Source organism: Sphaerodactylus townsendi, linkage group LG06 (assembly GCF_021028975.2).
Source record: "Sphaerodactylus townsendi isolate TG3544 linkage group LG06, MPM_Stown_v2.3, whole genome shotgun sequence".
Lineage (NCBI taxonomy): Eukaryota > Metazoa > Chordata > Lepidosauria > Squamata > Sphaerodactylidae > Sphaerodactylus > Sphaerodactylus townsendi.
The window spans coordinates 59,402,218-59,533,819 of record NC_059430.1 but is presented as its reverse complement, the minus strand read 5'-3'; the positions used below and the strand labels follow the sequence as shown (position 1 = coordinate 59,533,819).

General features: G+C 49.6%; 4 protein-coding genes across 4 annotated transcripts; 3 read left to right on the top strand and 1 right to left on the bottom strand.

Moving 5' to 3' along the window:
- The first annotated feature begins 6,863 nt into the window (after positions 1-6,863).
- YEATS4 (YEATS domain containing 4) lies at positions 6,864-12,206 on the top strand. Its single transcript, XM_048501405.1, has 7 exons — positions 6,864-7,064; positions 8,161-8,280; positions 9,354-9,420; positions 9,505-9,599; positions 10,757-10,849; positions 10,925-11,012; positions 11,397-12,206. The coding sequence occupies exons 1-7, from the start codon at positions 7,014-7,016 to the stop codon at positions 11,564-11,566; spliced, it is 684 nt and encodes a 227-aa protein (XP_048357362.1). The 5' UTR covers positions 6,864-7,013; the 3' UTR covers positions 11,567-12,206.
- A 14,105-nt stretch (positions 12,207-26,311) lies between these two features.
- FRS2 (fibroblast growth factor receptor substrate 2) lies at positions 26,312-93,513 on the top strand. The gene is made up of 6 exons (XM_048499115.1): positions 26,312-26,534; positions 80,343-80,434; positions 80,839-81,025; positions 87,405-87,563; positions 88,992-89,155; positions 89,428-93,513. The coding sequence occupies exons 2-6, from the start codon at positions 80,369-80,371 to the stop codon at positions 90,415-90,417; spliced, it is 1,566 nt and encodes a 521-aa protein (XP_048355072.1). The 5' UTR covers positions 26,312-26,534; positions 80,343-80,368; the 3' UTR covers positions 90,418-93,513.
- A 10,610-nt stretch (positions 93,514-104,123) lies between these two features.
- Positions 104,124-117,688, top strand: CCT2 (chaperonin containing TCP1 subunit 2). The gene is made up of 16 exons (XM_048499114.1): positions 104,124-104,253; positions 105,354-105,428; positions 105,552-105,617; positions 105,710-105,821; positions 106,258-106,334; positions 107,425-107,537; positions 108,473-108,675; positions 110,539-110,639; positions 112,825-112,952; positions 113,048-113,151; positions 114,188-114,307; positions 114,714-114,842; positions 114,933-115,036; positions 116,280-116,379; positions 116,710-116,851; positions 117,454-117,688. The coding sequence occupies exons 1-16, from the start codon at positions 104,251-104,253 to the stop codon at positions 117,482-117,484; spliced, it is 1,608 nt and encodes a 535-aa protein (XP_048355071.1). The 5' UTR covers positions 104,124-104,250; the 3' UTR covers positions 117,485-117,688.
- A 4,647-nt stretch (positions 117,689-122,335) lies between these two features.
- On the bottom strand, positions 122,336-123,175 carry LRRC10 (leucine rich repeat containing 10). Its single transcript, XM_048501558.1, has one exon. The coding sequence runs from the start codon at positions 123,173-123,175 to the stop codon at positions 122,336-122,338; it is 840 nt and encodes a 279-aa protein (XP_048357515.1).
- Between the last annotated feature and the right edge of the window lie 8,427 nt (positions 123,176-131,602).

Sequence of the window (131,602 nt, the reverse complement as noted above, 5' to 3'; positions counted from 1 at the left end):
TTTTTCAAAAAGTGCTTGCAAGTGTAGAGCGAAGATGACAAAGAGTGACAGTCATACAGACTGTCGTCTTTGCCTCGGTGAGGGGCATATCCCAGCCTCATGCAAGGCCTGTGCCCAACTCATCCTGAAGGCTCGCCTCATCCAGACATCGAGGCTTAAAGCTGTTTTGTATGAATTCTCCTTGACACCAGATCCTTCCATTCAATCTGAGGGCAAGTCATCTAAGACTCTCTCAGTGCTTTGGCTCTGACTGGTCAGCCATCCAGGGCAAGCTGACAGGACTCTTTCCCTGCCTCCCTATCAAAAGCCAAGTGATCCAAACATGCTGAGAGGGAACACTCCCCTCACCATAAACCCTCCACCTGTGTCTGGAGGTCGGCTCCCAGATCTCTCCTGAGGAAATTGCTGTCTTCACCAAAGGGTCATATTCCAGGTCGTTGAGGGGTCAGCATCCGTCTCCGCCTTTCCTTCCTTTGAGCAAGGATACTGCTTACAGGCTGACCAGTTAACACATTCGCTTGTCCTCCTATTCTGATGTTGTGGTGGTGAACAGAAAGTCCCTGCTGCTGAGAAGACAGTCTGTGACTATTGAAGAGCGACTTTGTTCAAGGGCAGATGCTGCAGGATGTTAGGATTCTCTGACTGGCATTACCATGATGATGAGAACAATGAACAATCAAAAATAACATTGCATACTGATGCTGCAGTGACAATGTTTTATGTGTTAAATAATAACAAGAAACCCTATATAATAACTAGTGCAATAGTGCAGAAACAACATGAATATATTACAAATAAATTCTATATCAGTCTAATGTATAATTTTCAATGGTACTCCAATATGTACCGTATATACTCGAGTATAAGTTGACTTTTTCAGCACATTTTTAATGCTCAAAAAGCCCCTCCTTGGCTTATACTCAAGTATATATGGTAATTCCAAGATGGCCGCCGGAGCTGTGGCACACCCGAGAAAGGCCTGCCCTGATGGTGAGTAATTAGCATGTCCTATTTGAGAAACCCGTTTTTGTGAAACCCCTGTTGATTTTCAGTTATTACATTGCCTTCCAAGTGCTTACAGACTGTCTCCTTAATGATCTGCTCTAGAATCTTTCCTGGTATTGATGTCAGGCTGACTGGATGGTAGTTGTTTGGGTCCTCTTTTTTCCCCTTTTTGTAGATTGGGACAACTTTAGCTCTTCTCCAGTCCACTGGGACTTAGATTATAGCAAGTGGTTTTGAGATTACTTCTGCCAGTTCTTTTAATACCCTGGGATGTAGTTTATCAGGCCGTGGACATTTGAATTCATTTAAAGTATTCAGGTATTCCTGTACTAGCTCTTTATTTCCTCTGTGCTGAATTTCCCCTGGTGTATTTTCTAATCCATTTTCCCCCAGTTGAGCACTGTTTTTCTTTTGGGGAAAAACCTGAGGCAAAGAAGGTTCTGCCTTTTCTCTGTTTCCTGTTAGAATTTCACCATCTTCACGCCGTGACCCTATGATATCCTTTTTCTTCTTTTTGCTACAGATATAGCCCCAAAAGCCCCTTTTTATTGTTTTTAACATCTCTCGCAAGTCTGCATCCTGAAATGGAGGCACAGGTTCTCTGTCCCTTTGCATACAGGCGTTGCCTGTTATTTTGGATGGTAGCCCACAGCATTTCCCTGATTGTCATACATATTAGCAGATACCCTTAGCAGAGAAGAATTGTCAGAGCATGAGTGGTCTATAAATCAGTTTTGTCTAGGCCAAGTGTTTGGAATGTGGGGAAATCCAGCAATAAATCTGTTTTCTTTACCCCAGAACTCAAATTGCTTTCAGTTTTGCTCACGAGCAGGAATGGGCCAGGACTCCTTGAAGGATGCTTTGCTGTACGTGTGGCATGGGATGTTGCTCTATGCCCGTGGTGGCAAACCTTTGGCACTCCAGATGTTACGGACTACAATTCCCATCAGCCCCTGCCAGCATTGCCAATTGGCCGTGCTGGCAGGGGCTGATGCAAATTGTAGTCCGTAACATCTGGAGTGCCAAAGATTCACCACCACTGCTCTATGCCTTTCCCCCGTTCCCTCTGCTACTTAGGGTGATTGCGAAATTGCAGGCAGGCCAGTCATCTTGCATCCTGATTGTTCCAGACACTGGTTTCCAACACTACAGAGGCTGGCAAAGGGCCAAGTGCTCTACTTTCTCCCAGTCATAGACTTTCTGTTGATAGGTTCCTTGTACTGTCCCACCTAGCAGCAAGGCTCACATCCTCTGAGTGGCGTGGTTAGAGAAGTTCAGCAGTTTCTGCTAAATTGACAGAAAGCCTCCACTAGAAGGGCATACAGAGCTAAGAGGATCCAATTCTCGACATGGGCCAGGGAATAGGGTGTTGACCCTTGTTTATATAAATTTCCATTGATATTTTTAACCATTTGATGACATTAAAAGAGACTGGGCTTGCTAATCCTTCCATAAACATGTATTTAAGCCACTTCAGCTTTCCATTTGGGATTAGAGTCCGCATATCTTTTTTCCCATCCTTATTGCAGGAGGTTTCTCAAGGGCCTTGTTAATTTCTATCCCCTGCAGAAGAATCCAGCAGCTCAATGGAGCTTGTCCCTAGTACTCTCTTACTTGACCAGTGAGCCATTCAAGCCAATTACCTTTCATACAAGGTGGCTTTTAAGTAGCCATTACATCAGTTTGAAATGGGAATTTAAAGGCATTAATGTACCATACATCCACTACTAAGATTCACTCAGTGGACCTTCATCTGAGCATCTTTCCAAGGTGGTTTCTGTCTTTTCATCTAAGCCAGGACATTGTCCTCTCTGTTTTTCCCCCATCCCTCTTTGGATGCAGAGCGTACACTGTTTAGACATGCATTTATTTGTTTGTTTTGCAGGGCCACATAAGGGCCATGCAGTCTTTACCCAGACATTATCCAAGGGTATATGCAAGGCACATTGTGTGGCTCAAGTTGACTGCCCCATCGCTATACATGCACACAAGGGCACTAACATCCTCAGCTGCATTCTCTGCATATGTTGATATTGGAGCAGTGACATGGTCCACTCCATCGATGTTTGTCCAGCATTATTCCATAGATGTGGATTCCAAGAACAATGCTACTGTGGGGAGAGCAGTATTACAAAGCCTGTTCATGTAGACATGGTAATAAACCACTGTTGTGTGTTGGTACACTACAGGGTGAGTTTGTCATTGAGTGTTTATTCATTACATAATGTTTGTGATTGGCCTTTCAGGTTCTGTTTAGTTGAGAGAGTGGCTTCATTCAATCTCACCCCACCACCTGGGTGGCTCTTGCTTGCTACTTTCCCATGTGGGACTGCAATTAAGACCACGAAGATGAAAACCATTGCACTTACCTGTAAATGTTCGTCAAGTGGTCTTCTTTGCATGTACACATGGGATTGCATATGTGCAGGCCTGCTGTAGAGAAGAACAAGCTTTTCTTCAGGTAGTGCTCCTTCCCCTCAGAGGCATGGGTGGAAAGATGTCCCTCTGAAACAGTCATGAGGTCAGAGGAGGAGGGAACAATCCATTCTATTCTCCAACCCACCATGGACAAGTTTTATTGAGAGGTAGGTGAACCCAAACAGGTAAGTGTCAGAGTGGTGAAGGAACAGTCCACACCGAGGAGGGATGTGTTCCTGCAGAGAAGGTGTTTTTCTCACCCATCTTAACCTATTCTTGTTCCTGCATGCAACATCCCAGTGATACTTTTTTGTAACATATCCTAAAGTCCCCACCTTTGGCTCTTGCCAATTTTCTTACAATGATGGTCAGTGGAACAATGATACCTGATATGAAAACATAAAGTCTGTATATAAAGACCTGGTCATGCGTGCATAACATGAAACTGCCTTGAATTAGTCCATCTAGCTCAGTATTTTCTATTCTGACTGACAATGACTGTCCAGAGTCTCAGGTAAAGAAAAGAAGGAACATTAGATACTTGTTCAAAATGCCAGAGATTAAATGTGGCATTACATGCCCTTAAATCCTTAATGTTCACTCAAGTTATTTAATAATTGCATATCAAAAATGTGAGCAGTTAATTCTTGATCAGATGATAAATAAAATCAGTAATTTGGGATGCTCCTAAGAAGTTTAGAGGATTAGATAGGAAAAATTCCCTGATCAAGGAAGTGGGATAAGTGTTCTCCCTCATCTTGTGCTGTAAACTACTCTCAATCAAATACCACCTGCCCACTCCCTTGAAGGGTTACTCATTCTGGGTTGAGAAATTTCTCAAGATTTTTGGGAGGGATACTAGGGAGGGGAGAAAGGTTAGCAGGAATGTACTGTGATAGAATTGACCCTCAAAAGCCCCCCCCCCCCCCCCCCCCCCTGCAAGGGAAACCTAGGGTCCCACTTGAAGGTTAGCAACTGTAGGAGACTGCTTCCTACAAAAAGACGCATTGGCGCTGGTATTGAGAGCTTCTAAGTTGGCCTATTAGAAAATGTTGGAAAATAAGGGAAGGCACAGTTGCATGCTATCTACACTCCAAAAGGAACTTTGGACTACTCTAATTCTTACACTTTTCTTGGTGACAAGAGAAAGGATAACTGTGCTGCCACAGGGGCCATCAGTGGTTCTGGCACAGGCCAAGGAGCAAGCAAACTAGGGTTGCTAACTGCGTAGGGAAATAAATTCCTGGAGATATAGCGGTTGAGTATGGAGATGGCTGGGAGAGATGTGATACCATCTGAATCAGTGGTTCTCAACCTTCCTAATGCTGCGACCCTTTAATACAGTTCCTCATGTTGTGGTGACCCCCAACCCTAACATTTATCCATTTTACAGATGGAGAACACTGATGCAGAGTCTTAAACGACCCCTGTGAAAGGGTCATTCGACCCGACCCACAGGTTGAGAACCACTGATCTGAATTGTTCTGGAAGAGCTTAGGATCCCATCTGGAGGTTGGCAACTCCCCCCCCCAAAAAAAAGTGCATCCCCCCCAAAAAACAAAGTCCATTATGGTGCATCAAGATTTTATCTTCTATTGGTCTAAAAATACTGCGAAAAAAATTATCACAATATAATGTTTTTAAAAACCTTGGAACTGTTCATGCCCAGATAGATGGTTTTGCAGAGTACAATAACAATATGACAGATGAGGTTGGTCCAAAGTCTATATTAATGACGAGAATGTACAACTTTGGGCAGTTCTAAGTGAAAACCATGTTGGTGTTCCAGATTCTTGTTCACGTCATATTTCCAATACAATTATTTTGGTCATTCCAAATAACTCCTGGAGCCACAGCAGTGTTTGCACTGAGCTCCAGTACATATCACCTTGTATGAGCATAGTTTGCTGAGTCTGAATATACGAATTGGGGTGGTCCAAAGGTTTGGAGAGTGAGCTACCCCATTTTCCAGTATTTGTTCTGGGGCCAGCCCACTTTAGAGCACAGTAAACAGCATAAATCCCTAACTTGTGGGGGTGTACATTTTGCAGTGGTGAGTTCAGAGCCTTTTTAGTACTGTTTGGATCCAGTAATTAAGAAGCGCAAAGGACGAATTGCAAAGCAACTCAGGGGCGTAACAAGGCAAACTGTAGTCCTGGGCAAAACCTGAGTTGGATGCCCCCCCCCCCCCGCAATGGGTGGCCACTCCACCACGACCAAAAAATTTTTTTTGCACAAGGACATTGGTGCCTGCAGGGGGTGCATTTTTAAGGCACAGTCTCAAAACTTTCATGGTCTCATCAGGAGACTGCCCTAATGATACCCCCCAGGTTTGGTGCAGTTTGGTTCAGGGGGGCCAAAGTTATGGACCCTCAAAACTGTAGCCCCCATCTATTAGCTCCCATTGGAAGCAATGGGGGATGGGGGCACCCCCTTTGGGATTCCATAACTTTGGACTCCCTGAGCCAAACCTCACCAAACTTGGGCAGTAGATTAAAGACAGTCTCCCAATTACACGATGAAATTTTGGTGCTGCTAGCCCAGGGGTAGGGAACCTGCGGCTCTCCAGATGTTCAGGAACTACAATTCCCATCAGCCTCTGTCAGCATGGCCAATTGGCCATGCTGGTAGGGGCTGATGGGAATTATAGTTCCTGAACATCTGGAGAGCCGCAGGTTCCCTATGCTGCGCCCCCTGCAGGCCAAAAATGGAAAACCACTAAAATACCCAAAAACGAACCCTGCATTTTGATGCGCCCCACAAGGTGGTGCCCTGGGCATTATGCAACTTTAAGCCATTCTGTGTAATAAAGGACCTCGGCAGCAGGCTAACAAGCACAGAAACCATGGCAATTCTGCAAACTATTTTTAAAAACAGTAATTCTGGAACAAGCAGATAATTTACAAGGCCGGCCTATGGTGAAAACACACGTTGTTCCCAGGCATTGCAAATCTTCGCTAGTCAGTTTTTTTGTTTTATTTTTAAGGTCCTGGACACCTCAAAGAATAAACGTAATTTTTCTCCATTCTAACACCTCTGGTTGTTCGTAATTCCAATACCCGACGCTGTACTGCAGACAACTCAAACGCCTCCTTTACAACTGGCCCATATACGAAGAAGTACGTTTCACAGAGTTTAGTGTGCGAACAGGTTTATTCTATGAATTCCAAAGTATTTTTCTCCCCTCCACCTGTCCTACACTATGTGAGAGCCAGCGCGGGCCTCTTTTCTTAGCGGAAGCCCCATCAGAAGTATACACTACGTCGCACGCATAACCTTAATTCCAACTCCAGCCGCGAGAGCCCACCAAAGGCCTCTTTCGACACCCCTCCCCTTTGAAGAAACTCCCGTCCCTTTTCGACAGAGGTATCGTCTATCACGTGACACAGACACTCCCGTAGAACGCTGCCAATCCAGCGCCTCCCCACCGCCGGAAGTGGTTTAGTCGCAGCGGCGAGCCGGGGGCGGGGCGCGAGGGAGCCGCTCAGTGCTTGCGCTGCGGGTGGAAGAGCGGATGGAGGAGGCCTTGCCTTAGCGCGGCCTGGCTGCTCTCGAGCGGCGTGAGGAGGAGCCTTCCCTTCCGGTGCAATATGTTCAAGAGAATGGCTGAGTTCGGGCCTGACTCTGGAGGGAGAGTAAAGGTGCGTGCATCGTTCGGGGCCCCGTGGGCGGGAGAGTGAAGTGCGCAACCCAACGGTTCTCCTTGGAAGCAAGGAAGAGCCGCTTTTTGTTTTTGCACTCCCGAAGTCAGCTACGCGTCTGGGTAGTTTCTGTGCCACCGTGATCTTTGAGGGCTGTTGCTGTGGTGTCTCCAGCAAGCCAGGGGCTGAAGATTTCCCAGAATAGCAAATTCTGTGTGACATTATTCTCCCTCCACAAACTCTGCCCTCTCCGGGCATTGGCAACCCTAGCTGTTTTAGAGGAGACCTAATCTAATGCTTAATTAAGTTACTGGACCAGTGGACTATGATATATATGCTGTTACTAGCGTTGTTTTATTTAACGTTGTGTTTTATGTATATTAATGGGCATTGCTTTGAAACAGCATTGAAAATGTGATGAAGAAATACATACAGATAGGAGTTAGACTTATTTTTAAAAATACTGCAGTTCTGATGAATGTGCGTCTGAGTACAATCCTAGATAAAGGCTCAAAGGCCACATTGGAGTCACACCACCTCCTGAGCAGTTTTGGGCCTCCCTCCCCACCAGGGTTGCATTGTAACTGTAGGATGCTCTTTTAAGAAAGCACCTTGGTGGAAATCAGACTATTTGGAGTGGACCTAATATGTACATTTTGACTTTGGGGTATTTGGATTCTAGTTTTAAACTGCATTTGGGGGGGTTCCCCCCCCCCCCAAATTATTCTCTTTTTTTCCCCAGACTTCTCCCATAAATTTTAGCAATAATTGTTGTAATTTTTCATCTAAGCTTGTGCTAAACAACATTTGGAATTGTTGGTGTTTCAAAGTTCTTACACAGCTTATAACTTTTGCAGATTTTTTAAATGCACACTAAGGAAAAGTACACATTCCACTTTCTCACCTTGCTAGCATCAGGGAGTAAGTCATTGTGACTCTTGAGTATATTATCTTGTCAAGGGAGTGTGGGTTTCATAATATATGATGGAAGAAAATTAGAACTTTCAACATTTTAGAGGGCATGTTCAGTGATAGGTCAGTTTTTATCATAAGTTGAGCTCTGCAGTTATTTTTCTTGGATGTATCTTGTTCAAAGGGTGTTACTATTGTGAAGCCCATAGTTTATGGGAATGTTGCACGCTATTTTGGGAAGAAACGCGAAGAGGATGGACACACACATCAGTGGACCGTGTATGTTAAACCCTATAGAAATGAGGTATGCAAAAAAGTTTTCAAGTCAAATTCATAGCTACACTACACTTGTTTTTATTTTGATATCGTGCTTGATTATGGGGCTGGAATCTATTCCGCCTCCTTCTTCCTTGGGCATAAAGGCACTTCCTTAAGAGGAAAATGATTTGTGAGAGTTCTACCCAGACTGCACACTGCATGTCCTACTTTTCCTTAACCTCACCCTCCACAGTCTCTTGGGAACTAGAACAGGAATGGAGGGACAGGAAAGATCTATTCTGTATACAAAATTTCCCTTGTGGTCACTGGGATTTAGTCCATGATGTATTAAATATGCAATAGTGCAATCTTAGAAACACTTTTCTCGAAGTAAGCCTATTGAATATTCCTGAGTAGAATTCTGAGCAGTCCTCTAATTTGAAATTAAGTATAGTAGTAGCTCCAAATAGGGAATTTGTATACAACAAAGAATAAAGGGATCATTGCTTAGGAAAACTGGGAAGTCTTGTAATATGATGTTGGCTGGCTAGAAATTCTCATTGGCTGAGATGCTTTTATTGCAATATGCTCAAGATGAATACATTTACAGTGCTATCCTGAGGGGGGAAGGGGCGATTGTGCTTTGCAGGAAACTGAAACGGTTCCCAGAAATGCCCTCTTTGGCACAGACTCCTGCAGTGGGGGAATGCTGGTGCTACTGCTGCGCTGGAACACAGGCAGTGCGCCTCCACGCAGCTCCTTAACATCACGCTGAAAGTCTCCGAGCCAGCGTAAATGTGACTCCAATGTGGTGTAAATGCCCCTTGCACCAGTGCAAGGGGCATTTACACCACATTGGAGTCACACCACCTCCTGAGCAGTTTTGGGCCTCCCTCCCCACCAGGGTTGCACTGTAACTGTAGGATGCTCTTTTAAGAAAGCACCTTGGTGGAAATCAGACACATACAAATGTTGCAAGAGCTAGAAGCTTAAAAACTGCTGATTCTATCTAAACAAATCAGGGTTGAACTGTTGGATGATGGGGACTAGGAAAGAACAACAAAACATTGTGAAGTGTTTAAAGAAGCTTTAAGTAATTGGTGGTTATATTTGTTCTAGGATATGTCTGCCTATGTAAAGAAAATTCAGTTTAAGTTACATGAAAGCTATGGTAATCCATTAAGAGGTACGGTTTATGTTTTATTAATAGAAACAAGCGTTTCATTACTTGTACCCTTGCAAAATTTAACTAACTATTCTTCTCTTTTAGTGGTAACTAAACCACCATATGAAATCACTGAAACCGGATGGGGTGAATTTGAAATTATCATTAAAATATTTTTTATTGATCCTAATGAGAGACCTGTAAGTATTCCAACAGGCCATTTTTCATATCTAATTGTACTGCAAAAGTCAAACTTTAGTAAAGCCTATTTGGAAAAGGGTGTCTGACTTGGATAGTTATTTTTGTGGAAGACTGTTGGGTTGGGGTGCTTTTTCTGTTTATGAGAACATCAGGTACATTCTGCTTAAATTCTGTATTTGAAGCAGTTATTAAATGCACACAAGCTTGACATGAGATAGTCTGGCATCCTTGTTAGGAAGAACTTGATTCAGTCTTGTTTATGAAATTCTTTAATTAGTACTTTATGCTGAGTCAGAGTGGAAGCACGGATTCAAGACAGCAGACAACAATCACATTTGCATTCATTAAAACATCAACATAAGCCCCCCTCTCTCTGTGTGTGTAGTTAGTATCAATAATAATAACCTTGAAAACATAATAGTTAAAAGGGCACTCTAGTAGTGATTCTTCACTTTAGTTTAGACTGGCTAAATGGAGGAATACTTCTTAATCAGAGCAAGATTTGTCCTGGAAGGGAATAATGGGGAGACTTAAGAGACAAGAGGTCTAATTTAGGTCCATCAAAAAGGACTGGGTAAAGAACCACAAGGGAAAGGGGATAACTGGAAATGGAAAGAAGAGGAAAAGGGGAGGGAGGGGAAAGAGAAGGAGAAGAAGGAAAAAGGAAAGGAGAAGTGACAGGGAGAAGGTTGTAATTCCTGACTTTTAATCAGTTAAATCCAAAAAATTAGTTGACTTATGTGATTTAGAAGGTAGGGGGGCTAAGAAGGTGGGGAAAGGGAATTATAGTATTTGAAAACAAGAAGAAAATAGTTATGTAATGGAGAAAATAACTCAAACTTTTATTCTCTCTATTGTTTCCAGGATGAGTTCAATAACTTGTAATATCAGAGGTTTGGGACAGTTATGATTAAGTAGAATGTTGACAGATACAAACTTGAAACCAGCATCTTCCTACCAAGTCAGCTGAAGTTGGAGAAAAATACCTATTGCAGAATAGAAAACAAAGGGCCCTCATTAGATTTTTTTTCAGTCCCATAATATTTTTCTTAGAGTGCTTCTCTACTATAAACCACTGCACCTACTGTGCAATTGTTGTCGTCATACAGTCTAAATAATGCCTCTGTATATTCAATAATTTCTCTGTTTTGCATAGGTGACTCTGTACCATTTGTTGAAGTTGTTTCAGTCTGATACTAATGCAATCCTGGGGAAGAAAACTGTAGTTTCTGAATTCTATGATGAGATGGTAAGGAAACAAAGCATAATGAAAAAGTTGCTTATCATAGCATAGAGTAGAAATGAGTTGCTTTTTGTCCTTTAGATTTTTCAGGATCCTACTGCAATGATGCAGCAACTCTTGACTACATCTCGTCAATTGACACTTGGTGCATATAAGCATGAAACAGAATGTAAGTCAGATTGAAGAATTTTTAAAGCTTCATGTGAGTCTGTATTTTAGATAGGCATTGATTTGAGGATCAACAGCAAAGTTCATAATTCTGCGTGTAGTCGCTGCAAAAAATGAGCAGGTCTCTAATCTAGCTTCATTTAAGTGAAAGATTTTAAAATTATGGCTTTTATTTTACAGTAAAATTTAACTTATTTTTTAGGGATAAGGGATTTGAAAACCTAGTTTGCCAAATTAATAATGTCCAGACAAAATCACCCCTGAATGTTCCATTAAACTGATTTCATGTTTTACGTTCAAAAGAAGATCTAGTAGGTCAGATTGTAATCACTGTGTTTTGTAAATATTTGAATATTGTGAATAAACATAACTTTTTTTCATTTAGTTGCCAATGTAGAAGTAAAAACTCGGGAGAAGCTAGAAGCTGCCAAAAAGAAAACCAGTTTTGAGATTGCTGAACTTAAAGAAAGATTAAAAGCAAGTCGTGAAACTATAAACTGCTTGAAAAATGAAATCAGGAAACTAGAAGATGATGATCAGTCCAAAGAGATATGATACCTGCAGTCCTTCTAAGGAAATAATCATGGAACTAATTATGGGTCTTCAGATTTTGTAGGGTCAACTGCATATTATGGTTTTAGGCATTTCTTTGCAAGGGGAGACCACTATGTGCCATTTGTTTTTAAGTAATATTTTCATAGTTCAAATGAAGGATGTTTTATCACTTATTTTAAATTAAACTATTACCTCCAAACTGAAAAACTTATTCTAAAGTGCATCTGAGGTGAAATGAAGAACATAAACATTCGTATTAACTCTTCACTGTGCCATATATGAAATCTGGCCACATGGTTGATGTTCTGATGTGATGTTTAGTAATATTGTTTGTTTCATGGGGTACTCAGCCATTGACCTAGATAAGTCTTTGGTGCATAGGTAAGTAAAGTAACTGTTCTGTTCCAAGCAAAGTTACGTTCTTGGCTTCAAAAGACTTCGATTTAAATGGTGCTGTAAGTTTCATGTATCTGAATCGTCTGATAAAAGTGTCTGTGGACAAGGAAGAATTGCTGTTGGATTTACACAGGTTACGCTTGGCAAATGATAAATCTTACAATTTTTGTGCTATGTGAATTGCATATACTAGCCTTTTTATTTGTTTTTTTAATTCTGTGAATAAAAGTATTTTGGGAATGAATAGCCTCATGTTGCATGGTTTAAATTTCTTTCTCACATGTATCTGTTCAGTACGAGAAAGTGATATGACTGCGTAGCAGCAGTAAGGATTTCTTAAATCACAAATCATTGTTGAGATTTATCATCTGGCAGTTTGGTTTGGACATTCCATTGCTAGTCTGTTTAGAAAAAGATCAGAAAGTGATCTTAATGCCTTTATTTCTCTAAATGAGAGGAAAACTAGCACTAGTTAAATCGGCAGATTGAATCAGACTGAAACCTGCCTAGAATCCCAACAACAAGCAGCAGACTATTGACATTTCATAGGGAGAAAACACAGACCCCTCCACTACTGTTAAACATTTGAATGCAATCTTTCTACCCGATGAGTCTCCCACGTGGTGGTGCAAATAAACCATTAAAATTAAAAACATTACAAAATAATGTAGTGAAAACACATAAATGACACTAGAACCAGGGAGGAGGGTTACTGACTATTATTGGACATATGCCAAATGGGACAAAAAAGTCTTCACCAGCTGATAGAAGACAACTGAGAGTGCCAGAGCCCATATCAACACACACCAGTCAAGCATGGTGTGTGGTTTGATGTTCTTCTAAGTGGGACATACAAGTGCAGCTAATTGCAACCTGCTGGTGGAGCCACTGGCTGTTTTCAGTGACGTTCCTCCCCACAAAATACCAAAGAACAGGGAAGGAAAAACCCAGCAACAATGCACCCCTAATAGATGCATGTGGCCTGAGCCCACAGTCTTCTGGCCAAGGGTCTGTGACTGGCCATAGGGTGGCATCAGTGAGATAATTAGCTTATCTGAAATACACACCGATGGTCAATTCTTGAATGCACTCCCACCCGCCCTTGGGATTATGCTGCGTTAAAAGATACTTGACTACGTTCTTGGAAATTTAAGACAGGTTGGTTGATGATGAGAGTGCCAGTTTTTTTTTAATTCACACAAAATTGCAGTTGCCCCATGTAACCTGTATTCCTTTTAAAGTCAAGGGCAACTAGGAACTTAAGAGCAGACTTGTAAAGGTAATGGCAATGCAAAAGTCCTGGCTGTGACGGTTTGACAAGTGTGAACATTTGCAGAGGTCTCCAACCTATGGCCTTCCAGATGTTCATGGACTATGATTCCCATCAGCCCCTGCCAGCATGGCCAATTGGCAGAGCTGATGGGAATTGCAGTCCAGGAACATCCGGAGGCCCACAGGTTAGAGACCCCTGATCTACAACATAGGCACCTTAACCTATAGACTGGGCTACCAGGAGACGTGTGGAAGGCAGCTTTGCATAGCTTCTTCAAGACCGGCAGAACTGTCCATACTTGGAGAATTTTATTGCTAGCTGATTTTATTAGCCACATGTTTTTTTATTTTATGTTTGACTTCAGGTAGTTCACAGTCTTTTTTTAAAGACGCATAATTGTCATGACCTGTTAACACTTTACTTACTGCCTCATGCCATAGATCAGCACATGAATCAAAGTTTGCAAGATGTTACAACTTTTTTTCGTACTGAGGGGACACGCATATTCTCCTAAGATTTTTATGATCTAGGTTCATTTTGAGCTATAAACCTTCCCCCTCAGTTTTCAGGTGTTCTTCAGGTAGGGAGTTTATAGGCCCTGGGTTCACTGCTGTGAGGTAAGTTTTCTGGTGCATAAGGAGATTATTGAAATCACTGAGGCTGGATTACTGTATAAACAACTTCGATGATTTATTTATTTACAGGTTGGTTTTAAAAGAGCAAGCCAGCATAGGTATTCAGGCAGACAAAGTGGAAACCTAGCTCAGGCACAAAAATTTAAAATTTGCTCTCTGACTACATGGAGTACTTAGACTTTTCTACACTGCTTTCAGGCACAAAAAGACGTTCATTGACTAACCACTAGGTTGGATCCTCTCTCGTTTGCAGGATTCTACCTACCCCAACCTGCCTTTTCCCCAGAGACCAACTAAATTGTACAAGGTCTACTCAATTGGCCTAACAATTGAGCACTCTCTTTTCTCTCAGAGATGACTGCTGCTGAGTGGTAGTGAGCAATGATCCTGGGCAAGTCATGAAAGTTGCATGGTAGCAAGTAGCCCAGTAGTTGCTGCTAGGCTTGACTGCAGTGAGTCCTCAATGCCAAAACAGCTACAAAGGGTCCTGTCTCCTCCCCCAGCCTTTTACTGATAGGAACCAAGGCTGGAAGGTTGGCAGTAACAATGACCACTGAGGCAAAGTATTTCTTAAAGATGCATTCTTTTGAGGGGTTTTCTCAGGTTTATAGAAAGATGTGTCTTTCCCATTCATGGCTCCAATCTCTGGGTTTACGTATTTACAGATATGGTGCTATATTGATCCTCCAGAGCTCTCCACAATTGCATACAATCTTCCATAAACACAACTGGCATGCTAGAAAAGGAGTTTGTATGTTTTGGTTTTTATATTGTTTCAGTAGCATATACTTCTTACCATTCTTGTGTCATTTTTCCTGTGATAATGTACTCATGGACACAGGGTCTTTATAAGGAAAATCTCTTGAGTATCTCACCAGCTTCTAATTATAACCCTCCACAACATCTCCAAACATGGAAGAAAATGCTAGGGTCATAGTTAGAATCAGAGTTGGAAGAGACCACAAGGGCCATCAAGTCCAACTCCCTGCCATGCAGGAACACACAATCAAAGCACTCCTTACATAAGTTCATCCAGCCTCTGCCTTGGATTCCACTTGAATTCCACTGTCAAACATCCCTGGCAGTCAGACAGTTCTTCCTAATGTTTAGGTGGAATCTCTTTTCCTGCACCTTGAATCCATTACTCCATGTCCTAGTCTCTGAGGCAGCAGAAAACAAGCTTGCTCCCTCTTCAACATGACATCTCTTCAAATATTTAAACATAGCTATCATGTCATCCCCTTAACCTTCGCTTCTCCAGACTAAATATCCACAACTCCCTAAGTCTCTCTTCGTAGGGCATGGATCCCAGACCTTTTACCATTTTGGTTGCCCTCTGGACACATTCCAGCTTGTCAATATCCTTAAATTGCAGTGCCCAGAACTGAACACTACTATAGGTGAGGTCTGACCAATGCAGAGTAGAGTGGTACATTTACTTCCCTCGAACTAGACACTATACTCTTATTGATGCATCCCAGAGTTGCATTCGTTTTCTTGGCTGTCATATCACACTGCTGACTCATGTTCAGTTTGTGGTCTACTAAGACTCCCAGATACCTTTCACATGTACTGTTGTCAAGCCAGGTGTCACCCATCCTATATCTGTGCATTTCATTTTTTCTGCCCTAGGGCAGAATCTTGCATTTATCTCTGTTGAAATTAATGTTGTTAGTTTTGGCCCAGCTCTATAATTTGTCCATATCATTTTGAATTCTGCCCCTGTTCTCCAGGGTATTAGCTACCCCTCCTAATTTGGAATCATCTGCAAATTTGATTAACATGCCCTCTATTTCTTTATCCAAGTCATTGATAAAAATATTGAATAGCACTGGCCCTGGACAGAACCCTGGGGCACTCCACTACTCACTTCTCTCCAGGATGAAAATGAGCCATCGATGAACACGCTTTGTGTTCAGCCAGTCAACCATTTACAAATTCATCTAATAGTTGCATTGTCCAGTCCACATCTTTCCAGTTTACTTGCAAGAATATCATGGGGCACCTTGTCAAAGCCCTTATTAAAACCAAGGTATGCTACGTCCATAGCATTCCCTACATCTATCAAGTTTGTCACTTTTTCAAAAAAAAAATAAGATCAGTCTTGCATGACTTGTTTTTGAGAAACCCCTATTGATTTTCAGTTATCACATTATTCCCTTCCAAATGCCTACAGACTGTCTCCTTAATGATCTGCTCTAGAATCTTTCCTGGTATTGATGTCAGGCTGACTGGATGGTAGTTGTTTGGGTCCTCTTTTCCCCCCTTTTGAAGATGGGGACAACGTTAGCCCTCCTCCCATCCGCTGGGACTTTTCCTGTTCTCCAGGAGTTCTCAAAGATGATAGCAAGTGGTTCTGAGATTACTTCTGCCAGTTCTTTTAATACCCTGGGATGTAGTTCATCAGGCCGTGGAGATTTGAATTCATTTAAAGTATTCAGGTATTCCTGTACTAGCTCTTTATTTATTCTGTGCTGAATTTTCCCTAGTATATCTTCTGATCCATTTTCCCCCAACTGAGCACTGCTTTTCTTTTGGGGAAAAACTGAGGCAAAGAAGGCTTTGAGTAGTTCTGCCTTTTCTGTTAGAATTTCACCATCTTCTCCATAGTGACCCTATGATATCCCTTTTCTTCCTTTTGCTATGGACATAACCCAAAAAGCCCCTTTTTATTGTTTTTAACATTTCTTGCAAGTCTGAGCTCACTGTGAGCTTTAGCTTTTCTGACTTTCTCCCTACATGTCTTGGCTATTTGTTTGAATTCCTCTTAAGTTATTTCCCCCCTTTTCCATTTCTTGTACATGTCCCTTTTATATGTTAGCTCACTTGAGAGTTCTGTAGACATCCATCCTGGTTTCTTTAGACACCTCCCATTTTTCTCCTTATTGGCACTGTTTGAAATTGTGCCTTCAAGATCTCACCTTTAAGAAACTCCCATCCATCTTGTACTCCCTTCTCTTTTAGTATTCTTAACCATGGTATCACACTCAGTAGTTTCTTAAGTTTACTGAAATCAGCTTTCTTAAAGTCTAGTATGTGTGTCGGACTAGACTTGGCATCCCCTTTCCATTGTATAACGAACTCAAGGAGAACATGGTCACTTCCACTTAAGGACCCTACCACTTCCACCCCATTAATCAGGTTATCATTGTTGGTTAGAGGAGCAGATCTAAAATAGAACTAAGATAGGACTGGGAGTGAGAGCTTTCCCTAACCTTGAAGACCCCTAGGGAATAAAATACCTTTTATCAGAAGAGAAACATTCAAGTGGGAGAAAAGGAACCAGGGACATTCATTATCTTTGTAGCACAGTTGATTAATTATTCTCTCTTGTGTACCTGGGGAGTAGTGATGCAATGTTGATTATACAAGCTGGAAGATCAAGCAGCTCTTCAGAATTAACAGTATCTCATAAATTGGAGTTGTTGAAATTGGAAGGAATTCAATAGAATGAAATGTATAGTGATGTTATCATATGGGTTCAAATTGTTCTTTTAAATAATTTTCTTGGTCATTTCATATGACAGGAATTATCTTTTCTACTTAATACAGTTCAATCCTAAGAATCATTTCCTGGGAATAAGCCTCATTTAATAGACTTCAGAAGGATCTTGAGTAGACCTGCTTAGGATTGCATTGTATGTTAGCCACATTACTAAAGCTGACTAGATCAACATTTGCCATCTTTAAAGCAGTTCTATTTTAAAGAATTAAGAGTATGGTATAATCTACTTTTTCTGAAGCTACATAATGAGCACCCTTTAAATATGTTGTATATGCATTGTACACCAGGTGGCAGTTGTGTGCAAAACAGCTTTTTTTCCCCAAGGAAGCAGAATGTTGTCCAAAGACCCATAATAAAATGGTTTCTATAGTTAAGATCTTACTGTACATTGAAAAATCTTTAAATGATGACAACATTCTGGGGCTTAGCTGCTAATTAATGTTAGTGAAATGAAATGAACTTTTAAAAATATGGGCAATTCAGTTTTTAGGGGAAAGTTGTCAAACATGAATTGCTCATGAACAGCAGCTAATTTCCATAGTTAGTTACAATTAAATTCTTAATAAGATCCTTTTTTATTCATCATTAAATTACTTCATGGATCTAGAAATGAACAGGTTTAGCCCAGGCATATGAATTCGATTATCAGTTTGAGGGACAATCTTCACCATGGAGGAGCACCTGCTGGAAATTCCCACGCCAAAAAAGAACTGGCTGGCCTTGACAAGGGCCAGGCCCTTTATTGCCCTGGCCCCTACCTGGTGGAACAGGCTCCCTAAGGAGACCAGGGCCCTGCGGGACCTACAGAGCTTCTGCAGGGCCTGCAAAACGGACCTGTTCTGCCAGGTTTTTGGCCAGCTGGGATGACCATCAGACCCTTATACCACCTAGGTCTCCCGTGGGCAGGATTGGGGTTAGGATAAGTCATCATCAGTAATCATAGGGAATTGTTGAACTATGAATTTAAATTGTTATTAGGTTGTTTTTACTGTTATTTATTATTATCTGATATGGATGTACACCACCCTGAGCCCTTTGCGGGAGAGCAGTCTAAAAATGGAATACAAACAAACAAATAAAAAAATAGTGCAGAACTGGGTTCTCAGTTCCATAGTGCAAGAGACTGTTCCTTGTTTCACCAATGGGGGTCTAGTGGCAAACACACACACACACACGCACACACGCACACACCGCTGTGTGAATACTTCAGCTTCTCCCTCTTTCAAAGACTTCTGCTTCCAGATGATGGAGTAATAGTCAGCAAACATGCTGATTAAATCCTATTTGTGGTTTATTGAAACTGAAGTGCAAAAAATAGACATTAGTCTATTGTAGCAAACAAAAGACATGCATAATTTCACTTTAAAGACTAACAACATTGCAGTATGAGCTTTTGTGAGTCGCAGCTCACTTCTTCAGAGATGTGCAGAAGAGCTCATTTTGGAAGCTGTTCATATGGGCAATATTGCAAGGTAGGGAGGAGGAGGAGGATTTGAAGACAGAGAGAAATATGTTAAGAAATGCCAGGAACAGTGGGTTCAAGGATTTTAAGAAACAGATGCTAGGCAATTCCACAGTATAACAGAGTGAAGAAAATTGTGTCAGCTGTACCTTGGTATGTCATTGTTTTCTTTCTAATCCCAAATATATAGATAATATGGAAGTATTCATCCAAATACTGTGTTTAGTGACATTGCAACATTAAATAATGGGAGGTTGGTCGTTAGATTTACAGATACATGTTATGGTTTTTAACATGATAAATTGAGAAAAATGCAATAACAATTACTGGCTGGTGAAGAACTGGATGTTTTTTTTTAATAGATACAGCCAGATTGAATTTGAGGCTGTGGGCAAGTTGACCTAAAAAACATGATTTTCGTAGACAGAATGGACTAGACTATAGAAGTCACACCCCTAGTGTGTCCATCTTCTTTTTGGGCAGGTTCTTAACGCTACTTCAGATATGCTGTCTCCTATGCATTGTGCAGCAGGGACTTTTGGAAGTAGAGTAGCAGTGGGACTAACATTGCAATCACATACATGGAGCTGCCAGTTCCTTTTTTTACTGGAAATGCTGAGAATTGAACCTGGAGCCTTCCATATGCCAAGCAGATGCTCTACCAACTGAGCTGTGGGCCCTCCTCAATTGTAAGAAAGGCTACTAGGAATCCAACTGAAGTCTATTTAGTGGGGCTTATTCCCACGAGAATGTTCTTAGGATGACACTGTAGATTGACTAAAATCCTTTACATTTATTTGATTTACTTCAACCAATAGGTCTGTAAACATGGTTGCTGAATCTCCAAAGTTTTTGCCTTCTTCAGATCTGTAGTAGAAAGTCACCTGTGGCAGCAGAGAGAAATGATATTAGGGTTTGGGATGCAGCATGTGTGCAAGGGTGCATTAAGGAAGTGCTCTGATCCCTTCCATGAAGGTCATTTATTCCCTCTGAAGGCAGCCTTTGATAGGGAGATATTCTGATATAAATTGAGCACCATTTCTGGATCATGATTTATTCTTGTTGCTGGCAGTGATCTTTACACAGATACCTAACTGCATATTAAACCTGCCCCTGTAGCACTTTGACAGACACTGTATTAATCAGTTGAGGTATGATTAGGCTGACCAGACGTCCCGCTTTTGGCGGGACAGTTCCGCCTCCAAACAATTTGTCCCGCGTCCCGTGGGTTATTTCAATTGTCCCGATTTTTGGGAGGCTGCCGCACTGCCTTCTGGGGCGCAAGGCAGTGCGGCAGCCTCCCCCACGCGCGGCTGCAGGAGCATGGCCTCCTGGGGTGCTGCCATTTCCTGCCCTGTCACAGGGCGGGAAATGGCAGCGCCCCAGAAGGCCTTGCTCCTGCGGCCATGTGCGCATGCGCAGGAGTGCACTGCAGGAGTGCACCACCGCAGGAGCGCACTGTCACAGGGCGGGAAATTGCAGCGCCCCAGAAGGCCGTGCTCCTGCAGCCGTGTGCGCATGCCTGCGCCTACCCGCCTGTCTCGGCTCACAAAGGTGACCATCTCGTCACCTTAGGTATGATGGAAGGGTGTGTACTTGGTCCTTTCTTACTTAATATTTTAATCATTTTACCAGACTTAAGAGAGAAATTCTTGCTCCCTGCCATAGAGAAAAGAAAGTTTCATAACAGTTCCATTTTGACTGTTATTTTAATAAATGACTGTATGATGGCTGTATCATGGCTGAAATAAATATGTTGTACCAGCTAACATATATCAACTGGTTTATCGATCTCTGCAGTAATAAGAGTTTGGTGTGCCCGTATGAATGGACTTATTCCAGGCTGTTCCTAACAAACTTGGTGGTCTCTTGAAGTCATATCAAACACCAGCAGCAGTACATTTTCAAACCAGTAATGTTACTGAAGTGTCTAAAGACAGCATTTTCCTTAGGTGGATGATTTCCTAGGGGGAATTTCGCTTTGAGATCTTACCCAACGCTTATGCCATATGGCAAACATTTTATTCAGTTTTTAAATCAGCATTTTAGATGATTTAAAAAATATTGATCCCTATTTTGTTATATGGGGATTTTTTTTACAAATTTCTGTTTTTTAAAAGTATGTATTATTGTTGCTTTCTGAATACCATTATAGGTTTCCGTTCATATATATTTGTATGTAATTTGTTGAAATAATTCCTGAGGTTAATATACAGCAAAAGATGACACAACTAAATATGTAAGTAACATTGGCTAGTTGTGAGCAAACATTAATTTCTAAGCATAATTCACTCAAATCAGTATCAGTACTTTCAAGTAAATATGGTTAAGATTGGAGGACCATTGCATCTCATATGATTTCCAATTTCATCTGGGAGGTACTTGTGTACATGAGTCACATGTGTTTATAAAACATTATTACAAAATCAGTGATGAGTGTCTCATTCCTTTATTATCAAAACTCTTTATAACTGGGAAAGTAAAAATGCACCAATGGTGGGTCGCGATGGGAGGTGGGAGGGGTTTCAGCCTGGATTCATCTCTATCTTTGGAGACCCAGGTGGTGTTTTTTCATCTGCGCCAGGCATGGCAGCTGGCCCCTTACCTCTCCCTTACCTCTCCCAGGCCGATCTGGCCACTGTGATCCATGCTACGGTCACCTCAAGGCTAGATTATTGCAACTTGCTTTATGCGGGTTTTCCCTTGGTGTTGATCCAGAGGCTGAAATTGGTCCAGCATGCAGTGCCACAGCTTCTTGCAGGTAGCTCTATTCAGGACCATATCTCTCCTGTGCTGCGCCATTTGCACTGGCTACCAATAGAACACAGGATCACCTTCAAGATGTTGGTATTAACCTTTAAGGCACTCCGCGGCAGACGCGTAACGCCCAGGGGAAAGGGGTGTCTTGCCCCGGGTGTGTGCCGGGGCAGGGGCGTGGCAGGGGTGTTCCGGGGGCATGGCGGGGGTGCACGCATGCCCCTGGTGCAGTTCCCCCTCACTCTGCCCCTGCTCCACAGCCTGGTGTCATCATACCTTAGGGGCTGTTTTTCGCCATATGTCCTCTCTCGGCCTCTGAGCTCTGCAGATGCCAATCTATTGGTGGTTCCTGGCCCTTCTGTGATGCAGCTAGCCTCCACCTGGGACAGGGTCTTTTGTGCCTTGGCCCCCGCCTGGTGGAATTTCCTGCCACCGTCCATTAGAGGCCTGCAGGACCTTGAACAGATTCGCAGGGCCTGTAAAACACAATTATTCCACCAGGCCTTTGGGGGTGGGGTGGGTAGCCTCTGAAATCAGATGCCATCCCTGTATTCCAACTTGATATTCATAACTTGGAATATTCGTAACAATATGATATGTGATCTTCGCCATCTGATATTTTGTATTAATAGATTATTTATGGTTTTACGTTATTTATACTGGGTTTTAAATTGTAAAGTTTTATCATGCAGCTTGTACACCGCCCAGAGCCCTTTTGGAGTGGGTGGTATACCAAATTCGACAAATAAACAAACAAATAAACAAACAAATAAATAAATAAATAAATAAATAGGGACAGCTATTTCTGCTCTGCTGTATATTCTGAGATGAAATAATAAACTCATCTTTCATTACAGACTGCATCTTATTCAGCACATTTATTGTTGATATTCTGTATTGTTTTAGTTCCATAAGACATAATGGATTCCCAGTGAGTTAACAAGATGGCAAAATAATTTTCAAAAATTCTTGAAGTAAAATCATAAACTCTTTCCCAACATGGTCTCATTATGCTAAATAAATTATCTAGCAGAGCTCTGAGGGAAAACAGCAACAAAGTTCCTGCCTTTGAGTGAGCCTTTCATTGCAGAGAACCAGTTTCCTCTGCACTGTGATCCCTTTAATTATTATTACAGCTCAGACTATGGTACAATATAACATGTTTCAAAAGACAGTATGAACGTAGCCTGCTCAGTATAAATAATAAAATGCTCACAATTTTTGCGCTATGGTGAATTTTAGGTATAGAAGGTTACCTGCTTCCATGTGTGGTTGTAAAAGTACATTTTTGCAAGTGACTGTTCTGGCAGAGAAAAGCATCTGACTAAAAAGTCAGAGATGTGTGGGGTCCAGAATGTTTTTCATTTACAAAAGTGCCTCACTCAGAAATGCTCCCACAAAGGATTGTGGGAAATTATCTGGTGAAGAATGAGGTTTATTCCAGCAAACTAAAAAGAACATGGGAAAGAATGAAACAATGTATTTAGCAGATATATTCCACTGTGTAAAAACAGGTTATGCTGCTTGACTGCTCTTTAGACTACAGGGCTGCCTACTTTCTAAAACAATATGGGTCACAGGTGAAAATATGTAGTCTATGCAGTCTAATCTCCATCACAAAAGCACCACACAATAGCAGTTCTTTCTTATAAGAGTGCAAGGACTGGAATAATAGGGGCATGACAGGTCAAGATTGAGATGCCTTAGGAGAAAGAGAAGCTAATGTAGGCCCCAATCACACAGACTCGCATACATGAGCAATTTAAGGCTGCAGTGCTGAGCATATTTACTAGGGAGTAAGTCCTTCTGATGTCACTGAACTTACTTTTGAGGAAACGTGGTTAGGATCAGAATGTAAGACAACAGGGAGATTACTTGCATCAATTCAGTTTTTAAAAATATGTACGTTAATAATCTTTGTAAAAATAGTGACAAGAAAAATAATTGGTGCTGAAATGTGTATTATAAACATTATCTGAAATGAGATGTGGCACCATTAATTGAAGTAACTATTTTGTGAGAACAGTAATTGATACATTGGAAGTTAACTTCTGATTGAACATTGGATTTATTTTCAGTTTGTACGCAGTATTAAATGAACACACCTATGCAATGTTGAATGGCATTAATTTTTATATTTCCTTTAATAAATTGGGTGAACCAAAATCATACTAACATTAAAACTAAATGAGGTTTCACCAGATGTTTCTTGAAACTGAACCCGACTACATGCCACTGGTATTGAGCTAGTCACAGTTTTCTCAGCACTCTCTCAATCCCCACCTACCTCACAAGATGCCTGTTGTGGGGAGGGGGAGGGAAGGTGATTATAAGATGCTTTGAGACTCCTTAAAGAAAAGCAGGGTATAAAAACCAACTCGACTTCTATCTGTTCTTTCATGGCCATCTCAAGTGTTTTATTTATTTAGATAATGCCCCCCAAGAGGTTTACAAGTGGAAATAATAAAACAAGGCTATTAAAAACAAGTTAGCATATAAAACAAATGCTGATTAGCTTAAAATGATGTTATGGAAAAAGTCCTCAGGGCAGAAAGCTCAAAACAGGTAAACATGATAAAGGCCCTTGATTAAAAGGGTTGTACCCTGTCCTCTGAAGGTAAGTAAGGCTCAGGGAGGGAGGCATCCCAAAAGCAAGACACTCCTATTAAGCAATGTTTCCACTTGGCTCCCCCGTGCAACCAGGAGGACAGACATCCTACACTAGTGGGGCGTAAAGTACAGATGGAGGTAGTCCTTCCATAACCTAAGCCTTAGTCATTTAGTCTTTAAATCAGCACCTTAAATTGTGCCTGGAAACTCTTGGGGCAGCCAGTACAGATCTTTTAGCACAGGACGATACAATCTATGTCATCCAGCTGTCAGCAAATAACCCGACTGCCACGTTACAAACCATTTGATGTTTCCAGATCATTTGATTGGTCTCATTCGAGACAAAACAGTGATTGGTCATCATTTGATTGGTCATCATTTGATTGGTCTCATTCGAGACAAAACCAATCATCATTTGATTGGTCTCATTCGAGACCAATCATCATTTGATTGGTCTCATTCGAGACAAAACAGTGATTGGTCTCATTCGAGACAACGATGAAACCGCATACAGACGGGAGGTTGAACAACTAGCCTCGTGGTGCCACTGGAACAATCTAGAACTGAACACACTTAAAACCGTAGAAATGGTGGTAGATTTCAGGAGAAACCCTCCCATCCTACCTCCTCTCACAATACTAGACAACACAGTATCAACAGTAGAGACCTTTAAATTTCTAGGCTCCATCATATCTCATGACCTAAAATGGACACCTAATATCAAAAATGTCATTAAAAAAGCACAACAAAGAATGTTCTTTCTGCGCCAACTCAGGAAGCTCAAACTGCCCAAGGAGCTGCTGATACAGTTCTACAGAGGAATCATTGAGTCTGTTATCTGCACCTCTATAACTGTGTGGTTTGGTTCTGCAACCCAACAAGATCGACACAGACTTCAGAGAATAATCAGAACTGCAGAAAAAACAATTGCTGCTAACCTGCCTTCCATTGAGGACCTGTATACTGCACGGGTCAAAAAAAAAGGGCTGTGAAAATATTTACTGACCCCTCGCATCCTGGACATAAACTGTTTCAACTCTTACCCTCTAAACGTCGCTACAGAGCACTGCACACCAAGACAACTAGACATAAGAACAGTTTTTTCCCGAATGCCATCACTCTGTTAAACAAATAATTCCCTCGATAATGTCAAACTATTTATTATATATTTATTATATAATTACTGCACTACTTTTTTCATCATTCCTATTACCCATCTCCTCCCAATTATGACTGTATGACTATAGCCTGTGCTGACATTTCATTTTATTTTATGATTTTACATTCTATGTTTTTATTACTATTGATTGTTTCCTGATTGCTTACTAGACCTATATGACAATCATTAAGTGCTGTACCTTATGATTCTTGACAAATGTATTTTCTTTTATGTACACTGAGAGCATATGCACCGGAGACAAATTCCTTGTGTGTCCAATCACACTTGGCCAATAAAGATTCTATTATCTATTATCTATTGCAAAGAGACCTATGCAGAGTGCATCACAATAATCTAACCTGGCTGCGATTACAGCATCTGTATGCATAGGGGCATTTATTTATCCGGAAACTCGAACGAAGTAGACAATGTATCTGGATCGTGTGTGGACAGCCAATTTTAACGGAAATCCGAGTGTGTTGTTAGTGATTGGGTCAGATTTTCCACACATCTCTTGGCCTACATGTTTTAAATAAGGTGTATAATTTGCCCGCTGAGATTTCGGTTGAACTTTTGTTGTGGAAAGACAAGAAGGAACCTGCAGCTTCGCGTCTTCAAGGCACGAGGGTTGAGTAGTCATCGAGATAGTCCACAAACGCCGCCGGCGCCCTTCCTCGAGTAGAACCGGCTTTTTGCCCGCGATCCTATTAATTCTGCTGCTTTAGAAGCGCCTGCGGGTGACCCGCGACTCCAGTTCGGGCCGCGTTTCCCTTGTTTCCCTCCTCCCTCTCCCACCGCGCTGCGATTTCTAAGCGCTGAAAATCCTCGCACACATCTCAGGCGTTGCCTGGCAACGGCGAAAGGGCGTGGTCTCGAAGGCGGGTTGGAGGCGAGGCCTCGGCCACGGGGGGCGGCCTATTCGCTTCCCTCCCGCTGCGAACCAGCGAGGAGCCCCAATGCAAGGGAGACCGGCGCTCGACGAGCGTCCCTCCCCTGCTCCGGAAGGACTTGCCCGCCTGGCCTCGGAAGTGGTCCTGGACAGAGTCCGGCCCCGAGCGAGGCCTGGTTGCCGCTCTTGGGAACGGAGCTCCGGGGAGACCACGATCAGGCGGGCAAGGACCGGGGGCTGCCGTCTCCAGCCACCCGCAGGCGCTTGGGCCTCATGAAGAAAGTGAGTGGGGACCTCTCGCCGCCTCCAGTCACTCTCTCCCACGAGCCTCCGCTCTCTTCCCGGCGATCTACGGTCGCTTCCTCGGCCTGGCTTGGGAGCCTCCGGGCTGAGAGAGCGGTTCTCGTTTGGGGTGGGGTGGGGTGGGGTGGGGGGGCGCGGCAAGCTTGGGACAGGGGCTGGCAAAGAGACAGCGAGGGACTTCCGCTTCTTTCCCCAGCAGTGACTGCAGGGGGTCCCGATGAAGGGTGCGAAGGTGAAAGCGGCCGGGCAGGTCCTGCGGGCAAGTTCGGAGGAACGAGTGAAGCTTAAACGGGCGCGGAGAGAGCGGGGGTGGGTCGTCCCCTTGCTGTACAGAGCCTACCATGTCTCTGCCGAGGGCTGGTGCGGTTTCGGCTGGGCAGCTCCCTTGGCTTAAGGGGCCGTGGAAATGCCAGCGGAGGGTTTGCCTTCCCGGTTTGCTTGCCAGAGTTGTTGTCGAGCCCTGATCTTGCTGGGGGAAGGGGCGTCTTCCTTCCTTCCTTGGTGGGCCCTGGCGGGGCGCGTTTCTTGTTGGCAACTCTGGTTACGGTACCTAACCATCCAAAGGACCACTCTTTTTTGAGTTTTTGGTATATCATCTGTGTTGTAAAATGATTGTGAGCCTATTTTGTAGGTTTGTCTTTTAAAAAGGCAAAACAGTTGTGTTGAAAGTTGACGTCGAGAACCTTGGTTGGAAAGAGGCTGGCCTTGTTCCTGTTTTGTGAGATCTGGTTTGGTAACAGCTTACTCTGCAGTATTCATCCCTTTAGATAAGTATTTGTTTAAGTTTTTCTGCTTTTTCCCTGTGCTAAAGGTGGCTCACAGGAAGGCAGAATGTGTGTTCAATAAAAATTAGGCTTGTTGGATCCAAGTAGTAATTAAGCATCATCAATATTTTACAAAAACAATAAAGTAATTTAGAAATGGCTATTGTAATTAAGTTGCTATGCCCACATATTAGAACATTGCTTAACAATTACAGTTTTGCAATGTGTATGAAAACTAAATAGTATCTGGTTTCTTCGGGCAGACCAAAATACCCTGTTTTTTACACCTGCAATTTTGTCAGTGGTAGTTATGACTTAAGGTGTGTGTGGGTCCCAGGCAATAGATTTTTAAAAGTTGATGTCTTGTTTGAATCCAGAAGTAAATGGATAGCCATTTCAGCTGCTGTAACATAGGCTGAACTTGATCCCAGTGTCTTGTGTTAGATATAAGATGGGGAGCAGCGCTGCACCAACTAAATCTTCTCATGTCTTCAAAAGAGGGCTCCATTCAGATGTTTTTGTAGTAGGCAAATGTAGATGTTACTGATTCATGGATCACCATGGCAAGCTATGTAGGAAGCGGTGATACTTTTATGTACAAGGTGGAGATGTAATAAAGCCTGTTCAGCCACCATGATCACTTTTCCTTCAAAAAAGCAAGCCTTTGTCTAAAAAACACAGGCTGCTTTACTGGCATTGACAAAGAAATAATACATAATCAGTCTAAAGTTACCTAGTTCCTCCAAAAACACAGACTTTCTTGCTAGCACCATCTTCCTTTTGTTTTGATTCAATACCAGCTTGTTCATATGCATTATTTTGTCCATGGCTTCTAAATACTAGTTCAGGACCACAACTTTGCTTTAGGTGTACATGGTATTTCTTCTGCCAGAGCTGTGTTTCTTCTTGGCAGAACATGTGGACCATTGCATTTAGGGAAGTACATACTGATTTAGGTAAACTGAGGATCTTATATGTTGTTGCCCTTTTGGAAATCTTGTAAATAAATTTTTTAGAACATTTTTCCACCTTCACCTTATTTGAGATAGCTGGGCTCCTATCCCAATAACTTGAGATAGGTCTTTGTCTCCCTTTTGGACTAGTGAAGTGGATTTGGTTTCATGTGTTCTCTAAGCATCAAGATGGCACGGCTTTCTAGATATGAATTTTCATGGGAAGGGAGAAGTGAGGTTAGGCATGTACTACAGGATGTTTCAGTAACATTAGAATTGGGGTCTGTTTAGATGTCCTGAACAAACGGGATGTCTGAATAGAGCCCAGTTCTAACAAACTGGTGTTAAGGCAATAGGAGTTGGGTCAAAGACTTCCAAAAGCAAGGTAGATCATTAGATCATGCTTTACACATGTGACATGGGGCATGCCTTGGCAAATTATTGCTACCACAAAATCTAATTCTGAACTTTTAACAGTTTCTTGAAATTTTATTACAGCTGTGACAAAATTGTTGTAGTATATAAACATATTTGCCATTACCACAACAAATCTTGGCCTCTAACTATAAATAAGTTTGTGCTTTTCCTGAGGATCACTGCAAGACACTTAAATGAAATCACTTCAGAAAATCCTAAGCACCACAGCGAAATTACTAGGAGCCATGTTGACTTGGCACCTGGAATTTTTTGAGCCCTGGCGAAGGGAGCAACCCTGTGTATCACACCGTGCTAGGTTTGAGCACAGAATGAACAAACCTGTTTCCTGGTTTTAACATCTGAATGTGGTTTCACTGTAACAGATGAAAACACATGGTACCATTCTCTCCCCCCCCCCCCATTTTTCCAGTAGCACTCAGAGGGCAGTATGGCATTCCCTTTGCATAGACTATTTTTTGAGAGACTGTTGGATAACTTGTTGGCCACTGATCTTACTAATCAGAGTTTTAAATAAGACTTTTTTTTTCACAACCATGTATCCTTGTTCACCAGTTATGATTATATGTAACCATCTTAACCAGGGATCATGACTACGTTGTCTCTTGAAAATTTTTCATACGTAATAACTTCAATAGCAGAGTAATTCATGGAGTCATTTTGATAATGAATTTAATGTGAACTTTTAGGCTTCGAGGCTAATAGGTTTCAAACTGATGTCAGAAACTGCTGGTGGAATTCCTGGGAGCATGGATGCTGATGACAATCAATGCAGCCGTTCAGTTCAGTCAGGTTTTTTAAAAAGCCCAGGCCTAAGTGGCATGTGTGTCAAAGATAGTGAATCTGCCTTTTCTTCCAAGCAACTTGCCATGGGGCTAAAGGAGCAGAGTTCTATTTGAGAGAGAAGGAGACTGAGAGGGTTGTTAGGCTTTCATAGAATTTCTGGTAATATGATCAAGCTGCAGCATAGGGCAGATGACTTACCCTTCCACTGCATTAATAGATTATTGAAATGAGCAATAAATGTCAGCTGGCATTTTAGATGATATGGTAGCAACTGTCTCCTTGGAACTAATTTAGCCTGAATGTTGGATTAGTGATATAAAAAGAGATGCAGGGGTTTAACAGAGCTGAATATTATTACAATTGTGTATTTCAAATAAATGTGTTGGTGAAATCTCACCCCCCCCCCCCCCCGATGCGTCACATATTGTTGGAAATATGAATAATACAAAAGTATTGCCTTATTGAGGCTGAGAGTGTAAGCCACAGTATGGTGACATGTTAGTATAGCTTTGTAGCAGTTTTTTTCAGGGATCCATTATTCACTAAACAATATATTTAATTTTGGTGGTCAAGATTCTTCTTGCAAACTAGAATCTCTGAAGACAATTAACTGCAGGCTTTTAATGAAGAAATTAATAGTTAGTGGCGCTACATTGTCCTATACACCCCTTTAAAAGGCATGAAATACTATTAAAGTACATGGTATGATTACAGAGTCTTGTCATTAAAGTGTGGGAGAAGTCATTTGATATAGAATAGTGATGAATAAATCGGTCAGTTACCAGTGGGCATAGAGAGCACCTACGTCCCTTAATTGTTCTGATAGTCTTCCTTTGTGAGATAGATAATGTGGCTTGAGAGACAGCTGCCATACTTAGTTAAATCTTTCCCTTTCTGAAAGGCTTTAAGTGCATCAAGGGCTTTCCCTCATGGGTACCCCCTCAATCAGTTCTGGCCCCATACTGCTTCAGTGTCCTCTGATTTCCGCATGCATTTTGCCTTTAGTTTTTGCTTTTTTGTTGTTTGTCCCCTTTTTTCCTCTTACCAACTCTTATGAGACCACTGTTACCCAGTGGTGTAGTGCCAAGGGGGCGGGGTGTGGGGTGTGTGAAGCACTGGGGGTGCATTGGTGCAGGGGTGTGGCAGGGGCGCAGGGCACGTGTGTGCCCTGGGCGCAGTTCCCCCTTGCAACGGCTCTGCTGTTACCCCAATCATTTTCTGGAAGCTAATTATGAGTTGCTTTTTTTCCTTGTACATAATGTGTCTGTCATATATATATATATATATATATTTTGGTATGGCCTACCCAACTCCAGCCCACTTTTCAATTCTGGGACTTCATCATCAACCCACTCCCGCCCAGTGAAGATCAGTTTTGTTGTTTACTTTTTTAAAAGAGGCACTAAAATACCAATATATCAGTATAGCGTTGTAATGATAGATTGAGCTGATTCTCTGAATTCCCAGCTTTCTTTTTTTAAGTAAGTTTCTAGCGCCCCCCCGCCCCGATATCCTTTTTTCTTTATATCTTCACGAGCACAGAAACTAGACTTCCATCTTTTTGGCAATTCATTACAATGGTATATTTAGATATCAATATAAACATGCACAAAAGATAATAAGGGCGTTCTGTGACACCACTTATGACCACATAAGCCTCCTTTGAAAATCATAATTATTTACAGCACAATAAACTGACTCTCCAACTGTGAAAACATGGAGAGAGAGCAGACCTTCGGAAGAACCTCGTGCCAACCGATTCTACTGCTTGTGGATTGACTGCCAAAAAATCAGGAGTAAGCTGAGTGTGCAGAAAAATCCAGAAGCTAAAGAATAATTTCTGACAAGTTTTCTAATGCCAATAGTTGTTTCACTTTTGAGAATTACAGAACTAATCTTAAACATTCTGAAAATGGTTGTTTTTAAGTAGCTCATAGTGCATGTTGGAATGTTAGATGAAGATCTGGTATTCCGCTTTTTCAGGATTTCTCAATGAGAGTCTATTTTTATGTGCCAGGATGATCATCTAATCAAAGTGATGAGATCATGGTGACTGTCACTTTGAGAAACTGAAGAAGAAGAGTGGGGTTTTTTACATCCCCCTTAACTCCTGTAAGGAGTCTAGAAGCAGCTTACAAACTTCTTCCCTTCCTTTCCCCACCACAGACACCCTGTGAGATAGGTGGGACTGAGGGAGAACTGTTACTAGCCCAAGGTCCCCTGGCAGGCTTCACGTGTAGGAGTGGGGAAACAAATCCACTTCACCAGATTAAAGTCCTCTGGTCTTAACCACTGCACCATGCTGGCTCCTGGCTTAAAATTCTTGTTGACTTCTTTTTGATGAGTTGGACTGAAATTATTTTTCATTCAGTTTTTTTCCATTATTTGTTTCCCTTAGTTTTAAGTCTTTATAAAACAAACTACATATATTTACTGTCCCAGCATTCATCTATTAATGTATTTACAGTTTACCCTTAAGAACACTTTCCTTGGAGTAAGCTGCATAGAATATACCATTGTAGGATTCTAAATGAACCTGCTTAATGTTTCACTGTTCATATTTTATTGTGAATTTACATGAGAGCTCATAATTGAAATGCATTGCAGTTAAACCATTCTGTTTTATATTTTAAATTAAATATACTAAAGTTGAGTATTGGATTTAATATTTGATAGAACCATCTTCAGCTGCCTCTTGAATATTGAAAGTGAGGGAGCCAACCCTAGGAGGTTGTTTCATAATCATAGGTTTGTCACTGAAAAGGCCCTCTCTTGTACCCACCAGCTAAGCTCTTTTGATTGGTTGGACAATCAGGAGAACCTCTCCCAGAGGCGTTGCTGGGCCATACTGTGTCCGGTGCGTACTCTGCATTTTCTGTCCCCCTGCCCCCCCACAAACACACTTACCTTAGTTCAGGCTGAAAGTGCAGGCTGGAAAAAGTGGCCTGTTCACTTGAGGCTGAAAACGGCTTGGTGGGAAGTACACTTCCCTGGAGACCTTGGGGAAGTGTAGTTCCCACCAGGCCGTTTTCAAGTGAACAGGCCACTTTTTCCAGCCTGCACTTTCAGCCTAAACTAAGGTAAGTGTTCCACCCACAGGTGTGTGCCAAGTGCAGTGCACACACCCCGCCCCCTAGTATCTCTGCCTCTGACTTCTCCCTGTGGGCAGAAGCGTATGAGAGAAGACGTCCTTCAGATACCCCAGTCTCAAGCTGTTTAAGACTTTAAAAGACAAAACCAAAAATTTGAATTAGGCTCAGGAGTGAATCAGTACCTAATGTAATTGTTGCAGTATCAGGGCTACATTCTCCAGGTAGCTGCCACCCGACCAGCAGCTGCAGCTTCCAAATTCCGGTTTTCCGGGCTGTGTGGCCATGGTCTGGTAGATCTTGTTCCTAACGTTTTGCCTGCATCTGTGGCTGGCATCTTCAGATATGTCTAAGACTTCATGCCTTGTTCCAGGTTGATGCAATCTTATATTAACTGCACTGATTTACAGTTTGTAATCCTCTTTAAGTCTCTGTGGGAAAGGGGCTATGAAGTAAATAAAATGGCTGTATAAATAAAGTTAGGTTGGATTAAAAAACCTCTCAATCTTTCTTGTGTTCAACTTGCCATTATTGGATAATGTAACTGAGTGCATAGTGGCAGCATGATGTGTAATATGCTATGTGATACAGAGCTCAGTTTTCCTGGGTAACACATCTGCCTGTGATTTATTTCATTGTGGCTTCAGGCTCAGTTTTGGAAACACAGATGGCTTTGGTGACACTGATGGGCAATCTTCATATACTGATGATATATCAGATGTCTCTTTTGCTGATTCTGTTGGATTTGGCAGCATTTTTAATGCTGAATCTCTGAGTAAAGGAAACTGGATTGAGAGACACTGTGATCCACTTGTGTTCATCCTTTCCATTGTAAGCGAAAGTGAGCATCTTTTCTCTCACCAGTGTTGTTTAGTATAATTTCTCTTACCAATTCATTCCAGACCTCTGAGTGAGATGGATGACAGCCAATCCTAAAGCTGCAGTCTATGTGCTGATAACACACAGCTGTATATTACGGGAGCTAAGCAACCAGAACTTGTCATCTCCGTCCTTGTTTACTGCCTGGATGTTGTCAAAGGCAAGGGAAACAAACTAAAATGTAGTCTAGTTGATGCTGGTTGGAAAGGCTGGTAGTCCTTCCTGTAAGTGGACTTTTTAAACCAACATTAGATGGGGTAACACTATAACTGGCAAATTGCATGAAAAGTTTGGCAGTGTTATTAAACCCAGCCAGTTGTTATTGCCGAGCACAAGGCTCTTTGGGAGATAACAGGGAGAGGCAGTCTCACAGGTATGATGGTCCAAACCCATTTAGGGCGTTGAAGATTAGTACCAGTACCTTCAACCTGACCTGACCTGGTATTCTACCTGAAACCAATAACAGAGTACTGCTGGATGTGTGCTCACCAAAGAGACCCTATGAGGATATGAGAAGCTGCATTTTGTACCACCTGGAGTTTCTGGATCAGTGTCAAGGGCAGCCCTGTGTAGAGCAAGTTATAGTAGTCTAATCTTGAGTTGACTGTTTTTGGGTTACTGTGACTAGCTCAGGGAGGGACAGATAGGAGGCCAGCTTCTTCGCCCAGCAAATTTGGTAACATGTGAGGCGTGCATCATTCATGACCATTGCCTTCATGGATAAGGACCACTCCCAGACTCTTGATGGTTGGCATAGATGTTAGTTGCACCCCAACAAGGGTTGGAAGCTGCCCCCTCCTGATCCAGCCACAGGACCTCCATCTTGGATGGATTCAGTTTCAACCATCTCTGTAGTAACATTTCACCCCAGCTTCCAGACAGCTGGCAAATGTAGTTAGGGTGGTACCTATCAGCAGATGCAGCTGGGTGTCAACAGAACACTAATGGCAACCCAGACTGAAATTCCAGACGACAAGAGGATGCATACAGATGTTAGACAGCATCATGGATTGCCCCTTGTGGGACTCCACACACCAAGTGGTATGATGAGGTACTCTCCCTGAGTGCTACCTTCTGTCCCTGACCCTGGAGAAGTAAGCCCAGCCACTGTAAGATTATCTTACATATTCCTGAGTCAGTGAGGTCATGAGTCAAAAGGTCATGGCCAACTGTATTGAATATTGGTATCAAGTGGCATCTTATACCCTCAACTTTTATATTTGGAAAGTTTATATTTAACTGTTTTGTGGTGTGTGGTCTATAATATGATTTTGTCACACGTCAATTTCGTTAATAGTTAATGAAGAAAAGTAGTATAGAAATATTTTAATGACTGCCAAATCTAATTGATTTATAAGATGTTTCAATAAAATAGGAGGTGGTTTTTCAAACCTCTCTAATTTGAGTATTGACAGTCTTACCACATAATTTTGCTGTATTTTGAAAGCTTCCATTCTTTTAAAAAAGGTGATGTCTACATGGGAGATGTTAAATGGATTCCTGCATAGGTCATGAAAATGTTTTACTGTGTTTTTGTATGCTTTGTTCTTATTAATTGCTGTCATTAAAATAGAGCCTTTGTAGTGCAGTTGAGGTTTACCAAAGATTTCACCTGAGGGATTTACCTGATGCATAGTAAAAGTTTCAGTGCAACAGGAATGGTTTAAGTCAGCTGGTAGAACAGCAAACCCTCTCCTCTTCTCCCTTTTACAAACTTTTTCTATGACATCTGTTTTGTTCATGGGACAGTCGAGTAGCATGGTAATTGCCAGTGTGCTGGATGCTAAACCATGCTAACAAGTGATAAACCAAAATAATCTACAGATCTTTTCAACAGTTTAGCTCAGTACTGTGTTATTTACCTTTCAAAAGCCTCAGTAAAAGCTCCTGTATCGGTCTCTGTTATCCTTTTTCTGCTATGACTTTGGCTTGAGTTTTTTTAAATAACCAGAATGATCACCAGGACATTCCTGCTCAGCAGATGAAACCTATAAAATTAAAGCATCTGATGGTAATACAGCATATGCAGCCTTAATCAGTAGGCATAAATATTTAGTAATATTTGTAGTGTAAAGTGATAGCAAACTTAGTCAGGGCCAGCAAGCTGTTGTTTTTCCAAGCTAAACATTTGTTTGGTAGGATACTCAAGTTTGAGACAGAATAGGGGGTGGTAAGTAGGGGATTGTGTTAGACTATAGATTGCACATAAACCATCCTTTAGTTAAATTATAAGTGAATATTTACCAAGCTGGAAAAATACCAAGTGTCTGGCTGCTCTGTATCTGGATACTGAGTTCTTCCACACTGAGGATTTACCCATTTGTTCTTTCCAGACATGCTTGGCAATGCTAGCAAAATCCGGTCTGTGTACTGAAAACAGTTTGTGCCCTGTGTTTGGGCTTAAAAATATAAAATCTACACCTTGCAACTATTAACAAAAGTGCAAAAACAGATCAGTAACATTAAGCAAAAAATAGTAACAAAATGCATTTTCTAGTATAGGCAGTAAGTGACAAATTGCACAATAGCACAAACCGCCACACCAAAAATATTCACTAGCTGTGGAAAGTGGTATTATTAGATGGCAGATGTTTTATTCTGCAGTGGTAATAATACAACCACAGTAATAATGTGAGGGTATCACATAAAGTTTCTCATCTTGTGACTAGAATTCAAGTCCTGGCACCAGTGTGACTTCATTTTTGGCTCAGTCTTTATGTGCAAAAGGTCCCAGGTTCAGATCCTTGGCACACTAAAGGATCTTGGAAGTAGGAATTGCAAAAGCCCTTTCTCTGTCTGAGTGGGTACCACAGTAGACAGTGCTGAGCTAGATGGACCAGTAGTATAAAGCAGCTTCCCTTGTTCACACAACACTTGATCACATTAAGGAAAGTTTAACAAGGAAAGTACAATGCCACACTATGAGGGGTGTTTATGTGTGTGAGAGAGGCTGATTTGCTGCACCATGGAACAACACAAAGCAGATCAGAGCAGCATTCTCTCCTGTCGTATCCTGGATTCCATGCTGCTGAATAAAGAAGTGTCACCCCTTACCTCACTGTCTGCCTCACACTTGTGTTGCAGCTCTGTCTCCTTTGTCCCCATGTTCTCTTCCTCTTTATTCTCACCACTGTTTAATTTTCATGTTGTGTGTCTTTTCTGCCTGACGTCCATGTTAATTCTGTTTCTGTATCCTGATTTGTATTTTTGTCTGTGGCTCATTTCTTTGAACTTACCACCTTCCTAACCTCTTTCCCCCCTGTTTCTTCTTTCTTCCCAGCCTAGAAAGTGTTATCCTCTGTAGTTCTTGGATGAATGCATACTGCCAGTTAGGAATCTGAAATATTGTTTACTGTTCTGCATAACAGCTAGGGGAGAATATATCAAGGCTGGAAAATATTTCAAGTGTTAGAAGCCAGCATCAAGCCTGAATGAGTGTCAGTCTCTGTATTTTTAAAACTAACATTTTCAGGGGCTCAGCTGATCCATAGCCTGGGATTTTATGGGTGTGCAGAAATAAGTAATGAGACACGAATCATGCTATGCATTACAAATGATGGCATACGAAAGTTGGTTGGCTTCTGATAGAGATATGAGTGGCTGAGTCCCCACTCCTGATTACTAAAATGCTCTATACACATATACACATTTCTTTCTAGTCTATTGCATTGCTTCTCAAGTGCAAGGGACAAGTTACATCCAAAATTTCACATTTGAAATCTAACTAAATAAAGCAACTCTTTTAAAAAATAAGTCTTGCATTGCTCCTTAAGACATGATGTAATTGTCAATTGATTTTGTAGCTGCTGTGTATTAGCTATTTTTGCATAGTTAAGTCTTAATCTATGAATTCTAGAAAGTTCTGCTGAACCATTGGCTTTACTTTTAAGTAGCCCTGTTAAGGATGGGAAGACTAGTGGAAATGTCTATAATTTCTGGTTTGTTTTAGTTGGCTTCATTATTCAGGTGTGCAAATCAGAAATTCAGTCTTTAATTTTAGCTAGCTTCTTTAATGTGTAGGTTTTATGGTTTATTTAGTGAAATTAATCCTGCTTTTCAAGTGCTAGATGACTTCATAATTTTAATGTTTACTTTATTACTTTAAAACACACGTTGAGCTTGATTTTTTATCATGGTTGCATTGAACCTTAAACAAGTTGATCTTCTCCACTACTAATGTATACAAATGCTAGCCACTGAAAATGACAAAATTTGGACTCACACCAGAACCTGAAAATAATGTGACCTTTTATATATTGAAAGATATTAAACCTTCCTACTAGGGAAGGATAAATAAGATACTGTACTTGAGGCATTTTTAGCAACTAAGAATTTAGGATACTCTGCCAAAAACATTTCTCAAGTGAGCTGTATATTATACCAATTAAAGAAACGTATCTGCAAAAAGTCTTAGATTTGCTTGACCTTTTCTAGGAGGCAGAAAAGTTAAACATGTAAACATTGCAAAAGAATGCTTTGAAAATACCATGGCAAACTTAAATAGAAAATCCAAAAATTAGGGCTGACTAGGAACAAAAGAGGAGTGGCTGTCATTGGAATTGGGGATGTGAATGTCATTAATTGCTATTGGAAAGGTTCTGATTTGAGTCAGTGCCAATACTGTTGTGTTTAGTATCTCTCACTATCTTCATTGTAAAGGTGCTGTTCAAGATGGTATATTTCTCCCCACAAAATCCATTTACATTACTAAGACCCCTTCTACACATGTGGAATAATGCACTTTCAATCCATTTCCAATGTACTTTGCAGCTGGATTTTACTGTGCGAAATAGCAAAATCCACTTGCAAACAATTGTGAAACCAGATTGCAAATAACCCGTTCTTGTCACTCACTCAAGTTAGACCTACTTACTAATATAACTCCATGCTTCCAGGGAAGGTTTTGCTTTGTTTTTTAAACTTCCACGGTGTGTTCTCTCAGCCAGTTAATAATTAACAATTATTAATTGACCATCTTGTCAGCCACTAGTAAACATTATGAAAAATAACAATCAAATTTTTGTGTAAGTAGTGAAATGTTGAAGAGTTGCACTGTAAAATTGTTTTGAGAATTTCACCTCCCCGTGGCTGCAGCACTGCCAAAACAGCTATGGAGCTGAAACGGTTACTCTGTGATATTGTGTCATTCAACATTTCTGGGGTTTGCTTCAGCGAGTGGTCAGGATAATGCCCTGCCCACCTCTGGCAGCCCACTGTACCATTGCGGCTGCACTGCAGTTGCACAGCACCAACTGTGGCTGTGGAACTCCCTGGCTGAAAAAAACTACAGCAACCAGTAACCAGTCAGTCTGCTCTCCTTTCCATTTTGTTTTTTAATTTGGCCATCATGTACTTTTTCTTGCCTCTTTCTACACATTCTTCAATCAGTAAAAGAACATTTCATTCACAAGCAATTAATGGATTGCTTAAGAGAGTTCTTTTGACAATAAACATTTTATGGCTCAAACATTGTATATGTTTGTTAGCTGATGAGATTTTTAGTTGATTGTCTGGCTTTGTGGTTGATTTGCTGTGCAGTCCTATATAGAGTTTAAGGCTGCTGCTGTTTAAGCCCATTGAAATTGATGGGCTCAAACAGAAACAGCTCTACATAGGATTGTACTGTTAATATTTTAAAATGTGTTTTTTATCTTGAAGGAACAGCAATATATTGCAGTAAATTTCAAATATGATAGGGAAGAGCCCCCAGGCATTAACAGGAAAAGCAACTCAATATTCTCCTGGATGGAGGAGTCCATCTTGTTGGGGTGTTCCCCGCACTGGATCCGATAGGCAGGAAAGATACTTTGGTCACTTCCAGTCTGATGTTGGCGCCAAAACCCCCCAGTATCTTTCCTGCCTCATCCGAGTGTGCAGCGAACTTCGTAGGCTCTGCAAACTTTTTTCTCTCAACTGTCTTCTTTTTTCCTTCCTACTGTGTTTCTCTTCGTCTGTGGGGTTGTGAGGCCTCGTGTCCCCCCCACTCTCCTTCCCCTCTCCTTCTGTGCTCTGTTCTTGTCTTCCTGCCTTAAGACAACCACGAAGGCAGGGGAATGGCTACGGCGCCATTTTCTCCCCCCAGAGAAGGTTACCTCAGATCAGCAGCCGAGAACACTCGGTCTGCCAGACGCGGATCCAACCCTTCCCTGCACAGCCATTCGGCTGGGAGGGAAGAGGGAGGCGGCACAACTCTAATCAGCCAGCTGGCTCGATCAGAGTCCTCCTCAGCAGCGGCCAGGGAAACAACGAGCCGCCGCCACACCACCTCGGCTAAACCCGGCAGGGGCAGCCATTACGAAGGGTGGAGGGAACGCCGGAGCCGCAACCCCGCATCGCCCGAACGACGGGATCGCTCGCCGCAAGGCCATCCTGGCTCTCCCGCGTCCTGCCAGTGTCCCGCCTTTCAAACCTCCCCCTCCAGGCCATCACAGCAGCCGGAGAGAAGCCTTAACCTGGTCAGGCAAGAGCGCGAATGTGGGGAGGAGGAGGAGGGTTTTTCCCCCTCGGTTGCCCTGCCCTCTTCATGGGCTGAATGCTCCCCAGCACAGTTCATTGATTTAATGAACACCTCCATTAGGAGGGAAGTTTCCAAATGGTGCCCACCCTTCACTGCCCAGTCCTCAAGGCACAGGCCCCGCTCTAGGTCACCCAGGCACCTCAGAGATGACTCCTTGTGGCAACTCACCCCATATGATTCTGATAGGAGTGACTTCAGTGAGGGGGAAATCCAGCACAAATCAGATCATTTCTCTGAGCCTGAAACTGCCCCAGAGGAGTCTCAGGATCACACCATAAGAATTTTCAAATTCGATCAGCTTCCCCTTTTAATCTCTAAAACCATTAGGGCCCTTGATCTTCAGGACGCAGAGGATGCAGTGGACCCCGTTGCTCAAACTCCATCCAAACCCATCAAGGGTTGCCCCAAGGGTCTCCCAGCCCTCCTCGCTATCGAGGATGAGTGCCCAAAATTCTTCCCACTTCCTGAAATGTTTGAACGCAAACTGAAGAAGGAATGGTTGTCACCCTCTACCAACAGGAGGTTTCCTCAAATTTACAAGAAGTTATATTTGACTCCTTCCCACCTCAATAACCTGGTCAAGATTCCTTTGATTGACGGTCCCGTTGCTGCACTGCACTCTGGCGGTCTTGTGTACAGGGATGGGGAGGGGAAACTAAACGACTCTATGGACAAAAAAGCAGATCACATCCTCCGCAGAGTGGCGATGACCACCAAGATCCTGGCTCCCTCCTCCACCGTGGCCAGAGCGGCTATAGTCTGGCTGCAGCGCATGCTGACCATTATTCCTCCCGAAGTCCAAGGGATCAGGGAAGGAGCTGAAAGGGTTCTAATGGCCGTTTCCTTCCTGGCGGATGCCACCCAGGACACCTTTACCACCTCTTCCTGTAACATGGCCACGGCCGCTGTGGCAAGATGCATCATCTGGCTCAAACCCTGGCAAGCAGATAACCACTCCAAATCGGTAGTAGCCAACTTCAATTTCCAAGGGGGCACCCTATTCGGATCTGAACTCGACTCCATACTGGTCGAAACCAAGGGCAACAAGCGAACTATGTCCCGATCCACTCGCCTGGATAAACAGAAGTTCACCCCAAAACCCAACTTTCGTGCTTTTCGTTCCTCCTTTCCCTCCAACCGAGACGCCAGGAAGAGCCCTTCGGGGATAAGGCGGCCTATAAGTTTAATAAAATAAATAAATAAATAAATAAATAAATAAGAGTGGGTGGCAAGTCCTTAAAAAACAAGGGCAAGTCCTTAAAAAACAACAACAGTTCGTCAAACACCAAAGCGTGACTCAGCATCCCTTCCTGTGCGGGGGGGGGGGAGGCTCCTGGCCTACTCTCACTGTTGGACAGGACTGCACATGGATGCTTGGATCAGGGAAGTTGTTTCCTTCGGCTACCTGCTGGAATTCAGAATTCGGCCAAGGGATCTCTTCATCCCTTCTCCTGTCAGTCACAACAGAGACAAAAAATCCAACCTGCTCCAAGCACTCAATCATCTAATCTCTATCCATGCTATCGAGCCGGTCCCGGAACAGGAACGCTTCAAGGGAGTTTACTCCCACTTTTCCACCGTGCCCAAGAAAAACGGCGACATCCGAGCGATCCTAAATCTCCGATTTACCAACCAACACCTATGGAAGTTCCGATTCAAGATGGAAACGCCTTGTTCTACGGTGACTGCGCTTCAGCTGGGGGACTTCCTGACATCTTTAGACCTGTCAGAAGCCTACCTTCACATTCCCATTCATCCCACTTCCGGTTTCTCCATTTCGCCCTAGGTCAAAATCACTTCCAGTACGTAGCCCTCCCCTTTGGGCTGGCAACCGCTCCATGGGTCTTCACAAAGGTCCTGATCGCACCTATTGCACTACTTCGCAGGGAGGGGATTCACTTGTACCCTTACCTAGATGACATCCTTGTCAGGTCAAGATCCAGGATACAAGCTGTCCACGATGTCCAGAGGGTTCACCAGGTGCTTTCCTTTCATGGCTTCCTCATCAACGAAGCGAAGAGCTCCATGGTACCACGGCAACGGATGGAACACCTGGGCACCATTCTGGACACCACATCCTGTTCTCTGTTTGTCCCTGCGAACAAAATCTCCAAGATACTGGAGACCACCCACGGAGTACTGACTCAAAAGTAATCGGCCCTTCTTCAGCTCGCCAGTCTCCTAGGCCTACTGCTGTCAACCATGGACCTAATCCAATGGGGTCGGGCCCATGCAAGACCTCTACAAACTATGCTATGTCCCTGGGCTCGGCAAATCATCCTAAAACGGGATCTGTCCCTGACAATATCACCTGCTGTCCGCCTCAGCCTGAAGTGGTGGATGGTCCCTCGCAACTTGGACAAGGGGAAGGTCTTCCTCGTGTCACACCCCATACATCTCTACACCGATGCCAGCCTCACGGATTGGGGGGCCACGCTGGGACAACTGTGGACCCAGGGCATCTGGACCGGTCCTGTAACCCATTTACCCATCAACGTGCTGGAGTTGAAGGCAATCTGCCTGGGACTAATGCACTTCAAGCCTCAGGTCCAGCGGAAACATGTCATAGTCCACACAGACAACGTATCCGCGAAATGCTACATAAACCACCAGGGCGGCTCGAGGTCCTCCCAACTTCGCCAAGCAGCTTCCAAACACCTAAAGTGGGCAGAGTTGAACCTGGCCTCCATCCGGGCCAAACACATCAAGGGCTCCCTCAACAAGGAAGCAGACTGGCTCAGCAGGTTGACTTTGAGGGAGGCCGAGTGGAAGCTGAATCCTCAGACCTTTTGTACCATTATCCAACGGTTTGGGAACCCCACGGCGGACCTCTTTGCATTGCCAGAGAATACCCAACTCCCTGTATTCCTCACAAGACTTCATCACCACCAAGCCCTGGCGACCGACGCTCTCTCAGCCCAGTGGCCAGACGGCCTCCTATACGCGTTCCCTCCCATCCCCCTCCTCCAGAAATTTCTTCACCGAGTACAACGGGAACGTCTACAAGTTATACTGGTGGCTCCTTTCTGGCCCAGGAGACCATGGTTTTCAGCATTACAAGAAATGTCCACCAGCCCCCCCTTCCATCTTCCAGTCACTCCAGACTTGCTGTCCCAAGGTCCCATCCACCATCCAAATCCAGGCTGGCTCAAATTGACCGCCTGGCTATTGAGTGGAAGAGGTTGATCAGGAAGGGCTACTCCAGATCAGTAGTCGATACCATCTTGGCTGCTCGTCGCAAATCAACCATTGGCATATACAACTCTTCCTGGAAGGCCTTCATTCGCTGGTGTAGACGCAAGTCCTTCGACCCAGAAAATCCCACCCTGCCTCCGATTTTGGACTTCCTATAACAGGGTTTTCAGGACGGATTGCATTGCACCACCCTGCATCGGCAGATGGCAGCTCTGAACACTGTGATTCATGAAATACAAGGGTTTCCAGTCTCCAGACACCCAGACGTACTCAAATTTTTGAAGGGAGTTCAACAGTCACAACCCCCTACTGTCCACCATTTCCCATCCTGGAGACTCCACATAGTCTTGGATGCTTTGACCCACTCCCCATTCGAGCCCATCCAATCAATCCACCTCCGTTGGCTACGAATGAAACTACTTTTCCGCATCGCAATAACATCTGCCAGGTGGGTCTCAGAAATTCGGGCATTATCCTCAAACCTCAATCTTTGTTTGTTCTTTCCTGACAAAGTGATTCTGAAACCAGACCCCTCGTTCAAACCCAAGGTGGCCACCTCCTTCCACATGCAGCAGGACTTAGTCCTACCAAACTTCTGCCCCAACCCCACCCACCCGAGAGAAAGGCTGTGGCACCATCTGGACATCCGCCGTTCTCTCAAAGCTTTTCTCATATGCATAGAAAGTATCAGAAAGTCTGAAATGCTGTTCATTAATATAGTACCTCCTAGAATGGGGGATCCCATGTCAACCGCTTCCATCAGTTCAAATATTAAAGCGTGTATTGTGGAGGCCCACCGAGCCAAAGGGGTCCCTGTCCCATCAGGCCTAACTGCCCATTCCACCCGCAGTGCGGCCACCAATGCAGCTTTGCTTAAACACGTTCCATTGGTGGAAATCTGTAGGGCCACCACCTGGGCAAACCCATCCTCCTTTGTGAGACATTATAGGCTGTCCTCCCTAGATGCCAGCCAGGCTTCCTTCGGCAGAAGGGTCCTGGAGCCTGTTATCGGGGATTAATGCTACCCCTCACTCTATTTGGGCTAACTGTCCTGAGATTCCTTAATAAGATGGATCTCCCTCCCATCCAGGAGAATCCACCCATTGGATACTTTCTACTCATGGGAAGGGGTCTCTCTCCCAAGTGGGGGTGGTAGGAGTCCATCTTGGCCCTCCCTACATAGCATTCCTGACCGATAATTCATGCTCCTACACTGTAAATTAAATTCACTCCGAGCCTACACTTAGATTCTTTGGTCAAAATTACTTGTTAGAGTTGTTCTTTCAGAGTTAGGAGGCCTTGAGTTCCTCCCCTTGTTATTTGTTATGACATGTTGTCTGGTGTTTTGTTACTATGATTGTTCTTTGTCTAGTTCTTCTTCCTCGGCTAATACAGATACTGGGGTTTTTTGGCGCCAACACCAGACAGGAAGTGACCAAAGTATCTTTCCTGCCTATCGGATCCAGTGCAGGGAACACCCCAACAAGATGGACTCCTACCACTGTCTCAACATCTTATCTGAGCAGAATTTGTTAGCTTCTTCCAACCAGCTAGTGCAGGGGTCAGCAACTTTTAACACCCAAAGAGCCATTTTGGACCCTTTTCCTACAGAAAATAAAACACTTTTTTACCTTTACGCTTTGTATAAACAATTATAATGTGTTGCTTATGAAATTCATGAAGTGCTACAGAGAAAATTATATTTTATTTATGTAAAGAACACATTTTGAACATTTTGAACTCTTAAAAAATAATAACAGACCTCCATGTCTGCCATGGAGGGTGGACTCGCCAGCCATATTCCTCACTGAGCATGGCCCCCGTCCTGGTCCCAAAAGCCACAGCTTCTGAGAATCTACCCCCAAATGTCCTGGGATTTGCCCCCCCGGGAGTTGGCAACCCGCGACAATCATGGCTGCGGATGATTCTGGCCTTCCTCCCTTCCACGATCTACAAGCTTGCCCTCCACTGTCTTACTCTGAAGTAAACCTTCCAAGATCCACGTGCAAGGCTTTCCCCATGCGCTCCTGCCCTCTTTGGCAACGCAGAAGCAAACAATTCCCACCCATCCCCGCCTCCCCATCAAACAGCCCCGACGAATGCAACCTTGCAGGGCTGCAGGAAATAACTCCTTTAAAACCTGACATCTTTCTCACCTACTCAGCCAGGCTGCCATCTGCCAGGAAAGCCCCTGGAGCTCAGCGGGGCTACTGGGGGGTCTGCAACCCAAGGTGGCGCTGCTGGGATCCCCCATGTGGTCCTGCCCCCCAAGAAGGACCCAGGGGAGGGGGAAATGAGGCCACCCAATGCAGGGTTGACCCCTGACCCCCCATATAAGGGGGGCGAACTGAGGTTAGGATTGCGCTGAAAATCTGCGCTGCAACTCCCTCCCGTTTCCCGCCCGCTGCTCACCTGTTCAAAAGGATTCACCAGTGGTGCTCCGCCCCTGCCCTGCGCCATCATCACTGGCATCAGCCAACCAGGCAGCTGGGACAGGGAAGCCGGAGGTGGCTTGGGATAGCCGTCTTGGGCTGCGCCTCTCTAGGAACGGGGACTCTTTCCCATTAACCCTTATGGCAACTCTCTGAAGGAGGCTGAGAGGACCCAAGCCATGTGGAGCCAAAGTACAGGGATGAAAGAGCCGCAGGTTGCAGATCCCTGAGCTAGTGGCTCCAGACTCACTTACTCATTGGGATCAGATGAAAAAGAGAAGTTGTGAAGGTGTCTGTGAAATGTTTAATGTTTGAGAACAGTGGTAAGGGCTACATTTATTGAAGTTGTCAGGTTTGAATGTATGTTTTATTTCTATACAGTTTCTATCCTGGACTTCCATAGAGAAGACCAGTAGTTTTTTAATGTAAATACTCACACAGAGTGGGTGCGCAAAAGATGGATTAATCTGTTATTCAGTTCTCTATGTCATTAGTGAGTCTGATTTTGCACTGGTGATATAGATGCAGTTTTAATTTGCTTTAAAGCTGTGTGTGGTGTTGCTTTGTTGGAATTTCTATTCTTAAAATATAACATTTATCTCAAAAATAATATTTTTTACTAATAGTTCTTACCATTTCTAGGCCACGTAAAAGACCTTTTAGACTTGGAAGAGCATGTCATCAAAAGGATCTACAGGAGATCGTTTGATCATTCTTTGTGCACTTAACCTGTAAAATAGATACAATGGATTACTTTGGAAGAATCCAAATGAAAAAATAAGAAGCAATAACTGGTTAACATGAAAAAATGGTTAACATTCACAGCTGCCAGCACAGTGCTTTGTCATCTGCATTTTGGTAAATGCAGAAGTAATCTGAAAAAATGAACAATCATAGTTTACATAATTATGAAGGTATTTTAAATCTTCAGGCCTGTAAATATTTTTGTGGAGAGGGGAGGATTTCTGTGCCATGGAAAGCTATTTATTTCCCACATTAATAATAATTTTCATTCTGTTCTTACTGCTACTTCATATCATCTGATCACTGAGACATAGCTCCCCCTCCCTAAATATCTGTAAAACAACTTCAGAGTACTAGTTCTGCAACTTAAAACTCTTTTATGGAGAAGAGGCAAGACATTGGTAGGTAGTTAATTTTTCTTGGTGTTTACATTGTTAATATATGCTCTGCACAGCCTGTAATTGTCTTCACTGTAGGTACCCTGAGAAGTTCTGTTGGTTCAAGACAAGTTGTTTCTTGCATGTCTGCTTCAAGTTAACCTTTCACACACTTGACATGCTCGAGGGAGGGGGCCACTGCACTTTGCTGAGGTGTAGGTGCAGTGGGTGGGATAGCTTTGTAGTTAATGTGACTGAGAAGGCAAGTGAATAAGTAATAAGAAATGAAGCAAGGTTAATTTTCCTGGAACACAGTTTGTGCTTGAGGTCTCAGCAGTTGGCATTTACTTGTTTGCAAACAGGCTGAAGTATCATTTTGAGCCAGCTATGAGACAGATGGGTTTTTCTGTAGCTGTCTTCAAATATAGGCTGAAGTAGAAATTGGTATGGTAAGTGCATCATCTTCAGTGATCTAGGTAAGCTTTAAAGCATCTGCTGCTTTTCTAGGAACGCCACCTCTAGAAAGGCTGTAATAAAAGTAACTGCCATTAGTGGCAGTTAGGGTCGAAGGCAGAAGTGTTCCTCCCATTGGGCAAAGTGGGCAGCTGCCCAGGACGCAAAAACTGCAGGTTCGTTTGTGGATTTTTTTGTATTTTCAGTGTTTTTCTGTTTTTGGCCTGCAGAGGGCGCAGTTTTTAGGCTAGCAGCACCAAAGTTTCAGGGATTTTTTGGGAAACTCTCCTGATGATATGACCCGGTTTGGGGAGGTTTGGTTTAGGGAGTCCAAAGTTATAGACTCGCAAAGGGAGTGCCCCATCCCCCATTGTTTCCAATGGGAGCTAATAGGAGAGGGGGCTACACCTTTGAGGGTCCATAACTTTGGAACCTCTGAACCAAACTTCACCAAACCTGGGTGGTATCATCGGTAGGGTCTCATGAAGATACTCTGAAATTTTGGTGCTGCTATCTTAATAATTGTACCCCTGACAGCAGGCACCCCCGAAATTTCCCCAGATTTTCCTTTTAAATCCACCCCCTTCCTGCCAATGCTTGTTTTCTTTCTTTCTTTTATTCTCTCAATGCCTAATAAAGATGGTTGTTGTTGTTGTTGTTGTTATTGTTGTTATTATTATTATTAAATCCACCCCCTCTGGCATGGATTTAAAGGGAGAATCTGAGGTCCCCAGTTTAAGCATTGAAAGTGATGCTGTTTCAGGGTGGGGGATAATCCACCCCAAAACAGCATCACTTTCAATGTTGTTTAAACTGGGGACCTCAGATTCTCCCTTTCAGGTGGATTTAAAAGGAGAATCTGGGCTCCCTAGTTTAAACACCATTGAAAATGATGCTGTTTGGGGGTGGATTCCAGCCTCACTTGTTTAAACTAGGGAGCCCAGGTTCTCCTTTTAAATCCACCTTATAGGGTGGGGTCCCCAGTTTAAATAACATGGAAAGTGATGCTGTTTCCCTCAATTGGGCGGACTGGATACAACACCATAAAATGTTTTCATAGCAGTAATAAAACATTTTGAAAGCATTTTGAAAATGTTTTCCAAAAATTGTTTCTGCTGTGTGGCATGGCCCATTGCTGTGTTCAGAATTGTGAGTTGGGGGATGTTCTATAATGTGATGGTGACTTTGAAACAACCTGGTGGAAAAATCATTGTTTGGTCATGGTTGGAGAGGGTGGCCGCCCATGGGTGGTGGTGGTGGTGCATCAAACTCAGGTTTTGTCCAGGGCTCCAGTTTGCCCAGGTTCGCCACTGGTCGAAGGTGAAGGGTTACTGTCATATGCAGTAAGATTAACTCGATCAGTGGTAAGAGAACAGGTGACTTGTTGCTGTCTGCCTCTTTTTCTCTTTGGTAAGAGTTTAAGTGAAAGAAAACTTTAAATCTGTCACTACTTCCTCCATTTTGCTCCAAGTAGCTATCTCTACAATAACAATTGTATCTCTGACTCAGTAGTAATGTTGACATGTTTCAGTCACACCCAATTCTAATTACTGCCTGCTTGCTTTCCCTACAATAGTATTAGCTGTCAAGGTGAGTATGTCAGTACTGTAAACTATTAATACAGCCCCCCCGCCCCCCGCGTGGAGATTACCTCTTGATAGGTAAGTAGAATATTCCCTAAATGGTTTTTAAAACATTTCACGTTTTTAAAAATGCAAATACATCAAAAGCAAAATGTTTGTGATCGGTGTCTCAGCTATCTGCATCTTTTCTGACAATGTTCCCATGTTTTAACAACTGTAAGACAAAACAGAAACTTCTATTAGGTGGTGCTTAGTAATGAAATTTTTTCCAACATGTCTTGGATCTTGTGAAACTTGTACTTTGGATTTCAAGTGCACATATTGCCCCCCTTGTGGAGCTTGGCTGTGGTGGCTTAAGTGTGTGTGTCTCTTCCAGCTGCCCTCCTCCCATGTTGCCCCTTCCCAGCAAGATCCAAGGAAATGCTGTCTTCTGAAGCCTTGGCTGGACATTTTCTGCAGTGCCTTCAAGGTGGGCTATACAGGATGGAGCAAAGATAGCAGCAGTTTGAGGTAAGACAGATCCAAGGTCGCAGCAGACATGGAGGGAGACATGCATGCCTTTCAAATTGTTATTATCCCATATGCTTTATATTGCAGCATACAAGGTGGCACCTTCCCCTGTCTTTGATATTCCAAAGGCAGTGGCAGATATCAGTGCATTTCTGCTGTTGTCTTCTCTTGATTTGCCAGCCTCTGCTGTCCTGGTTCTCCATGCTTGCTTTCTTTAAAGCAAACAAGCTTAACCTGTCATGCAGCTACTTGTTATGAAATGTAATACATCTCTGGCTACGTGGTACATGTCACTGGAAGTTGCATGCATAGGGAAGTTTGCAAATCACCCAGGAGTGACTCAAACAAGTCAGTCAAACAATCCAGATGAAGCTGAGTTCAGTGGGACATACCATTAGCCAGGGGTGAACAAGTCGTGAGTTATTTAAATACAGCTGGACCTTGGATTGGAACTAAAGAGGGCTAACATTATGTGCTAGAGGCGTGCCTCCCATTAAGTAAAGCAAGCAGCTGCCCAGGGCGCCATCTTGTGGTGGGCGACAAAAATGCAGGTTTGTTTGTGGGGGATTTTGTATTTTCAGATTTTTTTTCCATTTTTGGACTTCAGGGGGTGCAGATTTTAGGCTAGCAGCACCAAAATTTCAGAGATTTTTTTGGGAGACTCTCCTGATGATATGACCTGAGTTTGGTGAGGTTTGGTTTAGGGCCGTGGTGGCGAACCTTTGGCACTCCAGATGTTATGGACTACAATTCCCAGCAGCCCCTGCCAGCATGGCCAATTGGCCATGCTGGAAGGGGCTGATGGGAATTATAGTCCATAACATCTGGAGTGCCAAAGGTTCGCCACCACTGGTTTAGGGAGTCCAAAGTTATGGACTCCCAAAGGGAGTGCCCCCATCCCCCATTGTTTCCAATGGGAGCTAATAGGAGATGGGGGCTACACCTTTGAGGGTCCATAACTTTGGAACCCCTGAATCAAACTTCACCAAACTTGGGTGGTATCATCTGTAGGGTCTCACGAAGATTCTCTGAAATTGTGGTGCTGCTATCTTAATAATTGCACCCCTGACAGCAGGCATCCCCTAAATTTCCCCAGATTCTCTTTTTAAATCCACTCCCTTCCTGCCAATGCTTGTTTTCTTTCTTTCTTTTATTCTCTCAATGCCTAATAAAGATGATGATGATGATGATGATGATGATGATTATTTGTTGTTGTTGTTGTTGTTGTTGTTGTAGATTTCACGGCTGTCAGATCTTTATCTGGTTGTTGGCCTTCATTACAATTCAAGCCTCACCCAGAGGCCTAGGCAGTTGTAATGTATCGGCGTAGTATTTGTGCGGATCCCAGCAGGGCTGCCTTTTGAATTTGACAGATGTTAATTTTGTCAATTCGAAGATGTTTCAAGTGCTGCCCTAGTGTTTTTGGGATGGCGCCCAGCATGCCGATTACCACTGGGCCGACCTCAACTGGTTTGTGCCATAGACGCTGAAGCTCGATTTTCCAATCGCACTATCTAGTGACCTTCTTGTGTTGTTTTTCAATGACCTTGCTGTCACCAGGGACTGCTATGTTGATGATGGTCACTTTCTTGTCCTTGATCACGATGATGTCTGGTGTATTGTGTTTCAACACTTTGTCCGTTTGGATTCGAAAGTCCCACAGGATCTTGACTTTCTCATTTTCCATTACTTTTTCCGGACAATGTTCCCACCAGTTCTTATGTTGTAATTCTTGCATAAATTCCAGTGGATCATCTTGGCCACTGAGCTGGTAGTCTCTGTTTGTACTCAGTCTGGGCAATCTTTTTGTAGCAGCTGAGGACATGATCTACAGTTTCATCAGCTTCTTTGCACAATCTGCATTTTGCATCACCTGAGGATTTTTCGATTATCATCATCATCATCAAATCCACCCCCCTTTGGCATGGATTTAAAGGGAGAATCCGAGGTCCCCAGTTTTAACATGGAAAGGGATGTTGTTTCAGGGTGGGAGAGAATCCACCCCAAAATAGCATCACTTTCAATGTTGTTTAAACTGGGGACCCCAGATTCTCCCTTTCAGGTGGATTTAAAAGGAGAATCTGGGCTCCCTAGTTTAAACACCATTGAAAATGATGCTGTTTGGGGGTGGATTCCAGCCTCACTTGTTTAAACTAGGGAGCCCAGGTTCTCCTTTTAAATCCACCTTATAGGGTGGGGTCCCCAGTTTAAATAACATGGAAAGTGATGCTGTTTCCCTCAATTGGGCGGACTAGATACAACACCATAAAATGTTTTCATAGCAGTAATAAAACATTTTGAAAGCATTTTGAAAATGTTTTCCAAAAATTATTTCTGCTGTGTGGCATGGCCCATTGCTGTGTTCAGATTTGTGAGTTGGGGGATGTTCTATAATGTGATGGTGACTTTGAAACAACCTGGTGGAAAAATCATTGTTTGGTCATGGTTGGAGAGGGTGGCCGCCCATGGGTGGTGGTGGTGGTGCATCAAACTCAGGTTTTGTCCAGGGCTCCAGTTTGCCTAGGTATGCCTCTGATGAAATGTGTGACATCAACCCATGTTATCATCCTGTCTTGTTCAAGGTTTATGCTGTTGGGGGTTTAGCAAAACTTCTTCTACTTAAGAGGGACAACAGACAAGAAGCCCTTACAAAAGCCCAAAATATATTGTCAAACTACAAGAAGTGTTCCCAGTAATCGTATATGTTAACAAGTGTACCTAATTACTTAAACTAATATTAGAGAAATCAAATAATCTTTTGAACAAAAGTTGCATTCTCTTTAAAGAAATCCAAAGCAGTAATGAACCCCACATACATTTCTAAAACCAAGTATTGTTTTTATGGTTATATTTGCCAAGTATGTAGAAAGGAATTGCAAGTAAAACATAAATAATCCTAGGTATAATATTTTGAGTGTATTTATTTTGCCCCATAAAGACAAATTTAAAGTTACGTTAGCAGTAAGCTTGTTAAAATTTAGAATAATCTTATCTTTAGGAATCAGTATTCCAAGGCAAACGAAGACATTTGGGCACCACTAATAATATCCATCGGTAAATGCATTCCATGATATATTGTCCCAGTGGCATCAACTGAGATTTTGCCCAATTAGTTGAATATCTAGACAAGTCTCTGAAAGTATTTATCATAGTTGTTAATGCAGGAATGGAGGATTCCAAAAAAAGAATAGATGATCAGCTGCATAAAGTATAATTTTAAATTTCAAGGAGTTATGTACAAGACCATAAATATTTTTTTCTGATGGCACAAGCCAGAGGTTTCAGCCGAAGAACAAAAAAAAGAGGAGAAAGAAGCCAGCTCTGTGTAGTACACCTTTCAAGAGGGAATGATTCAAAAATAATGCTATTATTCAGCATCCTGGATCTGGGAGATGAATAGAGAATTTTAATTCATGATTTAGTCAGTGTAGCAAAGGTATATTTCCAGTATATTTTTGTCAAAAGCCTTTTCAGCATCTAGTGAAGGAATGGCAACTTGATCAGGTGTTTTATTATTTAAAGCAATCAAATCACTGACCATCCTAAGATTTTTATCAGAGTCTTGCTTACCTTGTATAAATCCAGTTTCTTAACAGACACCTGCTAAGTACATGGAGTTTGTTCTGCTGGCTGTGGGTGCAGCCCAAGCTAAGGTCCCGCTTCACTTTACTAAAACAGTGTTTCTCAAATGGGAGCTTGCAGAAAGTTTTGCGGAGCTAAGCATAATGGTCTGTGTCCAACCATGGAGTTTTTGTGTTCCTTTCCACTCCCATGGCTTCTTCCAGCCCCTGGAAGAAAAATCTCTGAGGTTGCAGAACCTGTGCAGCAGAATAGTATTGCAGAAAGGAAGGATTCAGCTTTTTCTTCATGCAGGTCCTGTGAACCCCCAGAATGACTCACAGGAGTCAGAAAGGGCTGTCTTAAAAGAGAGGGAAAGCAGAAAATCGGTTTTCAGTAGATAAATGAACAGGGTAATAGGTATACAAACAAGGATTTCTGAACTGTAGGTCTTACTCCACTGTAAAGGAGAAGAGGGGTTCTGATGGCACAGTCAGAGTGCATGTGCTGGAAAGGGGTTGTATGTACATGAGTGAGCAATACTATGGGGGGAGGAGGGAATCTGGAGATGAGTGGACAGGAAATGGAGCTGTATGAGCTACAAGAGCTAGACAAGTGTACCGAAGAAGCGTAGTACATGTTAAAGCTCTTTGTGCTGCTTTTTTAAGGTGGTAAACCCCAGTAGCTGAACTGTGAAGTCAGATCAAGTGAATTGTATTGTTCCCGGTAACTTACAAAGGAATTGAAATATTGTTCTTGCTTTGATGCATACAAATGTGACAAGAGTGGCATTGCAAAAAGTCAAGAAGAGGATACTTGATATAAGAGAGTATTGGTACGCCACTGTTGGTCTAGGATTTGGTTTCAAGTTTGGTTTAACTTTTAATGGTGGACAGATTAATCAAACTTTCTAATAGGGTAGGTTAGTAATTCCCAAACTGGGTGCTGCAACAAATATTATGCCAATAATAACCTAATAGCAGTGATTATCGTATCATTCCTGACACTGAAGCCACCCACAGTGTGTCTACACAATTCCATTATTCTGGCCTCTGTTTTCTTCAGGTCACTTGACTGAGGGGCAAGTTGTCTTTCTCGTTTGAACTGGAATGTATAGCTCCAATCACTTCCAGTTCAGAGCCCTTGTAGAATTGTCTTCAAATGTGGCATGCCAAAAATGTAGAAGACAAATGAGGAATCCCATCTCCCCCACTTCCCACTCATCTTCCGGCCTGACTGCAGCAGGGCTCCACTGCTGCTGCAGATGGGCCCACCAGCAGTGCCTGGATTCTGCTCCTGTAGTGAACCACCTGACACTGCTGTAGTGAACCACTACTGGGGGTCAGAGACAGGTGTTCTATTCCTGGCTGGGCCAGCGGGGGACAGTAGAAGACATCAGTTCCTGTGTGTGGCTTGGAGGGTTGCGAGAGACTATTCTCATCTGATAGAACTAATATTTTAGTTGCCAGCAAGGACCAACTTTAAATGGACCAGCTGTCTGTATCAGCAGCATAGGGTTGCCAGGGTAACAGTGGCTGTTTAAAGAAGAATGTAGCTGAGAGGGCAAGTTTTTGATTGTGAGCTGAGAGAAGGAATTTAGTGTTATCCTGCATCAGCCTCCCTAATCATGCACGCTCAAGCACTCAAAACTATGTGGGCAATGTGTAGCAATGGACAATTCTGTTGAAGCTTGTGTGGGGCTTCCAATTACTTCATTTTCTTAGGAGCCAAACCACTTAGAGCATTCTACAATAACTCTTTTTCTGATTTTGAGACATAGTGTGACAGCCTTACTGCTGTATTTGAAGGGGTGATGAACAACTGCAGAGATGATAGATACCTTCAACTTCAGGATTTTCATGATTTGCATTTCATATTGAAAAGGAACATTCAATCCCATCTTCAGATAACATTCTAACAGTGTCATCCTAAGCAGAGTGACACCCTTCCAAGTCCGTAAAAGTTGGTACACTCAGGGCATAACTCTACTTTCGATGGCATTGTACATCTAGATATATTTAGCTCTGTGCACATTGCCATTCCAGTTTTCCAAATTACTTAATGTCTAAATGATTAATGACAAGTTAGAGAAGCTTGAAGATGGATACTTGACCCATTTGGTTTTTGTAATAAAGTGAGAGTAAATCTAACCTTATCAAGGTTGTAATGAATTCAGGATACAGTTTAGGGTTGCCAAGTGATCCAATAAAATAATAAACTTGTGTGTTTATTCCTGTATTCAAGCTTGAAAGCAAGAGTGTTGGGAGGATATAATGACTTGCTCATGGGGATAGGCGCAGAGAGTTGCTGGTAATTAAATAAAATTGAGTTTTCAAAATATATGTCTTTATGATGGGGTTAATCATATCAGTGAAGTATTTATGAATCTAATTCATATTGGAAAGGTATCTTGGATGGCAAACTAAGGAATCTAGGAAGGCAGTCAGTGACTGCTTCTGTCTTAAAGTCAGTTAAGACTGAAGAAACAACAGTGTACGTAATCATTGAGTAGGTAGGGTGTAGAAGAAATAAAATACAATTTCTGTTGAGTTTGTAGATCAGGTGTTGCTACAAAATGGTTTGGATTCTACCTACCTTTTCAGTGGCGCAAAGACTTTTGCCAACTCGATCTCCTATGGGAGACCTCCAATTACCCTTAAGTTATTCCTGGGAGTCCCCCATCCCTCAGGTGCTGTATTGGAGGGAGTGCTTTAGGCTACTGCAGATATTAAACAAATGTTGCCATCTGCACATCTTGCGGAATCTTTTGTTGCTGATGCTGTAACTATGTTAGATGTAGGCATGTAAAACCATGCTTCCGTAGCTGAAGAGAATACTATATTAACAGACGGATCTAGGGGAGGAAAACTCAGTAGCAGAGCATCTGCTTGGCATGTAGAAGGTCCCAAGTTCGGTCCCCAGCATCTCCACTTAGAAGGGTCAGGTAATAGGTGTGTGTCAGACTTCTTCCTGGAAGGTTGCTGCCGGTCAGAATAGACCAGGGGTCTGCAACCTGTGGCTCTCCAGTGGTGGGGGGGGGGGGGGGTGGGGGGGGGGGGGGGTGGGGGGGGGGGGGGGTGGGGGGGGGGGGGGGTGGGGGGGGGGGGGGGTGGGGGGGGGGGGGGGTGGGGGGGGGGGGGGGTGGGGGGGGGGGGGGGTGGGGGGGGGGGGGGGTGGGGGGGGGGGGGGGTGGGGGGGGGGGGGGGTGGGGGGGGGGGGGGGTGGGGGGGGGGGGGGGTGGGGGGGGGGGGGGGTGGGGGGGGGGGGGGGTGGGGGGGGGGGGGGGTGGGGGGGGGGGGGGGTGGGGGGGGGGGGGGGTGGGGGGGGGGGGGGGTGGGGGGGGGGGGGGGTGGGGGGGGGGGGGGGTGGGGGGGGGGGGGGGTGGGGGGGGGGGGGGGTGGGGGGGGGGGGGGGTGGGGGGGGGGGGGGGTGGGGGGGGGGGGGGGTGGGGGGGGGGGGGGGTGGGGGGGGGGGGGGGTGGGGGGGGGGGGGGGTGGGGGGGGGGGGGGGTGGGGGGGGGGGGGGGTGGGGGGGGGGGGGGGTGGGGGGGGGGGGGGGTGGGGGGGGGGGGGGGTGGGGGGGGGGGGGGGTGGGGGGGGGGGGGGGTGGGGGGGGGGGGGGGTGGGGGGGGGGGGGGGTGGGGGGGGGGGGGGGTGGGGGGGGGGGGGGGTGGGGGGGGGGGGGGGTGGGGGGGGGGGGGGGTGGGGGGGGGGGGGGGTGGGGGGGGGGGGGGGTGGGGGGGGGGGGGGGTGGGGGGGGGGGGGGGTGGGGGGGGGGGGGGGTGGGGGGGGGGGGGGGTGGGGGGGGGGGGGGGTGGGGGGGGGGGGGGGTGGGGGGGGGGGGGGGTGGGGGGGGGGGGGGGTGGGGGGGGGGGGGGGTGGGGGGGGGGGGGGGTGGGGGGGGGGGGGGGTGGGGGGGGGGGGGGGTGGGGGGGGGGGGGGGTGGGGGGGGGGGGGGGTGGGGGGGGGGGGGGGTGGGGGGGGGGGGGGGTGGGGGGGGGGGGGGGTGGGGGGGGGGGGGGGTGGGGGGGGGGGGGGGTGGGGGGGGGGGGGGGTGGGGGGGGGGGGGGGTGGGGGGGGGGGGGGGTGGGGGGGGGGGGGGGTGGGGGGGGGGGGGGGTGGGGGGGGGGGGGGGTGGGGGGGGGGGGGGGTGGGGGGGGGGGGGGGTGGGGGGGGGGGGGGGTGGGGGGGGGGGGGGGTGGGGGGGGGGGGGGGTGGGGGGGGGGGGGGGTGGGGGGGGGGGGGGGTGGGGGGGGGGGGGGGTGGGGGGGGGGGGGGGTGGGGGGGGGGGGGGGTGGGGGGGGGGGGGGGTGGGGGGGGGGGGGGGTGGGGGGGGGGGGGGGTGGGGGGGGGGGGGGGTGGGGGGGGGGGGGGGTGGGGGGGGGGGGGGGTGGGGGGGGGGGGGGGTGGGGGGGGGGGGGGGTGGGGGGGGGGGGGGGTGGGGGGGGGGGGGGGTGGGGGGGGGGGGGGGTGGGGGGGGGGGGGGGTGGGGGGGGGGGGGGGTGGGGGGGGGGGGGGGTGGGGGGGGGGGGGGGTGGGGGGGGGGGGGGGTGGGGGGGGGGGGGGGTGGGGGGGGGGGGGGGTGGGGGGGGGGGGGGGTGGGGGGGGGGGGGGGTGGGGGGGGGGGGGGGTGGGGGGGGGGGGGGGTGGGGGGGGGGGGGGGTGGGGGGGGGGGGGGGTGGGGGGGGGGGGGGGTGGGGGGGGGGGGGGGTGGGGGGGGGGGGGGGTGGGGGGGGGGGGGGGTGGGGGGGGGGGGGGGTGGGGGGGGGGGGGGGTGGGGGGGGGGGGGGGTGGGGGGGGGGGGGGGTGGGGGGGGGGGGGGGTGGGGGGGGGGGGGGGTGGGGGGGGGGGGGGGTGGGGGGGGGGGGGGGTGGGGGGGGGGGGGGGTGGGGGGGGGGGGGGGTGGGGGGGGGGGGGGGTGGGGGGGGGGGGGGGTGGGGGGGGGGGGGGGTGGGGGGGGGGGGGGGTGGGGGGGGGGGGGGGTGGGGGGGGGGGGGGGTGGGGGGGGGGGGGGGTGGGGGGGGGGGGGGGTGGGGGGGGGGGGGGGTGGGGGGGGGGGGGGGTGGGGGGGGGGGGGGGTGGGGGGGGGGGGGGGTGGGGGGGGGGGGGGGTGGGGGGGGGGGGGGGTGGGGGGGGGGGGGGGTGGGGGGGGGGGGGGGTGGGGGGGGGGGGGGGTGGGGGGGGGGGGGGGTGGGGGGGGGGGGGGGTGGGGGGGGGGGGGGGTGGGGGGGGGGGGGGGTGGGGGGGGGGGGGGGTGGGGGGGGGGGGGGGTGGGGGGGGGGGGGGGTGGGGGGGGGGGGGGGTGGGGGGGGGGGGGGGTGGGGGGGGGGGGGGGTGGGGGGGGGGGGGGGTGGGGGGGGGGGGGGGTGGGGGGGGGGGGGGGTGGGGGGGGGGGGGGGTGGGGGGGGGGGGGGGTGGGGGGGGGGGGGGGTGGGGGGGGGGGGGGGTGGGGGGGGGGGGGGGTGGGGGGGGGGGGGGGTGGGGGGGGGGGGGGGTGGGGGGGGGGGGGGGTGGGGGGGGGGGGGGGTGGGGGGGGGGGGGGGTGGGGGGGGGGGGGGGTGGGGGGGGGGGGGGGTGGGGGGGGGGGGGGGTGGGGGGGGGGGGGGGTGGGGGGGGGGGGGGGTGGGGGGGGGGGGGGGTGGGGGGGGGGGGGGGTGGGGGGGGGGGGGGGTGGGGGGGGGGGGGGGTGGGGGGGGGGGGGGGTGGGGGGGGGGGGGGGTGGGGGGGGGGGGGGGTGGGGGGGGGGGGGGGTGGGGGGGGGGGGGGGTGGGGGGGGGGGGGGGTGGGGGGGGGGGGGGGTGGGGGGGGGGGGGGGTGGGGGGGGGGGGGGGTGGGGGGGGGGGGGGGTGGGGGGGGGGGGGGGTGGGGGGGGGGGGGGGTGGGGGGGGGGGGGGGTGGGGGGGGGGGGGGGTGGGGGGGGGGGGGGGTGGGGGGGGGGGGGGGTGGGGGGGGGGGGGGGTGGGGGGGGGGGGGGGTGGGGGGGGGGGGGGGTGGGGGGGGGGGGGGGTGGGGGGGGGGGGGGGTGGGGGGGGGGGGGGGTGGGGGGGGGGGGGGGTGGGGGGGGGGGGGGGTGGGGGGGGGGGGGGGTGGGGGGGGGGGGGGGTGGGGGGGGGGGGGGGTGGGGGGGGGGGGGGGTGGGGGGGGGGGGGGGTGGGGGGGGGGGGGGGTGGGGGGGGGGGGGGGTGGGGGGGGGGGGGGGTGGGGGGGGGGGGGGGTGGGGGGGGGGGGGGGTGGGGGGGGGGGGGGGTGGGGGGGGGGGGGGGTGGGGGGGGGGGGGGGTGGGGGGGGGGGGGGGTGGGGGGGGGGGGGGGTGGGGGGGGGGGGGGGTGGGGGGGGGGGGGGGTGGGGGGGGGGGGGGGTGGGGGGGGGGGGGGGTGGGGGGGGGGGGGGGTGGGGGGGGGGGGGGGTGGGGGGGGGGGGGGGTGGGGGGGGGGGGGGGTGGGGGGGGGGGGGGGTGGGGGGGGGGGGGGGTGGGGGGGGGGGGGGGTGGGGGGGGGGGGGGGTGGGGGGGGGGGGGGGTGGGGGGGGGGGGGGGTGGGGGGGGGGGGGGGTGGGGGGGGGGGGGGGTGGGGGGGGGGGGGGGTGGGGGGGGGGGGGGGTGGGGGGGGGGGGGGGTGGGGGGGGGGGGGGGTGGGGGGGGGGGGGGGTGGGGGGGGGGGGGGGTGGGGGGGGGGGGGGGTGGGGGGGGGGGGGGGTGGGGGGGGGGGGGGGTGGGGGGGGGGGGGGGTGGGGGGGGGGGGGGGTGGGGGGGGGGGGGGGTGGGGGGGGGGGGGGGTGGGGGGGGGGGGGGGTGGGGGGGGGGGGGGGTGGGGGGGGGGGGGGGTGGGGGGGGGGGGGGGTGGGGGGGGGGGGGGGTGGGGGGGGGGGGGGGTGGGGGGGGGGGGGGGTGGGGGGGGGGGGGGGTGGGGGGGGGGGGGGGTGGGGGGGGGGGGGGGTGGGGGGGGGGGGGGGTGGGGGGGGGGGGGGGTGGGGGGGGGGGGGGGTGGGGGGGGGGGGGGGTGGGGGGGGGGGGGGGTGGGGGGGGGGGGGGGTGGGGGGGGGGGGGGGTGGGGGGGGGGGGGGGTGGGGGGGGGGGGGGGTGGGGGGGGGGGGGGGTGGGGGGGGGGGGGGGTGGGGGGGGGGGGGGGTGGGGGGGGGGGGGGGTGGGGGGGGGGGGGGGTGGGGGGGGGGGGGGGTGGGGGGGGGGGGGGGTGGGGGGGGGGGGGGGTGGGGGGGGGGGGGGGTGGGGGGGGGGGGGGGTGGGGGGGGGGGGGGGTGGGGGGGGGGGGGGGTGGGGGGGGGGGGGGGTGGGGGGGGGGGGGGGTGGGGGGGGGGGGGGGTGGGGGGGGGGGGGGGTGGGGGGGGGGGGGGGTGGGGGGGGGGGGGGGTGGGGGGGGGGGGGGGTGGGGGGGGGGGGGGGTGGGGGGGGGGGGGGGTGGGGGGGGGGGGGGGTGGGGGGGGGGGGGGGTGGGGGGGGGGGGGGGTGGGGGGGGGGGGGGGTGGGGGGGGGGGGGGGTGGGGGGGGGGGGGGGTGGGGGGGGGGGGGGGTGGGGGGGGGGGGGGGTGGGGGGGGGGGGGGGTGGGGGGGGGGGGGGGTGGGGGGGGGGGGGGGTGGGGGGGGGGGGGGGTGGGGGGGGGGGGGGGTGGGGGGGGGGGGGGGTGGGGGGGGGGGGGGGTGGGGGGGGGGGGGGGTGGGGGGGGGGGGGGGTGGGGGGGGGGGGGGGTGGGGGGGGGGGGGGGTGGGGGGGGGGGGGGGTGGGGGGGGGGGGGGGTGGGGGGGGGGGGGGGTGGGGGGGGGGGGGGGTGGGGGGGGGGGGGGGTGGGGGGGGGGGGGGGTGGGGGGGGGGGGGGGTGGGGGGGGGGGGGGGTGGGGGGGGGGGGGGGTGGGGGGGGGGGGGGGTGGGGGGGGGGGGGGGTGGGGGGGGGGGGGGGTGGGGGGGGGGGGGGGTGGGGGGGGGGGGGGGTGGGGGGGGGGGGGGGTGGGGGGGGGGGGGGGTGGGGGGGGGGGGGGGTGGGGGGGGGGGGGGGTGGGGGGGGGGGGGGGTGGGGGGGGGGGGGGGTGGGGGGGGGGGGGGGTGGGGGGGGGGGGGGGTGGGGGGGGGGGGGGGTGGGGGGGGGGGGGGGTGGGGGGGGGGGGGGGTGGGGGGGGGGGGGGGTGGGGGGGGGGGGGGGTGGGGGGGGGGGGGGGTGGGGGGGGGGGGGGGTGGGGGGGGGGGGGGGTGGGGGGGGGGGGGGGTGGGGGGGGGGGGGGGTGGGGGGGGGGGGGGGTGGGGGGGGGGGGGGGTGGGGGGGGGGGGGGGTGGGGGGGGGGGGGGGTGGGGGGGGGGGGGGGTGGGGGGGGGGGGGGGTGGGGGGGGGGGGGGGTGGGGGGGGGGGGGGGTGGGGGGGGGGGGGGGTGGGGGGGGGGGGGGGTGGGGGGGGGGGGGGGTGGGGGGGGGGGGGGGTGGGGGGGGGGGGGGGTGGGGGGGGGGGGGGGTGGGGGGGGGGGGGGGTGGGGGGGGGGGGGGGTGGGGGGGGGGGGGGGTGGGGGGGGGGGGGGGTGGGGGGGGGGGGGGGTGGGGGGGGGGGGGGGTGGGGGGGGGGGGGGGTGGGGGGGGGGGGGGGTGGGGGGGGGGGGGGGTGGGGGGGGGGGGGGGTGGGGGGGGGGGGGGGTGGGGGGGGGGGGGGGTGGGGGGGGGGGGGGGTGGGGGGGGGGGGGGGTGGGGGGGGGGGGGGGTGGGGGGGGGGGGGGGTGGGGGGGGGGGGGGGTGGGGGGGGGGGGGGGTGGGGGGGGGGGGGGGTGGGGGGGGGGGGGGGTGGGGGGGGGGGGGGGTGGGGGGGGGGGGGGGTGGGGGGGGGGGGGGGTGGGGGGGGGGGGGGGTGGGGGGGGGGGGGGGTGGGGGGGGGGGGGGGTGGGGGGGGGGGGGGGTGGGGGGGGGGGGGGGTGGGGGGGGGGGGGGGTGGGGGGGGGGGGGGGTGGGGGGGGGGGGGGGTGGGGGGGGGGGGGGGTGGGGGGGGGGGGGGGTGGGGGGGGGGGGGGGTGGGGGGGGGGGGGGGTGGGGGGGGGGGGGGGTGGGGGGGGGGGGGGGTGGGGGGGGGGGGGGGTGGGGGGGGGGGGGGGTGGGGGGGGGGGGGGGTGGGGGGGGGGGGGGGTGGGGGGGGGGGGGGGTGGGGGGGGGGGGGGGTGGGGGGGGGGGGGGGTGGGGGGGGGGGGGGGTGGGGGGGGGGGGGGGTGGGGGGGGGGGGGGGTGGGGGGGGGGGGGGGTGGGGGGGGGGGGGGGTGGGGGGGGGGGGGGGTGGGGGGGGGGGGGGGTGGGGGGGGGGGGGGGTGGGGGGGGGGGGGGGTGGGGGGGGGGGGGGGTGGGGGGGGGGGGGGGTGGGGGGGGGGGGGGGTGGGGGGGGGGGGGGGTGGGGGGGGGGGGGGGTGGGGGGGGGGGGGGGTGGGGGGGGGGGGGGGTGGGGGGGGGGGGGGGTGGGGGGGGGGGGGGGTGGGGGGGGGGGGGGGTGGGGGGGGGGGGGGGTGGGGGGGGGGGGGGGTGGGGGGGGGGGGGGGTGGGGGGGGGGGGGGGTGGGGGGGGGGGGGGGTGGGGGGGGGGGGGGGTGGGGGGGGGGGGGGGTGGGGGGGGGGGGGGGTGGGGGGGGGGGGGGGTGGGGGGGGGGGGGGGTGGGGGGGGGGGGGGGTGGGGGGGGGGGGGGGTGGGGGGGGGGGGGGGTGGGGGGGGGGGGGGGTGGGGGGGGGGGGGGGTGGGGGGGGGGGGGGGTGGGGGGGGGGGGGGGTGGGGGGGGGGGGGGGTGGGGGGGGGGGGGGGTGGGGGGGGGGGGGGGTGGGGGGGGGGGGGGGTGGGGGGGGGGGGGGGTGGGGGGGGGGGGGGGTGGGGGGGGGGGGGGGTGGGGGGGGGGGGGGGTGGGGGGGGGGGGGGGTGGGGGGGGGGGGGGGTGGGGGGGGGGGGGGGTGGGGGGGGGGGGGGGTGGGGGGGGGGGGGGGTGGGGGGGGGGGGGGGTGGGGGGGGGGGGGGGTGGGGGGGGGGGGGGGTGGGGGGGGGGGGGGGTGGGGGGGGGGGGGGGTGGGGGGGGGGGGGGGTGGGGGGGGGGGGGGGTGGGGGGGGGGGGGGGTGGGGGGGGGGGGGGGTGGGGGGGGGGGGGGGTGGGGGGGGGGGGGGGTGGGGGGGGGGGGGGGTGGGGGGGGGGGGGGGTGGGGGGGGGGGGGGGTGGGGGGGGGGGGGGGTGGGGGGGGGGGGGGGTGGGGGGGGGGGGGGGTGGGGGGGGGGGGGGGTGGGGGGGGGGGGGGGTGGGGGGGGGGGGGGGTGGGGGGGGGGGGGGGTGGGGGGGGGGGGGGGTGGGGGGGGGGGGGGGTGGGGGGGGGGGGGGGTGGGGGGGGGGGGGGGTGGGGGGGGGGGGGGGTGGGGGGGGGGGGGGGTGGGGGGGGGGGGGGGTGGGGGGGGGGGGGGGTGGGGGGGGGGGGGGGTGGGGGGGGGGGGGGGTGGGGGGGGGGGGGGGTGGGGGGGGGGGGGGGTGGGGGGGGGGGGGGGTGGGGGGGGGGGGGGGTGGGGGGGGGGGGGGGTGGGGGGGGGGGGGGGTGGGGGGGGGGGGGGGTGGGGGGGGGGGGGGGTGGGGGGGGGGGGGGGTGGGGGGGGGGGGGGGTGGGGGGGGGGGGGGGTGGGGGGGGGGGGGGGTGGGGGGGGGGGGGGGTGGGGGGGGGGGGGGGTGGGGGGGGGGGGGGGTGGGGGGGGGGGGGGGTGGGGGGGGGGGGGGGTGGGGGGGGGGGGGGGTGGGGGGGGGGGGGGGTGGGGGGGGGGGGGGGTGGGGGGGGGGGGGGGTGGGGGGGGGGGGGGGTGGGGGGGGGGGGGGGTGGGGGGGGGGGGGGGTGGGGGGGGGGGGGGGTGGGGGGGGGGGGGGGTGGGGGGGGGGGGGGGTGGGGGGGGGGGGGGGTGGGGGGGGGGGGGGGTGGGGGGGGGGGGGGGTGGGGGGGGGGGGGGGTGGGGGGGGGGGGGGGTGGGGGGGGGGGGGGGTGGGGGGGGGGGGGGGTGGGGGGGGGGGGGGGTGGGGGGGGGGGGGGGTGGGGGGGGGGGGGGGTGGGGGGGGGGGGGGGTGGGGGGGGGGGGGGGTGGGGGGGGGGGGGGGTGGGGGGGGGGGGGGGTGGGGGGGGGGGGGGGTGGGGGGGGGGGGGGGTGGGGGGGGGGGGGGGTGGGGGGGGGGGGGGGTGGGGGGGGGGGGGGGTGGGGGGGGGGGGGGGTGGGGGGGGGGGGGGGTGGGGGGGGGGGGGGGTGGGGGGGGGGGGGGGTGGGGGGGGGGGGGGGTGGGGGGGGGGGGGGGTGGGGGGGGGGGGGGGTGGGGGGGGGGGGGGGTGGGGGGGGGGGGGGGTGGGGGGGGGGGGGGGTGGGGGGGGGGGGGGGTGGGGGGGGGGGGGGGTGGGGGGGGGGGGGGGTGGGGGGGGGGGGGGGTGGGGGGGGGGGGGGGTGGGGGGGGGGGGGGGTGGGGGGGGGGGGGGGTGGGGGGGGGGGGGGGTGGGGGGGGGGGGGGGTGGGGGGGGGGGGGGGTGGGGGGGGGGGGGGGTGGGGGGGGGGGGGGGTGGGGGGGGGGGGGGGTGGGGGGGGGGGGGGGTGGGGGGGGGGGGGGGTGGGGGGGGGGGGGGGTGGGGGGGGGGGGGGGTGGGGGGGGGGGGGGGTGGGGGGGGGGGGGGGTGGGGGGGGGGGGGGGTGGGGGGGGGGGGGGGTGGGGGGGGGGGGGGGTGGGGGGGGGGGGGGGTGGGGGGGGGGGGGGGTGGGGGGGGGGGGGGGTGGGGGGGGGGGGGGGTGGGGGGGGGGGGGGGTGGGGGGGGGGGGGGGTGGGGGGGGGGGGGGGTGGGGGGGGGGGGGGGTGGGGGGGGGGGGGGGTGGGGGGGGGGGGGGGTGGGGGGGGGGGGGGGTGGGGGGGGGGGGGGGTGGGGGGGGGGGGGGGTGGGGGGGGGGGGGGGTGGGGGGGGGGGGGGGTGGGGGGGGGGGGGGGTGGGGGGGGGGGGGGGTGGGGGGGGGGGGGGGTGGGGGGGGGGGGGGGTGGGGGGGGGGGGGGGTGGGGGGGGGGGGGGGTGGGGGGGGGGGGGGGTGGGGGGGGGGGGGGGTGGGGGGGGGGGGGGGTGGGGGGGGGGGGGGGTGGGGGGGGGGGGGGGTGGGGGGGGGGGGGGGTGGGGGGGGGGGGGGGTGGGGGGGGGGGGGGGTGGGGGGGGGGGGGGGTGGGGGGGGGGGGGGGTGGGGGGGGGGGGGGGTGGGGGGGGGGGGGGGTGGGGGGGGGGGGGGGTGGGGGGGGGGGGGGGTGGGGGGGGGGGGGGGTGGGGGGGGGGGGGGGTGGGGGGGGGGGGGGGTGGGGGGGGGGGGGGGTGGGGGGGGGGGGGGGTGGGGGGGGGGGGGGGTGGGGGGGGGGGGGGGTGGGGGGGGGGGGGGGTGGGGGGGGGGGGGGGTGGGGGGGGGGGGGGGTGGGGGGGGGGGGGGGTGGGGGGGGGGGGGGGTGGGGGGGGGGGGGGGTGGGGGGGGGGGGGGGTGGGGGGGGGGGGGGGTGGGGGGGGGGGGGGGTGGGGGGGGGGGGGGGTGGGGGGGGGGGGGGGTGGGGGGGGGGGGGGGTGGGGGGGGGGGGGGGTGGGGGGGGGGGGGGGTGGGGGGGGGGGGGGGTGGGGGGGGGGGGGGGTGGGGGGGGGGGGGGGTGGGGGGGGGGGGGGGTGGGGGGGGGGGGGGGTGGGGGGGGGGGGGGGTGGGGGGGGGGGGGGGTGGGGGGGGGGGGGGGTGGGGGGGGGGGGGGGTGGGGGGGGGGGGGGGTGGGGGGGGGGGGGGGTGGGGGGGGGGGGGGGTGGGGGGGGGGGGGGGTGGGGGGGGGGGGGGGTGGGGGGGGGGGGGGGTGGGGGGGGGGGGGGGTGGGGGGGGGGGGGGGTGGGGGGGGGGGGGGGTGGGGGGGGGGGGGGGTGGGGGGGGGGGGGGGTGGGGGGGGGGGGGGGTGGGGGGGGGGGGGGGTGGGGGGGGGGGGGGGTGGGGGGGGGGGGGGGTGGGGGGGGGGGGGGGTGGGGGGGGGGGGGGGTGGGGGGGGGGGGGGGTGGGGGGGGGGGGGGGTGGGGGGGGGGGGGGGTGGGGGGGGGGGGGGGTGGGGGGGGGGGGGGGTGGGGGGGGGGGGGGGTGGGGGGGGGGGGGGGTGGGGGGGGGGGGGGGTGGGGGGGGGGGGGGGTGGGGGGGGGGGGGGGTGGGGGGGGGGGGGGGTGGGGGGGGGGGGGGGTGGGGGGGGGGGGGGGTGGGGGGGGGGGGGGGTGGGGGGGGGGGGGGGTGGGGGGGGGGGGGGGTGGGGGGGGGGGGGGGTGGGGGGGGGGGGGGGTGGGGGGGGGGGGGGGTGGGGGGGGGGGGGGGTGGGGGGGGGGGGGGGTGGGGGGGGGGGGGGGTGGGGGGGGGGGGGGGTGGGGGGGGGGGGGGGTGGGGGGGGGGGGGGGTGGGGGGGGGGGGGGGTGGGGGGGGGGGGGGGTGGGGGGGGGGGGGGGTGGGGGGGGGGGGGGGTGGGGGGGGGGGGGGGTGGGGGGGGGGGGGGGTGGGGGGGGGGGGGGGTGGGGGGGGGGGGGGGTGGGGGGGGGGGGGGGTGGGGGGGGGGGGGGGTGGGGGGGGGGGGGGGTGGGGGGGGGGGGGGGTGGGGGGGGGGGGGGGTGGGGGGGGGGGGGGGTGGGGGGGGGGGGGGGTGGGGGGGGGGGGGGGTGGGGGGGGGGGGGGGTGGGGGGGGGGGGGGGTGGGGGGGGGGGGGGGTGGGGGGGGGGGGGGGTGGGGGGGGGGGGGGGTGGGGGGGGGGGGGGGTGGGGGGGGGGGGGGGTGGGGGGGGGGGGGGGTGGGGGGGGGGGGGGGTGGGGGGGGGGGGGGGTGGGGGGGGGGGGGGGTGGGGGGGGGGGGGGGTGGGGGGGGGGGGGGGTGGGGGGGGGGGGGGGTGGGGGGGGGGGGGGGTGGGGGGGGGGGGGGGTGGGGGGGGGGGGGGGTGGGGGGGGGGGGGGGTGGGGGGGGGGGGGGGTGGGGGGGGGGGGGGGTGGGGGGGGGGGGGGGTGGGGGGGGGGGGGGGTGGGGGGGGGGGGGGGTGGGGGGGGGGGGGGGTGGGGGGGGGGGGGGGTGGGGGGGGGGGGGGGTGGGGGGGGGGGGGGGTGGGGGGGGGGGGGGGTGGGGGGGGGGGGGGGTGGGGGGGGGGGGGGGTGGGGGGGGGGGGGGGTGGGGGGGGGGGGGGGTGGGGGGGGGGGGGGGTGGGGGGGGGGGGGGGTGGGGGGGGGGGGGGGTGGGGGGGGGGGGGGGTGGGGGGGGGGGGGGGTGGGGGGGGGGGGGGGTGGGGGGGGGGGGGGGTGGGGGGGGGGGGGGGTGGGGGGGGGGGGGGGTGGGGGGGGGGGGGGGTGGGGGGGGGGGGGGGTGGGGGGGGGGGGGGGTGGGGGGGGGGGGGGGTGGGGGGGGGGGGGGGTGGGGGGGGGGGGGGGTGGGGGGGGGGGGGGGTGGGGGGGGGGGGGGGTGGGGGGGGGGGGGGGTGGGGGGGGGGGGGGGTGGGGGGGGGGGGGGGTGGGGGGGGGGGGGGGTGGGGGGGGGGGGGGGTGGGGGGGGGGGGGGGTGGGGGGGGGGGGGGGTGGGGGGGGGGGGGGGTGGGGGGGGGGGGGGGTGGGGGGGGGGGGGGGTGGGGGGGGGGGGGGGTGGGGGGGGGGGGGGGTGGGGGGGGGGGGGGGTGGGGGGGGGGGGGGGTGGGGGGGGGGGGGGGTGGGGGGGGGGGGGGGTGGGGGGGGGGGGGGGTGGGGGGGGGGGGGGGTGGGGGGGGGGGGGGGTGGGGGGGGGGGGGGGTGGGGGGGGGGGGGGGTGGGGGGGGGGGGGGGTGGGGGGGGGGGGGGGTGGGGGGGGGGGGGGGTGGGGGGGGGGGGGGGTGGGGGGGGGGGGGGGTGGGGGGGGGGGGGGGTGGGGGGGGGGGGGGGTGGGGGGGGGGGGGGGTGGGGGGGGGGGGGGGTGGGGGGGGGGGGGGGTGGGGGGGGGGGGGGGTGGGGGGGGGGGGGGGTGGGGGGGGGGGGGGGTGGGGGGGGGGGGGGGTGGGGGGGGGGGGGGGTGGGGGGGGGGGGGGGTGGGGGGGGGGGGGGGTGGGGGGGGGGGGGGGTGGGGGGGGGGGGGGGTGGGGGGGGGGGGGGGTGGGGGGGGGGGGGGGTGGGGGGGGGGGGGGGTGGGGGGGGGGGGGGGTGGGGGGGGGGGGGGGTGGGGGGGGGGGGGGGTGGGGGGGGGGGGGGGTGGGGGGGGGGGGGGGTGGGGGGGGGGGGGGGTGGGGGGGGGGGGGGGTGGGGGGGGGGGGGGGTGGGGGGGGGGGGGGGTGGGGGGGGGGGGGGGTGGGGGGGGGGGGGGGTGGGGGGGGGGGGGGGTGGGGGGGGGGGGGGGTGGGGGGGGGGGGGGGTGGGGGGGGGGGGGGGTGGGGGGGGGGGGGGGTGGGGGGGGGGGGGGGTGGGGGGGGGGGGGGGTGGGGGGGGGGGGGGGTGGGGGGGGGGGGGGGTGGGGGGGGGGGGGGGTGGGGGGGGGGGGGGGTGGGGGGGGGGGGGGGTGGGGGGGGGGGGGGGTGGGGGGGGGGGGGGGTGGGGGGGGGGGGGGGTGGGGGGGGGGGGGGGTGGGGGGGGGGGGGGGTGGGGGGGGGGGGGGGTGGGGGGGGGGGGGGGTGGGGGGGGGGGGGGGTGGGGGGGGGGGGGGGTGGGGGGGGGGGGGGGTGGGGGGGGGGGGGGGTGGGGGGGGGGGGGGGTGGGGGGGGGGGGGGGTGGGGGGGGGGGGGGGTGGGGGGGGGGGGGGGTGGGGGGGGGGGGGGGTGGGGGGGGGGGGGGGTGGGGGGGGGGGGGGGTGGGGGGGGGGGGGGGTGGGGGGGGGGGGGGGTGGGGGGGGGGGGGGGTGGGGGGGGGGGGGGGTGGGGGGGGGGGGGGGTGGGGGGGGGGGGGGGTGGGGGGGGGGGGGGGTGGGGGGGGGGGGGGGTGGGGGGGGGGGGGGGTGGGGGGGGGGGGGGGTGGGGGGGGGGGGGGGTGGGGGGGGGGGGGGGTGGGGGGGGGGGGGGGTGGGGGGGGGGGGGGGTGGGGGGGGGGGGGGGTGGGGGGGGGGGGGGGTGGGGGGGGGGGGGGGTGGGGGGGGGGGGGGGTGGGGGGGGGGGGGGGTGGGGGGGGGGGGGGGTGGGGGGGGGGGGGGGTGGGGGGGGGGGGGGGTGGGGGGGGGGGGGGGTGGGGGGGGGGGGGGGTGGGGGGGGGGGGGGGTGGGGGGGGGGGGGGGTGGGGGGGGGGGGGGGTGGGGGGGGGGGGGGGTGGGGGGGGGGGGGGGTGGGGGGGGGGGGGGGTGGGGGGGGGGGGGGGTGGGGGGGGGGGGGGGTGGGGGGGGGGGGGGGTGGGGGGGGGGGGGGGTGGGGGGGGGGGGGGGTGGGGGGGGGGGGGGGTGGGGGGGGGGGGGGGTGGGGGGGGGGGGGGGTGGGGGGGGGGGGGGGTGGGGGGGGGGGGGGGTGGGGGGGGGGGGGGGTGGGGGGGGGGGGGGGTGGGGGGGGGGGGGGGTGGGGGGGGGGGGGGGTGGGGGGGGGGGGGGGTGGGGGGGGGGGGGGGTGGGGGGGGGGGGGGGTGGGGGGGGGGGGGGGTGGGGGGGGGGGGGGGTGGGGGGGGGGGGGGGTGGGGGGGGGGGGGGGTGGGGGGGGGGGGGGGTGGGGGGGGGGGGGGGTGGGGGGGGGGGGGGGTGGGGGGGGGGGGGGGTGGGGGGGGGGGGGGGTGGGGGGGGGGGGGGGTGGGGGGGGGGGGGGGTGGGGGGGGGGGGGGGTGGGGGGGGGGGGGGGTGGGGGGGGGGGGGGGTGGGGGGGGGGGGGGGTGGGGGGGGGGGGGGGTGGGGGGGGGGGGGGGTGGGGGGGGGGGGGGGTGGGGGGGGGGGGGGGTGGGGGGGGGGGGGGGTGGGGGGGGGGGGGGGTGGGGGGGGGGGGGGGTGGGGGGGGGGGGGGGTGGGGGGGGGGGGGGGTGGGGGGGGGGGGGGGTGGGGGGGGGGGGGGGTGGGGGGGGGGGGGGGTGGGGGGGGGGGGGGGTGGGGGGGGGGGGGGGTGGGGGGGGGGGGGGGTGGGGGGGGGGGGGGGTGGGGGGGGGGGGGGGTGGGGGGGGGGGGGGGTGGGGGGGGGGGGGGGTGGGGGGGGGGGGGGGTGGGGGGGGGGGGGGGTGGGGGGGGGGGGGGGTGGGGGGGGGGGGGGGTGGGGGGGGGGGGGGGTGGGGGGGGGGGGGGGTGGGGGGGGGGGGGGGTGGGGGGGGGGGGGGGTGGGGGGGGGGGGGGGTGGGGGGGGGGGGGGGTGGGGGGGGGGGGGGGTGGGGGGGGGGGGGGGTGGGGGGGGGGGGGGGTGGGGGGGGGGGGGGGTGGGGGGGGGGGGGGGTGGGGGGGGGGGGGGGTGGGGGGGGGGGGGGGTGGGGGGGGGGGGGGGTGGGGGGGGGGGGGGGTGGGGGGGGGGGGGGGTGGGGGGGGGGGGGGGTGGGGGGGGGGGGGGGTGGGGGGGGGGGGGGGTGGGGGGGGGGGGGGGTGGGGGGGGGGGGGGGTGGGGGGGGGGGGGGGTGGGGGGGGGGGGGGGTGGGGGGGGGGGGGGGTGGGGGGGGGGGGGGGTGGGGGGGGGGGGGGGTGGGGGGGGGGGGGGGTGGGGGGGGGGGGGGGTGGGGGGGGGGGGGGGTGGGGGGGGGGGGGGGTGGGGGGGGGGGGGGGTGGGGGGGGGGGGGGGTGGGGGGGGGGGGGGGTGGGGGGGGGGGGGGGTGGGGGGGGGGGGGGGTGGGGGGGGGGGGGGGTGGGGGGGGGGGGGGGTGGGGGGGGGGGGGGGTGGGGGGGGGGGGGGGTGGGGGGGGGGGGGGGTGGGGGGGGGGGGGGGTGGGGGGGGGGGGGGGTGGGGGGGGGGGGGGGTGGGGGGGGGGGGGGGTGGGGGGGGGGGGGGGTGGGGGGGGGGGGGGGTGGGGGGGGGGGGGGGTGGGGGGGGGGGGGGGTGGGGGGGGGGGGGGGTGGGGGGGGGGGGGGGTGGGGGGGGGGGGGGGTGGGGGGGGGGGGGGGTGGGGGGGGGGGGGGGTGGGGGGGGGGGGGGGTGGGGGGGGGGGGGGGTGGGGGGGGGGGGGGGTGGGGGGGGGGGGGGGTGGGGGGGGGGGGGGGTGGGGGGGGGGGGGGGTGGGGGGGGGGGGGGGTGGGGGGGGGGGGGGGTGGGGGGGGGGGGGGGTGGGGGGGGGGGGGGGTGGGGGGGGGGGGGGGTGGGGGGGGGGGGGGGTGGGGGGGGGGGGGGGTGGGGGGGGGGGGGGGTGGGGGGGGGGGGGGGTGGGGGGGGGGGGGGGTGGGGGGGGGGGGGGGTGGGGGGGGGGGGGGGTGGGGGGGGGGGGGGGTGGGGGGGGGGGGGGGTGGGGGGGGGGGGGGGTGGGGGGGGGGGGGGGTGGGGGGGGGGGGGGGTGGGGGGGGGGGGGGGTGGGGGGGGGGGGGGGTGGGGGGGGGGGGGGGTGGGGGGGGGGGGGGGTGGGGGGGGGGGGGGGTGGGGGGGGGGGGGGGTGGGGGGGGGGGGGGGTGGGGGGGGGGGGGGGTGGGGGGGGGGGGGGGTGGGGGGGGGGGGGGGTGGGGGGGGGGGGGGGTGGGGGGGGGGGGGGGTGGGGGGGGGGGGGGGTGGGGGGGGGGGGGGGTGGGGGGGGGGGGGGGTGGGGGGGGGGGGGGGTGGGGGGGGGGGGGGGTGGGGGGGGGGGGGGGTGGGGGGGGGGGGGGGTGGGGGGGGGGGGGGGTGGGGGGGGGGGGGGGTGGGGGGGGGGGGGGGTGGGGGGGGGGGGGGGTGGGGGGGGGGGGGGGTGGGGGGGGGGGGGGGTGGGGGGGGGGGGGGGTGGGGGGGGGGGGGGGTGGGGGGGGGGGGGGGTGGGGGGGGGGGGGGGTGGGGGGGGGGGGGGGTGGGGGGGGGGGGGGGTGGGGGGGGGGGGGGGTGGGGGGGGGGGGGGGTGGGGGGGGGGGGGGGTGGGGGGGGGGGGGGGTGGGGGGGGGGGGGGGTGGGGGGGGGGGGGGGTGGGGGGGGGGGGGGGTGGGGGGGGGGGGGGGTGGGGGGGGGGGGGGGTGGGGGGGGGGGGGGGTGGGGGGGGGGGGGGGTGGGGGGGGGGGGGGGTGGGGGGGGGGGGGGGTGGGGGGGGGGGGGGGTGGGGGGGGGGGGGGGTGGGGGGGGGGGGGGGTGGGGGGGGGGGGGGGTGGGGGGGGGGGGGGGTGGGGGGGGGGGGGGGTGGGGGGGGGGGGGGGTGGGGGGGGGGGGGGGTGGGGGGGGGGGGGGGTGGGGGGGGGGGGGGGTGGGGGGGGGGGGGGGTGGGGGGGGGGGGGGGTGGGGGGGGGGGGGGGTGGGGGGGGGGGGGGGTGGGGGGGGGGGGGGGTGGGGGGGGGGGGGGGTGGGGGGGGGGGGGGGTGGGGGGGGGGGGGGGTGGGGGGGGGGGGGGGTGGGGGGGGGGGGGGGTGGGGGGGGGGGGGGGTGGGGGGGGGGGGGGGTGGGGGGGGGGGGGGGTGGGGGGGGGGGGGGGTGGGGGGGGGGGGGGGTGGGGGGGGGGGGGGGTGGGGGGGGGGGGGGGTGGGGGGGGGGGGGGGTGGGGGGGGGGGGGGGTGGGGGGGGGGGGGGGTGGGGGGGGGGGGGGGTGGGGGGGGGGGGGGGTGGGGGGGGGGGGGGGTGGGGGGGGGGGGGGGTGGGGGGGGGGGGGGGTGGGGGGGGGGGGGGGTGGGGGGGGGGGGGGGTGGGGGGGGGGGGGGGTGGGGGGGGGGGGGGGTGGGGGGGGGGGGGGGTGGGGGGGGGGGGGGGTGGGGGGGGGGGGGGGTGGGGGGGGGGGGGGGTGGGGGGGGGGGGGGGTGGGGGGGGGGGGGGGTGGGGGGGGGGGGGGGTGGGGGGGGGGGGGGGTGGGGGGGGGGGGGGGTGGGGGGGGGGGGGGGTGGGGGGGGGGGGGGGTGGGGGGGGGGGGGGGTGGGGGGGGGGGGGGGTGGGGGGGGGGGGGGGTGGGGGGGGGGGGGGGTGGGGGGGGGGGGGGGTGGGGGGGGGGGGGGGTGGGGGGGGGGGGGGGTGGGGGGGGGGGGGGGTGGGGGGGGGGGGGGGTGGGGGGGGGGGGGGGTGGGGGGGGGGGGGGGTGGGGGGGGGGGGGGGTGGGGGGGGGGGGGGGTGGGGGGGGGGGGGGGTGGGGGGGGGGGGGGGTGGGGGGGGGGGGGGGTGGGGGGGGGGGGGGGTGGGGGGGGGGGGGGGTGGGGGGGGGGGGGGGTGGGGGGGGGGGGGGGTGGGGGGGGGGGGGGGTGGGGGGGGGGGGGGGTGGGGGGGGGGGGGGGTGGGGGGGGGGGGGGGTGGGGGGGGGGGGGGGTGGGGGGGGGGGGGGGTGGGGGGGGGGGGGGGTGGGGGGGGGGGGGGGTGGGGGGGGGGGGGGGTGGGGGGGGGGGGGGGTGGGGGGGGGGGGGGGTGGGGGGGGGGGGGGGTGGGGGGGGGGGGGGGTGGGGGGGGGGGGGGGTGGGGGGGGGGGGGGGTGGGGGGGGGGGGGGGTGGGGGGGGGGGGGGGTGGGGGGGGGGGGGGGTGGGGGGGGGGGGGGGTGGGGGGGGGGGGGGGTGGGGGGGGGGGGGGGTGGGGGGGGGGGGGGGTGGGGGGGGGGGGGGGTGGGGGGGGGGGGGGGTGGGGGGGGGGGGGGGTGGGGGGGGGGGGGGGTGGGGGGGGGGGGGGGTGGGGGGGGGGGGGGGTGGGGGGGGGGGGGGGTGGGGGGGGGGGGGGGTGGGGGGGGGGGGGGGTGGGGGGGGGGGGGGGTGGGGGGGGGGGGGGGTGGGGGGGGGGGGGGGTGGGGGGGGGGGGGGGTGGGGGGGGGGGGGGGTGGGGGGGGGGGGGGGTGGGGGGGGGGGGGGGTGGGGGGGGGGGGGGGTGGGGGGGGGGGGGGGTGGGGGGGGGGGGGGGTGGGGGGGGGGGGGGGTGGGGGGGGGGGGGGGTGGGGGGGGGGGGGGGTGGGGGGGGGGGGGGGTGGGGGGGGGGGGGGGTGGGGGGGGGGGGGGGTGGGGGGGGGGGGGGGTGGGGGGGGGGGGGGGTGGGGGGGGGGGGGGGTGGGGGGGGGGGGGGGTGGGGGGGGGGGGGGGTGGGGGGGGGGGGGGGTGGGGGGGGGGGGGGGTGGGGGGGGGGGGGGGTGGGGGGGGGGGGGGGTGGGGGGGGGGGGGGGTGGGGGGGGGGGGGGGTGGGGGGGGGGGGGGGTGGGGGGGGGGGGGGGTGGGGGGGGGGGGGGGTGGGGGGGGGGGGGGGTGGGGGGGGGGGGGGGTGGGGGGGGGGGGGGGTGGGGGGGGGGGGGGGTGGGGGGGGGGGGGGGTGGGGGGGGGGGGGGGTGGGGGGGGGGGGGGGTGGGGGGGGGGGGGGGTGGGGGGGGGGGGGGGTGGGGGGGGGGGGGGGTGGGGGGGGGGGGGGGTGGGGGGGGGGGGGGGTGGGGGGGGGGGGGGGTGGGGGGGGGGGGGGGTGGGGGGGGGGGGGGGTGGGGGGGGGGGGGGGTGGGGGGGGGGGGGGGTGGGGGGGGGGGGGGGTGGGGGGGGGGGGGGGTGGGGGGGGGGGGGGGTGGGGGGGGGGGGGGGTGGGGGGGGGGGGGGGTGGGGGGGGGGGGGGGTGGGGGGGGGGGGGGGTGGGGGGGGGGGGGGGTGGGGGGGGGGGGGGGTGGGGGGGGGGGGGGGTGGGGGGGGGGGGGGGTGGGGGGGGGGGGGGGTGGGGGGGGGGGGGGGTGGGGGGGGGGGGGGGTGGGGGGGGGGGGGGGTGGGGGGGGGGGGGGGTGGGGGGGGGGGGGGGTGGGGGGGGGGGGGGGTGGGGGGGGGGGGGGGTGGGGGGGGGGGGGGGTGGGGGGGGGGGGGGGTGGGGGGGGGGGGGGGTGGGGGGGGGGGGGGGTGGGGGGGGGGGGGGGTGGGGGGGGGGGGGGGTGGGGGGGGGGGGGGGTGGGGGGGGGGGGGGGTGGGGGGGGGGGGGGGTGGGGGGGGGGGGGGGTGGGGGGGGGGGGGGGTGGGGGGGGGGGGGGGTGGGGGGGGGGGGGGGTGGGGGGGGGGGGGGGTGGGGGGGGGGGGGGGTGGGGGGGGGGGGGGGTGGGGGGGGGGGGGGGTGGGGGGGGGGGGGGGTGGGGGGGGGGGGGGGTGGGGGGGGGGGGGGGTGGGGGGGGGGGGGGGTGGGGGGGGGGGGGGGTGGGGGGGGGGGGGGGTGGGGGGGGGGGGGGGTGGGGGGGGGGGGGGGTGGGGGGGGGGGGGGGTGGGGGGGGGGGGGGGTGGGGGGGGGGGGGGGTGGGGGGGGGGGGGGGTGGGGGGGGGGGGGGGTGGGGGGGGGGGGGGGTGGGGGGGGGGGGGGGTGGGGGGGGGGGGGGGTGGGGGGGGGGGGGGGTGGGGGGGGGGGGGGGTGGGGGGGGGGGGGGGTGGGGGGGGGGGGGGGTGGGGGGGGGGGGGGGTGGGGGGGGGGGGGGGTGGGGGGGGGGGGGGGTGGGGGGGGGGGGGGGTGGGGGGGGGGGGGGGTGGGGGGGGGGGGGGGTGGGGGGGGGGGGGGGTGGGGGGGGGGGGGGGTGGGGGGGGGGGGGGGTGGGGGGGGGGGGGGGTGGGGGGGGGGGGGGGTGGGGGGGGGGGGGGGTGGGGGGGGGGGGGGGTGGGGGGGGGGGGGGGTGGGGGGGGGGGGGGGTGGGGGGGGGGGGGGGTGGGGGGGGGGGGGGGTGGGGGGGGGGGGGGGTGGGGGGGGGGGGGGGTGGGGGGGGGGGGGGGTGGGGGGGGGGGGGGGTGGGGGGGGGGGGGGGTGGGGGGGGGGGGGGGTGGGGGGGGGGGGGGGTGGGGGGGGGGGGGGGTGGGGGGGGGGGGGGGTGGGGGGGGGGGGGGGTGGGGGGGGGGGGGGGTGGGGGGGGGGGGGGGTGGGGGGGGGGGGGGGTGGAGGGTGGGGGTGTGGGGGGGGGGGGGGGGGGGGGGGGGGGGGGGTGGGTGGCGGGGGGGCGTGGGGGGTGGGCGGGGGGGGGGGGGGGGGGGGGGGGGGGGGGGGGGGGCCGGGGGGGGGGGGGGGGGGGGAGGGGGGGGGCGGGGGGGGGGGGGGGGGGGGGCGCGGGGGGGGGGGGGGGGGGGGGGGGGGGGGGCGGGCGAGGTGGGGGGGGGGGGGTGCGTGTGATCTCATGGGCGGAACAGAATCTTGCATCCCTGCGAGCCGAGCACATTCGAGGCTCATTAAACACGGAAGCCGACTGGCTCAGCCGGACCACGCTCTCCAGTTCCAAGTGGAAGCTGAACCCAGCAGTTTTCCAGACCATCCAGGAATGATTCGGGATGGCGACGGTCGACCTCTTTGCATCACTGCTGAATGCTCAGATCAGCGTATTCTTCACCAGATACCACCATTCACAGGCGACAGCGACCGATGCGCCATCAGCTCCCTGGCTGCAGGGGCTCCTCTATGCTTTTCCCCCAATCCAAGTTCTTCACAGACTACTCCACCGTGCAGTCGGAACGGAGGGAAATCATACTGGGGGCTCCGAACTGGCCCAGGAGATCCTGGTACTCAGTACTAAAACAGCTATCTTCACACCACCGTTGGTTCTACCACAATTGCCAGACCTGCTCTCCCAGGGCCCCCTACTACATCCCGACCCAGGCTGGCTCAGACTAGCCGCCTGGCGCTTGAGCGGAGACTGTTAAGAAAACGGGGTCATCCTAAAAGGGTCATAAAGGCTATGTTAGCTGCTAGAAGAAAGTCCACCATCAGAATTTATGACTCCTCCTGGAAGGCTTATGTGCGGTGGTGCCGTAGAAAAGGAAGGGTCCCTGAGTTAGCTTCCCTGCCATACATATTGGAATTCCTGCAGAACGGGTTTGAGTCAGGGTTGAGAAGTTCCACCCTAAGGCGTCAGTTAGCTGCCATTGCAACGGTTCTACCGAGACGAAGGGGATGCCTATCACCAGGCATCCAGACACCTTAAAATTTCTCAAAGGGGTTTCTCAGTCCCAATCGCCAATACAGCATCGCCTCCCTACCTGGCGTCTCCATGGGGTGCTAGACACACCTACCAAACCCCCCTTTGAACCTGTTCCAGACATACTTTAAAATGGCTTAGGATGAAGCTTTTGTTCCTGGTAGCCATAGCCTCTGCTAGAAGGGTTTCAGAGATTAAAGCCATGTCAACTAATCCAAATTTATGCTTTTTTCCCCAGACAAACTAGTGTTAAAGCTTGATCCCTGCTTTAGACCTAAAGTGGCATCTAAATTCCATTTGCAGCGGGAGGTGGTTCTGACAAAATTTTTGTCCGAAGCCCACACACCCCAGAGAGCGCCGTTGGCATCACCTGGATGTGAGGCGTTCTCTCAAGACCTTTCTGATACGTACTGAAAAAACTCTGCAAATCGGAGGCTCTGTTTGCTAACATCAGCCCGCTCAGATTGGGTGAACCTATGGCGGCTGCGACTATCAGCTCTACTATTAAGACCTGCATCCTTGAGGCCCATAAGGCCAGGGGATTCCCCATGCCGACCGGAGTTACAGCCCACTCCACCAGGAGCACGGCCGCCAATGCGGCTCTCCTTAAACACATTCCCCTTGAACAGATTTGTAGGGCAGCCACTTGGGCTTCACCCTCGTCGTTCGTTAAACATTATAGACTGGCATCCATTGATGCCGTGCAGGCTTCCTCTGGGAGGCGCATTCTAGAGCACATTATCGGGGAGTAACCGAACCCTCCCTTTTTTCTCAGGGCACTGCTTGGGAAGTTCCCAACCAGATGGCCTGCTACCACCAGGGAGAATGACCCATTGGATACTCACCGTGAAGGGGTCTTCTCCTTGGTGGTCGCAGGCCATCTGGGCCCACCCGGTTCTTGCTGACCGATAATGTGTTCTCTAAATATCCAGCTTTACAGTTTTTAATCGTTTACAATTCAGCCTGTTCTTTGTTGGGCTCTTTGGTCCCCTTTTAAATAGGATTATCGTTTCCTTCATGGTATGTTGGGCCGTGGTGTTGTATATTGTGCTTTTGTTACGTTTGCCGTGTACTGTTACTCTCGGCTAGTCAGATACTGGGGCGGCACCACCACGGACACCTGACAGGAAGTCACCAAAGAGCCTTTTCCTGCCTACTTGCCGCAGAGCAGCGAACAACCCAACCAGATGGCCTGCGACCACCAAGGAGAAGACCCCTTCACGGTGACTATCCAATGGGTCATTCTTGAATCGAAGGACAGCTTTAATAACAATGTCACTAATTATGTTTTCTTCCTGAAAGTAGCTGGGGGAAGGGGTTGGACTTGTTCACAGTTGCTTTGGAGCTCCCTTTTAAATATTTTTTTCCTAGGGAAGAAAATGTTTCTTAGAGATTCTTGTAGTCAAAGACATCACTGCACAATACTGTCATGTCACTGTGGGGTGCATTTCTGCTTTCAACCTTTCTATCTATCTGACTACATAATAGTTTGAAAACTGTTAATCAGTGGGTTGGAACCATCAGTAAATTTTTGTTAACAAACAAGGGAGAAATATTTTGTCAGTAGTTTCACAGAAGATCACCAGTTTCCCTCCCGCTGCTCTTTAAGGCCCCCTGTCCTCTAGAAGACATGATTACTCCTGAGTGCCAAATCCCCTTCCTTCCTTGAACCCCAGTATGGTCCCTTGATTTTCTTAGGAGCTTGGGATGATAAAACGGTTGTCAGATGGTTAGAGCACAAGTGAAAGAAAGCACGGAGCAGGTTTGACCAAACACGAATGAATGCCTGTTATCTGGCTTCTTTATGGAACGATGGCAACATAGCAAGCACACTTCTTTGCCACCATTTCATCCGCACAGTGCTGTCTGGCAGAGCTTTTCCAGGTTGTGATGGTATTATTATTTCAGGGCCAGACCTGGAAGACAGACATAGATTCCATGGTTGGTTCAGTTCAATGTCAAGATGCTGTCCGGTTCTCATTGTGTGGAAAACTTTCATTTGAGGCCTGCTGATGTGAACAGAATGCTTGGAAGTGATCGGCAACCCACTTCTAAGCTTGCTCCTTGCCACTAATGGCTAATAATATAATGTGAGGCAAACCAGTTGAATGGTCTGTGGAAGTTCTGGTTAGGTACCTGGAGAAGGTATTAGAATGGATGAGGGCTGAAGCTTAATCTAGACAAGACTGAGAATCTATTCATGAAGTGTGAAGTTAGCCTGTCTGGAAGAGGGTTGCACTCCCCTTAAGGATCTGGTCCATAACTTGGAGGTGGTGCTGGACTATGGCTGGAGATTAAGATCTCCTCTATGACAGTTAGCACCTTTATCAGCTTTGGCTGATATGCCAGCTATGGCTGTACCTCAAAAGTGTGATTTGACTATAGTGCTCCATGCTCTGATCACTCTAAGTATATATACTGTAATATTCTGTACATGGGGCTGCCTTTGAAAATAGTCCACAAACTTCGCTTGGTATAAAAAGTGACAGCCAGGATATTTGTCAGGGGTTGTAGGCAGTGGTGGGATTCAGTCAGTTCGCACCAGTTCGCCAGAACCTGTACCTAATTTTTGGTTGAGTTCGGCGAACCAGTTGTGTTAGCACAGGGAAGGAGGGGTGTGGGGGGCAATTTTGCGGGGGGGGGGGCCACACCTCCCCCACGCTGACTCGACTTGTCTGAGCTGGATCGGCATGGGAGAGGAGGAGATGAAGCCCTGGCAGCTCCCTCTTTGCCAGGTGGCTGCAGGCCAGCTCCTGCCTAGATGGCAGGAGCCGGCCTGAGATCTCAGCTCATTGGCAGGTGGCTCAGGCGTCGAGCCGCATCTTCCTGAGCTGCCCACTGGCGCCATCTCCCACCCGCGCTCTACTTACTTCACCGCCAAGCTGCTGAGGTAAGCGGGGCACCGGGGGATGGGTTCAGGGTAGCTGAAGGATCGTCTCATCCTGTACTGTCCAGCTCACCAATTCTATCTTGCTCTCTGATTCCCCATCCTCAGAGGTGAGGTGTATGGTAACTAGACAGAGAGCATTTTCAGTTACAGGACTTTGTCTTGGAAGTACCCTCTCACTTATCTGGCCCTTACCTGACCATCTTTTAAACATTTCTTGTTATTTTAACTAACCTTCCAACTTTTTTATGGGCTGCTTATGATCTGAAGTCTGCTTTATGGATTGTTTTATGCTGTTCTTATGTTGCTGGGCTTGCTTTAATGAGTTGTTTGTTTCTGTGCTGGTAATGTATTTTAGCTACTCCTTAATAAATAGATAAGTATTGGGCAGCAATAGGAGTGGCAAGAACATCCTGTTCCACTGACAGAAATCTCTTCCACTGAAAAAAATTATCTCTGGATTTAGCGCATTATTCATTTCACAATCATTCAGTTTATTCTGAACATAAAATATGTGTTCATAAATAAACAGCTAAATTTAATTTGCCATAAGGTGAAATTCAGTGCAACAGAAATTTAAGTGGCAGCTTGTTTTGTTTATAAACTCCACATTGCTATTATTATTATTATTATTATATTATTTATTTGATTTCATATACCGCCCAATCCCCGGAGGGCTCTGGGCGGTGTACAACATATATAATTCTGCCTTTGGCTAGTTTTATTTTTTAATATGAAATAGCCATCATTTTCATTTTTTAAAAATTATTTCCTTTGCTTTGTCTGTAGCAATTACATGGTCTTCTGAAAAAGTCATGGGTAGCTGTTGTAGCTGTCCAGATAAAGAAAATGTCCCAGATAACCATCGAAACAAATTCAAGGTAAAATGTTGTGTGGGATTTTGTTGTTTTAATGGTTTTAATTCTGTTTTCCAATAGTAAGTAAGAATGTAAAGGATTTGTAGGGACTTCCATGATATATTTCAATTTTATTTTGTAGTATGTGTTCCCTGTGCACTTATGGACCCAGTAAAGAGAGAAAATAAAATCCACGGATACTATTTTACCACAGTTTTATTAGAGCCAAGATACCATTTCATGAACAGTGAGAAATTATATGGAAAACTTTGTCTCTCAAGAATAGTGGTGAGACTCAGTTGAAAACCTAGGTCCAGTTGAATTTCATAGGAAGCATGATTTTAGTTAACTACTTTTAAGTAACTGTGAAATGATTTACTATTAAATATGCAATCATTTAACATTGTGTTTTTAAAAATATTTTATAGGTTATTAATGTGGATGATGATGGTAATGAATTGGGTTCTGGTATAATGGAACTTACTGACACAGAGCTAATCTTGTATACCCGTAAACGAGATTCTGTCAAGTGGCATTACCTTTGTCTGCGCCGCTATGGTTATGATTCCAACCTATTCTCTTTTGAAAGTGGTCGAAGATGTCAAACTGGACCAGGTATGTATGAAGCCTCTCACGTCACAAATCTGAAAGCAAAACTCAGGTGCAAAGTAAGCGTTTATGCACTGTGTTTGTTCTATTTGAGAAGACTTAAACGCATAACATCCATCTACTTGTAAGTTATAAGCAATGTAAATTGTTCTGATTTAAACTAAGTTCAGAAAATTTAACCTTGTTCTTGTATTTCTGAAAAAGATCTTGTAAGTAATAGTGAACATTTGTTGAAATCTTCAAATAGAAAGCCTACTGTGATGAATTTTCAATTTGGCAGTTCTATTGCTGAATTTGGTTTATGATAGCACATGTTTTAATGACCTAGATTAAGGATACACAGAATGCATGAAGAAGAGCTGCTCAGGGTTATACAGGGAGCTTATAAACTAGCTAAGTAGAATTCTTGGTCTTGAGTGCCATGCCATGCCATCCTCTGGAAACCCTGCATTGTTTTGCACTGTGTAAGATGTTGTCTAGATGTCCCTCCTCTTCATGGGAGTTGGGCAAAAATGGACGGTTTTCCCAGTGAAGAGAGAGATACGGTGGGTTCCCCCAAAGAACTGTATTTGTGGCAGCACCATTTAACCTTCTCATCTGATTTGGAATTATGTGTGAGTGGTGAGATGGCCAAACCCACTTGTGGGAGCAGTGTGCTGTTGTACTAGCAGATATATCCTCCCTGGCCTACTTGCCCAGTGGAGGAGTGATTTTGCTGACTTGCGGCTGCCGCGGCCCTCCCCAAGACCGGGACATGGTGCTGGAGGCTATGCCAGCATCGCAGGGCCCCTGCCACCACCAACATAGCAGGGGCGGGCTGGGGTGTGCCAGGAGAGGAGCTGACATTAGCCTTTGTCTTTTTTACTGTTCAAGCCTTTGTTTTTTTTACTGTTCAAGCCTCCCTACATTGCTGGAAAGCTTACATGGGAGTGGTGGGGTGTCACTGCCTTGGCACCAAGGCTTGCTGCTGCCACCAAGTTTGGATGGGACTGCTCATCTTTGAAGGTGTCATGCTCCTGTTTTCTATTTGCTGCAGCAGATTAAAATGGTTGATCAACAGGAAGAACACCTCAGCCTGGAATGGTTGAAGTGTTTGATGGCCATTTTTTTTAGATAGCTTTAAAAGGCAATAAGACAAATGAATTATGCGTCTATCAGAAACTGTTGGCCTTAATGGCTAAATAGAATCTCCATCTCCAGGGATAGTCGGCCTATGAATGTGAACTTATGAAAGTAGGAACAGCTGTAGTCTTCATGTCCTGTTTGTTGGCTTTCCTGACTCATCTACCTGGTTGCAAACAAGATGCCAGATTCTGTCTGATCTGCGTTTTTTATTTACTTTATTTATAGTCTGCTTTTCTTGCTAAGACTCAATGGATTAGAAAATTTAAAGACAGTGCAACAGGACAGTCTAAGACAGTGGTAGCGAACCTATGGCACGTGTGCCAGAGGTGGCACTCAGAGCCCTCTCTGTGGGCACGCGTGCACAGAGTTCATCAAGTGGGGGGAGCAGAAAATCACCCCCTCACACGCATCTAGGCTGGCCTTGCTTCTGAGTAAACCCTTCTAGGGTCATGATTTACCCATTCGAAGCATTGCACCGTTGCTTCACCAAGCTTACTCCCGAGTAACGTGCACCTCGGAGCAAGCCATGTTTTCTAAACTAAAACTTCAGTATTCAGGTTAAATTGCTGTGTTGGCACTTTGCAATAAATAAGTGGGTTTTGGGTTGCAATTTGGGCACTCGGTCTCGAAAAGGTTTGCCGTCACTGGTCTAAGGCATAGTAAACAATGCTATAAAATTGGGTTAGAGAATTGGAATACAATGCAATGCAATAGCTATGACATGGTATATCATAAGCAATCTAAAAATTGGATTAAAAATATTAGGCAACCAATACAGTAAACAGTGCCATAAAGTACATCCCTGGCTAGTACTGCTGTTTTTTTAAAAGTTATTCTGAACACTTCTATTTTCTTACAACCTTTATCAAAATACTCTCCTGAACAAATCTGTTTTACACATTATGCAGAAATATAGAAGTGTTGGAGCCTTTCTGATCATGTCAGGTAGGCCCATTTTTACAAAAGGGAAGCCATTACAGGGAATGCTTTATTGGCTGGGACTTTTCAGAGACTTTGTTAAGATGTGTATAGCTGTTGCAGCAGAGACTACCAGGAAATTGCTTTTATAACCTCTTCTCAGTATTGTGGTATGGGTAATACCAATTGCACACACTTTATAAACTTAAAAATGTAATAAAATTATTGATGAAGATTTTTGTGGCTGAAATACGTTAGAATACAGCTGTATTGAAGGGAATCTTTAGCCAGTCCTTCAGTGACCCATTAGATTTTTTCTTGTTTGAAAACAAGTGTCTGTACTGGGAAGCATATACTTATCAATGTTTTATTAATTAATTAAATTTATATACCGCCCTCCCCCAGAGGGCTCAGGGCGGTGAACAACAAAACATATAAATAGAGCACAAAATAAAATCAATAAATTTCAGAAATAATTAAATAAATCATTAAAGAAATGGCTCTATACACATAGATTTAGATGTCATCTTTCTTCCATAAAATGATGAAATGTGACTGAAACTTGTCCTGTATAATTACCAAATATTATCTTAATCTCTAGCCTTTTGTTTAAACCTTTCCCTCCCCCCATGAGGTATGGAGTTTGGAAATGTTGATTTACTTTAAAAACAAAAATAAAATTATTCGGTACAATGGCTCGTTAGTCCAGTCTTCCACTATATATCAAAAGTATATATTCAGCCCATCCCAAGCATTTGTGTACTACAGCTGCAAAATGTTACCACTGCTTTGTGGAGGTCAAACCAAAATCAATTTTCTTTAAATGTGGAGTAGGCCTTCCTGGAAGGAGGGGTCACTGTGGACAATATGTCACGCAAAAGTATGTATAAATTCCCAGAAAAGCCACAAAAGTTACACTGATGTTTTATTTTGTATATAGTTGCTATAAAATGTTCTGCACATTTCAATTCTGCCTCCCTATCTGAGGAGATACAAACAATTGTGAGGGAGTTGTCAGCCCCTTTTCAAATGGTTCAGTGTACACTTTTATTTTTATTTATTTATTTATTTATAATTGGTTTTATATACTACCCCTCCCCCGAAGGGCTCTGGGTGGTGAACAACACATTTTCACAATGTGAGGTTCATTAATACTGCTTGATACAAATCTAGTTTTCCTTCATGGGTTTTCTGATCCGTAGGCCATGATATCTATTAATTACAATATGCTTTGTCTACCAAGACATGAGTCTAAACTTGTGTCTGGGAAACCCTGTAGTTCCTCACTGAAAAGATCAGCAATGGTTTCCTTTAAGAGACCTTTTCAATCATTCCCTAAAATGCACAGCAATAAGGTAATTTGTATGTATTGTAAGATTAATATTTGATCTGTGTTGCATATGTGAAGGCTTGGCTAGTACGTAACAAAAACTGTATGCTAGTACGTAACAAAAACTTATTCCATAATCCTCTGCAGTATGCATTGGTTTGAAAATAGATGTTTGGGGGTTTCTAAACTGATATGACTACATGGACAGTGGTACCTCAGAGTAGAAAGTGTTAGGAAATGGTGCCATATATTGTATATACTCGTGTATAAGTCGACCCGCATATAAGTCAAGGCACCTAATTTTACCACAAAAAATTGGGAAAACTTATTGACTCGCGTATAAGTCGAGGGTGGGAAATGCAGCAGCTACTGGTAAATTTCAAAAATAAAAATACATACCAATAAAATTACATTGAGGCATCAGTAGGTTAAATGTTTTTGAATATTTATTTCAAAGAAAAACAGTAAACTAGCTCTGTAAGTGGAAAAGAGGATCAACAAAAACAATATGGTCTCAACAATAACTTTAAAAGTACAAAAACCTTAGCTTTTTTGTAAGGAAGGGTTTTAAACAATGGATCTTACAATAAAAACTGGAATGAACATGCCTGTTCACTGCACTCAAAAACTTCCCTGCTTTTTAAAAGAATAGTTCGTTATTTTTAGTGTACATATTTTTAAAATTGCACACGGCAGGTGTCATTTTAGAAGGGACATTCACACAACCTGTCAGGGGAGGAATGTTTATGTTAGCAGTACCAACATTTCAGAGTATCTTTAGGAGATCCTCCTGATGATTCCACCCAGGTTTGGTGAAGTTTGATTCAGGGGATCCAAAGTTATGGACCCTCAAAAGGGTAGCCCCATCTACTATTAGCTTCCATTGGAAACAATGGGGGATGGGAGCACCCCCTTTGGGGTCCATAACTTTGGACCCCCTCAACCAAACTTTACCAAACTTGGTAGGTATCATCAGGAGTGTCACCTGATGATACCCTGAAATTCTGGTGCCACTAGCCTAAAAACTGCCCCCCCGGAGGCCGACAAAGTAAAAACCCTAAAATATTTTGTGTATAAGTCAAGGGGGGGCTTTTTCAGCACAAAAAATGTGCTGAAAAACTCGACTTATACACGAGTATATACGGTATTATAGGAGCTAGTCTTGAAAACCATGAGCCTTTTTACAGAATGGCCAAGACTGCCATCAACAGCCTTTTAGCCTGAAATATTAGCATATATTTGAATAGTGTATTTTAGGATTAGGATTGTGGACTACTGGGGTAAACCAAATGGAGCTGCAGGGTGATGAAAAATCACTGTGCTAAAATTGGGAATTTTATAACTGTATGTATCAAACTGACTTAACTGCAACCATGGAGAACATTTCTGTTATTACAGTTGACAATTAGGCAATAAACTAGAATCTCTTTTATTGCTGCAGTGACCCTTCTACTTGCAGCCACCAAATGCAGTGACAGCTCTTTCTTTCTTTTTTCTTTATAAATAAATATATAATAAGTGCCCTTAATTTTTCCTTATATGGTAGCTGCACCAGGAGTATAAATTTAAAAAAACCCAATCCTTTATTTCCTTTTGGTAGTGTGTACGATAGCCTACATGGTAGAGTGTACGATAATGTGTACGATAGTGTGTACGATAGCCTACATGGTCCTAAGGAAAATAGGGTGGAATTCCAATGTTTCTTCAAACAAAGTAAGATTTTATTTATAACTGATAGGTAACTTCAAGGTTTTAAGCAAAATATTTTAAAAATAAAATAAAATAAAACTGAGGCAACAAATACTTTGAAGACTTCACTCAACATAAATTCACTCTGACACTTTCTGACAGCTTCTCTCATAGTTTTCTCAGACTCTGTCTTTATTTTGTCTAACAGTTTATTGAGACTCTGACTTTCTGACTAAGCTTTGACACTCTCTGATTTCTCACACAGAAACCCTAATGCACTCACCAGTGTTTGCTCACACAGAGCTTTTACTCATTTGGTCTTTTCACTCAGAAGCCCTAACACATTCTGCTATTCTCACACAGAACTTTTAACTCTCTCTGACTAGAGTTTTGACACTCCCAGTCCTTTCACTTTGAAATCCTGTCACCTTCTGGCTGTCCAGTATAACTCTCCCATATGCACGCTCTAAAATCAACCAACTATATTGCTCTATCACCCTTCTCCCTTTCTCTGTCCAAATCAGCTCTCAGTATAGTGTCACACACACACATTAAAATCATTACAATTGTCTATTTACAGCTTGTCCCTTTTCTGTGTGCCTAGTTGCATGGCCTGAAATAGAGTAGGTGCAGTAGTTCTAGCATGTTAGATAAGCTGAAGTTCAGCAAAGGCACACACTCTTGTTAATGAGAATATCAACTTTGACTTCATGCTTTCAATGGAAGAAAAATCCAAAGCTACAACTACATGGGTTCTCTGTCACCGCTGGTAAGTTGGGCTCCCTCTGCTGTTGAAAGGCAAAGTGGAACAATACTACAGGTATTGGCTACTTTGTTTCTGTGTCTGTCCACCTGACCAAACCAAACTGGCTTGCTCTGTTCCACCTGGATCCGTCTTTATAATCCTTCATCCTAAATCCTTATATTAACCTGGGTCTACTCCCTGTGTCAAATCCTTATTACTTTTTTGTGCAGAAATTATATGTCAATTTTTCTGGCTTAGTAATGGTAATTGAGCAGAAACTTTTTAAAAATGTCTTTGCCCCACCAAAACTCTGTTCCTACACAAGCTACTGCTTACTAAGAAACTTTCTTTTCCTGAAGTGCATATCAAACATCCTCTTCTGTATTATGTTCACTTTATCCTTTGTTTAAATGTGTGCCTAAAGGTTTAAAAACTTTTTTAAAAGGTTGTTTAACTTTGTGGTTTATTTTTGACACTCTTTCTGTAACAGGTATGCACTTAAATGGATTCCAGCACTTTTTAAAACTAAAAATGCCCTTTTTTCTCAAAACCATCTAACATATGATTTGTTGTTGTAGGAATATTTGCATTCAAGTGTGCCCGTGCTGAAGAGTTATTTAATATGTTGCAAGAGATCATGCAGAATAACAGCATAAATGTGGTAGAAGAACCGGTAGTAGAAAGGAACCAACATCAAACAGAGATGGAAGTTCCACGAACTCCTCGAACACCCACCAGTAAGTTTTTCTCCTGAGTGTTGGGTATAGAACATAAACTCAGTTACCAGATTTACTTTTGACCTGCTAAGGTCATAATAAAATCTTACCACATTAGTTTACAGGATTAATGCTTCTTCTAAATTTTCCCATACATGATGAGGATTCATATGTACTGATATAGGAGAAAGCTAGAGATTCAAGTCCCAGATAGCTGAAAAGAAATAAAAATGAGGAGGCATCTCCCCACAGTTTTTAAGAAAAAACTGAAAAATCTCTGTCATTGTCACTGTCACTGAAATGGTTTAAGGCATTAGTATCAATTATAGTATTATGATATCTGCTTGAAAAATGTTATTTGGGGAGGTTTTAATGAATCTGTGGTCATCAGGGAATCCTTGGTTTTTCAAGTCATGATCAGAAAGAGGACTTGTTCATTAATGACAGTCAGCCCCATCCAAAGTGTGTGTGTATGGGCGGGAGGAGAATCTGCCTGTGGGAGTGGTACCACACACAAGTGGATTTGCCATCCTCGGGGTCCTTGCCCCAGCGGAGGGGTGATTCTGCCAGCGTGTGGCTGCCACTGCCCTCCCTGGCACTGGGACAGCATGCCAGATGCTGCATCAGTTCCCTTGCTGCCACTGGCATAGCGGGGGCATGGCCAGGAGAGGACCAACTTTAGTCAGCTTCCTCCTGGCTATTAGTCACATTATACTGGCGGCCAGGGCTTTAGATTGATGCCACCAAAAAGGTGGCATAAGTCTTTTAAACCTGGTGGGAGCTTTCCAGTGGTGGGGAACCTTTTTCACTTTTCAAGCCTCCCCATGCTGCTGGTAAGCCTCTATGAGAGGAGTGGGGCAGCATGGCTGCATGCCGCAGCTGGCCACCTGGCTCCTTTAATGGGGCTGTGTGCCAAACTCTCATGATTTCTTACCGCATTGACGTTTAGGAAATCATAGTTCACATGGGAAGTGAGAGGAAAAGAAATAATCGTTTGTAAAAATGTCATTGAGGAAGCTAATTTCTCCAGAATTTTATGATCTCCCCGCAGGAGGAGATTAAACTTCAGTTGGACGTTGTATTTTCTTGTTTAAACATTTTTGAGGTGTTGGTGCTGAACAAGGTAGCCATGCATTTATGTTTTAGATTTACTAAGTCAAAGTATGATACAGCATTAATTAATCATGATTCAGTCCAGAAGAAAGTACCTTTCAGAACAAAAATGTTCTGTGGATTTCTCATTTTATCTCTGGGCGTTTGATCCTGTGATTCCCATCTGTTAAGTAAGGAGCCTCCCTATAGCACTTTTCTGTCCTCCCTTCACTCATTATCAAAACCTGTAATGACCAGTGTTTTATTTATATGTTTTAATGAAGCCTTCACCAAAGAAAAACATCATTTCATGTAAATAGGATAACTGGTTTTTTCTTTTTTTAAAAATATAATCAGCACCTGGGTCAATTGGTCAGAGTTTACCTAATGGGTATCCAAGATATCCCTCCTATGGAGATGCTTCATCCCATTCCTCCAGCAGACACCCCTCTGTGGGAAGTGCACGTCTTCCTTCAGTAGGTGAAGAGTCAACACATCCTCTGCTTGTAGCAGAGGAGCAGGTAAGGAATGTTGACCTTTGATTTTTTACACTTTAATCTAATTCTTATGTATGTGGCCAGTGTTACCATGATGCATATTTATACTGAGTTTTTTATTATTCTTGTATTCTGTGGTAGAAGTGCTATGACATTGATTGCTTGTGCAAACATTTGTGCATGTCAACATGTACTGTTTTAGGACATGACAAAAATATGTGGCCATTGGCTAGGAGCAGCAAAGGGAGCAAATGATGGAGCTGAGTGCAACTGACACTTTAATCTGTCCTTTGCAGGTCCATACATATGTGAATACCACTGGTGTACAGGAGGAAAGAAAAAACAGGCCAAGTCTGCGTACACCTCTGGAACGAAGGGTTTCTAATGCAGAATCAAGCAGGGCAAAGGAAGAAGAAACTTGTTCTGAGGACAGAGAGGCCCAAGTTGTACTGGAACCTGAAGGAGTCAAATTTATTTTGGGCCCAACACCTGTCCAGAGACAATTAATGGAAAAAGAAAAACTGGAATCATGTGGGAACAGTACCCAAGCTAGTGGGAACAGTACTGAAACTAGTGTAAGCAGCACTCAAGCTAGTGGGAGTAGTAACAGCGAATGGGACACTGGTTATGACAGTGACGAACGCAAAGAAGCCTCTTCTGGAATCAAACTACCATATGAAAATGTAAATAGATTGTCTATCCCAAGTGCTCCAGGGCTTAGGAGAGGTCGTCTGATATCATCCAGTACCTCTGATACCCAGAATATTAACAATTCAGCTCAAAGAAGAACTGCATTGCTAAATTATGAAAATCTGCCATCTTTGCCTCCAGTTTGGGAAGCTCACAAGCTAAGTAAAGAGGATGATGACTGTTTAGGACCAAAGACCCCTTCCCTGAATGGCTACCACAATAACTTAGATCCCATGCACAATTATGTCAATACAGAGAACGTAACAGTGCCATCAAGTGCTCACAAAGTAGAATATGCAAGACGGCGGGACTGTACCCCTACAGTCTTTAATTTTGATATTAGGCGACCGAGTTCAGAACACAGGCAGCTCAACTATATACAGGTTGATCTGGAAGGTGGCAGTGACTCTGATAACCCTCAGACCCCCAAAACTCCTACCACTCCTCTTCCACAGACTCCAACTAGGCGCACAGAGCTGTATGCTGTGATAGACATTGAAAGAACAGCTGCTATGTCAAGCTTGCAGAAAGCACTGCCACGAGACGATGGTACTTCTCGGAAAACTAGACATAACAGTACTGACTTGCCTATGTGAGCCTGGAAACCGTTAGTTAAATTGTTTGCACCTTTGTGAAGTTTTTTTTAAATAACTGAGTGCTCCATTTTGATTTTTAAATATCACCTTTCATAGATTCAGTAGATTTTTTTCTGAATATTTCATGTGCTTGTTTAACAAAAGGGAATTTAAGGTAGAGTATTAAATAACACTGCTTCGTTTTACATTTGTAGTAACAGCTTTTGGACAGCATTGCCATCTTTTATAGTGCCTATTTTATTAACTGAAAGATGGAATAACATGCCAGTTTTTACAAACCAGCCATACGCCTGAAGAACCTATGGGCATGACTTCTTATGCCTCCTGAAACTTCCATTATTAGCAGATCACTATAGTCTTTCATAGTGTATCCATAGACTCATATCTTCCAGTTGCATGCCCTGTGGCATAAATGAGAAATTCTCTGGTCTTTAGTTTTAATTGAATCAAAAAGGTACAAATTTCTCTCGCCAGAAGACTTGGACTGAATTACTCTGGCAGAAACCAGAATTTCACATGACAGGAAAGAACTGACAGCAACTGTCATTCTCTAAAGCCCTCCAGATAACTTGTCACAGTCCTGAAGAGTGCAACTCTTTATAAAGCCAAGTAGTAACTTTAAAAAAATAGTAGTGTATATGGTGCCATATCTCAGAGTGGCTGGCTTGAGAGGGAGACAAACTGATGAAATCAACATTTTAAGCATACAAGGATCATTTAGCACAGTTTGAACACTTCATGAATTAATGACCAGATGCACTTTAAAACCACCAACAATAAATGAAGCAACTAGTATTTGGGGGACACGTTCTGTTGTAGTTTGCATTTTAGAAATAGTCTGTACTGCTGCTTTTTTTCTTTGTCTCTATAAGATTGAAATGAACAGTGGTCAGTGTAAAGCAGGTATCCCATTTAGAGAAAAACTGGATGTATCTGGATAAATTCTACTTTTTGGCAAGTTGGCATGGCTGGCAGAAAAAGAGTTTGTACAGTGCTGAAAGGAAGTTATTTGGCCAGAATCCAAAGGCCCACGTTCAATGTTCTGCATGTGCTGTGTGTGTTCTCTGTTTTCCACCCCTTTCTTCCCCTTAAAGTTACTCCTGAAGATCAGGGTAACCTCTCAGAGTAGCCCAGCTTGTAGCGCTCATGATGCTGTAACCTGGCTTGATACTAAGAATCTGCTCAAGGGCATGGGTGGGAGATCTTTGGAATTCTGTGTACACTTCCTTGAGTACTATAATGGAAGAATGATGGGACATAAATGTAATCATCAAAATAAATAATAATTCCTTGCAACTGGAAGGAAAAAACAAACAATCCCTCGCTCCACTCCCACTTGTGCATAAGGGGAAAAGAAATCTGCTCATGCCTTGCTCTCAGCCCATGTGCTTCTGTTTGACTTGTTTTTGACCATCTTGAGATAAGAGCTTGTCATTGTTGGCATGTGAGACATCACAACAGGATTCCCTTTCATCAGAATTTGAAACCAGCCTTGTGAGGCCCACTGCAGATTTTCAAGTAGCAACTTCAAGTTTTTCTGTACAGTTGTTCAGATATTAAGACATTTGTGATGTAGTTCACAATTATGTTGTATCTATAGTGAGATTTTACTTTTCCTCACTTTTTGTTTGTTTGTCTGTACAGTGTTTAGATTGAAATTATTAATTTGTATATAGCCTTTGTTCAGAATATTTTATGCGTTTCATCTTGTTCAATTTCCACATTGCTTTGGAAAAGCTTTTTGAGGGCTTGTTGGTAATGTTGCGAACAGGAAGACCTTTTTTATTGCCTGCACAAAGAAAGACTAATTATCAGTAGCTGAGGTTAAACAGGGCTGTAGCACCTTAGAAAATGGCTGGTATAAGCTTTCATGCCTTAGTTTGTTCCAGAGGCAAATAATTACAGATCAGTGACATAGTTTTAAGGCTGGAGTTGAACACATCATGTGGTGCACTGACATGCATTTTATAAATAATAGTTCTGTTGTATTTTGTGGGATAGAGATCCTGGTCCTCTTCCACCCGCATTGGCACATCTGACCAAGATGCCAGTAAAAATTTCTTGTAGTGTTGCCCTAATGTCCTTTCTGAAGTTGGGCTGCTAGCAGTATGTTCTATCATAAGAAACCTTCTTGTTGACACAGCAAGCCTCTAACACTACATAGAATCCCTAAAAATAATATTTTTGTCAATGGCTTATACCTTGACTACTGCTGAATATTCACAATATACCTAGCATCTTCTGATCTTCCCTGGTGCTCTGTTCAAGAATCCCTCAGTTTTATGTTGAAGCATGTAGGGCTGCTGGTGCAGCATAAGATTCCATACAACAAAGCCAACCTGAACTTTCAATTGTAAAGGGAGTAATAAGTATTGTAGATTATTGTGGCCCTGACCTGGATAGCTCAGGCTAGTTCAGTCTGGAAAAGGAAGTCCATGGTTGCTACACAGAGGCAGGTAATAGCAAATCACCATAAACTTCTCTTGCTTTGCAAACAACCATGGGTTGCCATAAGTTGGCTGTGACTTGATTGCAATAAATAAATAAGAAATATTGTGAGATACATACCCTTGAGTACTGGATAAAACTGTATGCAACAGATCCCTACCACCATGACTATTTTTAAGCTGTCTTCCTGCAGGAATTGAGCAAAAACAAAATTGGAGAGCCTCCTAGAAAAGCTGCTTTTCTATTTCGTTTGTAAACTTCTGGCCTTTGTTTCCATAACAAGTGACAAACCTGCATTCTGCTTGAACTATCTTCCTGATCATATTATATGGAATATGTTCCGATATATTGTCAACTATAATCTTTTGCAAATAGAAATGATAAAAGGAATAGTCCACTACCAAATATTGACAGAACATTAAAACCCTATCTTTCCCATCCATCTGTGGGGAAAGTTGTAACAAAAACTCTGATTTTGACCAAGAATGCAAGGGACTGCTGACATTCAAACCAGCAGCAAAGAAAATGGAGAACCAGTGTGGTTCAGTGGTGAATTCTAATCTGGAGAACCAGGTTTGATTCCCAGCTGCTCCACATGAGTGGTGGACTCTTATCTGGTGAGCTGGGTTTGTTTTCATGCTCCTCCACATGCTGGGTGTCCTTGGACTCTTTCAGCCTCAGCTACCTCACAAGGTGTCTGTTGCGGAAGATGAAGGGAAGGCGTTTGTAAGCCACTTTATGACTCCTTACAGGAGAGAAAGGTGGGGTATAAATCCAAGCTCTTCTTTTTAAATACAAAAGGCTCTTGTGCTGTAGAGCAAGCTATGCCCTGACTTGCAATACTCCCAGGATTCTGCAAGTGTATATTGGAGTAAGGCTTGGCAGGAGGATGTGGCTACCATTTTATTTTTATGTGTAAATCTTCTGTTTCATTAGTTTCCCCAAGAAATGTCTTAACTTGTCTTTGCTTCTTTTGAACCCAAACACCTCCTATTTGCATGTGTACTGTAAAGAAATTCAGATGGTCTTTTCCTTTCCTATTTTTGATTGGCTAAAGATGATTTCATAGTTTCTTCCCTGTCTTTTCAGTAGATGATTTGTCTGATTAGCTGCTATGAAATCACAATATATGCACTTTATTGGAAACTCATCAAAGTGTGGCAAGAGGTCCATCATCTGCAGATCTGGGACTTTTTAATAATGTCATTAGTAATATTTGCATTGAACTTGCAGCTGTGTTTAGCAAGAAAGCACTAAATACTTTTGGGCGAAGTAACCAGCATAATGAAGAAATTCATCCTCACAAAATCCTGTGAAAAAGTGGCAATACTATTCATCCATATGATGCCCTGAAATAATTCATGCAGTCTCTTTAGTGCCTTTCTGCCATAAACTTTAGTAATCAGCGAATCTTTATTTCTTTATCATAAAAAAATAAAAATCTGTGCTCATACTTACTCATTTGAGGTCTTTATGATAAAATTTTGTAAATTGTTTTAACAGTATCAGAGCCTGTGTGACAGTTTATTACATTCAGGGATGTGCAGTGCTATTCTGGAAGCCATCTCTATGGAATCATAGATCTCATCCTCAGGGCTGTATTATGTGTCAGCCCAAATCATACTACGTCTTGCAAAGATATCTGTATATTAATCTTACTTTGTATGTTCTCCCAAAGAAAACTAGAACTGGCGCAGTTAGAGGCAGAATGAAAGAAGGGCTGAAGGACATACACATGAAGCTGCCTTACATTGAAGCAGGCCAATGGTCCGTCACTTAGTATTGTCTACTCAGACTGGCAGTGGCTCTATAGGGCCTCAGACAGGGGTTCTTTCACATCACCTATTGCCCGGTCCCTTCAACTGAAGATGCCAGGGGTTGAACCTGGGACCAGGCTGCGTGCCAATTGTACACTCTGCCACTGAGTTGCAGCCTCTCCCACAAATAAAATCAAACTATAGTGGCTTCTGGAATCCTGTTGTTTGATTACAAAGGTCCTACAAATCCCAACCCCTGCTTCAGAGATCCATCAAATATTAATATATTTTTAAACATCTGCCACAAATGGTCTTTAAACAGAAAAAAACAAACAAACAATGAGCTGTCACTGATTCTCAGGTTACCAGATCCTCTGTTGGACGAAAAGCAGCCTTACAATCCCATCACCCAGACCCGGTATGGAGATACTTTGTTAAATTCAGTAGCCTCATAAACTCAGCTGAATAACATCCTACCAAAATGTGAGTGAGGATGATACTGCTTGATGTTATTATTCTATAGCAGTGGTGGCGAACCTATGGCATGGGTGCCAGAGGTGGCACTCAGAGCCCTCTTTGTGGGCACGCACAAACAGAGTTGCCCCCCCCCCCCCACATCTAGGCTGGCCTGGGCTGCTGGGCTCAATTATTAGCAGGGTAGATAACTCTGTTAAGTGCTGTTAAACCCCACTGATTTTCATGTGAAGAACTAAAGTGATCCTTTACCTGAGAGTAAGCTTGGTTGCTGGCAATGGGGCCTGCTTCTGAGTAAACCCTCCTAGGGTCGTGATTCACCCATTGGAAGAGTTGCACGGTTGCTTCAAAGCAAAGCCACCAACTACCAAGCTTACTCCCGAGTAACGCACGCCTTGGAGCCAACTGTTTTTTCTAAACTAAAACCTCAATATTCAGTGTTGGCACTTTGCGATAAATAAATGGGTTTTGGGTTGCAATTTGGGTACTCAATCTCGAAAAGGTTCGCCATCACTGTTCTATAGTAAAGCTGTGTTGATTTATTCCTGCTGAAGGCATGAAAAAAATGGTTACATCAAATGCAGAGGTTAAACTGGGGTAGTATCTAGGCTTGGCAACCTCCAGCGAACCCACTACAGGCCTGGGGAGTCCCTGGAATTAAAATCTATTTCTAGACTTTAGAGATTGGTTTCGCTGGAGAAAATGGCTGGTTTGGAAAGTGGGTTCCTGGTGTTATACTCTGCCTTCCCCCAAGTCACTAGGAATTTTCCAACCCAGAGCTGATAACACTGTAGGGCAGATTGCCTTGAAACAGAATAAAAGGCTGTGTCTACTTCAATAATTTTTCCCTCCAGTGTGGCACTGATGCTTGTGCAGAGGAGGGAGCCTGGTTTTCTTGCACAAAATACATTTGAAAGGTGCAAATGTTTTTCAATATTGGTTTGTGAATTGAATTTTTGATACTGTCTCTGTTCAAGGCAACCTCTCCTCATCCATGGTCTTTCTGTCTTTCCTTTTCTTTCACTAATTTTCAATGAATTTGCACTATTGTACCCATTCACTTATACACCTTATGGATTTTGGTTGCAAAAATCCAGCTTTTCAGCATTTGTTTTGCAATTCCATAAATCACTGATATTCCAAGTTCAAAGCTGTCACCTGTGCGTGTATTATTCCCCCTTTACCATGTCTTTTTCTCCCATGAAAAGACTTTGAAACACTGCTGAATGTAGACTAAGAGTGCATAAATTCCAAGAGTGGGAGAGTTCATACATATAGGAAACTTGTCAAAATATATTTCTGGGCCAGGAAGGGAAAGTAAAATGGGGGGGGGGGTGTTAAGGTTTGGTGCAGATAAAGCTTAAGAGTTCAGGTTGCATGCAGTTTATCATACTCACACTATGGATATGAGTAGCCTGGACTTCTATTTGTCACTAGTATTGTTGCTTCTACTGTACTATGAATTGTTTTTCTAACTAAAATATGTATGTCTTTGTGTACAAACTGCAGTATTGTATGGGATCTCATTCTATAGGGGTCAATTATGAATTTTGATAGGGTTTTAGACTCATTCTGCTTATACACAAAAGAAGAAAACAACTGTCTCTTTTAAACACAAGGCTTTCTTTTAAAAGCAAATTATGAAGCACTGAATTATATTTGCATATTCTGAATTAGCAATATTGGCTAGACAAACCAACCCTGTAATATGGTTCTTTTCCATTGCTAGAGCTAGGCAAAAAGGTGCGTAATTGTTCGTAAATCATTAGTAACTTCAGTTCTAGGTTTTTACTTTGTGGATTGTAGCATAGTGATATGGTATTTCCATGGTAACCGAAGAATCATAGACTGTACTGAAGCTCTAGTTTTAATTCTCTTGTCATACTGGCATTCTTGAATATAAAAGGAAAGAGAGCTCCTGTACCTTCAGTAATTGCATAGAATTGATTCAGCTTTTCTTACCTGTTAGTTTTATCTCTTAAACTTGTTAAAGGTACAAGCATTCTGTTCTCCTTTACAAATTGTGTGTTTCATATTTCACGGAGCCCAAGAAATCCTTGAGGAAATTCTTACAGAAAGTAACTAAGTTAATATGGAGTTAAGGTTCCTGATAAGGTTTCATGGTATATGTACAAGCAACTGTCAACTTCATTTTACATTATTTTCTAGTCCCGCATCTCTTCTTTCTGATAGTACAGGCCACCATTAACTGAGCCAATTCAATGTGCAGAGTGGCTCTGGCCGCAAATATTGCAAGGTCTTCATAATTATTGTTCTTGAGGCTGGCCAAGATGTTTTGTCAAATGTGTTATTAGGCTGCTATCCTAATAGCTGTTTATTCCATATTAACACAGTATTTTGTGTGGAAGTAGATTTAAATTCAATACAGCATTGCCTTTAGAGTTCACACTGTGTGAGTTTACTTTTAACAGTATATTTGCAAAGGGCATTTAAAGTACTTATACTGTTTTCAGGTTGGTAAATTGTATATTTCATAAAGTACATTTTTGCTATATCCATTACATTGTACTTTTTCGTATAAATATGAACATATGACCGCCATTAGCAATTGGATGTTTAGGTTTCTTGGCAGAGAATAGACTTAAGCATTCTTAAAAGTACCTGCCACATGAAAGGCATCTTTCTCTGATCAGTGGTTTTAAAACCTACCACAGAAGAGGTTGTGATGTAGAACTTAATCTACAGCTTACAAAAGGCCTAGATAGCATTCTGATTAAAGCATAAATATGTCCTTGTTGGTCTGCTTGACGTGCGCAGGATGAGTCTGGAGCAATGTTAGGACAGCCTAATGACTTCTTTAATGTTATGAAATTAGCCACAAACCAAGACTGGTACTACCGTTTTTTTCTGTGCTTGTGAAGAAGGGGATTATTTGAGTAAAGGTAATAACTACTGTAGTAGTATTTACCCCAGTCATTCACTTGGATCTGAGCTCCCTCCCTAAGGCAGAAATGTAAGTCTTCCAGTGCATAGCCTACCTGTTCTGTTAGCAGAGAATATGAAATGTCTGTGTCAAATAAAATGATGTGGTTGGCAGACTTCACAAGTGAATCATTTTAATTTTATTAATGGGCAGAATGAAATGACAGACTGAAGTTTGCTTTTTGTAGTGCATTGATTTAAGGCATTTTTCTCTCTATGAAACAAATTTTTTAAATGGAGATGATCCTTCACTCAGGAATTTCTGTATGCTTTGCTTTTGTTTTTAATAGTGGGTGTCAACAACCTTAACTCCCTGTTAATTTTCAATGCAATATATATAAATATATATATATATTATATAAAATGCATATATATGGTACTAATTCTGTATTTTCCCTGATAGTTGCTAAACCTTGAATGCAGGCAGTTGTCTTGGTTGTAAGACATTGATTGCTACTGAATGTATAGGAAATGCTTCCATTTTGCAAAAGGAAATAGTGTGTGTAACATGTACCATTAATATGGTGTGTCCCAACCAGCAAGTATGGTGCCTTTCTTTTTTTAAATAAAATTTTAAGCATAACATTTCATTCCATTGTAGCATCACCTACCACCATGTCTTCTGAAATATGTTTTGCCTATTTCACCACACTGTGGTTCTAAAGTTACGGTACAACCGATCTCAAGTCTTAGCATGAAAACAGACAACAGTAGTCCAGTAATCACCAGTGTGCCACAAATGCATTTATGAAATGCATAAATATACAGTTCTATAAAAGCCAAAACTGTACATGTTTGTTACTTTGTCATTACATTGTAAAATACTGTAAAGTTGTTGTATGTCTTAATTTGCATTATAAAAATGTTTTCCTACATAAAGGCATCAATATAGCAACTTTGTATAAAGGTAGCTTTTTAGAGTTTATTTTATAAAAAAAAGTCTAAAGAGTTGGGTATTACCATTGCCAAATCTCTCTCTTACAAAAACTCTCAAACTTCATTTTCCTTCCCCTCAGTTCTTGTTGAACATTCCAAGCTTCCTTTTAAGACAAAACAATATTGTACTATGCATAGTATGTTTTTATTTTTCAACCACCATGTACTACCATTTAATTTTGGCTTATATTTTCATCGAGCTTACTAGATTTCCGTTTTAAAATGTGTTCTGTAATATTGACAATATTGTCCCCTCACTGATGCCAGCTTCATAAGAATTGTAGCATGGCAATAAAATATTGATTTTTACTATGTAAGCGTGTGCAGTGCTTCTTGGGTTTCTGATCCAGGGTTTGTTGTATCTCCAAGAGTTCTTATAGTCGATTCAATTTAAACTTTTTTTTAATGCAACACACACGATACATTTTTATTGGCTGTTGTGGCCTGGATGTTGAAGCTGGTTGATAAATTTCTCTGAATTATTCAAGTTTATTACAATAATGTACATACTGCTTGACTGAGTGCTGCAACAACAAGTAGTCCCTGCCTCAGACAGTTTGCAGTTGGCATTTTGCCTCAGGTGTTATGCTCAGTGGGATAGTTTTGAATAAATAACCTACTGATCTGAAAAGGAGAATAATTTCAGAGTTCCTGGGGGTGGGCAAATCTGTTCAAGCAGAGAATGCTGAATATCAGGAACTGCTTTAAAGATAGGCAATTGGCTGGGAAATCCTGAGGAATTTCTAATATAGTCCTTGATATCCAAATGCCTCAGTCCCTTTATGCACCTTATTTTCTTACTGTAACTCATAGAATTTGAAAGAATCACTGACAAGTATTCATCCCAGCCAATGCTTGCACAGTACCAGTGAAGGGGAGCTCACAACTTCCCTTGGCAGCTGATTCAACAGTGGAACTGCTCTAACTGTTGGATATTAGGGGGAAAAATGGTTTCCTAATACCTTTCCGTACATAATTTATACCCATTATTGTGAGTCCTATCCTTTGCTACCAACAGGAACAGCTCCCTGCCCTCTGACAGCCTCTCAAATACTTATAGAAAGCAACCATGTTCCCCCTCAACCTCCTTTTTTCCAGATTGAACATTCCTAAGACTTACAGTCTTTTATTGGTAGGGTTTTGGTTTCCAGGCCCCAGGTCATCCTCATTATTCTCTGCATCTGCTCCATTCTGTCCACATTTTTTTAAGTGAAGCCTGCCCGTGTTACATGCATTAATTAAACATGAGCACAGCACTGTGGGCAATGCATTCACATTTGAATGATCATCTGGGCATACAAAAGTTCTCTACATCGAGCAACTTATCACAGAAACCTGGTTGTGCTAGTTTTCTACCTGCAAGCTTTGGTGTAGGTTGTCATCAATATATTTGTGTTACTCCACTCTAGATAGACAGATATAGATGTATAAAATTGGCCTTGGACCATTTATGGATGCTCTATTTACCCTGCAGCTGAGAAGAAGTAGATTCTGTAGCTTTGCATCGCAGTGATGTTTTCCTGTTTACACCATTATTTTTTCCTTGCAATTTTTTGTTTATACAGGTTACCCTTCTGCAAAGTGTACTTAGTCGAATCCCCACTAGAAAATTAAATACAGATACAACCAGGTTTCAAAAGAATTGGCACCTTTTCTCGAGGTTTCACTCTCCCCACCGCAGCATGTTTCTAGTGAAAATATCAATGCCTATCACGGATTCAAACAATTTTATGCTCCCCACAAGCGAGCAGCTCAGCAGGTCTATCCTGATTGGCTGTCGTGCAGTGTTGCGGTGGGAACTTTTTTTAAAAAAATTGGCACGAGAATACGTGCTTACGTAAACGTAGGTCCGTGGTGGCAAACCTTTGGCACTCCAAATGTTATGGACTATAATTCCCATCAGCCCCTGCCAGCATGGCCAATTGGCCATGCTGGCAGGGGCTGATGGGAATTGTAGTCCATAACATCTGGAGTGCCAAAGATTCGCCACCACTGACGTAGGTGCATACGCACAATCTCCCCACCTATGCCACTTTCTTTTGATTTACTACTTGTGCCCACATTTCAACAATTTCTGCTCCTTGTGCCCACGTTTACACAGCTTCTGCTCATCATGCCTATACAAACAAACAAAAAGGGCTGCACGCAAATCACACACAGCCCACTGTGCTCTGATTGGCTTTGAGGCCACGCATCACTGCCAACGGTGGGAAATTAAATCTAAATTGAAACCCCGATCCTCCCCACCGATCTGGATCCGGCACATGTTTTTGGAAAAGGTGCACATACCTGCAGGTTCTGAAAAAACATGCGATTAGGGGGAGAGGAAGCACCAGAACCAGGATGAATCCCTGTTCGGCGATCAGGCAGTGGGGAGTTTGTCGTGAAACCTGGATATTTTGTATGAGTATCACACGATTCATTGGCAGTGGGGATTCCACCCTTATCCAAGCCAATTCACTATTTTGCTTGCCTGCCTGCTTCCTTGTTACCATGCAACCTCCACTTGCAGGGGTTGTCGGCCAGCTGTTGCTGCTGCCATTTTTGATCTAGCATTAGTTCTCAGACCTGCCTCAATTAAAGTAGGCAGCCAATATGAAAAAAGAGTTTTGCATGCCAAGCAATAAAAACTTGTCTTGCAGAAGGCAAGGGAGAAAGGGAGGGAAGAATGTGACAAGAATGTTGTTAACAGACCCAGCCTTGCCAATTTCACTGGGTTCATCACTCCAAAGATAGACCTTCACTATTAAAATAGATAAAAAAAGAAACCCTTCTGATCATTCTGAAATGGTGCCTGAAGTGTAGGAGGAAGTACTGTGGGGTGGGCAGGGGAGGGTGCGGATCTATGGTGATCTCTTTTGCTTTCCTTGCAAAGGGAGAAAAAAATCGAACTTCAACAGCTTTCAGAAACTGCAGGGATTCTCTGATGTGAATGTGGGGTGACTGCATAACCGAGAATCAAACCCAAAGGGAATGTATGCTCAAAGCAAAGGAAATCACTTGCATGTGAATGGCCAAGATCTCCTGGAGATGTGGCAGAGGTCCTGAATTGTGACCTGGCCTTGGTGGTTAAGGTGAACAAATTGAACCTAAATGCTGAAAAGAGAGAGGTAATACTGGCTGGGGAGGAGAAAATCTTGAAGGGCATTGTACTTCCCGCTGTTGATTGAGTTCAACAAAAGCCTTGGAGTTGTACTGGAACAAGTTAATGCAGCTGAAAAAAAGGCTTTCTAACAATTCAGCTTAGTTTGGAGAAAAAGGATATTGAGGGGGACCATGATTGCTCTCTTTAAGTATTTTGAAAGGCTGTCACTTAGAGGAGGACAGGGAGCAGTTCCTGCTGACAGCTATGGATAGGATTCACAATAACGGGTATAAATTACAGGCAGAAAGGTTCTAACTGGATGTTAGGGAAAAATGTTTTACAGTAAGAGTTGTGCAACAGTGGAATTACTTACCTAGAGAGGTGGTGAGCTCCCGTCAATGGTTATCTTTAAACAGTGGCTCAACAAACACATGCCTGGGAGCAGGGACATAGGTATAGATTTTTTATGAGGGGGATCGGGGGTGGGACCACGCCCCAACTTGCCCCTGGGGGGCATGGCCATGCCTCCCCAAGTCCCACCCCAGCCTCAGTACTTATTTTTTAATTTAAATTTTACATTTCTATCCCGCCAATTTCCAAAGGGACTCAAGGCAGCTTACATACTTATAAAAATACAATAATATAAAACATTACAAAGTGTAAACATTAAAACATTACAAAAATGTAAACATTTGGAGGATATAAACATATATTAATAGAAATATAAACATTTGGAGGAGCTTAGTAGAGAAGAAAGAGAAGGGAGTGCTCTAACACATTTGGGAACTCCACTCTTCTTCCCAGAGCCCTCCACTGTCATCTTTACAACAGCCCTCCAAGGTAGCAGAGTCTGAGAACACGTTACTAGGCCGAGGTCATCGAGCTAGGTTGTGCAGCAGACTGGGGATTCGAACTCAAGGCTCCAGAATCTCAGCAAGACACCCTGCCCACCATACCCCGCTGCCCAGTCAGAGACGGGCTGAGAGGCTCCTGGGAGGCCCATCGGAGCAGCTCTCCAAGGTCAGGGGTGGCAGACTTCCCTGCCCCCCCCTCCCTGGCTGGGCTTCCAGCCGGCAGTCCCTTCTGCCCTCTCCTCCAGGCAGAGGTGTAGCTAGGGAAAATGGAGCCCGGAGCAAAATCTGAGTCCCCCCCCCCCCCCCCTGGCAGCCACTGTGATGCTGGAATCCACCTCCAAACAGCATCACTTTCAATGATGTTTAAACTAGGGAGCCCAGAATCTCCTTTTAAATCCACCTTAAAGGGAGAATCTGGGGTCCTTAGTTAATACAACATTGAAAGTGATACTGTTTGGGGGTGGATTATCCCCCACCCTTAAACAGCATCACTTTCAATGTTTAAACTGGGACCTCAGATTCTCAGATTTAAATCCATGCCGAAGGGGGTGGATTTAAAAAGAGAATGTGGGGAAATTTGGGGGTGCCTGCTGTCAGGGGTTCAATTGTTAAGCTAGCAGCACCAAACTATTAGGGTATCTTTAGGAGGCCCTCCTGATTATACCACCCAGGTTTGGAGAAGTTTTGTTTATGGGGCCAATGTTATGGACCCTCAAATGTGTAGCCCCCATGTCCTATTAGCTTCCATTGGAAACAATGGGGGATTGGGGCACCCCCTAAACCAAACTTCACCAAATATGGGGGGGTATCATCAGGAGTGTCACCTGATGATACCCTGAAATTTTGGTGCTGCTAGCTTAAAAATTGCGTCCCCTGCAGCCAAAAATCGAAAAAACACTTTAAAATACAAAAAAACCCCACAAACGGGGGTGGGGGGTGGTGGAGCTTAGGACATGTAATGGGGGGGTTTGAACCTTAACTGGGAGCTCTGAATTGAGCATTAAAGAGCAGCTATTTAACACCTGGCGTAGCAGACCCAGACAGTATACCTGAGAAAGTCAGCTCTAGTCCACGAAATCTTACACTGGATGGGAATGATGTTAGTCTTCAACTTACCACATTTTTTCCTTTAAACTGTATCGAGGACTGACATTATTACTACCAGGGGAAACTACATCTCCCAGCAGGCAATATTTCATTCGTCTGCAGCTAGCGGAGATGAGGTACAATCAGGAAGCGTCATTTCCGCTGTTCGTTGGGGGAGGCCGTGGAGCGCAGCGCGTTGAAGTAAGGCTGGGCACGAGGCGGTAGGAAAGGCTCAGAGACCGCGGCCACCATGGTGAGTCGGATTGCGGAGCCACGTTGGGGCCTTCAGCTGGCTTCTGGAGTCGTTACTTGTTTTCGGGATGCGCATATAGTGTGTGTGTGTGTGTGTTGGGTGGCGGTCGAAGCTTCCAGAATGATTCGAATAGGGCGATGGAGGAGGAGGCTGATGGGGGGGAGGGGGATGATCGCGGTGTAATGGCGGCGCCGACACGCCCCTCAGATGCGGTCGGTGTTGTAGCCCGCGAGCCTTTATTGGTTCTTTGTGAAGAAAATGCCTCGATCTTGAACTTTCTTAGACGGTGCCTGCCGTGCCCACCGCTGCTGTTCTTTGCCGCCCTCCTCTTCTAGGCCGATGTCCGGTTGCGCCTCCACGTGCGGCTGCTCCTGCCTGCTGGAGGCGCTGGGCTACCTTCGGCCTTTTGCGACTTCACACCTATTCTTGCAGTCCCTTAAATGTACATGGATGCCGCGGCATTCAAATGTCGCCTCTGCGGTGAACTCTAGGTGACCTTCGGCTAGCCTCAGTTCAGCCGTCTGTAACTGGTTGGCTTTAACTATTGGCCTACTTTGCAGTGTTGTTGTAAAGATGGAGAGGATTAATGTATGGGAATTGCGTTGATGTCTTGGGTCTCTTTTGGCCGCCACCCCCCCTCACCTATATACTTTTCAAGGGCTTCCTTGGTGACGTGCATCTCAGAAACAGGTTCTACGTTTAGTTCCACCACCAATAAAACTGACGATACAGTCAGTAGATATAAATTTGTGGAAATGTAGAAGCCTTAGAAAAAAAGCGCTTGAAAATTATGGAAAAAATTAAAATGCCAAATCTAATATTGTTTGATTCTGTAACAACAATAACATGGTATGTTTGGTGTTCCAACACAAAAATCATGAGAATCTGTGCCTCAGAACAATGTTTTTGCACCATGGCAACAAGGTGTGGGTAAGGTCATGTAACTCAGATATTTGCTTCTGGTAAACTTAGTTGTACTTTTAAAAATACGTCTATATAAACTGAAGAAATAGATACTGTGGAATTCATGTAATGATGATACTATGAAATGTATGGTTTTTCATGCTGTGGTAAATATAGCTATATTACCATTATTTCAGGCAACCATGTCCCTAGCACCCGTGAACATTTTCAAAGCTGGTGCTGATGAAGAGAAAGCCGAGACAGCCCGACTGGTGAGTTCAGTAAAAAGTATAATTCCAGCATCGGTGTCAGTAAGACCTAACTGTATTTCATTGTTAATAGGTCAAACTTGAAACCATTCTAATTATTATACTTTTTGTAACTATTTGTTCTAGTCATCTTTCGTTGGAGCTATTGCCATTGGAGACCTAGTTAAGAGCACTTTGGGGCCTAAAGGAATGGTAAGATATTTCTAAATTCTGAAATATTGTTCTTGTCATTGTTATCACTGTCAATTAAATCTTTAATAATCCCCCAAACTTGGATTGCATAGGACAAGATTCTTCTCAGTACTGGAAGAGATGGCACAGTGACAGTAACTAATGATGGGGCAACCATCTTAAAAGCCATAGGAGTTGACAACCCTGCTGCCAAGGTTTTGGTTGGTATGTTTGGCAAAGTATGTTATAAGCATATTTTGTTGCAGTGAGATTGGTTATTTATTTATTATTTGTAGTTTGTCTTTAATGAAACAAATACTGATTATCTGTAGTCCCCTCAGTCCAGCTGTGGTATTTTACCCACTAAATCGTACTTTATCTCTGCACCAAAAGTAAATGATACTCTATGCCAAGAAAAAGCTTAAGATTATGAAGTCAATTTGAACTTTTTAAAACAAAATTACTTGCCTGTTGCCCATGGAAGGAGAGGGTTGGATTGAGGGAAGGACACATGCAAAACCAATAGCACACCTCCTGCCTGTAGTTTGGCACTGTAACAGTCTGTAAAAAGCAAATGAATTCAATTTCTAAATTAGCTTTTGTTGGGAATTTCTAGTAGTATTTCAGTAACACTGCTTATAAGATAACATTCTCCTTATAGATATGTCCAAGGTTCAAGATGATGAAGTTGGTGATGGGACTACTTCGGTCACTGTTCTAGCTGCTGAACTATTGAGGGTATTAAAATATTTAATGTTATTTTTAATTGCATCTTTATATTAAGCACTTAATATTCAGTTATCATTAAATTTATCCTAATATAGTGATATACTATGTTGGTGTAATACAGAGAATGGCCTGATGTGCTGTAAGTTAGTTTATTTTATTCTGCAAGTTTTTGTTCCTGAGTTTAAAATAAATACTTACAATTTCTCTTCAGATCAAATGGATATTAGACAGCTTAAGCAGAAAATTTTCTGCTAAAAAGCAATGCTAAATGAAAATATGTTATATCGCAAAATATAAATATGTATGCAATATATATCTGAAAGAAATAATTTAGATTATTCCAAGCTTCCGGGCCATTTTCAAGGGCACTCCTAAATATGTAACATTTATTTATTAACTGATGAAACATTTACATACATTTTGGGTGTTGTGTTGTTTCCGGGCTGTATGGCTGTATTCTATTTTCGCCTGCATCTGTGGCTGTATGGCTGTGTTCTATTTTCTTAATTTTGGAGTGTTTTTGCTACTCAAGGGCAGAGCCCTTTGATGTTTATGTTTGAGGAGCGGAGCTGAGGGAAAGACAATCCTTCAGGTGTGAATCCCATGTCATGGAGGGCTTTAAAAGAAATATCATTGAGCAAAACTGGACGCAAATAGGCAATCAGTGAAGTGTGCAGGGTTATGGATGTAACATCATACGTTCATAATAGGTTGTCTAGTCAAGAGTCAACTTTGCTGCATTTTGCACTAAGTAAAGCAGCCTCGCATAAAGTGCATTTATAGCAAAGTTACAGAAACATTGGATGAATGTGGTATATTAGCAGAGTCTAGAAAGAAAGATAGGTTTTTGGAGATGTAATTAAGATAAGTGACTTTTTGCCACACTGTGATCCTGTTTCTTAAACAGCAAGGCAGAATTCAGTCATGCCCTTAAACTCTTCACAAGTTCTGTATATCAGATTTGTAAATATGGATTTCTCTTTGTCATTCTAGCATTTGAGCAGAAAGTCTCACAAAACCACATCTGCTGTGAAATGATATGCATTTGTTGAGGAACAAGCTGTTGGTATTAATGTAAACTGGATATGTTTGTTAATAGGAGGCAGAATTACTGATTGCAAGAAAGATTCACCCTCAAACCATCATTGCTGGTTGGAGAGAAGCCACAAAAGCAGCAAGAGAAGCCTTGGTGAAATCTTCAGTGGATCATGGGTTAGTTAGTGTTTCAGCCTTGTGACTTTTTTTGTCTTGATCTGCCATGCTTATATGTGGATGTTTTACATCTATACCTGGGAATCAAGCATCATTAAGAACTGAATGCTACTTGCATTCCTGAAAGATGGAATTTCACATTACTCAAGATAACATAAATTTGAAATAATGGCTTTATGGACGTTAAAAGTTCGGCAGATAAAACATTACAAAATCTGCAGTAGATTCCTGAGAACTTTCTATAGGAAATTAGCCGGTATGTAGGGTAAGATTATGTTAAATTTCAATAAGTTAGGCTTATGTCAGAATTTGAATCCTTGGTAAGTATGGTAGAAGGATAGGAAGAAGGATTTTGTTGAGGAGACAAAACCTGTTGCCAGTAACACATGGACATTTTGGGGTTCTGGAAAACTCAATATTTGAGAACAGTTCTCTGTAATACATTATGTCATTTCGTTTGCAGCATAGGAGTTAAATATATTAATGGCCTCTTGCACTGCTTATTGATTTCTGGTAACTGCTATGCTACTGAAGTCTTTCATGTTTGCAAGGAAAAACATGGTTTCTCAGAAAAGAGTATTGCTATTTCCTACCTGTATGTAAGGCATAACTTTAAATTATTTTCTGTGGAATGTATGCAGTGAAATGCTGTAAATTATTTCTGAAGAGTTTGGTGGCAGAAATTAGCCTTTTAAGCATATATAAGTTCAGTATAAGAGGGAGTCCATACAAATTCTTATTGTATGTTTCCAACCTCAACTCTTTGCAATGTGTTGAAAGTGCTGAAGTTTCTCCAAACTTTGGGAATGGCTGGCTTCGTGGCACAGGAAGCTTCTCTTGGAGACTCAGAAACCTAACTGTTTACATGTATAACTTGATGAGTGGCCACTTTTTAAATAAAATGCAATCTAAGTTCTTTTTTTCCTCCTTTTCAGTGCTGATGAAGCGAGGTTCCGTCAGGATCTAATGAACATCGCAGAAACAACACTGTCTTCAAAACTACTTACTCATCATAAAGAACACTTTGCTAAACTTGCAGTGGATGCTGTCCTTAGACTGAAAGGCTCTGGGAACCTGGAAGCTATTCATGTCATCAAGAAGCTAGGAGGAAGTTTGATAGACTCTTATTTGGATGAAGGTATCATTTCATTTATTCACAAACATTTCAGTGGAGCAAGAGGCATCTGTGCAAACACCATCACACTTCTTATTGTAGTAAAATAATGTGAATTCATAAAGCTGTTTCACACAGAATCAGAAAATAAATCCTTTAATTGGAAGTGAGAGGAGTGTGCTCCTTCACTGTTCCATGAGCTGAAATAATTCCCCTGGCTGTGAAATATGTCTATAAGTGTCTTTACAACACTTCCTAGATTGTTTTCATTTAAAAGACTGTAGACATAATTGTTTACATTACTCTGCCTAGCAAATCCATTTTCACATTTATGCAGTTGAAGGGTAACTATATGGTCTTCCGAGAATTAAGCATCTGAACTATTTTCAGATAATTGTTTAAAGATCTTAAGTCTGAATAGTATCTAGTGTTTTGTTTATGTTGCTTTGTTTCTAAAACGTGGGTAGGCATTTCCCAGTCAAATTGGAGTGATCTGTGGGAAAGGTTTCTAGTCAATAGGATGTCTCAACAATTCCTAGAGAGTCCTAGTTTCATGAACAGACATATATGTATTTCTTTTAAGTGTAACACTGATGGACTGAAGTCATTTTATTGGACGCATTATTCCTTTTCTTGCCATTTTTTCAAATACTAGATTTGTAGCATTTCAGACACAGCAGGAAATGTACAATGCATAGTGTCTTTAGCTCTGAGGTCACCATTTTGATTAATGATGTGCCCCTCATAGTTGGTACTGAGAAACAAATGGCACACTGGAAAAGTTGACAGTTTCCTTCTCACTGGCTGAACATTTGAGAGTTAGTGCCAAATCTACAGGGTTTCCTTTTTTTTAAAGAGACAGCACATACAAAGCCCACAGAACTGAAAACTGGGTATAATTTTTTCCAATTTTGATTCTTTCATTTTTTACTTTTGCTTACAAGCAAGACATGCACTTTCAACTTTGATCTATTTCATATGTTTCTCTTCTGGTAGCACTTGTATGACATGATATAGCGTGGCCCATTAAACATGGAACGTTTACCTCAGGACTCTTCTCTGTGCAGTAGGCTTGCAGAGGGCCCTCCTCATAGTTTTCTCTATACACGTAAGGAGGCACTCCCTCCTTTCCCCTGTGTTTTTCTGCAGAGGTCTGTACAAGAAATCTTGCTGTGACAGACATTTGCCCCAATCACGCAGCAAGCACATAATGTACTATGTTACGTATTTGTATGGATGGCAAGGAATACATTTTCTGTCCTATTGACCTACTGCATGGATGGTATTTCTGAGTGGAATATAGATTATAGGCAAGATTCAGCTTCATTTTTATGTAAGTGAAGATGCACTAGTTACAACTGAAAACTTAGTACATTGAGTAATTAGTAATATGTTTGTCCTTGGTCTATTTGTTGTATGGTGCACACTAACTTATTTTTCTGCTCCTTGGTGAATTATTGCCTTTGTACTCCCCAGAATTCTCCATCTTTCATTTTTTAATTTTGATAGAAGGTGGCTTCTGTCAGTTTCTGTATGCTTTTGAAAATGTATCTGTTTTAACTTATTTTTCAATGATGGATTCTTACCTATATTTCTGTGCTCTTCTTATACCTCCCTTGCCCATTTCCAGTCCATATCCTTTCCTACTCTCTTTGGACTTTGGTATTCTGTCAATGGGAGAATACATGTTTTAATTTTCTTCAGTCTAAAACCTATTTGATGTTATTTCAGGCAATGATTTAAGAAATATTTCTTGTTCTAATTTCTCTTCTAAATGCATGTCATTTAAGTAATTGCAAAATGGAAAGTTTTAACCCTGATTTTCCACCTTCTAATGAACTTAATATTGAAAAAGTAAGTCTGTCTGCATCTTGTCTGCCATTTCAGGTTTTCTGTTGGATAAAAAAATTGGAGTAAACCAGCCAAAAAGAATTGAAAATGCAAAGATACTTATTGCAAATACTGGCATGGATACTGATAAAATTAAAGTAAGTGATTTTTTTTTTGCAAACATTTCAGTGTAATCAGTTTTTTATATTCAAATTTTATTAATACTTAACCGCTTACAAAAAGCAAAGAAAAAAGATCACAAACTATAAAAATGTGCACTTAATATAAGGACTCCAATTTCATCTACATTGAGTGTGAACAATAAACATTACTTACCCTTGCTCTTTAACCACGTACTTAAAATTTCAACTTAATAACCACTATTGATAATTAACACATTTTTCTCTGTTAAGTCTTACAGTGATAATCCGCTAATCTTCAAAACCACTAGTCATCATTTTACTTTTTTCTGTTTTCCCAAGTAATCCATTAATCACTTCTAGATGTCCAAAAATTTGACCTTTCTTTAAGTAATGAAGTAAGTTTGGCTATCTCTGCCAGCTCCAAAACCTTCACCCACCATTTCTTTATTGCAGGTAAATCTGTAGTTTTCCATTTTTGCATATAAAGTATTCTTGCAGCTAATGTAATATATAAAAACAAAAGTTCAATTTTTCTCCACAAATCTGTCTATAAGTCCCAACAAGAAAGCTTCTGGTTTCAATTGAAGTCTTTTCAACCATTGAATGCATTAACTTCCAATACTCCTTAATTTTTTTACAAGTAAAATAACATGGTGTTTACATTTTCAATACATGTGAGAGGTGTTTTTTTTACATATTCGCTAATTTACTTGATATCATATACCGAAAATACATCATTTTATAAAAGTTCTCTTTTAGGTTAGAACGCAATGTTAATTTAAATCTCCTTGACACATATTCTCCCATATCCAAAATTAATGGCCCATTTTATCATTCACTTTTTCAATTGTTCATTTTCCATTTCATATCTCAACAAAAGTTTGTAGATTTTAGAAATAACGTGTTCATCATTTGTGCATAATTCCATTTCAAATTCAGTCTTGGTATTTTCAAAACCATACAATCTTTTAGCTTACTTAAATTTCTCATAATTGTAAAGAAGAGAACCAGTTACAAGAAATGCCTTCAGACAGTAATTGTTCTCTTGATTTCATTTTACGTTCCTCTTGCGAAAAGTTGAGAATATCATCATATACCATACATTTCTTTTCAAAAGGCATTTAAATCTGTTGTAAAATAATTTTATCTTGTGGTTTCCTTTTCAGTTTTTTTCTCAATCTCTAATACTTTTTGCATTTTTTCTTGTCTTTTTGTGTGTGTGTAAAATTACGTTGTATCAAATGCTCGATACCCTAGCTTAACTTGAGTTTCTTCTTACAATCTTGAATTACCACATGTTTTTGTAACACAGTTTCATTCAGTCTCCATCTAAACATACTTGGTTCCTTTTTGCATTCCAAACTTACTGGGTTGGGATCTGAAAAACTCTTAGTGACCTTAGAAGCCAAGTCTTTTGAAATCCAAATGGTATCAATTTTTGAAAAGGAATTTTGTCTTTCTGAATAATAAGTATATTCTCTTGCATTCCCATTCTCTTGCATTCCCACATATTCGCCCAGCCCAAAACATCTACACTATCAAAAATATTTTTGGTTGTTTGTTTTGTGTATTTTTAATATTTTTCCCTAAAGTTCTGTCCATTTGTTGTAATATCACCCCATTCTAGTTCCTCACCAATTTTCATATGTGAATTCTCTTAATTGCTCTAAAAAGGGTTTATAAATATCTGTTTTATCTTCATTTGGTGCATAAAATCCCAATACCATAGTTTTGACCCCTGTGTTATACATCTTGATCTACCAAAGTATGGCAAATAAATACACCAGAAATCAGGTATTTTAATTCATTATTAATTTCTAATCCATTTTTTCTGCTAAAGCAGCTCACAGAAGTTTACAGGCAAATAAAACAAACAATTGACATACTAGCGCAAAACAGCATATTAAAAACTCTAAGAGGGGCTGTAGTACAATAGTAGAGCATCTGCTTGCTGTACTGAGGGTCCTTGGTTCAGTCTCCTTAGGCATTTCCAGTTAAAAGACTGGACAGTAGGTGATGAGACAGAACAAGAGCAGAACACAGTGGAGAGCTACTTCCAGCCTGAGTAGGTTGTACTGATTTGAAGGACCAAGAGTTTGATACGGTGGAAGGCAAATGCATGCGTTCATGTATTTTATTTCTGTAGCGTGAATGTGTGTCAAAAAATTTAATGGATATTATTACCTGTTCTTGAATTTAGATATTTGGCTCCCGTGTACGAGTGGATTCTACAGCAAAGGTGGCAGAAATAGAACAAGCTGAAAAAGAGAAAATGAAGGAGAAGGTCGAACGTATTCTGAAGCATGGAATAAATTGTTTTATCAACAGGTATGTGTGGGCCTTTGTGAAATTTTTCCGTAAAGAGAAAACTTAGAAATAAGTTTGCTTGCTGCCACATTATTATGCATGCATTTTAATTGCAGGCAGTTGATTTATAACTACCCAGAACAGTTGTTTGCTGCTGCGGGTGTTATGGCTATTGAACATGCAGACTTTGCTGGAGTTGAACGCTTGGCTCTTGTTACAGGTACAGTGAAAAATTATTTATTCAAGAATTCATGCTGATCGACATATTGTTGAATTTTAGCTTTATATTTGAAGTAATTTAAAATTATTGAGAAATTACTGCAAGGATAGTAGATGAAATGTCTGCAAATATAGTTCTCAATGACTTTGTGTTTCTAGAATTTTAGTGACTTCAGCAATAGTGTTCCTTCAGCTTGTCTGTGAACTGAATGTGTTGGGCTGTTTCCTAAGACTTAAAAAACAGGCAGCCCAATCCAGGTGGGGACGGGGAAACATGTTGGCTGGATTCCCCGGTAGCACAGGTAGGAGAAAAACCATGAAATCCTCCTGTCCCCAGGAAACTCCATAGGGGAAAGGAACTTGGGGCCAGCAATCGTCAGGGTCTAAAAACTCAGTGAAAGCCATCTGCAGTTGGCTCCACCCCTGGAATACCCCCTTGCTCATTGGCATGCAGTTTCACACCAGATAGGTGCTGCAGCTGCCTACACTTACAGGTGCAGGTGCAGTACCCCTAGAGGCATGGGTGTCCTCATTGCTGGTGGGGGTACCCCTTACACTGTTGGGGTGGGCACCCCATTGGCATGAAAAAAAACCCCCACGGATTGGGTTCATAGATTTTAATACAGATAACTGCAAATTTCGCTCATACAATGTGGTTTTCCTTACCCTTCCTATATTTTAATAGAGTGCAATTCCACAGAGAGAATTAATGGAAGCTCTCTCCATGGATCAAAGCCTTACTTTTTGTCCTGCAGTGCACATTTTTTTCCTTGCTGTTCTTCTCTTGGTTTATAGAAAAGAAACTGGAAATTCTTATAACGATAACTTTAAGCACCTTATTAAGCTGAAGATCATTTCAGGCTTTATCAGATTGGACAGAGGCATTGTCATTCTTATATCAATTTCTAATTCTAACTAATACTTAACATTGGTTCATGGTGTTGGTTTGTAGCAGTGTACACTGCAATATGGGAAGTTTTTGTTCTATAAACATTGTTTCATAACTAGTCAAAAGCTATATGAACTTACATTCACAGGTGGTGACATTGCTTCAACTTTTGATCATCCAGAGCTAGTAAAGCTAGGGACCTGCAATCTTATTGAAGAAGTCATGATTGGTGAAGATAAACTTATTCATTTCTCTGGAGTTGCTATGGGTAGGTTGTGCCACTAGGGTGGCTTCATTTGAGTTGCTGGGGGAAAGGGAAGGCCGAGAAGATCTCCTTTCATTTGAAGGCGTTCATTGCAAACTCACTGTGACTTCTTGAAGTTCCACCTCTGCCATTGCAGGTTGGCCAGGTTGTGTGGATACATCCTCCATGACAGAATTAGCTAATTTAAGAATAGGAGTGTGTCTGGACTTGGGGCTGTGTTGCATGATAAGGCAGTGTTTCCCATACTTTCAGATGAAATGGGAGAGCCAGTCACTGTGGGACACCAACTATGCTGCAAAAATAATATTTGAATTGGATAGTTGTAGATACTGGGGCACTAACATTTCTGAGTGTTTGATCTAACTAGTGTTTGATCATTTGCTCCTGTTTTATAATCTTGGCTCTTTAGGTGAAGCTTGTACCATAGTTCTTCGTGGTGCAACACAGCAGATCATTGATGAGGCGGAAAGATCTTTACATGATGCGCTTTGTGTTCTTGCACAGACTGTAAAAGATACTAGAACTGTGTATGGTGGAGGTAAATGTTCAGCCTTTTTTTAATTTTTGAAGAAAATTAAATATCTGTAATTATTGCTTACTTGTTAACATTTCTGCTTTCTCTTTACAGGCTGCTCTGAGATGCTAATGGCTAATGCTGTTACAGAGCTTGCAAGCAGAACACCAGGCAAAGAGTCTGTTGCGATGGAGTCTTTTGCCAAGGCCCTGAGAATGGTCAGTTAGCATTCAGTTAATTATTGAACAAGTCTGTGGCACTAAACCAGGCCAGGTGATTTGCATAAATTGTAGTTTTCTGCTGTTATTGGATTTTTGATTTTTTTTTTCTCACTTCCAAGTTTGTAGTTCATATAACCAAAAAATCGCACTTTTAAATAAATTTATATCACATTATAAAAAAAATCAAAAAGTGGATAAGAGATGCTGAGTTGATATTCACCAGATAAACTCATTAAGCCAACCCCATGGGCCAAGTGTTCTTGGCCCATGCTTTATACTTGCAGAAGGGGAGTGAGAGTAACTCCCAACCTGGAATTTCCAGGTCAGTAGCCTGCTTCCCTAACTTTCCCTTCCTGCTGTAAAATGTGGTATTTTGTCAAGATCCAGAGTACTAATTACTGACTGGGCGTGAGGAGGCAGTAACAGCAAATGAAAATGTACTCTCAGTATGTATGAAAATACAGCAGTGGCGCTACAGGGATACCTAATGTGAGAAAACAGTAAGGAGGTGGTATCCTGATCTCTAATTCTTCCCCACCGCCACGTTCCCTTGGCCATTACAGAAATGACTTTGAGGTGGACAGGCTACAGTAGGGAAGAGGCAGAAACAAGCAGAGTTTTGCTAGCTGCTGGCTTCTTACTAATAATGTTATTTCTCCAAAATTGAAAACATTCTGTGGTGGCATTCATACATTGCGAACAAACTCCTGTTCATAACAGGGACAAACCTGACATTTTGCTCTGCTTGTTAGCATGTTCTCTCCTTCCCTCCTTCCCTGTTTCAGAAGGATTTAACTAAAATTTAAGAATCCTAGTTTGATCGAACACTTAATTATGCAGCCTATAGTCATACTTTCTGCATGAATGAGAGGAGGAAGCAAGCCAGAGACCATGGCAGGAAACCAATCACAAACAAATGAGTTTTCCCATGATGCCTGAGCTACATAATTAAGAGTATGTTTTTATTTTATTTTTTTATTTAGCCGACTACATTGTGTTTCTTTGGTTTAAAAAGACCTTGCATCTTAAATTATATTATTTTCTAAAAAATTAATTACAATAACATTCTTCTCTCTTCCGCCCTGTCTCACAGAAAACCAAGTGGGTCTGAAAATGTGTATTATAAATAGGAAGCCATGTATAATTCAGAGCTAGTGAAGACATTTGACTATTTTTCATTTTCAAGATTTTAAATGACCTGCCCTTCAGAAATGCCTTAATAGCCTTCTTATTTTGTCAGCTCCCAACCATCATTGCTGATAACGCTGGCTACGACAGTGCAGATCTAGTTGCCCAGTTGAGAGCTGCTCATATTGAAGGAAAAAAGAACTATGGACTTGGTGAGGATCTTTACAGATCAAACCTACTGTGAAATTTCTGCCTTTGTGTTTCTGTGGCTTGCTCGGCATGATTTCTGAAAAATGTCTTGTGATGTAGGATGTTCCGTCCAATAACAACAGTAAAAATTATACAGAACTAAGACTTACTAATGAATTTGGATTCCATTAAATACTAAATCCCCAAACAACGTATACCGATATTTAAAAAGAGATAAAGAATCTGTGAAGTGGGAAAATGTATATCAGATGCTTAATTTGATTCTTGTAAAGTTATTCCTGGAATATTGGGGAGCTAATTACTACTACTATTATTATTCTAATCTCTTGAAGACATGAAGGAGGGTACCATTGCAGACATGGGACATCTGGGAGTAATTGAAAGTTTCCAAGTGAAACGGCAAGTGTTGCTGAGTGCTGCAGAAGCAGCAGAAGTGATTCTCCGTGTGGATGACATCATCAAAGCAGCTCCAAGGTACAGCTTATGAGAGAACACCTTTAAACTTTAGCAGAAAAAATAACTGCTTTAGAGCAGGGGTGGTCAACCTATGGTGCTCCAGATGTTCATGGACTACAATTCCCATCAGCCCCTGCCAGCATGGCAAATTGGCCGTGCTGCCAGGGGCTGATGGGAATTGTAGTCCATGAACATCTGGAGCACCATAGGTTGGCCACCCCTACTTTAAAGTATGTCTTACCAGATGTCTTATAACTATATAGACCAGTGGTTCTCAACCTTCCTAATGCCATGAACCTTTAATACAGTTCCTCATGTTGCGGTGACCCCCAACCCTAACATTTATCCATTTTACAGATGGAGAACACTGATGCAGAGAGTCTTAGGCGACCCCTGTGAAAGGGTCATTCAACCCCCAAAGGGGTCCCAAACCACAGGTTGAGAACCACTGATATAGACATTTGTGAAAGGATTTTTTGGTTGTGCACTGTGTTGCCAGCTAAGATTATTTGCTCAGAATCTAAGCTGTAGGCTCTCAAACTTGAGAATTTTTAGCAGCTATGTGGAATACAGTTTTCTCTTTCAGCTTCCATGTACTAAATTCTGACTTTTTTTTTCAGGAAACGAGTACCAGACCGTTACCCATGTTAAATATTCTGCAGTCAATAAGACCGTATGGACCACAGCGTTGGAAAGTACTTGTGGAGTAAAGAGTCACCATTTCTAGCACTGGCATATAATTATTCATTGGTTGATTTAACTTATATTATTTTGAAGACCAATTCATTTCAAGTTGTACAACATCAATATCTCTCCTCCATTTTTTATTAGTATGTAATAAAAATTTCAAATATATTAATTGACCTCTTTCCTTAATATGGTACTTCTAAGCTTTTTGTAGAAATTATTAGAATTTAGCTATTATGGAGTACTGAATCAGACGAAGATGCACAGAAAACTGGTCACACAAGCACGGTTTACTTCTAATGCCTGAAATGTATCACTGCAATTAAGGTAATACAAGTCATTAATTTTTAATATCTGATTATACCATCCAGAAAGTAATTGGACTTCTGATCACTTTCTGTTAAATCTGGCTGAGATGCACACATTTTTCAAGAAAAATTAATAATGGTGTATTTTCTTACAAATTTCTGGAGAGGCAGCCCTGCAAGTGTTGCAGCAAAATTTATTAATGTGTAGTGGTATAAGCACTTGTAGGCTAAAATCAATTCAGATACTATCTATGTGTTTTTCAGTGAATGTTGAGAGTAGCTTGTGAATTTCTTATATACAGTAGGGGAGGAGCAGATCACAGGGAATTTCAAAAAAAGAAAAGAAAATATGAGTTCAAGCTTCTCAAACTCTAAAGCACACCTGAATTTTAGCACAGGCTTTTAACGTTTCACTTGGAGAAGTATTAGAGATCAAGCTTCAGTGGATACACTGCTGTATCTCTCTACCAAGTGAGTGGGTAACAATGATCCAGAGTGGATTTTCCAGGATGGAAGCTAATTTGTTCTAGGTCCAAAAGATTTTGATCAGACATCCAGGCAGTGACCAAGTGCCTGGTATAAAGTTTGTCGACAGCTGAAAGTAAGCTAATTGGGCACTGGTTCGCTGGCAATGTATTTTATTTCTTGGATTTTTTTTCACCGCCCTTCCCGAGTAGGCTTAGGGTGGTTTCCAATATCCGATAAAACAAAGTATGAAACATTATAAATACTTTAAAACTTACACTATTAAAATTAAGATATTAACAACATAAAACAACCGCAGGCCATCAGTAGATCTATATATAGGTTCCACTTTCTGTTGTAATTTTACTATTTAATGGGACCCCCAGGGACAGGGGGAAAGGAAAAAGAGGGAACATTGGAGGGGGGAAAGAAAAGGAAAAATGGAAAATAGGGAAGGGGGGGAGGAAAGGGGAGAAAAAAGATGGAAAGGAGAATAAAGGAAAAGGGGGAGGGAAGCATGTTGATATATCACTATAGCTGCCTCAATTGTATACCTGGTGGAATAGCTCTGTCTTACAGGATCTGCAGAATTGCATTAGATTCCATAGGACTCTAGTCTCCAGAAAGAGTGTCCCATTAAGTAGATGCCAGGGTTAAAAAAACCCTGCCCTGGTCGAGGCTAGCCAAACTTCCCTTGGGCTAGGGATCACCAACAGATTTTCATTTGCTGAATGCAGTGACCTTTGAGGGACATAACAGATGAGGCAGTTCCTCAGAGACACAGACCCCCCCAGCCCATTTAGGGCTTTAAAGGTTAACACTAAAACCTTGAACCTGACCTGGTACTTCACCTGCAGCCAGTGGAGATGGCACAACACTGGTTGGATATGTTCACACCAAGAGGTCCCTGTGAGGACCTGCACTGCTGTGTTTTGGACCAGCTGCATAGAGCGACATGCAGCAATCTAACCAAGAGTTTACCATTGCATGGATCACTAGCTAGGTTGACCTGGAACAGGTTAGGTGTGAACTGTTTCTTACAGCATAGATGATAAAAAGCTGTGTGGGCAATGTGGGTTACCTGAGCCTCCACTGATAAGGAGGCATCCAAATACATACCTAGGCTCTTCATGGTTTGCATAAGTTGTATACCATCCAGAGCTAGCAGTGAGCCCCACCCCCTGCCGCCCTAGGCTCAAGGCCTCCATCTTCATCGGATTCAGTTTCATTTGCTGTTTCAACCATTCCACCACAGCCCCCAAACAACTGGCCAGAGTATCTAGGGCCGAGTCCAGCTAGGTGTCCATTAGCAGATACCCTCCACATGAACTCAACAAGAGGTTGCATATAGATGTTAAATAACATTGGAGAGAAAACTGCCCATTGAGGGACCTTACACACCATTGGTTGGTGGGTGGAGTTTCTCTCACCGATCGCAATCCTCTGTCCCCGACCTCAAAGAAAGGAGCATAGCCATTGCAAGGCTAGCTCACAAATCCCCACATTAGCAAGGTGGTTGGTAAAGATGACATGGTTGACCAGGTTGAACAAGGCTGTCAGATCTAAAAGCAACAGCAACACCGACTAGCTTTGGTCTAAGTGCCTCCAGAGATCATCTGTCAGAATGGCCAGAGCCGTCTCCATCCCATGGCCAGAGCAGAAGCTGGATTGGAAAGGATCCACGATAGAAGACTCCAGGTAGGTCTGAAGCTATATACCAACCACTCTCTCAACCACCTTTCCCAGAAAAGACAGATGGAATGCTGGGTGGTAGCTGGCCAGATCTGAAAGATCCAAGGATGGTTTTTTAAGAGCGGCCTCACCACTTCCTGTTTCAGCCCCTCAGGGAAAGTTACAATACTTTGGGACATGTTAATAATCCTCCGCAGGGGAATCCACACCTCATCTCTTTCACAAGCCAAAATGTGCCTGAGTCCAAGAGGCAAGTGGCAAGTCTCAGCTCTCAAGATCCCGTCCATTTCATCCTGGGAGAGATGATCGAAACTGTCTAATGTATGGACTGAAGTCAGCCAAGGGGCCTCTTGTCCATTTACTACATCAAATTTGGCAGGAAGGTCCGGGCAGAGTGATAGGATCTTATCTGCAAAAAAAGCTCACGTATGCCTCACAGATAAGGGCCAAATTACTACCATTTTGAGACCTCTCTGATAATCTGTCAGTTGCCAAATTACCTTAAATAATTCTGCCCGACGAGAGCTTGCGAATGCGATGCTAGCTGCAGAATAATCCTTTTTCGCAGGTTTCACCACCATCTCATAGGCTTTTGTAAGCGACCTGTTGGATGTTCCTGTTCCCTTCATACTTTTGCCAACTTCGTTATAGCTTCTTAGCTCCTGTTTCATCCTCCTTAGCTCTGGGGTATACCATGGAGTTTGATATGGGAGCAATCTCATTGATGGCTGTCAAGAGCTGGTTATTCCAGTCCTTGATTTACTCATCCAATGAACCACTTGGTCACCTTTCTAAAAACCCCATCTTCTAAGAACTCCATCCATGAGTCAGGCATGATCCTGGTTTTTTCTATTAGAGGTAATGGCCATTCAAGGTGATTTTTGAATAACTCCGGTCATTACAACTTTCAGATGATTAACAACATTTAATTTCATTAGGGCTAACTGGATGCCATTCAGGCAAAACAGGTGGAATTGTCTCTTTCTGACCAAGAGAAGTAGTTGAAAAATCATAAACTAATCACATTTACATAAAGTCCAGAATAACTGTATGGCATTGCTGTATTAAATATCTTGAAAATTACTGTCAGGGCATACCTCTTGAATGAATAATTGTATAAAATGTATTAATCTTACTGCAAGGCCGAAGCGAGGGGGAACTGCACCCAGGGTACACGTGCGCCCTGTACCCCTGCCATACTCCCACCCACCTCCGCCCCGGAATGCCCCCACCATGCCCCATACCACTGTGCGGCCGGTGCATTGCGCACCCCCCCTCCGACCCTTGGCGCTACGTCACTGTCTTACTGGGAAGACAACTTAATCTGGAAGCTGGAGAGTGAAAGCTATATCAAGTAAGCCTACTAACAGTCAAAAGCCAAGATACTTTGGGAAATTGTGAGGACAACATCCAGCAGTAGCTGCGCTATTTTAGTCAAATACAAAGAGAAGTAGATGTACACTGCTGTATTTTTAGGGCATTGTACCTTGTGCACTAGTAAACAACCCCTAAAGTCACAGCCAGTTTCCTTTCAGTAAACAGAAAGCAATATTATGATTTACTAATTTTGTTTTCCACAGATGTGTTTCCAAATGGAAAGAAAAATTACTGAAAATCATCTTACACTTGGCAATATATAAAAAGCAATCATAACTGTTAATCATAATAAATACACACTAACAATATTTTGATTTCCTACTGCTTTAATTATCATGACTTCATCCCCAAAAATTCATATAACTATATTTAGGTGACAGTGCTGGAAACAGACCATTAACTAGCTTCACTTGGAGACCTGCATTTCCCTGTGGAAGGAAGTGGTTGATAAAGACTGAAATACAGATGCCAAAACTGTGCTTTGGTAACATTCTATACTAGTCTTGAAAGCTCTAATTTATACTACTACAGAATTGAGGTAAACTGTTCCTAACTGGTGGTGGTTAATATTTGCAGGATGAATTTTTTGGAAAATAATGTTATCAAAACATATCTAGACAGTTCCTAAAATCATGTTAGTTTTCCTTAAAGGAAAATTAAACGCCTAGGCGTCCTGTTCTCCAAATGTTTATCTTGCTTAATATTTCATTTGTTGTGTACTTGCTTTTAGTGGTCCTGATAAGGTATTACTTTAATCCTAGGCAATTCTATAATTGCTGACATTACCTGTACAAACCCTACAGAAAGGGTAGGAAAATTGCATGTGCAAGATCATGGTCTCTAAAAACAAAACCGCACCTAATTATGCAGTTCTCAGGGCCATTCTTTGATGCAACAGTCACAATTTTGCTCAGCTGTTTTCTCTTGGAGGCTGCCAGTGCTTCAATCCTGAGCAACAGGAAAGCGATGTTGCTCATTTATCAGACAGAGACAATTTGCAAGGGAGAGGCAGAGGCAGAAGGGAAGTGATATCCTCAACTTCTTTTCCCCTGTCCAGACCAGATCTTTTCCTAGGCTCGGGGCTCTCTTCAGACCACCTCCCTACCCGATGCACCCCCTTAGCCACTTTGGGTGCATTTCTGCAGGGATTGTGATCGTAGATTACCAGCTTCAGTCCGCTGAGTTGCATGAGACTGGGGAAGTATCGGATAGCATTGCGGTCCACGTCAATAACTTCCAGAAAGGACATGTGGAGCAGCACAGGTGGGAAATCAGTCAGAAGGTTGCTTGAGAGCCAGATAGTACGAAGCTCCTGCAGGTATCGAAGCTGTCCAGGAAGGGAGCGTAGTGCATTGGATCCAACATGCAAGGTCTTCAGGTGCCTTAATTCACACACCACACTGGGCAGGTGGTGCAGGCAGTTGGACTCAATCCATAGTGTCTTGAGGTTTCGCAGAAGGTGGAGCTCCATAGGTAGGTCCCAGAGTTTGTTGTTTCCCAGGTACAGAATACACAGTTGCTTCAGGCTGCACACAACTAAAGGCAGCGTTTCAAAGTTGTTGAAATCCAGTGCAAGGATTTGGAGGTTCTGAAGCTGTTCTAATTCAGGGGGTAGAGAGTTCAGATTGTTGTCACTCAGGTACAGCTTGACCAGCTCCCTGAAAGAACAAACACACAAGGGAAATCGTCTCAGTTGCCTGCTGCTCAGGTCCAACATCTTATCAATTGGCATCTCTTCAAGGTCCCCTACGAGGTATTTCTGGCACTTGTCAGAAGGAATAAAGGCAACAGCTGCTCTAAAAACGTTACCCATTCTGAAAACTTCACAACATGAAATGGGCTGTTGCTACCAGAATAAATCTTGTAGGTTGGGGACACTGCTTTATTTTTTTTAATCGTGTGTGCTGTTCTTCTGGCAACTTCCTCCATTCTGCTATCCTGCTATAATATATACTCTGTCTACATAGCAACAATCACTAATCTCAAGAGCCCTGAAATGTTCTGATAAGTGAAGGAGTGTTTGCTGATGAAAAGTACAGACTTGACTTTGGGACAGGTCTCAGACATAAAGGAAGAGAAACTATCTTTGTGAAGTTCTAAAATTGTCCTCTGGTAAACTGGGAATATTTTCCAAAAATCCTTCCTTCCCCTCAAAAAACAAAGATACTAGCCCCACTTTTAAAGCACTTTGCATGTTGTGGCCACATAGTATCGGGAATTGTACTGTCAAGAGTTTATTTGGCTGTATGGTCAGTAACAGGCATGCCATTTTGTACAAGAAGTGCACATTTATGAACACAACATGCTAGGAACTTACAAAACTAGAAGTGAGAGGGTCTTTATTTTAAACTGCTTGCAGGTAGACCAGGGAGAGACCAAAGATAGCCCTTAGGTACCACATTAAGAACCCTGGTCTAATATTTCTGTTTGGAGGTCTTCACTGTGCTGATCATCCTTCAGGACAAAACCTGGTATTGCCTCTGGAATTCTTCAACATGACTTTAAGAAAATGACTCATTTCCTAATAATGTGTGGGGGGGGGGAGGGGAAGAGACTCCTGGTGTGTAACTATGAAGTGAGGTCACAAGTTGGCTACCGCTGCCTAAACCACCACTGTTTTCTTCAGATGAGAGGTGAGGTAGAGGCATTCCAGCAACCAAGGAAAGGTGTATCAAGTTGTCATATGCAGCCACTTTGCCTCCTTTCTGACCCAGCAGAGCAAACAGAGGCATTCCAGTTGAGACCTGTTCAGGAAGCATCTTCTCCAACTCTTTTGAGTTGCATTTAAAGAAGTCCGAGGGGCTGCAGAACAAAGAGAGTCTTGGCACTTGTGTGGAGCTCTCAGTTCAGATCTTAGTTTGCCATCTCATATTGGGGGATCTAGGACAGTGAGCCCTTACCAAAGGGGACCCAAGGTGAAAACGCTTAAAAAACATTGGTATAGAAAGAAATCCATAGTTTCAAGTGAAATCAATGTTAAATAGATACAGCATAAAAATGTGGTCATTTTCTAAATCAAGCAAGACAAATTAGTGTGATGTTTCTTGAAGAAGTTCACTTTTGTTTGATTGAGTTTAATTTTTACTCTCAATCTCTCACACACACATTCAAACAATTGCGAATGGCTACTTCATTCATTCATACTTTCATTTATAACCCACCTTTCTTATTTTTTTAGTTTTAATTTTATTAAAAAGATGAAATTAATAACAATACAACAAAAACCATTAAACCACAAACGGTTAAGAAATAAAGGGTAACGGGGAAGAAAGGTGCATAAAAAAACGGGCCATTATGTTACAATATCTTACTGAGCCATCATTAACTTTCTATAGTAGTAGATTCCTACAATATAGTAGGTTCATTTAGGCAACTGAATTGGCTCTGCTAGGTAACATCTTTTTATGCATCCCATTACAAGTTCTATGATCTAGGATTCAGTAGTGCTGTCCAGCTATTGATAATACAAATAAAACAGTATGAGGATTAAATGGCACAAAAGAAAAAAAAGATTTGCCTGTTCTGATTAGGTCTCAGTGCCTCAATATCATCAAATATATCTGTGTATCTTTTAAATATAAACTTTGGCAACCAGAATTTGTCTTTCCTTCATGTGAAATATGGATTTTATGAGGTGCAGTTTTCCTTTGCGTTTCTTTCCATAAATCCCTCCCCAGCAAAGATCTCCAGTCCTAAATACTGTTCTGAATAATAGACTGTATGGGGCAAGGGATCTGGTTCCCAGTTTAATAATTAATCTAGTTTATCAAAATAAGTTAATATGACCTGCTACTGGCAAATCATATCTCAGAACAAAATCAGGGAATGTAGACTTAACCCATTCTCCCCCCCCCCACCCCCCCAAAGGACAATGTCATGGATGCAGTCAGGGCATTTCTGGATAGCAACTCTTTGAGCAACTGGCATCCTAACATAGGATGTCCAACAGGAAGTAACTTGCTAAAGAAGAGATGCTTCGAGAGCTGATGTTAGCAAGGCAAAGGCTAGTTTGATGCAAGAATAAATTAAGCATGATAAGAACAAATGAAGCATGTCTGATGTTTATGTCTGCTGGAGGAAGCTGCCTAAAAACATGGTCAACAAAGAAGACAATGTCAAAAGAAGCAAACCTGCATTCTTTCCAACCCAGCGTAACCCAGCCACAAGATTTTTATGATTGCTGATCTTTCCCTGTTCTGTTTCCTCAGACTTGCTGATTCCCAACATTCCAGTTATACTTCTAAAGAAAGAGGAATAGATGTAACAGAAATATTTGAAATATGGCCTCGCATTGGGTGATGATTCTGTTCTGAGGGACCAAGGTGAAATAATTATATGGATTTTCCTCTTCTGCCCTTATGCATTATAATGGGTTGCAGTACTTACATAAATCAGTGATTACCTCTAGAGCACACTCCAAAATGTTCTGCCAAACTACTGACTGCCAACATTGATTGACCTGGCAAGCAGCTGGCTGTGATCCAGTGAAGTATAAAAGAGATTATGAGTGGGAACCAGCCTTATTTTTCTTCCCAGTCATCTGAAGTCATGAAGGTCCTACTAGCAGTTCTAGTTTATCTTCCATCCATCACGGCTCTAGTAAGGTAAGAAAGAAGTTCAAATGTTCTTGGTGGGGTATCTGCCTTTCTTGGACATTTTTTATCATCTATGCCGTCTTAACATTTTTAACTCCATTTTTCAGCTAACATTTTCTACAAAACAACTTACAATAAAATGTTCAAAAGAGCAAAACAAAATAAAAAAACAGGAAAACAAGAAAACCTAAACTAGCAATAAAATGCTATAAATACCAGCAGGACCACTTCTTTTAAAAGCATAGATGAACAAGATGGATTTCACTTGGTGCAATGATGATAACAGAGGCATCAAGAAAATGTAAAGAAAGATGGAACTCCATCATTATGATGCCACCACAGAAAAAAACCCTTCCTGATGCCAGGGGCACTTGAAGAAGCAGATAGTCTTCTCTGTAGGGTAGATTCATCCATGAGCAATTGGTCCTAAGCTGTTTAGCGATTTACTGTCAATACAAACTTTTGAATTGTGCTCAGAAAACAACTATAAACTCTTGAAGAGCTTTCATGATTGGAGAAATATGTCTCTAATGGCTAGCCCTTATCAATACACCAGTTGCTGTATTCTCAATGAGCTGCAATTTCCCACAGTCTTTAAAGGCAGACCCACACAGACTATACTACACTACAGGACAGCCTGATTTTAGCTAGGGCATGGATTTATGTTTGAATATTTTGAGAAAGCATTCTGTCTGCTACTTCAAATTCTTATTTAAAGATACTTGTGGTATTTGCAAGATGTACATGTTTGCTGCAGGATGGCCCTAGATCCAAAAGTTTGAAAAAATGCACTAAGTACATTTCTACCACATGTCTTACTGAAATGAACAGAAACCATATAAGGCCTCATTCAGACACTTGGATGACTTCCATTCATTTCAATGAGGTTTGGTGATTTGTGTTGTTTTTGCCTATTAACAATCAGAATAGGAGAACAGTACAAATCCTGGCATCTGGTAAACACTGTGTGCCATGCAAAACAAAATGTATTTGTGCCTCAGGATCCCTCTGGTTCGATCGTCGTCTATCAAGCAACAGCTTCGAGCAAGAGGAGAATTCTATCAGTTCATGAAAGAGCATCAGCCTGACATTTTTGCTCACAGATACCTGCTTTGCTACCCTCCAGATGTTTATTCATTGGTGGGATTTGCAACAGAAAAACTCTATGATTACATGAATGTGAGTATGTTACCCTATAATATGAAAAATGGCATTAGCCCCCCCTCCCCCTCTGCCAAGTAGCTTGATGAATCTGCCATTTGCTAGGAACTTTAAAGATTCTACATCTAAATAATAAAGTCTACATAGAGGTAGTTGGTAGACTTGCACCATTTTATGCCAAGAAAAAGGAGAATACTGAAACCACCTGACACAATTTTATCATTCTGTAAAAGTATGTAATATTAAGGTCGTCACCTCACACCTTGGACAAAGGTGGACAGTTCTAAGTGTTGGGGAAAAGATTAAAAGAGGTTGGTTGTTTTTTAAAGAATGTTTAGTAAGATATAACAAAATATAACAATCTTAATCTGGAAATATCTAACCCTACAATTTTTTGTTTAAGCAAACAGCGGGACTTAGTGATGAAACTGCAATGAGCATCCATCTGAGTACGTATCAGTCAGGTTTCTGGATTTCCCCCTAACTAGTGTGGATTAAGGACACAAAGAAATGGGAAATGGCATCCTCTTGGATGAGAGGGGACCAGCAAAACACACTTGCTCCCCCAATTGCTCGCCCTTCTGTTTAGAAACTGGAAACAATCTCTTGCTTCATGTAGAGGAGGAATGAAATCACATCAGGAACAGCCCCACAATCTCCTCTTTGACCTGGTGATTTTTTTGTTGTGTGTGTGTTTTAGACTTCACTGAGCTAGTAAAATGTGCAAATCAGAAATTATTTAGAAAAGCAATGAAGATATCAACCAGACATCCTTAGTGAAAACACTGAATCTGCTTTGGCCACACAATGACACTTCACAGTCTATGGTGACGCCCAGAAATGGCCTTTCCTAAAATAGAACGTGAGATGTTTCTGCATGGCTCCACAGTCTGATATGGAGGTGGAAACTGATTGAGCCCTTCACTCAAAGTTCACTAGTGCACAGATTAGCTCTTGGTGTAAGGTATTTTTTGTTGGGCTTCTGAATACATCCAGACATTTAACACAGTACAATAAGGCCATGAAACAAGCTCTTTAAGCAGTTTTAGTACCTCTCAGTCTTACTGACATTTGCCAGAGAAACATTTTTGTACATGAACTCTGCTGAATCTCATACAATGTATGGTGGTGCAGTAAGCTCTTTTATTGATTAATGTTTCCGCTTTCTCTCAGGGGTTCAATGTGGATTACTCATAGTGAGTCAGTGAAATAAAAATGGGAATATTAAAAAACCAATGTATTAGGATTTTAGGAGTCTGGAGCCACCAAAAAGAATTGAAACGCAGCAATACTAACATAACAGAATCCTTCTTACAATAAGCTATACATAACAGTATAGACCACCATCCCTAATCATATTATCTAAGTAAGTTTGTGAACCATTTTGTACACGGCAATTCTGCTGCAGAAAAGCCCCCTTGAATAGTTCAGTTTTGCATAGTTGTGGAAAACTGGGTGAGTGAGAACTTTCCTGACCTACCTTGGGTAGGTCATTTCACAGCCATCCCCTTAAACTAAGCGCAGTAACAAATAGGCAGTCAATGGAACATCTGCAGAATGGGAATATTGTGCATGTTCTGTCTAGTTTATGCTAATAATTGAGTTACTGTGTTCTGGAGCAGTTAGAGTTTCCGTCTGTGCTGGCAGATGGACAGGAGGAGTGTAACCCTGTTAATTCTCCTGGACCTCTCACACCTTTTAAAACCAACAGTCATAGTTTCTTTCTAGGTTGCCTAATGCAACTGGGTCTGGGAGTTAGTGTTCTGCAGGGTCTGCAGTTCTACCTCACAGGTAGGTTCCAGAGTGTGGTCCTGGAGTACTGGTATTCTGCCGCTTGGCTTTTGGCCTACGGGATTTCCCAAGGTTCCATCTTAACCCCCATGCTTTTCAACATTCACCAATATTCAGATCAGTGAGCTGCCACTAATATTCAGATAGCAGGTGCCTGGAGGAAATTTTGGAATGAATAAGGACTAACAAGCTTAAACTTTAAAAAAACAAAAACAAAATTATTTCTTTCAGGAAGAACAGTAAAAACCCCCCCAACATGGTGGAAACCCCTCAAAATCCAGCAAATTAATAGAATAGAATAAAATAAAGTATACATGGGGGGAAAATAACACCAGTATTGGCAGATCTGCACATCAGTTTCTATAAACATTTTCCAATATCTAAAAATAAATCCATATGCAATTGTCATCAATTCGCCAAGGTCCTCAATCCATTGTTTCACCAGAGGTGAGCATTTATCTTTCCAATGTTATACTATGAATCTTTTAGCTGTAGTAAGGGTCCAGAAGCTACAGTTAAGGCAGAATGCTGCAACCAGAATATTAACTGGAGTGGTGTAGTCGTGACCGTGAGGTCAGCGCAAGAACGAGACGAGACGCGGTGATAACCCTCTGGGAGGGTGAAAACCCTCTGGGAGGGTTTTAATTGGGGTTATTGCGGGACGTCATCTTTATTTATTAATTTTTATCGCTGTATTTTAATCTAATTTTAATGGGGGTATTTATATGGGTTATTGTGCACTGTGTAGATGAAACTATGTTGTACACCGCTCAGAGCCCTTCGGGGGTAGAGCGGTATAAAAAACCCATAAATAAATAAATAAATAAAATAAATAACATCTGGTGGAGAGTGCCAGCAGCGGGAGCGCGGGTGTCCGTGTTCCTAGCGACTCTCTGCAGCGATGCTTTCGGTTTACCTGGCACCTTTTATTATAATGATGATTCGCAGTGATGTGAGAAGAGCGGCAGCGAGAGTCAGGAGAGGCGGAGAAGCGGGAGACTGAGAGAGATCGTCATGTGATGCATGATCTCATCTGGCACCTTCGATCTTGAGGAAGAGAACATCAGCGTCTGGGCCTAATCCTCACCTGGGGGGCAAGATCCATTTGTCCCTTTGTCTGCAGGACACCCGGTGGTTGAAGAGCCAGGTAGTTCATGACCTGTGACTCGCCCGAGGGATGAAGGGGTGGGGCGGTCGCGACCAGAAGGCAGATACCAAGGCCGCCCGATTGTGTGCAGCGCTCTACCTACGGTTGCTGCTAGGTCAGCAATTGCATCCCCTACATCTCCCTCGCACACATTTAGAAGGGAGGCGAAATGTTAGGGGTGATTTAAAGGGGCCTTCTCCCTCCGCATGCGTTTGTAGCCAAACTGGCCCGAGCTGCTTATGCACACATTAGTAATTATTCATTTTGGTTACTGCTGATGTAAAAGAAAGTCGAGGGGTTTCTTACATGTACAGGGCAATAATGGAGATATACATTGAATGAAACAAGATCGGCTGATGAGGACACACAAATCAAGCCAATGCAAAGAGGCACTGTACAATACAGCACTTAACCATCCCCGGTAGCCAGCTCCAGAGGGCTGACCACCAGTGGGGTAAAATCGTCATACTTCAGATTAGATGCAACATCTTACAGTTCCGCGCTTTTCATATAAGAATCAAATGGGAATTATCAGAAGAATTAAAACAACATATATCGTAATGTACATTCTCACAACCTTGGTGATGCAATAACAACAAATAATCAATAAGCTGACACGATTATCTAAAGTTAAGCTTGGCAGAGTTCCACTGCTGCTTTCGGAGGCCCAGGCATCCCAGAGCAATGGAGGTGGAGTTGATGGACTTATAAAGGGGTACAGGCCAGCCCGGCCAATGGTCTTAAGCGTTGTAGAAGCGGAGTCGGGGGACTCCCACTACCAGAAGTCGCGAGGCGAACTCCAGCTTGAGGAGGAGAGTCCTGTCACACCCCGCTCGACAGAGAACCGAGGGTCGAGGGCAGAGTGGAAGCGGCCCGGCCGGCGGCGTCACGGGCTCCCGGGGTGGAAGCTTGAGGGCCGGAGATGATGATGGTGAAGAGACAATAGAGAGTCCCGGTAGGCCGGATGTGGGTAGAAACTCGGCTAACTCCCTAGGATTAAGATGCAGTTCCTCAATAGTTCCTTTGGAAATTCGGCTCCGGAGGAACTGTACAAAAGCGAGGGAAGCCGAGGGGAAAGGGTGGCAGGGTTCGTGGAGGTTCAGTGACTCTCTCATGAAGGCGAAACTGCGAGAGGGGGCATGTCCCAGCAACAGTCGAGTGGCTGAAGACAACAGGGGGGGTTCGAGGGGGGTTAGGGGATCCCTGCAGGGGTGACCCGATTGTCACGGCGGAGATAGTTCGTGAGAAGTAGTTGCCTGATATGGCTGGCGAAATCCCACTTGGCAATAGCTTACGCCAGAAGGTTGCAATTTTGCAGGATTCTTGGATCCTAGAGGCAGGGCCCGGCTGCTGCGAGAACCTTCGGGTTAGGCTGGTGCATTAGCTCTGGCCCGCTACTTGAATCCCTCAGGATCTTCGAGGTTGTTCCGATGTTGGCCGTGAGTCTGGCCCAGGCTTCTGGCGGGGGGTTCTCAGGGGGGGCCTGCTCCCGTCTTCGTGAGTAATGGCCACAACCCAGTTACGGCATACGTTCCACCAGGCTGGC

Bases quoted from the DNA above. Each gene is read 5' to 3' on its own strand.
- YEATS4 (XM_048501405.1), top strand. From the start codon at position 7,014: ATGTTCAAGAGAATGGCTGAGTTCGGGCCTGACTCTGGAGGGAGAGTA. The intron at 8,281-9,353 runs GTATGCAAAAAA...TATTTGTTCTAG, and splicing joins TTAAACCCTATAGAAATGAG to GATATGTCTGCCTATGTAAA. The intron at 10,850-10,924 runs GTAAGGAAACAA...TTTGTCCTTTAG, and splicing joins CTGAATTCTATGATGAGATG to ATTTTTCAGGATCCTACTGC.
- FRS2 (XM_048499115.1), top strand. From the start codon at position 80,369: ATGGGTAGCTGTTGTAGCTGTCCAGATAAAGAAAATGTCCCAGATAAC. The intron at 80,435-80,838 runs GTAAAATGTTGT...AATATTTTATAG, and splicing joins ACCATCGAAACAAATTCAAG to GTTATTAATGTGGATGATGA. The intron at 87,564-88,991 runs GTAAGTTTTTCT...AAATATAATCAG, and splicing joins AACTCCTCGAACACCCACCA to CACCTGGGTCAATTGGTCAG.
- CCT2 (XM_048499114.1), top strand. The intron at 112,953-113,047 runs GTATGTGTGGGC...TTTTAATTGCAG, and splicing joins ATAAATTGTTTTATCAACAG to GCAGTTGATTTATAACTACC. The intron at 116,852-117,453 runs GTACAGCTTATG...TTTTTTTTTCAG, and splicing joins ATCATCAAAGCAGCTCCAAG to GAAACGAGTACCAGACCGTT.
- LRRC10 (XM_048501558.1), bottom strand. From the start codon at position 123,175: ATGGGTAACGTTTTTAGAGCAGCTGTTGCCTTTATTCCTTCTGACAAG.